The sequence below is a fragment of the Mixophyes fleayi genome, chromosome 1 (assembly GCF_038048845.1).
Source record: "Mixophyes fleayi isolate aMixFle1 chromosome 1, aMixFle1.hap1, whole genome shotgun sequence".
Classification (NCBI taxonomy): domain Eukaryota; kingdom Metazoa; phylum Chordata; class Amphibia; order Anura; family Limnodynastidae; genus Mixophyes; species Mixophyes fleayi.
The window spans coordinates 174173160-174317338 of NC_134402.1; the positions used below are offsets into that span (position 1 = coordinate 174173160).

Consider the following 144179-nt stretch of genomic DNA (forward strand, 5'->3'; position numbering starts at 1 on the left):
ATCCAAATTTTCCTTGGTAATTCCTAACACTAATATAGACCACCTGTCTATTAGATTGGCCAGCATACATCTCCTTGCCCTAAGGGCAAGAAAGTGTTTTAAATGCTAAGCTCCCCAGGTCTATCCTGATAGATATATAACCTACGTCTTTACCTTCTCTTGAGTTTGACAACACGCACCTCCCGTAGATAAAGCTGATAGGTGCTCTATTTGATCTGTCTAAAGCTGGGTACACACTACATGGTTTTCGGCCAATAATCGGCTCAACCATCCTATATACGACCGCTCGTTCGAAAGTTAGGTCAGTGTGTGTAGTGACACAATGGTCGACAGTCTGCCCAAATGAACGATTGTCAAAACATTTGGTTGGTCGTACCGTTCAATATTTTCGTTCCAGTCTTCTTTCCGTTGTGTAGTGTGTATAAATTTCCGGCCGATCCACGACAATCCTCCGGTACTTCCTCGGCCTGGGGCTCCGTTGGCGTGTGTATGTAAATTTGTGATGCCTGTTCCAGGCCCACGTGGTGTGGTATTCGCACATCACTGACTTGTGTTTTGTATACATGTGCATTGCACCTGTCTGGTTGCAGACCATTACACTTGTGTAAAGCATGTGTGTTATTACCCTTTGCATCTATATTGGGAACCTATTCATATTTACCCTTTATAAACTTATACCTTTATAAACCATTAAACTTATAAAGTCATATTAACTAATATTTGTAAAAGACCCAGAATAAACTACAGTGTTAATGCAACATTTTTATTGGAGAAAAAAGTACAAAATTTTTTAATGTAGAATATGACAAGTGAACAAAATAGTATTACACTTGAAAGGTGCTACTGGTTTGTGGCAGAACAGTTCCAAACAGCATATACATTTCAACAAAATTAGTCTCAAAGTTTTTCATTTTTTTCTTGATGTAGGTTATATTCCCTTTCATGTCTTTAAAATAATTCTGGAGCTTTAGAACGTGTTTTTCTCCCTCAGAACTTTCATATGACGATGGTATCTAGGAAACAAGAAAATAAAAAATGTTTAACATTAAATATATATCAGTAATAAAGTTAATAAAAGTCTTAATGCAACACCAGAAATAGTCTCATTTGCTCACCATGCACACTGCTCGAGATCAGTTTGTGTTGTGTTCCCTCTGACACAATCGCAACAATAGCGGGCTTAACCTCTTTAGATTCTGGAAAACAGGTGCCATTTTGGTAATTATAACGGTACAGGTATGTGCCCAAAGCATTTATTTGTCTACACATGTTCATTGAAATACCTTCGTGTATAATTTCTTTCATATCTTGGTATTCCACATCATTTTTTTCTTGTTTGATAACAGGTGTGTCACGACCTGCATCCTGCAGCTCCTGTCTGCAGGTACTTTGTTGGACCTATTGTATATATTGTATCATGCCTGTAGTACCACTGTCCACCAAAGGGGCTATTGTGGTACTTAGACTGCTCTTACCTGCCTCGTTATTGATGGAAGCTTAAACACCTGCTTCTGGCCTATATAAGCCGGCCTGTCCCAAGCAACCTTTGCCAGATCATCAGGTCACTCAACCTTATGGGAAGCAATCCTTTGACTCCTGGTTATTCTTATCTGTGTGCATGACTTTGTTGTTTTGCTGTTCATTCCACTGCTGCAGACACAGCTCATCATCTATCTGGTTCCTGATTTATATACCTGTTTGAAACTCTGTGCTTCTCAGTGTAACTTGTACAGCTTACTTCCACTGTTACCTGCTGTCTGATCTCAAGTGTTTCAGTGTTACCTGGCTTCTGAGTCTCACTACCTTTCCAGAGGTACCCAACCCAGCAACCCGCAGGCTATTTGTCTCATGACATCTTCCAGAGGTATCCAACCCAGCAACCCGCAGGCTTCTCATCTCACCATTTTAATAGAGGTATCTAACCCTGCAACCTGCAGGCTACTCGTTTCACCACCTCTTCCAGGGGTATCCAACCCTGCAACCCGCAGGCTACTCGTCTCACAACCTCTTCCAGAGATATCCAACCCTGCAACCCTCTGACTACTGCATCTCTTCATCGAGTTACAACATTGCCTATTCAACTGTTAAGAACCGTAGTTGTATTACTGCCTTACCAGTTTTGCATCTTGAACCGGTATTACCTGTGTTTCTAATAAACCACTTCATTCACTTACCTTCTCTCCGTGGTCTTACCTTGGGAACCCTGACAAGGTGTTACATTAGTGGTATCAGGCTTTCTCACTGTTAATTCTTCGTCATCACAAAAAAAACTATTTCATTCTAGTTTCACACGAAGCAATGCAAATGCCTGATTTGTAACATAAAGTCCTTCAAACAGGTACACTACACGTGCTACTCACTTTTTTAAATGTTTCTACTAATGAATAGGTTTTGGTGGTTCCAGATATGCAGCAACTTCTAAGTGGAGGAAAGGGAGAAAGGCAATAAAGTATGAAGGATTTTTGAAGGCCCTTTTAAAGTGGAAACACTGTAAGCATACACCCATTGGGGCAAGGTGCCACAGAAGAGTCACAGACCTGCTGTTCACTTGGGTGTTTTTTTAGCACTTTATCACTTGGTGCTGGAATTGACTTATTGCAATTAGAAAGTGTGCTATAAACATGTTACACTATGTTATGCTCTTTTGAGTTGTAGTTAAAAGAACAAGCTGGTATATGATCGATATACTGAAGAAAGAGTGTTTCATCTCTGTTGGGGTTAAAGATTGATGCCTTATGTATGTACACCTTTGATATCCATTACTGTAATAAAATATATGTCTTTCACTGCTCAGATTTCTTTGTGGGTACGATTTTAATACATTGTTGTTTAATACATTGTTGCTCTTCTCTCTTTGTTCTATGAATATATGAACAATCTGGGAGAAATAAAAATTGGAGGATTACCATCATATGATTTAAGTATTCTTCCATTCTAAACTTTATAGAGAATATGTATTAGCGCCTGTAGGTTTTCTACATATTAATGTTGACATTATTACTTGTTGGGAATTTTGTGTATATTCCCTTTGAATTCCAGCGGGCAGCTGATAAAAGTGAAGCGCTGTTTGGGATCTCACTAAATTTTAAACTACATATTTTGTGCAACTCCGAGATGGAATGTTAAGGGTTTTGTTTTTTAGTTTGTTATGGAAAGTAGTATGCTCCAATGCACCTCCATCTGAGAGTCTTTTCTTTTTTCCATTGTCCACAAATAAGAATTCATAGTTCCCATCCACTATGGTCATTAAAATAATGCTAAAAAATCCTTTATAATTGAAGTAGAAAGATCCACTGCATAATTCTGACATGTTTGCCATCAATGGCACCACCGCAATTTGGAAAATTCCATAGTCTCTCAAAATCTTCGACTATCACTTTGCAGTCTTCCTCCATCTATTGAAACTGAAACATAAAGACGTGTAAATAGGTTACATTTGAACATGCAATTGCATACTCTCATTATTTTTCTTTTGTTATTTTTCAGTCTGCACTCCTGTCTGAAGGCCTCTTGTTGGATGCTGCAGGCCAGGAAGATACAACAAGTAATAGCACTACACATGAAAGCCAGCTTACTGCTGATAGCCAGGACGTGACCGAAGCTGGTACACTAACAAAAAACATTCAGAAGCGAAAGACATAGAATAAGAGAAATACAAGAAAGTGATGCACTAACAGAAAAGATGCTTGATTGCGCTAACACTTTGATGACAAAAAGAAAGCAACAGGACACATTTGATTTCCTGGGAGCAACAAAAGCTGGCAAAATGAGAATTAGTAGCAAGCGCATACAAGATGAAATGGAGCGGCTGCTGTGCGACCTCATGTGTAGGTCTACTACTGAAGATTTGTGGTCGGACACAGTTATTTCCCCATCTAACCGCAGACATAAACAACCGTACACATTTCACACAGCACAGTTGAAGCATGCTACCATGGGCGGACAAAGCGTAATGTCTCAACCATGTATGACATCCACACCAATAGCATCGGGAAGGATGCCACATTACGCTGGGGACACATCTGGAATGGACACAAGCGAAATGTTGCACTACCAACTATTATAAACATTTGCTCTAGTACAGGGGTGTCCAACCTTTTAGCTTCCCTGGGCCACATTGGAAGGCAACAAGTTGGTTTGAGCCGCACATAAAATACACTAGCACTAATGATAGCTGATCATCCAAAAAAACCATAGAAAACATTGCTAATGCTCCTTGTTGGTGCTCAGTGCTTCAATGACATGCTAATGGCTGCTGTCAAACATCAAGTGATATTGTTACAACATTTTATGAAGGGCTTCAATACAGCAGCCATTAAGACAAGAAGATAAGGTCCATGATGCTCCAGGACCAGGTGAGTTTATGCACTGGTCAGCGTCCCTTGAAATAATAAAAAAAAAAAAAAACCTTAACTTACCTTTTAATCGGCTTGTTCTCTGATCCTCCTCTCTTGTTTATTCCGTTTCACTGCTGCTGATAGTTTGCGCGGGTGACTCCTATGTGCTGTGCTCCGCAATGGATGTCGGACGTAATGACGTCACGCCCGACATTCACTGTGAGCGCAGCACGGAGGAGGAGACCAAGGAGGGACCGCATGACCACAAGGTAAGTATTTTCTTATCTTTTTCTGCAGGATTTTTTTTTTCATTAACAGCACTACCCCCTTGCCACAACCAAAACTCCTGCTGGGCCACATTTACAGGCATGTTGGACAACCCTGCTCCAGTACAAATAATTATTGCATTGCACTTTACAAGTTAAATGTATTTTTTAAATTTTATGTATGGTAATAAACCTCTATTTTTTTATACTGAATGCTATTGCTTTTTACCAACCTTCACATACTGATCGCAGAGAACTTCAATGATAGCATCACAGGTGTCGGATATTATCATACCAAGAGCTTAAAGTGAAATATCTGTGCTGTATTTCAGATCTGCCAGTGTCCTCTCTGTTGCCAAAAATCTTAGCGTTGCCACCAGTCTTTGCGCTGGCGGTATGAATCTCCTTAAATGGGTGTTCTCCCTCTGGATGAGAGGGGTTACTAGTTGGAGCAGTTTCTGAAAAGTGGCATCATTCATATGAAGGAAATTTTTAAAGTCATCAGGGTTGATGTCCCGTATCTCCTCTAGCAGGGGCATATGAGAGAATGTGTCTCCTCTTGAACAAATCTTTGCTCCAACAAGATCTATTCTTTCTCCTTATTTCTCTTTTGTTCCATACCTGCAGTCTTCTTGCCACAGCAAGCAGGAAAAGTGCAGTTGCATTTTCTACTACTGTATCCATTGTAGGTTAAAAAATAGGAATGAATGAATGAAGATACAGTGTTGCCTTCTCTTTTTATGCAGTTTTGAGTGTTAACTATAGTGAAAGCTCTGCCCCTTTATTCTAATGTCTTTGGTATATCGTTACATGCCCCGCAAATGTTGATTCAGTGTGTACGAAATTAAAATCATTGCACACGACGACATGGCTGTAAAAAGTCGCTAATGAGACAACCGCTCTTCCCTTTATCATCAAAAGTAAGACTAGTGTGTATGCAGTCCATGGACCGAGCGATCGGATGTAAAATCGATCGGATGTAAAATCGATCGGCCTAAAAAGTTGGTGGAAAATTCTGTAGTGTGTACCCAGCTTAAGTCCCCAAATGTAAGCTGTTAACTTTGCCACATTTTCCTCCCCTTAGTGCAATCATGTCGGTGGTGCAAACTCTGAGGGGCAGATTTTCTTGACAGATCATCTATACTTTTATGTTTATTGGGTCTGCAATGTGGCACATTGGTTAACATTATGGCCTCACAGTTCTGAGTGATTTCTACCAAGTCTTCATTCTGGGGATGGTAAACTGAGGTGCAAATAATTTTTACCCTTAAGAGCTGACACACATCTTTCATCAACGAAGTGCCCTGGTCTGTCAGAATTTCTTTGGGTATTCTCAAGTGTGAATTTTCTTAGAGGTACTCCATATAGTAGGTGGCATAATCTACCACTGTTGATACTATACGAATGTTCCAGCCACTGACTTTTCCAGCAGACCCATAAGGTCTGTAGCAATGCACTCAAAAAGGCACCTACACAACAGGGGGGTGCTGTAAGCAGATTTAGGACAGGTTCTCTAACAGACCAGGCAACAATACCTAAATTCCTCATATGTAGCATCAATGAGCTTGTCTGGTGGAAAGTCCTGCAGGGAAAACTTTCTGGCAGTGGCGTTTCATATGTGATATCTCCTATCAACATGGCACAGTTTGCTCCCTGGCAGCTCTACTTCTCACATCACTTGCTCCTGTAGGATCTCCTGAAAGTATGGACAGTACTGTCCCAAAATGTGGGGATGTGGCAGCTTTTTTACTATGGTGGCTACTTCGATGACCACTTGATCCTTGAGTGTAATTGCCAACAGGGTTCTTTCATAGGTTTTGGTGGTTACAGATATGTAGAGGACTCAAATCTTGGCTAGTCATTTAGTGTCACCCTTGGGCAACAGCGTGCTGGATACAAGGGTAAGTTAATTTTCCGAAACAACTAAAGTCAGTACTACTTTCCGGTCCACCACTACAGTCACCCAGAACAATTGAGGCTTTCTGCAGCTAGATTCTTTGTCTAGTAGCATGGGAAAATCTGAGCAGTCAGGAAGAATAGTGATTTTGGCTTCTGCATAGCTCCTAAATTCTTCACAACTGTGGTGACACTGTTAGACGTTTGTTGGTTGGTTTGCACAACCCATCTCTGAAGACTGTCAAGACCTCAGGTGAAACGATCTATCACTAACAGCTTGATGATTCGTGTTGGTGAATTAGTTTCAGGTTGGGGCCATTTCGTAAGGAGTTTACACTACATACCTACCTGATTTCTCCCTCTTAACCTGCCAGTCATGGAACTGTTTAATTTTAATCTGTGCCAGAATCTCTTGATTCAAGTGCCAATAGTCCAGGGCCACCATTTCACCTAAATCCATGTAAGCTTGCTGGACCTCTCTGCGTAAACATGACACTAGAATCTCAGCCCACCTTTCCTTCTGCCATTTTACACACTGAGCAGTCTGTTCAAACTCTATCAGGTACATTTCAACATCATTGGCCAAAAAAGAAGAATCACTATTACTTTCTTGCTTGCTTTTTCCTTTTTGATTTTCCTCAGAACACAGAGGAGAGGAAATGGAGGAAAGATTTATCCCACTGTTTGGGTTCTGTACAAAACCAATTCCTTAATTACAGCCATGGAGCCAGACACGTGATGTAAACGTTTTAAACCAGGCCTGTCCAACCTGCAGCCCTCCAGATGTTGTGAAACTACAAGTCCCAGCATGCCCTTCCAACTATCAACAGGTTGTCTACTGGCAAAGCATTCTGGGGCTTGTAGTTTCACAACACCTGGAGGGCCGCAGGTTGGACAGGCCTGTTTTAAACTGTTTATTGCAGAAAAGTATAGTCCAGTTCAGGCTGAATGGAACAATGGATTTCCATTTCTTGGCAAACAATCAGGTAAATAATAATGAAATGCAGCAAAACTTAACTGAAACCAGGAACAGAGACACATGCAGGTAATCCAGGAACAGACACATGAGCAGGCTAGGAACTTCAATGACCAGCAAAGGGTTTCAGGAAAAGACAGGCATATTTAGGCCACAGACAGGTGTGTGGATAATTAACTAGCAGTGCTAGTTAACCCCTGATAGAGGAACGGCCGGATAGTAGCTCCTCTGGAGAATCACAGATACTGCAGGGTAATGTGCACACAGGGTAACAAGGCAAATCATAACACAGGGTAAAATGCACACAAAGAAACAAGGCAGATCATAACATCCACGTGGAACCTCCATTTACGCCTTCTGTTCCTGGAACTCTGTGAAACTGCCTCTTAAAATCTGGTGAGCATGAATCACTGTCAGAAATGTGGAAGGGTATGTGAAAAATGATCTCCTGGCACAGCTCGACATTTTGACTTCATATAGATTTAGACAACACACACCACCAAGGGATTTTTTAGTAAAATGTATGAGTGTTTGAGAGACAGATTTAATAATGAAAAAAGGCAGTATTTTCAAATTAAAATAGGAGTTTACATTTTTCAAATTTTGGCACAATAGGAAATAATTAAAAGAAAACACGAGACTGAAAGAGTTAATTACATATACACTCAGTAGCGACTTTATTAGGTACACCTGTTTGTTAATACAAATATTTAAGCCACTCATGTGGCAGCAACATGAGAAAGGAATGTGATATAAGTGTTAGACAGTCGCGGCGGCCGTGGGCACCGCCGTGACTCACTGTAGCTCCTCCCGGCGTCACTTCTGGGATTCAGGCCAACAGTTGCCAGGGCAATGGCCGGTCGCCGAAAATAATGTCTATGCGCTCCGGCAAGCTGAATAGCTGGGCGCATGCTCAGTTCTATTCCACAGCTGTGGGCTGATTAATAGTTCCCTTTAATAGTATTAGCCTGCACCTGAATGGGAGTTGGTGACAGGTTCCCATTGGCTGCTCTAAGTATTTAAGGCAGGGAGGGCTTAGCCTCCCTGCCGGTTATAGCGTGTCTAACCTAGTCTGCTGACCTGCTCCTGTTTCCTTGCCTTTTCCTGTGGATACTGTTTGATCTCCCGTGTATGACCCCGCCCGCTTGGATTATTGGACTCCGCCTTTTTTGCTAGTGAACCTGACACTTCTTGCCTGTACCTTGGACTTTGCTACTGTGCCTGTAACCCCGACCTCTGGTGTGTTTATCGATTACCTTGCTTGCCTGTGACCCTTGACTTTGGCTATCGTTTTGACTACCCGCTGCCTTCTTCCAGTCTCCTGGCCCGCCGCTGTGGTCCTGCATTACCAACCCACACTATACTTGGAGCTAAGTCCTGGGGGCATGCGAGTACCGTTAAGCGCGTCAAGCTCTAAGGGAAAGGCGGCTGCTATGGGCGAAGATCTCCGTCATCTAGTTCTGTGGGTTGGTGATCAGCAGCCTAACAATAAGTGACTTTAATCTTGAAATGGTTATTGCCAGACAGGGTGGTTTGAGTAGCTCAGAAACAAGTCTCCAGAGTTTACATAAAATATCTAGTGAGCGGTAGTTCTGTGGGCGAAAACACCTTGTTAATGACAGAAGAGATGGCCAGACTTTTTCAAGCTGACAGAAAAGCTACAGTAACTCAAATAACCATGCATTACAACAGTACTGTGCAGAAGAGAACCTTGCTGTGGACTACAGTAGCAGAAGACCACACTGGGTTCCACTCCTGCCAGCTGAGAACAGGAAACTGAGGCTACAGAGCATCCAGGATCATTGGACAGTTGAAGATTGGAAAAATGTTACCTGCTGTGGTATGCAAATGGTAGGGCCACAGTTTAGAACAAACAGCATGAATCCATGTATCCATCTTTCCTTGTGTCAACTTTTAAGGCTTGCGGTGGTGTAATCGTGGAGGGAATGGGAGATGTGCTGCATGAATGTGCAGCTGACAAATCTGTAGCAACTGTGTGATGCTATCGTGTAATGGCAACATGGACCAAAATCTCTTAATAGACAAATACACAGCTAAAGAAAACATATTAATATAAAATCCAGTATATAGTTGGGGCCTTCCAGAGCCATCTATAATTGTAGCCATGTATCATGTATTGTCATTATCGACTAGCCAAGTTCTCTGTATGCTCTCCGTTTAAATGAAAAACTTATTACAACAGATTCAGAATAAGCAGGGAGATTTAATGAGACATTAATACAAATACCTGATATTACATCTAAATGTAACCATTAATTACAGATTTTTAGATTTCTAGAAAGATTTTATCTAGATACAAATGCTACAAAATTGGTTAGTACATAAAGCTTTTTTTTTTTTTTTTTTAAAAGATCATTAATTTCCTCAGGTTCTAATCTCCAAAAAAATGTAGGGCAAAAAGTCTTAAATGGCAACAAAGTCAGGTTATCTTCGTGGCTTATTTTTGTTGGTGAATTTAAGGTTAATGTCATATTCGTGACTCTTATCGTAGAAAAAAAAAAACCACCAGCAAATCGTCAATTGCCTAAAAATGTACATACTGTTGCAAAGGAATGGTTTGTCACAGGCCTCTTAGAGGAATTAGATATTCATATGACAGGCTGCAGCCATTACACGTTTAGACAGAAGTGTACCTAGTTCAAAGATACACAGGTGGAAGACATATGTGTGACAGTATAATAGTATATAGTGTGATCTAACATGTTTTGAAGTGGTTTGAAAGTGTCTTTTTACACAACTCACAGCAAGCTGTAAAGGTGTGTCTGCAGTGAGGGTAATCAAGCAGAGCACCTGATGAGAACTCCTTTTATAAAGCAAGGTCGTAGTGTCACCTGTCCATAAAACTAGGGCTGTGGCAGGAATTTAAACCTGTGTTTATCCATTATTCAGTGTGACCGATGCCAAATAAGTTGGCAGGTGTCTAGTAAGCGGGTCTGTTAATTTAGCATTAGGGTCACAAAAAAAAGTGTGTGGCAATTTAGGTTATGAATTACTTTGCCATCCTAACAAAGCACAGTGCAAAGGAAGAAGTTGTTTATGTGTGCATCACCAGAAGGGTGCTCGTGTCACAGTACATTAAACCACCTCTTTTTCTGTGAGAGGTATAGATCTGTTCAAATAAATTAAGTGGTGATATGGAAATCACAGAAAATTGTACACTTTAGATAGGCGAGATCAGTGCGATGATGAAAAACACATTTATTTATGTTCAGATTAACTTATCTGATATTATCCAATTTGGATGTTATTGGGCAGGTAGTCAAGCAACTGGCGAGTAGGATTGGATTTTTCCCAGGCATTTAGAAGGCGATAAAGGATGATTTACGTGGAAAATTGATCTTTTGGGAATGAGGCTGAGGCGGTGCACACGTATTTACTATGCCGAGTTCTACCTAAACCCCGCTTTTATCTTCTACTCCAAAATTGGTAGACGTAGATTGCCACTCTGCTTTTTTGGAGCAGAAGCAGTACAGCATGCGAAAAGCTTACTAAAGTAGCACCCCATAAAAAAGCTTTATGGAAAACTCAAATAGAGCATGTTTGGGAACATATAGCTGACATAGCGTTAGCTCATTAATTGTAATTTAAAATGTATTAAATGTTTCCAAACAAAGACAAAGAGTTAAATAAAAAATAAAATGTCCAATAAGATTTATATAATTAAGATAACTTTAAAATCATTTATCTTACCTTGTTAACCTGCTCAACCCAAGAAAATGAAATTCTTAACTTTAGAATCTATATTCTATTCTAGAGAAGATATTATGAAAAAATTATAAATTGCCAGAACCAAATGGATGTGACTTCTAAAACTTTTAAAGCAGTTATTACCACTTTTTTTTTTTAAAAAAAATATTCCAATTCAAGCTATTGTCCCCCAGTAAATAGTTCCTATATTTCTGTAATAAAAAAAAAAAAAAGTCAAACTTATTTTCAAAATTGTGCAAATTAGTAACCAATAACTACTCAATAACAAACATTTTAGAAACATGTAAGACTGCTTACAAAAATATTGTTGGGAAATAACAGGAATTACAAGGTTATAGTGTAGTATACAAAGACTATGGAGTTTATTGCAGCAATCAAGTGCAGACAGGAAAAACACAGGCTCGGAGGTAATGCAGAGGCAAGTAAAAACCCAAATTCCACCTTCACAGCCTGTACCATCCACTAGTGGGGCTTCCCAGTCAGAGGCAGGTTTGGCGTGTAAGATAGGTAGTTAGGGAAGAAGAAAGCCTGGCAGAGAAATTCCCCAAAATACACTGAGTGCCTTTATCAAATTTGAGATCCCAACCCCCAAAATGAAACTGGATGTGGATGCAAAATGGGAATGTTCATATGCCTTGTCCATACTCATCAAGGCACACCCATTTTCTCCCATAGAAGAATGCAAAATTCTACAAGCCTGCAGACATCACCATTGTGACCTATAAATCTATGCATATATGCACAAAATTAGGCCTCATAATATCATTTGCACTGTACCTTTGTCACTTTTGAAGTATTTTAAAAAAAAAATCACAGATGTGAACACTACAACCAAACATTTCCCAACAAAAGCATTTGAAGAGGCAAAGCAAAGTTGTATAACCAATAGGTTATACAACTGCAGGTCAAATGCATTAATTTATGGTTGTACACTGGTGCATCTGTGCTGCATTTAAAACTGAACACAGCTTCAACAGAACTAAGTTTCTTTCAGTGAATACTAGACAGAGCATGGATGCATAGTATGATCTTCAGTCCATGATCTGTCTAGCATGGACACTGAATACTATGAATAGTTGATATGTACAAACAAGTGCTCAAAAAACACTATTTAACATGCTGATTGAAATGTTTAAACAGAGATGGGAAGTGCCACAGGTGAACCAACAGCACTTTGTGGATTTGTTTTATTAGGAGTCCTTGTAAACTTGTGCAAGAAACCTTACAAACACTTAAATGCTGCTAGTTTTGTTAATTTTAGATATAATATAGACAAAAGTCACAGATCATGGGATACTCTAGCCACATACTTTGTAAACTTACATTAACAGCTATCCTGCAGGCTGACACCTACTGATCCAGCAAGTGCACTGAAAACTACAAAAAAAATAGTCCATTCATGGGCACAAAATTCATTATTGCCAGGACTACTTTGGAAAGGTTTGCTATTCTGCTTTAATTGAAAATTTGAATGCAAAACCCATTGTTGAAACTTCATTTATTGACAAAAAAAATTGAATGTTGGAAAACAAATATTCATAGTGTCTACAAATTCATGTTAGTCAAACAGAGTCATCAATACTTTATAATATCCAGCCTGACAATACTTCATCAAGGTGAACACAGTTGCAGTTCTCTTAATTACCTATGGAAACAATCACATGTGCCATAGGCGCAGTCAAACAAACCCCTCTTCACCCTCCCCAAGAGCCAAATAGCTGACATACTGTTGCATCCAAAAACATGTATTAAAGTGAAAATAATTGATAATCTGATCCCATTGCAAAAAAACAAAACAAAAACGGAAATACATTTGTTAAGATGGCATTATGCAGTCACAGTCAACATTGAACTTTTAAACTATTACAATGATCAATTACTGCATATACACAATTAAACTGTTTAAACAATGTTCTAAAAAGAAGTTTAATATGCAATAAGTTGTGTTTTTCTGGGTCGGATGAAATGGCATCTTTGATTTGGTCCCTCCGGCAATGTTGACATCTGGATCTTTGGCCAATTAATCACAGGTAAATCTTAAATAGAAATATTACAATTAGTGAATATTTAGTCTTAAATTAATACATCTAACAGATTAGTGATATTTTGCAAGACTAATTTACTTGATACTTCTATTAAGATTTTGAACATTGAACAATGCTTTGACCTTTACTTCCACACCTAGGTGTGGTCTTAGTATGGAAACCTTTTAGTACAGTGTTTACATGCAAGTTGTGTATATTTTATATATAGTCATAGCCAAAAGTTTTAAAAATGACAGTATTGATTTTCACAAACTTTACTGCTTCAGTGTTTAGACCTTTTTGTCAGATGTTGCTATGGTATACTGAAGTAAAATTACAAGCACATCATAAGTGTCAAAGGTTTTTATTGGCAATTACATTACGTGTATGCAAAGAGTCAATATTTGTAGTGTTGCCCTTTCTCTTTTAAGACTTCTGCAATTCGCCCTGGCATGCTGTCAATCAACTTCTGGGCCACCCACTGACTGATGGCCGCCCATTCTTGCCTAATCAATACTTGGAATTTGTCAGAATTTGTGGGTTTTTGTTTGTCCACCAGTTCAATGGGATTAAGGTCTGGGGAATTTCCTGGCCCTAGACCCAAAATTTCGATGTTTTGATCCCCAAGCACTTGGTTATCACTTTTGCCTTATGGCAAGGTGCTCCATCATTCTGGAAAAGGCATTGTTCGTCACCAAACTGTTCTTAGATGGTTGGGAGAAGTTGTTCTTGGAGAATGTTTTGGTACTATTCTTTATTCATGGCTGTGTTCTTAGTCAAAATTGTAAATGAGCTCACTCCCTTGCCTGAGAAGCAACCCCACATATAAATGGTCTCAGGATGCTTTACTGTTGGCATGACAGGACTGATTGTAGCGCTCACCTTTCCTTATCCGGACAAGCGGTTTTCCAGATGACCCAAACAATCTGAAAGGGGATTAATTATAGAAAATGACTTTACCCCAGTCCTCAGCAGTCCAATCCCTGTACCTTTTGCAGAATATCAATCTGTTCCTGATGTTTACTAGCAACAATATCCTTGCATGTGAAGCCCTTTTTGTTCAAAGAAATGACTGTACGTGTTTCCTTGCAGCTAACCATGGTTAACAGTGGAAGAACAATTATTTCAAGCACAATCCTCCTTTTAAAGCTTCCAGTCTGTTATTCTAACACAATAAGCATGACAGAGTGATCTCCAGCCTTGTCATTGTTACTCTCACCAGTGTTAATGAGAGAATCACTAGCCTGATGTGAGCTAGTCCTTTTGTGGCAGGGCTGAAATGCAGTTGAAACTTTTTTGGGGGATGAAGTTCATTGTCATGGCAAAGAGGGACTTTGAAGTTAATTGCAATTCATCTAATCACTCTTCATGACATTCTGGAATATATGCAAATTGCCATCATAAAAACTGAGGCAACAGACTTTGTGAAAAATAATATTTATGTCATTCCTAAGACTTTTGGCCATGACTGTAGATCAGGTTTTACAAGTTTCACATGAGACTAATATTCCAAGTAGATTGTTTGAAGAGCTATTTCATTCAATATAGGAATCAGTTTTTTTAATCTTGCTTACAGACAAATATAGCATCATAGTTAAGTACAATGAAATGACAAGATACAAGGATTGATTTTGTTTTAAAAACTTACACTTTAACAAATGTATCAGGGTTCTTATAGCATGGAACAGTGAAACCCAACTACTACTATGCATTTAGAATTTTTCAAATAGACACAAAGAGCTCAGAGAACTCAGAACAAGCTGGTATTGCTTCAGGAGTTTACATTGGGCAGGAGAAATCAGTGACCCCTTGACTATTCTACAGCATGCTTAGGTGAACTGGGGCTCTAAGTTGTAGGACTTCCTGCTCCACAATAGATTGTAATCAGTTGTAGACAACTTGTGACTCATACAGACAGCAGCCCTTGCTGGTCTCTACTTTCTGACCAGGTTGCTACTTTATAGTAAGTAATAAGCAGCTTAATTACACTGTTTGTATTGTCTGTCTCCGGCCACAATAAGCCTCTGCTGCTAAGATTCTATTCTGCATAGACAAATCACTACATATTGCAGCAAGAGAAACAAATAGCAATTACAAGGGCAGAAAGGGAGCAGGATATAAGTGAGGGTAGGAAAGAAACTAAACTACCAGCAAGGAATACAAATTATTGAAAATGGTTCTGGTCAGGGAAGTGGCTATTAGTCACGCAAGGTGGTACAGTGGTTAAGATTGTTGCCACATAGCACCAAGGCAATGAGTTTTTCTGCACAGGGCTCCAACTGCAGTCTGTACATTCTTCTAGTGGTTGAGTTTCCCTTGAGTGCAGCAACACTTAGTGACTACGCTCCACTTGGGCAGAAACCAAGGTAAATGATTTAGCAGCAACATATGGTGCAGCGCTTAAATGTTTGCTTTTAAAGTGTAAGCATACATTCATTCCTGATTTGTATAACAGATTTCAACACATTGTATTCTAACAAAACAAAGAATTTCTCTGCAGCTTGCTGTGGAGAGGTCTGTATGAAAGTACTCCCAGAAGAAATACACAAGATTAAAAACAGTAAGAAAAAGTTTAAAAAGTTACCTGTAATTCCATGTGAAAAACAACTGTCATCAACCCTAAAAAAACAAAAAAACAATTTCATATAAAAACAAAATCAAGAGAAAAGAAATGTATTGTCGCTATTGCTTATGTCCTCATACAAATAAATTGTTAATCACAGATTATCATAATGTGAACAGCAATAAAGAGTTTTAATCATTGGACATAGGAAAATGTAGTATGGAACCAATATGGCAAACATTTAAACAGCAAGTGACTTCAATACTGCATTAGTGTGTACATTGCAACAATGAGTTTGTTCCAAAGCTTATTGTATTGTTTCATTTTAAACTGAACTAAAAAATGATGTTCAACGATGGAACAATGTTGTTTACGTTCTCCAGTGTGTATGCAGACATTGTATTTCTTCTGAATGTAAGAAATTGATGCACAGCCTTAAGCTAGGTGCACACTACAGGTTTTTCCACCTGATTACTGTGCCAGTGTACTTACTGCTTCAGTGTGTATGCTCCCAAGATCATGTTTAATCATATCAAAGCACATTGTATGGTTTCATTTGATTTCATAGTCAGATTAAAAATCTCTATAAAGGTGGAACGATGTTGGGTAAATTCTGCAGTATGTAAGCACTAAGCAGCAGTGTAGGCAGCTCTACATAGAGCTTACAGAGTCACAATCTTTTCAGCCGAAGGTTATGACATATGAAGAGCACAGATCGGAAGGTAAATTGTGTAAGTGTGTTCACATGAACCGGCATGCTGATCAGGACTTTCAGTTGTTAGTAAAATTGTGAATGCTATATTGGGAGAAATGTTATGTAGTGTGTACCTTGATTTCAAGCCAGATATTGGAAAGCATAGGAACACTTCACCTTTACTCCATAAATAATCTATTACTTCTCTACAAGTTGTTAAACTTACCTCCTAGACTGCTCTTCAGCCATTTGTGCTTCTCCATCTGGGCAGTTTCACCAGCACACAAGGCAGCTTAAAGAGGGTAAATGTGCAAGTTTACAACATGACTTCATAAACACAGATTTCAATACACAGATTTCAATAGCATACTACGAAATGTGTTCATTAACGTCAAAAATAATCTGTGCCTCAATCAAAAAAGTTACTGGAAACTTGTGGTAGAATATACCAGCAATGCACTCCTTGGCTCTCAGGATGACTTGATACAGGCCATTAAAAACTAAAGTGTAAAGAACAAAAGACATATATTCACCCCCAACTGCTGCATCATAAAGCCACATCAATTTAACCGACTCCGGCTTAAGAGACTAGTACAGTGGTTCCCAAACTTTTGCAGTTCGCGGCACCCTTAGAGTCTCCAAATTTTTTTAAGGCACCCCTCCAAAATAATTATTGAGCAGTCCTGTTTTAGAAGTAGTTGGGTCAAAAAATTGTAATAAGTATTTAGGTCACGACAGAAATACTTATTTAGTTGTATGCAAAAATGCCCCCTCTGCATCCAGACACTGCCCCCTGTCATGCTCTGTCCCCCTTCATGCCCCTCTCACGCTCTGTCCCCCTTCATGCCCCTCTCACGCTCTGTCCCCCTTCATGCCCCTCTCACGCTCTGTCCCCCTTCATGCCCCTCTCACGCTCTGTCACACCCACTCTGCCCCCGCTGTCACACCCACTCTGCCCCCGCTGTCACACCCACTCTGCCCCCGCTGTCACACCCACTCTGCCCCCGCTGTCACACCCACTCTGCCCCCGCTGTCACACCCACTCTGCCCCCGCTGTCACACCCACTCTGCCCCCGCTGTCACACCCACTCTGCCCCCGCTGTCACACCCACTGCCACAATCCCTGTCACTCCTCTGCCACGGGCCAGACAGAAGAAAAAAAAACAAAGCACATAAACTTACCAATCTGCCAGCAGCCTCCTCTCCCCGCAGCTTGTTACTGACATTGATATTCAGTGACAGCTGCGGGGAGAGGAGGCTGCTGGGTCCCGGCGGATTGGTAAGTTTATGTGCTTTGTTTTTTTTCTATGTCTGGCCCGCGGCACCCCAATGACAGCACCGCGGCACCCCTGGGAGCCGCGGCGCACACTTTGGGAACCGCCGGACTAGTATATCACTGTACGCATGTAGAAAATGATTCAAACAGTAAATGTGTCAGATGAACACAAGTGGTCATAGTGTACAATAGTCATACAACCCCACTCTTTGCAATGGAACAGTACTAGTCCACAAAAACACTAGCTTGAGAAACTTTCCTTGTTCTTCCATGAAAAATAATCTCTTGCTTTGAAATCCCCTCATGTGCTTCTCAAGTATTCAAACCTGCCTAGCACATGGGTCCAGCAATCCCTTTAGTGATCTGAGCATGATACTCTCCTGCTCTGAAGTCACACACACCCCCCCCCCCCCACACCTTATAGGCTTTCTTTCACAAGAGACAATTCAGGAGAGAAGCCCTTACATTAAAAATGTCAACCAATAAAGGTATACGTCCTCAGCCACAAACGATAATCACGGTTAACTCATGATGTGAACAGCAGTAAAAAGGCTTTCATCACTGGACGAAGATTAGAACACAGTTAGATCTCGCTAGCAAAACCACATTCAGTGGATTTAGTAACATTCTTTTAAAAGGTTTCTACAATTAACAATATTTGAAAGATTAGACTTACCTTGCCACTATGCTCCCAAATACAATAAAGGTTATTTAAACCATTTCCTCATGAAGGCTTGTACAATTCACAATGGTCCTTTCTCAGATAAGAAAACCAAATGCTTGATACAGGCATCTGCAATAGAGTAATGTGTTAAATTCAAATAACTAATTTTCCTAATGTTTCACTAATCACATGCCACCATCCTCATAAAACGAAGAAGTATAATCACAGCAGTCATGATGTGAACAGCAGATAAGTTTTAATCACTGGATGTGGAACATAATTGAGCACTACCAACAAACAGGAAAAAATATTTTGCAGATGGTGAAATACTCGGATGTGACAAATCAATGTATTCAGTCGTTTGGCCAGCAACCAGGTCATATGAGGCACCATGAAATTGGGTTAGCCAATATGCTCATACAGAACAATGTTAAGTCAATTTGGACAAAGGTACAAAATAGCAATATGGGGTCAGCTTGAGACTATATTCCTGACGCCTCAGCATTGGTGGTACCGGCCAAGTCCAAGTTGCATTCAGCTTGGTATATCAAACAGGACAAGTTATATTTTATGGAGATGTAGTGAGAATATTTAACTAGTGTTGCCCACAAAAAAATTAGTCTGTTGCTGAAATTAAAATATTCCATGGGTACATCTTCATAAAAGACAACTGTTCTATCCAGCTTTCAAACAAAGCTCAAACAGCAGCTGAACAGAGCTCAGGCTTAGCAGATTACATATGCTGACAGCAATCGGTATGCAACATTAAAAAGTGGATCAGGGTTTGGCAAGAAGAGTAAAACCCCACAAAGCTCGATCTCATTCAATATCCTTTTTTTTTACCAGTGTGTATGCTTCCCTATGCTGTTGGACGCACAGAAATAGAACAGGTTATGTTCTAAGAATCACAGTGACTACGAAAACCGCAAATGAGGATGGTAAAACAGGCAACTTTTAACACAAGATGCAAATACATGCATGTTTTTCCACGCACTACAAATGCAAGTCTTGTACTCAACTTTTACAGTAATCTGACATTATAACTGGAGAAATTTGTACCTTTTAGTTCTTGAAGTGCAGAGAGACAATATACAGTGAATGAAACTAACTTGATGATGCCCTAGATAGTGATGCTAAAGGTCATTATGGAACCCACTGAAAACATGTGGTGAGCAAAAGTGAAAGTTTCTTCAGCACCACCCATTCTATATTGTGTTGAAAGAACTTAAAATGATGTTAAAGACAAAATACCCAGAGCAGCTCTGGTTTCTACAACTAAAAAAGTTTGAGATAATGATTCCTATAGCAATTTTCCATTACTAAGTTATTGCCATTAAAGTTAGGGCAGCACAGACTCAAGAGTCTTGTCATTCTAAAATGGGGCGGAAGGTTAATACAAGTTAACTTTAGTTTCCCCAACTCCAGAGCCATGTGATGGATTCTTCCAGTTTTGATTTACATATTCAATTAAAGACTTACCAGATCTTGATGCTTTGTGGAATGTAATTTTGGCACCTGTGTGTCTGTTGTGGCATTCAGTTGGTCTGTACAACAGCATTATGTCACATTCCAGACTTGGTGACTGCTCTTATGAGATATGTAGAAAGTCAGAGTCCCAGATGGTATTGCCTCAGTATAATCACTCATCTTTTCAGAAAGGTTTATAATGCTCACTTCAACACTGTTGGATATTCTGTTTAATGGAAAAAATTTAAAAAACGTGTTAGCGATTTAATACTACATTCCTATCTACATACCAAGAACACATACTTGCACAACTATTGTGGATAAGAAATATGGGTCAATGAGATGGGGGTTGGCTTTGCTATTGGGTACCCAACACCTTTACCTTAATTTGCATATTTTGTTTGCTAATATTACCAAACCTAATCATACAGGCCAAGCAATTAATGCTTCATGGGCACAGTACATACATGAGCAATAAATACATGTTGGCTATTGTGGCAAAGGGTACATATTAGCAAGTATTACAAAGCTCAATACTGAATCCAGAATAGAGGAAATGCACAGGTTTACTTTTTCAGTCTCTCTGAATTTATAATGCCTGACCCATTAGCCACCTCCCAGCAAATAGCAAGCCATGGCACCACCCCTTTGTTCCAGTCAAAATGGAGGGATCACACACATTTGAATTAAGTTGCAGTAAATTCATCACTGTCTTTCTGCACCTTCTGAAGCAGCAGCACATCTGTAGCTAGGAGCTTCCTATCGGAAAACAATGTGCAAGCAAAATATCTACTAGTGAGAAGACTACTAGTGTGTCCCCAGGGCTGAAAGAACTTTGAGAAGTGACAGGTTTTGGAACCAGTGAACTCTGAAACGGAGCAAGCAGTGCTGGGGAGGGGAGCATGGCCTAAGATTGCTGCAACAGCCACAATCCTAAACACAAATGAGAACAGAGACAAAATAGAAGGTTTTTAACTCATGTGGTTGCATGCTTAGCACCTACAGTAAAAAAAAAAATCCATTCCAGGCACAGCATTTTAACAAAGTGTGGAGCATGAAATTAAGTGGTAATGTGAAATATTAAGATAACTGATAAAATTACATTGTCCATTACAACTGTAGGTATTCTGCATTAGTTAAAATATTTTTACCCACTCCTACCTTTTATTTTTTCCAGAGACACTTTCTAGTTGGGCGGATGCATCGAATCATAGCACTATGCACATCAGAGACACTGAATAAGACTAAACGATTTGCATCAGAAAGACTGCTCTAGAAAATGGATGCTTGCAAGTGTCTATAGAAACACAATACACATAGCACTTCTAGCTATTGTAGAACTCAAAACAACATGACATACAAGTGTGCTGAACACCAAGCCCTGCAGCACAGACACATGTCGCATAACTACGCTTCCATCCCAGCACCATCAGGCAGCTTTGAGTAGCGGGTGTCCACCATAGAAAGGCTCTTAGAGGCGCCGTGCTATAATCATGGCTTCTGGTGAAACCACTCACCTCCTTCCCCTGCTCCGGCCGCGCTTCAAATGGCCGATAGTCACTCGGTCACACGTTCTTAAAGGTTTTACGCGCAAGTAGGTCACGTCTGTTACGTCACACGCAGAAATACGCCGCAGGAAGAGGCTAGGCCGGAATAGCTGCAATTATACATTGCGGCCATACTTGTGCCTGGCAGTTACAGACAGTCCTCTTTGGACGTTATGTTGTTGTTACTGGTATAGTAACATGTGCTATTGGTATAATGTAAACGGAATAACAGTGAGACTGGCGACATCTGTGCTGTGTATGATGATAATCCCGGTGTATAGTCATGGGGCAAGCTGAGTTATAACTTTGAGTAAGTCGCCTGTGTCAGCTCCCAGTTGTATACAGTACAGTAGTACTGTAGCGGCGGCGCAGGCCTATGTGGGCGGGATTCTGGTTGCCACGTTGAGCTGGACGTGGAGGGGAGGAGTCGGGGAACAGAGCAGCCGGGCAGGGTAGAGGCGGCGGGGACGTGAGCACCAGAACAGCCTGGACATCCTGAGCTAGTCGCCTTCACCTGCATTCCCGGGGGAGGGAGCACCTGGCAGCCTCTAGACTTCCTGGTTACCGATTCTGTTCTCTCATTCCTGATCCGTAGTTAGGTGAGTGTGCGGGGGCTGAGTTGGTGACCGGAGGCAACCTGGCCGGCACTTTATAGCAGATGAGCAGCAGTGACCGCAAGATGTCAGCTGCTGGTGACTTCCCTAATCTGCCGGTTACTTCAGGCTGTACCTCCATTCAGGCAGACAGCAGAGTGATCTTTACCCATTTGTGTTCCCAAAACGATTTTGCAGTGACCAGTGTGCTATGTGCCCAGGGGAGGGCTGGGCAGGAAGAAATACAGAGGTAGAAGCAGCCATACAGTACTATAGGATTATCTCCCATAGCCATATGGGTGTATGTTATCTATATAGTTACTACAGAGTATACTCATTTAAGTTTTCCCATCAGTGTCAGCCAACATCTGTAATAACAGAAGTGGACTTGGGGCAATTGGACCACACTGCCCTCCTCTTGTTATTACCTCATGGATTAAACACCGTTCGGTCTGCCTTTCATATGTGAAACGAAGTGTGATTTTACAGATTAAGTGGGATTTATAGGAAGCTGAAAAAGGTGGCTCAGTAGGTGTGTGGTATACAGTGCAGACCTGTGTTAGCTGGAAAGTGTATTGACCTTTGCATCTGCCTGTCTCTCTGAGCCTCTAGTACTCAGACGTGTTCTATAAAACAGGCAACTTTGGCCTAAGGACTGAAAATTGTCCAGATGTAGTGTGGGCTTTAAAGTATCATGTGTGTACTTTGCTCTTCATTACCCAGTGTTATTAAACAATTTACCTTAATTGATACTATTACTTTCCTATACCTGTATTACATTACCCCATACACTAACAACAATGTGGTGTTTATTTTACATTGTTATATGGGATTTCTTGTAAAAAGAAAATACAGCTGACCTCACAGCGCTGGAAGAATATCTGGTGCCAGAATAAATAGCAAAAAAAGATAATAAACTGAATCTGTGGATCTATATGTATTATACTAAAAACTTTTTGATAAAACACTTAAGACAAGATAAAATATCAAAGCTGTATTTCTAAATATATAAATAAGCTGACCAAATTCCCATAGAATGAATAACATGAAATAATTACATAAATACAATGTATTTACATATATTGTCTTAGTAACCTTCCATCCGTGTGGAAGATAAAATGAATGTGCTGCATTGATAAACATTCCAAAGGAAGAATAAGGTTCCTGGAGTGCCATAAAGCACAGACAAAGATATTGATGTTGTTCAGATGGTAAAGGGTTGTGCTAGCACATATAATAAAACAATGTTTCGATCCCTCATCTGTTCAGGGGATATCTTTGTTGCTGGACAATGAATAAAGGTTTAACCATCTTTTCATAGAAGGAGAGAAGCACTTATCTTTTAGTTTATAGTATATTCCTCCATAATTTCTTCTTGTTTCAATTTTTTTTTGACTGATAAATCGACAAAATGGTATATTTGTAGTTTTCTGAAAAATTGGATCCCTTATAATAAACTCTTGAGAATGTTTTAATTCATTTGTATCAAAGTCAAGCATCTCCGTAATTGCTGCCATATAATCATCATCAACATTTATTTATATAGCGCCAGCAAATTCCGTAGCACATTACAAGTGGGAACAAACATTAATAAAACAATACTGGGTAATACATACAGACAGAGAGGTAAGAGAACCCTGCTCGCAAGCTTACAAAGTAGTTGTATTGGTGTGTGTGAGTCATTTTACATAGAACATTTCTGTTTTAAGACTTCAAGCTTTTCACTAAGTCTTACTTCTGCATTTCCTGAAAGTTATGCAATATAAAGAAGTTATGCCCTCCTAAGCAAAGGTTTTGGAAATACACGTTTAGAGGCAGTTGAAATGTTGGTGATGCTATTTTGATGCTGCCTTAGTGGCAGCTAGGGAGTGGCATGCAAAGGCAGCTTTCGATGCCCTGAGTTTAGGCTACGTTCAAACTAACCTGTCCTGTCAGCCTGGGATTAGCTGATTAACGGCAAAACCACAGGGGTACCAAGCCCTCTGGTCCCTGCAGTTGATCGTATTTGTGTAGTGTGTTACTATGAAAATTGTATGTTTAGGTAGTCTTACACTCACAGTTATGCATAAGAGGATTATAGGTGGAGATCCGCGTGAAGTACAAATACAGTCACACATGCCATTTATGAAGCACTTACCAGGTTTTAAAAATAAACCATCCACATTTTGTTTTTAAGAAATGAGCAACAAAAAATGCAACCAAGAAGCTGCTGATACAAATCCATTATAATAAAAAAGATACAATAAACATGATTGCAAAATATTTTATAAAACTTCAATTGCATTACTGACATTACAATTAATTAGTTTTAAGGAAATAAAGTTGCTGATTCTACTGTTAGCTTAAGCAATGATGTGTCTTTACGGCTATGTTTTTTCATGCTCAGGCGGTACAGATTTCCATTTTTTTAATACAGACAGAGGTGAAATAACATAAATAAAGTGGTGAATGCTGCATTCAAGCATGATGTAATAAGGATTAAACAGACTTCAGGGCACCAGTGATGTGTAAAAGCTGCAGATGGCTTTATCAAGTGAGCAGAAATGTTGCACAATGATATCTGGTGCAACATTTTTGCTTCAAAATAATCAGTGAGCAACACCTATAAATACACTTTTATAATATGTTCATAAGCATTTTAGAAATGCCTGAGATTACTATTAGTGGACTCACTATTCTAAAGTAGCTGAGTAGTATAGAAATCCCTAAAATGGAAGCCTAGCTAATTACTACATTGCTTATCTGAAATAACCCACACTTTGCAAATGACAGTGAAGAAATTCAGCAGAACATTACCCAGAATAATTCAAAGTTTCATTGCAGTGGATGTCTTTGTAAGATTTGAAATACCTCAGTTTAAAACTTGTGTTCCACTTGTCAGTTCCTAAATACACATAAGCACAATGGCTGATAAGGTTTGTAGTGACTCATTCTATATCCTTTTAATACATAAAGCTGAGCGAGGTCAAAGTGCAAACTTAAACTTTTTGTTTGTGACATGCACTGTACTTGTTTCATACATAAAGTATAATTATTTTAATGTTGTATTAGAATTATGAAATGGGAACTACTCCCTAAAACTGCAATGGTAACATGGAACTTGGTTATGTTGTAAAGGGCCTTGTGTGCAAAAGCTGTATGTTATTACAGGGTAATGTCAAGTTGCAAATAAAAAACCTACCCATCCCCAAACAAAGATAAAGAATGTCATGTAGTTGTATTACAGAGAATAGCCTGAAGGTATGCGGACTCAGTAAAGCATGGATAAAAGGTTAATCAAAATCTGCTGAGCATCACAGAATGGAACTGTATTTTGTTCACTGTACATTAAAATAAAATCCTAGCTAAGCCCATGAAAAATAACTATCGTGGAATACTCAGTAAACCTAATTGCCAAATCCTTGTTTAGGCAAATGTAACTAATAAATACTGGATTGTAAAATATTGGTACCTAGTCATTTATTGCTGGTGCCTGCATTTGTGTTTAACTTCAATGAGTAGTCATATATATTTATTATTTAAAGGATGCTTCCGTTTTCAAGCAAGTGGCTGTCTTTAAATATATTAGGCCTAAACATACAAATGGTACATGTGAGCTTTATTATGAGACAATCGGCACTGCATAACATTCAGTGGAGTTCAATTGTTTTGTTTCATTGCTCAAGGTAACAAACACAGATATGCAGTCTTAGGACTGTCTGGTCTGCTCCCTCCTACATCAAACAACATTTTGTGTTACCTTCTCTGCAGCTCTTAGCTCCCCTCAGGCTGTGTAGAACTCTTAACAGTCTCTAATTCCACCGGGCAGCTTGGTAATGTTATCACAGGGTAGAGACCGGGGTGTTTAGTGTTGTTATTGGGTCACATTCTGAGGTTGATGGGAGTTATAGCTTTTTGGCACAATCATTGAACACAGCGCTGTGATGGAGGAAGGGCAATGGAAACAAGCAGGAGGCTACAGACCGAAAGCTTAGGAAGGAGGTGTTCTCCATCAGCACTGTGTACTGATGTAAAGCTTCTGTCAAATTGAAGAGGGAAGAGTGTGGTGTCCTTCACACCTGTAAATTAAATGAAATTCACTTGTTTTACTATAATATTGAATCAAAATATATCAATTCATTGTGACAAGCGCTCTTAACTCTTATACCGTGTCCAAGCTATTTCCATCTTAACGGCTTGTTTTTATGCAGAATGAAGCTTAAAGAGATTGATCGCACTGCTATGCAGGCCTGGAGCCCCTCTCAGCAACATCCTATATACCTAGCAACAGGTGAGTATTTTTATTATTGTTTTCTGTTTAAGAGGTTTTGATTCTCTGTTTATTTTACAAAGCTGAAAATCTTCAAAATAACTTCATGTTGCACAGGTAAAGTGCATTTACAGATCTTCCTCTCCAACATGGCTATAACATAAATATAAAACCTTGGGAAGATGGAATTTTAAAATATTAGTATTGTGTCTTCTCGCATTCCTGGATTATTTATTGTTATGTTAAATGATGTCAAACGTAATTGTAGCTTTGTGCATTTTATTGTGTAATCATGGTGATATGTGAGTACCATACATTAATGTGGTTCTACCACCCATCTGTCCAACATTTATTAAAAGTTTGTTTACCATTAATAAAATGTTAGGTAGTCAAACCTGTGTTGTATTTTCTTGTATTTACTTTACTTTTTGTTTATTGGAATAAATAAAATCCTTCAAATTCCACCTAACACATCTATGGGCTATAAATAGATAAAACTGTCAATCATCTGGTGGGATAATGTAAAACCTTCGGGGCAGCTAACAACATGGAATAGTTAAAGGGGTTGTCTTTGCTGTATCGGTGGGGCAAAATTGGACATCTCCTTTAAAATGTGTGCAGAGCTGCTCACATATCTGGAATGTGTAACTGGCACATCACCGCGGCCATTACAGTGTTTACACGGATGTGAGAAGGGAGTGTCTGTCCTTGTTCTTATTTTACCGCAATTAGGGATATTCTGAGTTTTGGTAATGGAGAAGTAAATGTCTGTTATATTTATTGTGTCAGTGAGAGGAGAGACGAAAGAAATATCTGGGAGGGACCATTTCCATTAAGGACATCCCCTTTCCATTTCAGTTCTGTCCTAGGAGTAAATATTTAAGGAACAAAACAAACGTGCACACTGTTTTTCCAGCTATTAAAAACATTTTAATGCATAGTTCAAGCATTATTACATTTATGTCTAATTCATAAAATGACTGCTTATTGCAAATTGGTGTGGTCCATCTCTTTTAAAAAGATATTGGTCATCACATAGGTGGTGTGTGGAGAGACACAGACAGAAAAGGGTGGTGGATGCACCTTGAAAGATACCAGTTTTTAAGGTTGCATGAATGTGTCACAAGTACATTTCAGATCACCTCATTTTTTCACTGACTGCTTTTGGAGCCACTTACTCAATATTTTCTTGCAGCTAGCGCCCCATGTTTACTTGAAGCATACTATAGATTCTGACTCTCTGACAGGTTCATGAAAAATATTTTTTATATTAACATTGATAAGGTGTTGCTGTTAAAGAATTCACAAAGTTAAGCCTCTCAGGGACAGAGTTTGTTCCCAGCTATGTATTCTTCTCTATACAGTTTTCATCTCTTTCATCACACAAAGTCCCCCAAACAAGTCCTCCGTGCTATATTAACTGCCTTGTGTACCTAACTCGAAGTACTTTGATGAACCTGTTCTGTCCTTTACATAATTGGCAACATTTGACTACAATTTTCAGGAACCCCTTGCTGGTAAGCAAGTGTATCCGTGCAAAGCAGTCTATAAAGGTATAGGATATCTCCCTATACAACATGACATGGCCACTGGATATACTCATAATTATATCTCTTGCATTTGAATTTGCTTCCTTTCCGAATAAGACAATTTGCTTTTTTTGCAAGTAAGTTCGCGTGTACCCAGCAAGAATATAGTGCTACACTACAGAACCAGGCAAACACTAACACTTCCCATCCAAGCTATACATATACTCAGGAAATTTTGTCCTGAAACTGTGGTTGCCATGGTAGTCCTATGACGCCTCGCAAATTGTAAATCCATAATAGCAGCTTGAATAAAAACTTTAAGGAAAAATGAACAGCTCCATGATCTGTTATAATACACAGTTTTATAAGTTCACTTATCTGTATAGATACATTTATACCATTCTTAGTTTTTATGGTCACAGAACTCCTTGGTGACTTCTAATATCCATACCTTAAGAGGTACATTATTGATCATATCATTTGCACTAGTATACTCAGGCCTTGACCTACAACCATGACAGGTAGTCAGTTTAATGGTATATTCATTATTCCACATTTAAAACATATTACATGGTATTTTCTTCAACATTTTAACTTGTAATACAAATGTCACACTTTTTACAACTGTTGTGTTGCAAAGTGTGACATTTGTCTATTTTTGAATGCTGGCAGAAAAGATACAAGGCTTATCAAAGTGAAAGGTAGACACATTTATTTTAATAACACAAAAAAGATGTAGGTCTGCCCAAGTGTGCTCAAAGAGAGAAAAACTGTAAACATCCAAGCATTAAACCAGCTAGATGCCAGGGACTCTGTTCTGTTTTCCTGATACAAGGTTGTGCTTGGATGACCTTCAGGGAATATGTGAATATTGTATCAGATAAAGTATATTTTTTAATGTTACTCCTTAAACCAAAATATAATGTTTTTTTTAGTGGATGACAATACAACTTTTCCATAGCACCAGAACAGGCCAAGAACACATTTCACAAACACGCTCAGGACATTCAGTCTTTCCTTAGCCCCCAATAATCTCATTTTAATAATCTGATCAGGATGGAGGTCCTTACACCTGCAACACATACTGTGGGGAATATAACAGGTGACCCATATACAGATTACCGTAGCTATACAATTAAAACCTTACAATTCTTTCCCCTTTTTCTATGCTCTGTCAGGTACTTCTGCTCAGCAACTAGATGCCACATTCAGCACAACTGCCTCCTTGGAGATATTTGAACTAGATTTGGATGATCCCTCACTGGACATGAAATCATGTGCTACATTTGCATCCTCTCACAGGTATTTAGTTTAACAGTTTAATTTAGAAGGACTATACATGCTTACATTCTAATTTGCAGGTTAGAATAACTGTGGCTTCTGTGGTTATCATTCCATATGTGAATTTTGAAACAGCATAATAGAGTAGTGAAGTTCCATTCACACCATTGTGCACAATGAGGAACTAGGAGGATTATACTAAAGGACATAAAGACATATTTACTGTATATTCGAGGACTACAAGTAGGCAAGTAGAGTGTGTGTGTGTGTGTGTGTGTGTAGATATATATATATATATATATATATATATATATATATATATATATATATATAAAAATATATACACACAGTATATACTGTGTGTGTGTATATACACACAGTATATACTGTGTGTGTGTATATATACTGTATATAAAGAGAGAGAGAGACTTAGGGCTAGATTTACTAAGCTGCGGGTTTGAAAAAGTGGGGATGTTGCCTATAGCAACCAATCAGAATCTAGCTTTCATTTATTTAGTACCTTCTACAAAATGACAGCTAGAATCTGATTGGTTGCCATAGGCAACATCCCCACTTTCTCAAACCCGCAGCTTAGTAAATCTAGCCCTTAGTGTCTTTTAAGTAAGCAATGCTACAGGATCGTCAAGAGCAAGCCACAAACTAAAGAAGCAAATCAATACATAGATTTATTTTAAAACCCTAAAGTCTTGTTTTTATGTTGCTGTGAAAAGACGTGATATAAATGGAGGAGTAAATGTTCTGTGTGTATTATCGGCATGTTACCAGCTCTTCTTTATCACCATATAAAATCCTAATTATGTTAATGGGTTGCCCAAAAACAAAAATGCATGCGTTATTAATGTAATTCAATGTTTTTCACCATTATTGCGTGGTGTGGTGATATAGAAATATAATCTCCTGGTAACCAATGCCTGAATGAATTTATGTTATGCTTAAACATTAATTTACATTTTGCTATAATTGTATATCTATTGTGACTTGCTTTTAGGTACCATAAGCTAATTTGGGGGCCACACATAATGGGCTCGGACAGCAGCGTTTCAGGTGTTTTAATAGCCGGAGGAGAGAATGGAAATGTAATTCTTTATGACCAAGCTAAGATTTTGGCTGGTGATGATGATGTAGTAATCACTCAGCAGGATAAACATACTGGACCAGTAAGAGCTTTGGATGTGAACCCATTTCAGGTTAGATATGTTACTTTTTCTGTTATGTGTCTTTACTGAGGAATAGTATGCATACCTTTTTATTTTAATGTCCAAACCCTAAAAAAAAACCAGTGTGGTTATAGTAACATTCATCAATAATACTATGGCTTTGTATAAATTTCCTTAAACTAAGGGGTACTTTGAGTACATTTACACACATTCAATTGTACATACTTTAAGGCGTACTCAATGCACGGGGGTACAGATCAAGTGTTAAGGAACCCTAAATTAATGGCTTTCATATTTTCCTGAAGAGCTGCAATGGTGCATTCAAACAGACCCAGATATGTATGTTTGTGTTATGTACATTACCTCATTCAGGCCCTTGTGCTAAACAGAAATCTGTTTGATAGGGAGACCAACATACATTGAGATACCACTGTATTTCTAGTTGCATATGGTCCACTATTGACATACTATGCTTGAGTGCTCCAGCTCCTGGTATAAAAAAATTTAAACACCCCTTTGTCAGTGCAGCTTACTGGAGTGTTTGTTCACAACTAAGTGGCAGGAGAACATTAGTGTGTAGATGTGATGATACTGGGCTTAGTGTAGTGTTCTGTTCTGCAAAACTGACCTACCCGGTACCTATTAAAGGTTCAAAAATCACCCTGGCAAATATCCAAAAGAAAATAAAATAGGTTTATTTAACACAATGGCAGCACCAAACAGCAATGATAAAATTTAAATAATAACCTGCAACAAATAACACTACAGTCTGGCACAGGCAACATACAGGGTATAATGATAACATCTCACCAGTATCCTAGCCACTATCAGGGGGTTCCGTCTATCCAAACTTCTCCTGAGTACCAGCAAGGCAGCGTCACTGTCCCTTTTTGGCAGACACACAGCTCCCCAAGACCTAAAGAGAGTAGATGAGGCAAAGGCAGTACTCCAAGGACCGATTGTCCCTTTCCTGTCAGAGAAAAGACCAAGGCCTCAATGCCAACCTGCCTTCAGGTATCACTGGGTAGTGAATGCCTCCTTGCTGCTCTCTGGAGCTAATTTTTAAAGGCAGAAATGACCTTCTCTGGAGTTTCAGGACCTGCCTGATTGGTCCTTTTCTGTGTTGACCTTTTCACAGGTAAACATATAGACAAAGGGATAGCAGATGAGCCACTCTTGATATAATTAGGGACATGTATTGTTCTGTGGCTATACAGCAGAAGTTGTTTAAACAAGTAAGGTTACAATCCAGAGACATTACATTTAAACATATAATGTAGTCATCTATCTGTTGACCTTTTCCCTATGCTAGCACACACAGACACACAGCTAAACAAAGACAATAGACCCCCTCTGGTGTGATTTACATTCATACAAGAGTTTTGTAGACAGTAATCTGTTTTCCTAGCTGAAACAATGGACTAGTCTGTATGTATACAAAAGATAAGAACACCATGCTGCCAGATATATAACCATTTAAAAATACAATATGTACAATTTTAAATATGATTGACAAATATGGGGAAACAGAGGGCTAGAAAACGTATATGTTTTTATAGTGTACAGTTTGTGAGAACAAGGTGTAGACTGGTTGAGGGATTTTAATACCTCGGTTCATCACAATAGACATCTGCATTAGGAAGTAGTTCAGTTTCATTGCTTTAGCCTGTATGTCTGTCTAGGTCTTTATTAATTAAGTTTCTTTAATTCAAAGAACGGTGAAGTAGAATAGAGCTGTGCCTTTTAGCTTTGCCGGAAATTGATATATAGTGCTACGGGTAAAGATATATTAAAACTGCGCTAGTATAATGTCCTTTTGCGTTGACATGTATTTAATTTGCTGTTAGTGTTTTTTCTGCTAGTCTGACAGATTAACTAGGTGCTGATGGTCAATAAATAAATGTTTTAGATTCCCCTGCACTATCTACAGTTGCAGCAATATACACCTTAGGTTAACATTCAATTTAACCAATATTATAAAATATCCAAAAACAAATAAAGTGTACTGTGCGCTATTGGTATATTATACAGCAACAATAGAATTTCATTAATTATACTTTAGCCTACCACACTTGGTATACCCAGGTGGTCTCCCATCATGTAAGGAGCACAATCACTGCGAGATGATATCAGCAGGTGCCGGCCACATTGCCTCACAGTCCTGTAAGTCTTTCAGCAGCAGTTCCCACCTGGCATCTTTCTCAAGGCACCTTGAGAAAGATTAAAAGAATCGAAACGCGTTGGTGGTGAGAACAGGTGATCCGATACCAGGTGGGAACTGCTCCTGAAAGACTTATTTATCAGCATTCTTATATGTCTCATATATTAATTAGGTAACCAATAATGCTTTTTTTCCTATTAATAGACAAACCTCGTCGCTTCTGGTGCCAACGAGTCTGAAATTTACATTTGGGATTTAAATAACTTTGCTGTTCCCATGACACCAGGAGTTAAATCTCAGGTAAGAGAAATGTTGACTTTATTCAGTTTTTCCACCATGTTAAAATTACAGAATTCCCTGTGCTTTTATTTTATTGTTCAGTAATTCTGTATGTATCTCGGCTTGTATGCTCTTTGTTTACTTGTTTAATTATTGCCATTAATCTGTATTTTTATAGGTTTTAGTTTTTGTTCCCTTAAGTATTTACCTCCCTAGAGACATGTTGTGGAAAGAGCATACAGCAATCATTTTACACGGGGTTGTGTATAGCATGCAGAGAGGTAATTTTCTGCTGTTCACTCAAAATATATATACATGATTGGGGCAGCACAGTGGCTTAGTGGTTAGCACCTCTGCCTCACAGCACAGTTTGGTTTTCTCCAAACTTGTAATGGTTCCTTATGCAGAAGAGTTATCAGATTGAGTCACTTTGGTGGTTCGGGCCATGAAAAAAGAGTGGGTACTTTCTGGGATCCTTGTATACTTACCCTCATATCATAGGAGAGGACCACACAAGTTAGAGAGGTTTGCTCTGCCCAGGAGCTGATCTCTCTGGTTCTGGCCAACCACCACAATACGGTCCTGTACTGCATCAGGGTGGTGGGAACATTGGTATTTACCCTATAATTGGCCCTACATGCTCAATTCCAAATTTACACAGTTCAAAATACATTTCTATGTTTGTGGAGCTGGTCTCTTGGGCATTCGGAGAGTTCCATTTGTCTATCCCACAGTCTGGTTGCATCTCTTGATGGTGGGTGGATGGAACTCTCCTATCTGTCTTCAGACAGACCCTTTTTCATCCTGTTCTGCGCGATAGCCACAACAAAGTCCAGTCTCCTAGGATGGGGGAGATTTCCTCCATCTCCATTTCCAGTGTATGTGGTTTGCTCAAGAACCTATTTTACCAATATATGTACTAGAACCTAGCTAGCTTAGAAAATTGATAGGAGTAAAATGACCTTTCAGTTGAGAAAACACAAGCAAATAGGATAAATAGCACAATTTAGGAACTTCAGAACCAGATTCATATCCCATAGAGAAGAGAACTGAAGTGCAGATGACCTGCTAACAAGAGATTTCACACCAATCAGTGCCACCCTATTTCCCTCACAACTTCAAAGAAGCAGCACTTCACTCCTTGACAATATTGCAAACATGTTCCATGATGGGTAACGGCTCCCCCCTGGCTGATGGCACACTCAGGGAGGTCATCTTTTCTTTGGTAGTATGTGACTGAGCGCTGGTGGACTAAGTTTGCAAAGCGGAAACTTGGTAGCCCCTGCATACTTTTTCCACATTGTACTGCTGCTCCTGTCGAGGCTGACTTTGGGAAAGTCCTACAGGTTGTTGGGTATTGTTGGGCATTACTTCCCTCCCTATGAAGCTGGTTTTGGGACTTCCCAATGTGTGGCCCTCTACTGCCTTTATATCTTCCTTTGAGGCTGTAGGGGGACACAGACCATCCCACCCAGGAATCTGTGGTCTCTGTACTACTCTGCTAATTTTCCTATCTCTTTGCTGAGGTAGTTTATAAATGGAGAAGGAGAGGGGAAATAGTTGGAGGGGGGGGGGGGGGGGGGGTATAGGGAGTAGCAGGAAAAGTTGGTTCTTTGTACTGATGCCCTGCCACCTAAAAAACAAAACCCACAGCCCCAGAGAAGGGGATTTAGTTAGGTGCAAAAATTGTTTCTTTTGTTTTCTACAAGCTTTATCTTGTATTCTTTTCAAAATATGTAAGTTTCAAAAAGAAACAGATTCCATTAATGTGGCTGTTAACTCCTTCCCTTCCCCATCAGTATATTTAATTCTGTCAGCCTTAGGCTGAGCTGATGTAAGGTTAAGTCCATTCACTATAGAGTGCCCGCCCATGGCCACATAAACGGAATCTGACTGTTAATGACGGATCAGCCCTACTGGCCTGGGTACTTGTGACTTTTTTTATCAGGTTAATCCTGACTTTTGATACAGTGGGCATACACATCATTGATTGATGACACTGTGCCATATTTATGATCCATGATTTTTTTTAAATTAAGATGGTGTAATTTTATTGCGTGATTTGTTTTAATATTTCCATTATACATTTTTTTTTTCTTTGACTTGATGGTTTAAGCAAAGCTTAAATTATGCCTAAGATTACTGCCCCCTTAACATATTGTAATACAGATGTGTGACAAATACTTTCCCACTTCCACTTCAGCTCTGCTACTTCCAACAATGTGCTTTTGCTTGTATCAACACTCCCTTCTCCATCAAGCGATGACAGAGTGCTAGCTTGAGCATGTATCCCATGTGTACACTCATTTCCATATTGTAATGCTAGACGAAGCTCGTGCTGCATGTTTATACACACTCAAACAACACTGTATGGTCTTACTGAAAGATAAAGTGTTTAGTGTAAAGATGAACAACTGTATAACAAGCTTTTTTTTTGTATTGGTGGAACTTATCTGGAGATTGCCATCACCTTTAATTATTCCTTAACTTATACAGTTTGATTAGTATGAATACAGTGCAGTTGATAATTAGTAGTTCCATTTTATTTATTGTTGGAGAACAGAAATCTGGGTTCCTTGTGGACATTCACTCTCCTATGGTTGTGACTATTTTTCTGATTATTACTTTATGAAATGGTGCATGTGACCACTCTGCTACATTGTACTTAAACTGTGGGGTAACTTATTTAATTTAATTTGGTTTAACATATTTCAGCCTCTAGAAGACATCAGCTGTATTGCATGGAACAGACAAGTACAGCACATTCTAGCTTCCACCAGCCCCAGTGGGCGAGCCACAGTCTGGGACCTCCGAAAAAATGAGCCAATTCTTAAAGTCAGCGACCACAGCAACAGGGTATATTGAATAACTAAACCTGTGATTATCCTTCTGTGAAATAGATTTTAATTTATTTTTTTTAAACTTTTTTAAAAACTTAAATTTTACTCTATACTCTGATCAGATGCATTGTTCTGGCATGGCTTGGCACCCTGATGTTGCTACCCAATTGGTCTTGTCTTCAGAGGATGACCGACTCCCTGTAATACAAATGTGGGATCTTAGATTTGCCTCTTCACCGCTACGTGTTATGGAAAATCATACAAGGTATAAGTGGCCTTTCCTGTGGTTTGAATATAAGGGATGGAATCCCTCATATTCATGAGCTCTTGAAATATTACCCAGTTTGCAACTCCAGTCTTGGAAAGCTACAATGATGTAGACTACTTACTGTTTCTCTTTAGTCCTTTGTACATGTTTGAAATTAGTTGTCCCTTTTATTAGGTTATAGATATTTTTCTCAACATAGTCATAAATTAGAGAACAATTCTTAATGTTCATTGCTTTATCATTCCATATTACTTTGATTAATATTTTGATGTCAAGTTATGTAAGATAATTGCTCACAAAATGCATTTGTTTATGTAAACCTATCAACGGCATGAATATTGATTTTGTTTGTTTTGATATACTTTCATCTCAGGGGCATTTTGGCTATTGCGTGGAGTGCAGCAGACCCAGAATTACTGCTGAGCTCTGGAAAGGATTCAAGAATACTCTGCTCAAATCCAAACACTGGAGAGGTGAGTCACACTAAAATACATGAAAATGGATTATTATTCCCTTTGCTGTAATTGTGTTTTTTTAATTTTTTTTATTTTATTTATAGCTCTCTTGTGTATTTTACTTCACCTCACTCCTTTTACCTTGGATACTTATGTTATATTATTTTTGTTTACAAATAAAAAAAAAAAGGCACAAAAACATGCTGCTGTCTAATTTTAATAATAAGAGTGGAATGTGTAGTAAGCATGTTGCAGGAACTGGTTCATATTATTATTATTATTATCATTTATTTGTTAGGCGCCACAAGGTTTCCGCAGCGCCGCACATAGTACAAACAGTAGACTATACAGGGTATAACAGTACAGAACAATAAACAAAAAGTACCAATACTTCAGAAACTCCAGGCAGGCAGATGCAATAGACACGGAGCAGAAGAACGGGTAAGGAGACAGGAGGGAAGAGGGCCCTGCTCATTCGAGCTTACATCCTAAGGGAGGGTTGACAGACCAGGCACAAGAGGAGCCAGTTGAGGCAATGGGAGAGAGGGGAGAATGAGCGGAGGATATAGGGGTTAAGTGGATGGGTGGTAGGCTTTGAGAAAGAGGTGAGTTTTGAGTGCACGTTTGAAGGAGCACAGAGTGGGAGAGAGGCGGATGGAGCGAGGGAGGTCATTCCAGTGAAGGGGGGCTGCACGGGAAAAGTCCTGGATTCTGGAATGGGAAGAGGTGATCAGAGTGGAGGAGAGGCGACGGTCATTGGCCGAGCGCAGGGAGCGGGCGGGAGTGTGAATGGAGAGGAGGTTGGAGATATAAGGGGCAGTAGAGTGGTAGAGAGCCTTGTAAGTGGTGGTGAGGAGTTTGAAAAGAATTCTGTAGGGGAAGGGGAGCCAGTGAAGGGCAAGGCAGAGAGGGGAGGCAGAGGAGGAGCGGCGTGAGAGGTAGATGAGTCTTGCGGCCGCGTTGAGTATAGAGCGGAGGGGGGAGAGACGAGAGTGGGGGAGGCCGGTGAGAAGGAGGTTGCAGTAATCCAGGCGGGAGATGATGAGTGCGTGTATGATAGTTTTGGTGGCCTCCTGAGAGAGAAAGGGACGGATGCGGGCGATGTTGCGTAGTTGGACGCGACAGGCTTGGGCAAGGGAATGAATGTGGGGGGCAAAAGAGAGAGAGGAGTCAAGGGTGACACCCAAGCAGCGGAGTTGGGTGACAGAGGAGATGGTAGTGTTGTTAACGACAATGGAGAGGTCATGGTGGGATGGGTGGTTGGGAGGAGGAAAGACAATGAGTTCAGTTTTGGAAATGTTGATTTTGAGAAAGCACTCCGACATCCAGGAGGAGATGGCGGAGAGGCAGTCAGATACCTGAGCGAGGAGGGTGGGGGAAAGATCAGGTGAAGAGATGTAGAGTTGAATGTCGTCAGCATAAAGGTGATACTGAAGGCCAAAGGAGGAGATGAGAGCACCAAGGGAGGAAGTATAGAGGGAAAAGAGTAGAGGGCCAAGAACGGAGCCCTGCGGGACTCCTACTGCGAGAGGGTAGGGGGAGGAGGAAGAACCAGACGTGGATACAGAGAAGGAGCGGTTAGCGAGGTAAGAGGTGAACCAGGCGTGGACAGAAACAGAGAGGCCGAGAGAGAGAAGAGTTTGCAGCAGGAGGGGGTGGTCCACGGTGTCGAAGGCTGCGGAGAGGTCAAGGAGGATGAGTAGGGAAAAGTGACCCTTGGATTTGGCCGATAGGAGATCATTAGTAACCTTGGCCAGGGCCGTTTCGGTAGAGTGGAGGGGGCGGTAGCCAGATTGGAGAGGGTCAAGGAGGGAATTGTCCGAGAGGTGCCTGGTTAGGCGACTACAGACAATCCGCTCAAGTAATTTAGAGGCATAGGGGAGAAGAGAGATAGGGCGATAATTGGCAAGAGATGTGGGGTCGAGATTGGGTTTCTTGGGGATAGGAGAGATGAGAGCGTGTTTAAATGAGAGGGGTACTACCCCAGAGGAGAGTGATAGGTTGAAAAGGTGTGCGAGGTAGGAGCAGGCAGTGGGAGAAAGAGAGCGAAGGAGGTGAGAGGGGATGGGATCGAGAGGGCAGGTAGAGGGTGGAGAGGACTGAATGAGAGAGTGAACTTCTTCACCTGTTGTAGGGCAGAAGGAGCACCAGAGTTGGGTGTTAATGGGAGGTGAAGCAAAGAGGGAGGCGGGAGAAGGGGAAGAGCAGATATTCAGTCTGATGGCCTCAATTTTGGAAGAGAAAAAGGTGGCAAAGTCAGAAGCGGAGAGGGAAGACGGGACAGAAGGGGGTGGGGGGGAGAGTAGGGAGCTGAAGGTGGCAAAGAGGCGGCGGGGATTGGAGGACTGAGAAGAAATGAGGGACTTAAAGAAGGATTGTTTGGCAAGGGAGAGGGCGGAACAGAAAGAAGAGAGGATGAATTTAAAGTGAAGGAAGTCGGCCAGGGAACGAGATTTCCTCCAGAGGCGTTCAGCAGTGCGAGAGCACTTTTGAAGGAAGCGGGTGAGTTTTGAGTGCCAGGGCTGGGGAAGGATGTGGCGTCTGCTGACGGTAGAGGCCGGGGCGACAGCGTCCAGGGCAGTAGTGAGGGAGAGATTGTAGAGAGAGGATGCCTGGTCAGGACAGACCAGGGAGGTAAGGGGTGATAGGAGAGTTTCAAGAGAGGAGGAGAAAGAGGTAGGGTCAATAGCGTCAAGGTTGCGCCTGGTGAGGGTCGCCTTGGGTGAGGCAGGAGCAGGTGAGGAGGACAGAGTGAAGGAGAGGAGATGGTGGTCAGAGAGTGGGAAGGGAGAGTTGGAGAAGTCAGAGAGATCACAGAGATGAGAGAAGACAAGGTCGAGGGAGTGACCAAGACAGTGGGTGGGGGAAGAGGTCCACTGAGTGAGGCCTAGGGAGGAGGAGAGGGCGAGAAATTTGATGGTGGCGGGGTCAGAACATTTGTCAATAGGAATATTAAAGTCACCAAGTATGATGGAGGGAAGGTCGGAGGAAAGGTAGTGGGGGAGCCATGCAGCGAAGTTGTCAAGGAAAAGGGAGGTGGGGCCAGGGGGCCGGTAGATGACAGAGACATGGAGGTGGATGGGGGAGAAGAGCCGGATGGAGTGTACTTCAAAGGAAGGGAAGGAGAGGGAAGGTAAAGTAGGAATGACCCGAAAAGTGCAGTTAGGGGAAAGGAGGAGGCCCACACTACCTCCTGGACGCTCATCCGGTCTGGTGGAGTGGGTGAAGGAGAGGCCCCCGTAGGAAAGGGCGGCAGGTGAGGCAGTATCGGAAGAAGTGAGCCAGGTTTCAGTGATGGCAAGAAGATTTAGAGAGTTGGAGATGAATAGGTCGTGAATGGATGCCAGTTGATGCCAGTTCATAGTGCTTAGGAGTCTGCTTGCCACAGAGTCACTGGGTTTTGCCTCTGGCCTGCAATATCCTTACCTTCTAAAACCCATCTGTCAATCTTTTTGCTAGCGGGTCTAATGTCATTGGGTTTGGTATGACTTTACTGCAGGCATGGGCAGGATTGTAAAAATTACAGAGGGCAGGTAAATGATAGCTGGCCAAACACTCATGTTTGTTTTGAGTTTAAAGTGCCTTAAACTGCATCAATGTATGTAACAATGTTTTTTTCGGCTGGGCTTCTAAAAGGTTGTTTGCATGTACTCCTATTTTCCAAGCATTTTACTATTCATCATATTAATTTGCTAATAATTTCAGGCCTTTTGGTTGTTATCTAATGGTTCAATTTATAGTCCTAAATTCTCAAATGCACCTATTAACAACATTTTCTGCACAGTAACTAAGTGTCCTGTGGACGTGGAAATATTCATTACATTTTTACCTCTTGAGATTTAGACCGTAAGCGGCGACATGGAGCTTTTACTCTCCTACTCTCTAGTAATATGTTTGTTTCTAAGGTTAGGCTGTTCATTGACTAATTATATATTTGTTTGATTGCCTTTGTTAGGTTTTATATGAGCTGCCAACAAACACTCAGTGGTGCTTTGACATCCAGTGGTGTCCCCGGAATCCAGCTGTTCTCTCCACTGCTTCTTTTGATGGACGAATTAGTATTTATTCCATCATGGGAGGAAGCAATGACAATCTGAGCCAGAAGCAGGCAGATAAGGTAAAGGACACGCATTTCATACTTTTATCTAGCAAGGGACACAGATGAGAAATCCTATATTTCTATTTTAAAAAATATAAGACTTTCATTCAAATCTTTATTTTACACAATAGTAACTTATATGCCGATGTTGCAGTATTCATAGCAATATAATGTTTTAAATCATAAATATCTGTACATTTGATTTGTTTTTCATTTTCATGGATTATTTGCTATGCAGCTTTCTTCATCTTTTGGGAACATGGACCCATTTGGTACAGGACAACCACTTCCTCCTTTGCAGCTTCCTCAACAGCCCACACAGCAGGGTACGGTTCTTCCTTTGAAAAAACCCCCAAAGTGGCTACGTCGGCCAGTTGGAGCCTCATTTTCTGTAAGTAACGATCAACTTTGGAATGTCAAATTGTTGTATGAAAATATAATGATGCTCTCTGATTGGTTTTTATTCTTCAAGTTATCTGACCGCAGTATGCACTTATTGAATGCACCTCTAAAGGTGCAATATGGCATTCTCTACAGTAGAGGGAGCAGTATATATCTCTTAAACTAACCCTTCACAGTATTCTTTGAAATCTATCCACCAATACACATTGGGTATAAGAATGCAGAATAGTTCTCTATTTCTAGATGTACAGATAGTTTTAAGGTTTAAATGACACACAACATACATATTACAAAAAGTTATTAATTGATGTTAAGTGTATCTTTATTACAATCTATAGTAAAATACCTTATTTTATGTCGGAAATTCAATTCCCTCCGAATTAGCACGGCTTTAAATGTATTACCGTTATTACGGTAATTTTAACCCAGCTTTCTGCTCGCAACTCCCTAGCGTTGAAACTACCGTAATAACGTTAATTAAGCGCATTATTACCATAATAACGGTAATTAAGTGCATTATTACCATAATAACGGTAATTAAGTGCATTATTACCATAATAACGGTAATTAAGTGTATTATTACCGTAATAACGGTAATTAAGCGCATTATTTCCGTAATAACGGTAATTAAGCGCATTATTTGTCTGAAGGGTCAGAGGAGTCCTTCCATAGGTACAAGGAATGTAATAAAACATGCAAATAGGAAATTAGATTGGCTAAATTAGAAAATGAAAGGCACGTTGCAAAAGAAAGTAAGACAAACCCCAAAAAGTTTTTTAAGTATATAAATGGCAAAAGTATTAAAAAAGATAATATAGGACCCCAAATAAGTGAGATGGGTGAATTGATAAATGATACTAAGGAAAAAGCAGAGGTATTAAACCCGTTCTTTTCTTCAGTATTTACCAGAGAGGAACAAATGGCAGGAGTAATGCATAACAATGGAAATGAAACCATGCCATTAATTAATACTTGGTTGTCAGAGGAAGAAGTCCAAAGGCGACTGAAGAATATTAAGATAAATAAAGCTCCAGGTCCAGATGGCATACCCCCAAGCGTCCTTATGGAGTTAAACTCGGAAATAGCTAGACCGCTATTCTTAATTTTCAGAGATTCAATCTCATCAGGCTCAGTACCAAGGGATTGGCGAATAGCAGATGTGGTGCCGTTGTTTAAAAAGGGGACGAGATCACAACCAGAGAATTATAGACCTGTAAGCCTGACATCAATAGTGGGGAAACTACTGGAAGGTATTTTAAGGGACAGTATTCAGGATTACTTGGTACGCAATAAAATTATTAGTGGGAATCAACATGGATTTGTGAGGGATAGGTCATGTCAAACTAATCTAATTAGTTTCTACGAGGAAGTTAGTGGGAACTTAGACCAGGGCAGGACAGTAGATGTGGTCTACTTAGATTTTGCAAAGGCCTTTGATACAGTGCCAAACAAGAGGTTGGTTTACAAAATAAGGGAACTGGGTCTAGGAATCAAAATTTGTACTTGGATCGAAAACTGGTTAGAGAATAGGGAACAGAGAGTTGTGATAAATGGAACATTTTCTAATTGGTGAAAAGTCTTAAGTGGAGTACCTCAAGGTTCCGTGCTGGGACCACTCCTTTTTAATATATTTATTAATGACCTTGGTGATGGTTTAGAGAGTAAAGTTTCTATTTTTACAGATGACACTAAACTCTGTAAGGTAATAAAATCAGAGCAAGATGTAGCTTCTCTACAGAGGGACTTAAAAAAACTGGAGGATTGGGCGGCCAAATGGAATATGAGGTTTAACACAGATAAATGTAAGGTTATGCATTCAGGGATCAAAAACAAGAACGCAATCTATAAATTAAATGGAATTAATTTAGGAGAATCTATAATGGAAAAGGATTTGGGAGTGCTCGTAGACAGTAGACTTAGCAATAGTGCTCAATGTCAAGCAGCAGCTGCAAGGGTAAACAAAGTATTGGCATGCATAAAAAGGGGCATAGATGCAAGGGAAGACAGTGTAATTTTGCCACTGTATAAATCGTTGGTAAGACCTCATCTTGAATATGCAGTACGGTTCTGGGCACCACTCTATAAAAAAGATAATTTGGAACTAGAAAGGGTTCAGAGAAGGGCGACAAAATTGATAAAGGGTATGGAGTCATTAAGTTATGAGGAAAGGTTAGCCAGTTTAGGCATGTTTACTTTAGAAAAGAGGTGTCTAAGGGGAGATATGATTACTATGTACAAATACATTAGGGGTCAATACGGAGAGCTTTCATGGGAACTTTTTACTCCAAGGACCATACACAGGACACGTGGTCATCCCCTAAGGTTACAGGAGAGGAAATTTCACAACCAGCAAAGGAAGGGGTTCTTTACAGTAAGGGCAGTCAGGATATGGAATTCATTGCCAGGGAAGGTTGTGATGGCATATTCAATAGATATGTTTAAGAAAGGGTTAGACAAATTTTTAGCGGAAAGGTGTATCCAGGGATACGACCGTTAATTTAAAATAAAGGATAGTAGTGGATATAGTGTAAAAATTGGATTGCAATACTGAGTCTGGGGGGATTTTCAAAATTGAAACAGATTGGCGGTTGCTTACTCTGGATTAATTTCAAATATAAGTGCAGGAGATCCAAAATAGGTTGAACTTGATGGACTGGTGTCTTTTTTCAACCTCATCAACTATGTTACTATGTTATTTCCGTAATAACGGTAATAATGCGCAGGCTGCGTTACTTTTACCAGTAACGTGGCCAATTGAATTTGAGTTTATTTTTTAGCAAAAAGAAGAAATTAGGTTGATATGATAGTTGAAGTCTTTGATATGAATATTTGACTAGTGCCATTTCAGAAAGTCTTAATCTAAGCTACTGCCAAAACCCTTCTGATAACTGTAATTATTTGGTGTAAATTGAAGCTAAATTTTTTATAAATTAAAGTTCTACTCCAATATATGTTGAACAGCTGAGACATTATTCAAACTTGGTATATTTGTGCGGCATTTAGTTAATTGCTGTAGAAAAGTAAAAACATAGTATACACAGTTGGTCTTTTAAAAGATTGTTCTATTATTGATTAGTTCCGTTTGCTGAATACAGTTATAAGTGCAAATGTATGTCAAGTCTGCTGGACAGATGCCGTGCCATCTATTCAGCATCATGGATATATTTGAACAGAGCCAACTTTATTAGTTTCCCAGGGTGTTGAGCACTGACCATTGTATGTAGAGAGAGTGGTTATTTCATCAGAAACGGCGTGAGAACTCCACACTTATGTCATTTTGGCGAAAGGGGAGTTGATTTTAAAAAATAAAATTTAGTTGGAGTACTTTCTTTCGTTAATGAGAATTTATGCAATCCACTCGTACAATCAGTCTCTAACCTGTTGTCAGAAATAATGCTTATTCCCTGTGCAATGATTGGGAAAGAGATTCTCCACCCCTCCCTCAAGAGAGTCTCCATATTTCTTATTTGATATACATAAATTAACTCAAATGTATACTAAAGCTGTACTACCTCCTAGGAAATTATTTATACTAAGGTGCCCCCTAGTCTAAGCCCAGGAGACTGCTACATCGAGGTGTATTTTTCAGGGCTCTGACTGCTCTGTAATACTGTGTTTCGGTAATTCTCCCTTAAAGTAATTTTAAGTATAAACTAAACACAACATTGATGAGTATCCCTTTTAAGTACATGATAGAAATTCTAAGATTTTTTTGTCTCTACATACAGTTTGGAGGGAAATTGGTCAGTTTTGAAGCAGAGAAGGCTCAACCAACTCAACAGAATCCACAAGCCCAACACTTCCATGTGTATATCAGTCAGGTGGTCACAGAGGAGGAGTTCTTGAATCGCTCTAACAAACTTCAGGATGTGGTCAGCACAGGGGCATTCCTTGAATACTGCCAGAAGAAAATTGATGATGCCAAGAGTGCGTTTGAGAAAAATGTGTGGTCCTTCTTAAAGGTTAGTTTGTAGCCTACTTTCCTCAACTGTATCTGTGATATTTGGCCCTCTAAAACAGGTGCTGCTTAGGATCCTTTGTTCCGTTTGAGAGCACAGCTTTGTGGTGCTCTACCCAGGACAATTTCTTTAAATGTTGATGTCCCAATATCAGAGCAGTACAAGAAATCGAAAAACCTTCAAAATTCTAGGATTTCTTACATATTTTCTTTCATTCTTAGGTAAATTTTGAAGATGATTCCCGTGGCAAGTATCTGGAGCTCTTGGGATTTAAAAAGGAAGATCTTGGAGCAAAGGTAAGTTTATGAGTTTATAGCATTAGCTGACTGAGTGATAAATACATTTAATTATTGGTGTTAAGCTCCATCCTTTCCTATTATGTTGGTAAGTTGTTGTTATCTGATGTAGCAAAAAGCATGGCTAAAACTTGGGGCTTCCTTTACTGCCAGGCTTCAGCTGGAGGTCAAAGTTACCATTTTGTAAGAATGGCCAATTAATGTAGTCACTTCTGCTCACTAGTCTCCTGGTGAGGTCATGATCATTGGGCTTCTGGTCTTCTTAATTGTTTCATGCCAGGCTACTCTAGTTTGTCCTTAGAATGCATTCATTATAGTCATAAAATTCAAATATAATGTGTGCTAGTTGTATAAGGCAACAATACCTCACAGAACGATTATGTACAGAAACATCTGTTAATTTAATTCCTTTTTACTTGCCAATATAAAGTACTTCAAGCCACAGGAAATCAAAGTCAAAATCAGGAAATGCCTTCTAAAAGTAATTCTTTTGTTTAACCTCTCCAGATTGCATCAGTTTTAAGCCATGCAGATGGAACAGATAAGGTAAGTTTTTAGCTAAATCAAAAAATAAGTTGTTTTACTTTTTATATTGTTTCTACAGAAAAATCTAATATATTCTTCAAAAGAATTCTAACACTCATAGTACAATTATTATTATTATTAATGCTACTTTATGTTTAAAAATCTGTCCAAACTAGGTTAGAGCGTCTAGAATAGATTAAAGTGTCCAGAAAACAAATTTGTTTTATGAGAATGTCATGCAGAATGATGGCATCCCTAATATCCTCAATATGGCACCAACTTTCTTCCTATCTCCCTTTATGCCACCATAAATAACTCATAAAGTTTATTAATAACACATTTTCTTTCTATCCTTGTATTTTCTAGAATTTGTTGTTTCAGTTTATATTGTTTTAGATGCTGCACTAATTTTTGTTATATTTGCTGCTTTTAACCAAGTCCAGCATCCTACAAGAAAGCCGTATCTGTCCAACATTAGGAACTCAGTTTGGTTAGAATAAGTAAAAACTTATTCTTGGTGATTCCAACCATACACAAACATTGTAATCGGCCTAATCGTGCAAATCATCACTGAAAACAAAGAGGGTACTAAACCTTTCAGTTTAAAACAAAAGATAAAAGGTTTTATTGCACACATTATATTATTATTTTAGCATTTATTATACATGCTATATAAATTGAAATATGCAATCCAAGTTGTACAGCACTGTAGTCTTGGTGGCTTCCAAAAGTGATAAGTTTTAAGTCTAGAGGAGTATATATGATTGAAGGCTTGAAGCCATGTGGTATATGTTCTTGTTTCCATCAGCTTTCGATGCATAGGATACACCTTTTTATTTTTAATTGGTAAAACGTATAAATACATGTTGGAATGGCTGTGTTTAGCCAAATATATCTTGTTAAAGAATTTTATTTATTGTTTAGTTTTTTTGTTTTGTTTTAGTGCTGTTTACTTTTCCATTGCACTGTGTAAAAAAAAAATGTTTATCCTCTATGCATTAAAATATAATTAACTTCTTTTAAGCATTGGCATGTTCCTTGCCCAGTGATCTGTATTAACAGTATTTAAAACTAAATGCTAATTTCGGAGCGCCAGAATATCTCGTAATTACAAGGAAATCCCTGTGATGTCACTATGTGATCTTATCCTGGTAACTTGGCCTGAAGTCTGGCAATAGATTGCTGAACTGGCATTCTTTTACAAGGCATTACTGTTCAATTCATGTTGACCAGGATAGTGGCTAGTAATTGCTACTGTAGTTAGTAATAAATAAAGGTGGATTAGTGTGTTTAGGTATAAATATATAATATGCCTGTTTCTGTTCATATAGAGCCATAAGAACTTAATTAAAAGTAATTATATTTGGTATCCCTATTTTTGGGAAAAGTGTATTTTTTGTTTGTTATTAGTTTTTACGATCTTGTGTGTTATGGGGAGATTCATTATTGGTTACTAAAAGTGAAAATTTACAGAAAAAAATAATATAAAAAAAGTTCTCTTACATTAGTTTATATAGCACAACATATCTAATAGGCACTCAGCACAGTATAACTGCTGTTATCAAGAAATGTGGCAGATGCTCTGGATGGAAGCTGTCAGGGCAACTATAATTTTTGGCATGAACAGTAACATGTGGTCGCCAAGAGGGTGAGTGAGGCCAGGGTGTATGTGGTGGTTATAAAGCCATTTGGGAAGTTGTCACAGGGTTTTTATTTCCTGTCTCATTTCTAACCCATAATGAAATGCACATAGGCACCTGCAATACTCTGCACTCTATACTGTCCTGCACTTTGCTTCCTTTTTCTATACATGAAAAATCAAATCAATGTTTAAAATAATGTACAAAATAAATTAAGCATTAGTTCATGGCGGAAGCATTTCTAAAACGACTTGAACATAAAATATTACAATTCTGTATCTTTCAACCTAGCACTTATGTCTGTGTCTAAAGTAAATTATATCTATCTGTCCACCAATGTTCACTTAATTTATCTTTTTGCCTATTTAATCATTATAATGAAAAGTACATTGTTAGAAGCTTGTTTTGTTTTAACTGGCTAGAGCATTGCAAGTTGTAAAGACCATGTGACTCGTCATGAACTTTGTCATCGCACTGCTGATAGCTATCTTAACTGATTATATTTTTCTCTTATCTTTACATTTTTCAAACTTTTTTCTTAATATAAATACGTAAAAGGCCGTGAAAGAATGTGTCCAAACTCTAGAGGGTGATGAGGAAGAGAGTGAACCTACAGAAGAGCTGGTCTTGGGGGAGGTACTTTTTTCCTACTTTAATGCTCTGTCCTGAAGTGTCCATGCTCTTTTCCAGCTTTATTGTCACTGCAGCTGTGCTTGCAAGAGGCTTATTAACCACAAACAAATGTCAATTAAAATTATTTCATTTAGATTGTTAATGAATACTTGAATGCTATTTTTAGATGCTTACAGTAATACATTAAAAGCTAATTTGTGTAACTACTTGGCTTTGAATACCACCCACGCTTATGCTACCTGTGCCTTTTAAAGTAAACCCATTGTTCAATACTTTCATTAATTCCAACTTCATGTTCTCTTATCTTTCCTTAGACTCTAAATGTGGATAAAGGAGAGGATGGTGACGCCATCCCGCCAGGTGAAACATTTAATATATCAGTGAGCGGAGGTAAACTTATTGACAATATGTTGCATGAATTGAACTTTTCGTCTTAAAGGGGCAAAGCCTTAGTGACTAGTGTACACAAAGATTGTCCTTTTCCATATCCAGTGCATATGCTATGATCCTAGAATATGTTTGACAGGACTTCATTCAATTGAATGGAGGGCTGCTGAACACATGTACTTTTGAGGGACTGAGGAGGATCGTTCATTGAATGGGTCTTGCTCAACTTATGACAAATGTACATCCCTACAAATGTACAGTTAAAATGTAAGGAGTCATAGACAATACTACATGAAAATAAATACTATATTCACTGACACCTTAGTGTAATTAATCCTTTTTTCTATTTCTTCCTTTTGGGGGGCATTGCTACCCTGGGGACATTCCTTAGCTGCCGCTAGGAGAGGGTATGCTCAGACATAGCTCTGTGCAAGACTTTCCATCCAAAGCAAGCTTCCTTGTATGCAGCCACATTGAAATTGTATAATTCTTTGAATGTATGGACTGAAGAACAGGTGGCTGCCCGACACAGCTGCTCTGCCAAGGCTCCATGCTGTGCGGCCCAGGAAGCTCTTGCCAAACTTGTAGAGTCAGTTCTGAATAACAGCCATAATTCATATGAAATTGGCTTATTTAGTTGCTGGGCAACGACTCTTTTGTGCATTGTAGAGCACTGCTGACATTCTATCTAAATACAGTTTCAGATCCCTGACCACAGCCCATTAGTGCAGGGACTCTTCTTCCTCAGCAGAGCCATCCTACCCTAGAGTTGGAATAATAATTTCCTGATTTTGGTGGAATTTTGATACCACCTTGGGCTGAAAAAATGGCTTGGTATGCAGGACAGCTCTAACATAGGGAGATCTGCTTGATAAAGCCCCTTATTTCAAAATGTTTGTTGCCGAAGATAGTGTTAGGCGAAATACTGTTTTCCACTTGATAAATTTTAGGTCTACAGACTCAAACTGTTTAAAAGGAGAATGTTGCAAAGCTGTTGGAACCAAATTCATGTCCCAGGGTGCTTTGGAAGGCACATATGGAGGTTGTACATATAGTACCTCCTCCAAACACATCTCAACCACAAACAAGATAGCCAACTTCTTCTGAAATGCGACTGGCTTCCGGCTAGAGACTAAGCTCTTTAAAAGTTCAGATCTCTGCCCTGTCAGAGTGTACACCATGCTGTGACCGCTGAGGCTGATATTTTGACATGATTTTTACCAGGCTCATATCCAGGGCAGCTTCACCCAAATATTCAGATGCCTCCCTGGCATAGTCCTTCCAGGGTAATAATGCAGACCTCATCCTACCAGATTGTAAACCCTCAGTCAGCCCCCGCTGCCACATATTGACTTTAAAATCACTTCATTCCTATCCGTGCTGTCCTTTATAGAGGCAGAGTTCAGAATAGGAATGGTGGTATTTTTTTTGAAAGATGGCACCTCATTATTCGCTCTGATCCTCGGCGGTGCTCTGTAATTTGAGCCACTGCTGGTGAATGAATAAGAAAATAAATAAATAAACCTTAAACTTGATAAGCCCCTGCTGCCCTCAGCAGCACTGTGCAGAAGCGCTCTTTGTTTGAAACTGGGTTTCCATTGGGGAAGCGATATTAAAGGGGAGGAGCTTCTGAATGTCTGCAAATTTCAAATTAAATGCCTAATGCCTGGACCAGCCCTGTATACTCCAATAGAAAGAAAGTGAAAAATATACTTTTATATGAAATTCAATATAATTTTAACATCTCTACAAAACATACACTATGTTTTTTGTGTATTTACATGTATATTGTGTCTTTAGTAGCACCCTGTTAATTTATCTGGAAGTGTAAGATTTGTACTGATAATCATGTGTTTTTTCTCAAATGCTTAGTCGATTGCATATTAGGAATTAGTCTACTGTATATATCGTGCTTGTTCTCTGTAAACAGCTTCACTATAAAAGCACTGTCCTATTACATGCTTATTGATATTTTGGAAAAATATTGGTGTATTTTAAAACCATGCAATATTCATAGTAAGTACTAGTACTATGGTACGTCCACACAAGTTGTTTTGTTATTTTATTTTTTGAACAGCACAGCTGGAGGGCATGGCAGTAAAACTGCAGACATTTTCTCATTGCATACTGTCTATATGGACTTTATAGCTGTCGTGCCATATAAATCAGTGGATCACTATTTGCCTGATGGCTTTCTCAAATTGGAATCCAACTCACAAAATACTTTTGTGGAAATATCCTTATAGTTCAGTTGTTCTCAACTGATGGAGAGCGGAAAGTAAACCTCTGTTATTGGTGCTCTGCCTTGAAAGTTCAGTTTGTGTTCTTATTATTTTATTACTTCTTATCCTTATAGCAGTTCATTTTCAATGTCTTTTATAGATGTAGACGGACTTATCACCCAAGCTCTGCTGACTGGTAACTTTGAAAGCGCAGTTGATCTTTGTTTGCATGATAATCGCATGGCAGATGCGATAATTCTGGCCATTGCTGGTGGACCTGATTTACTGGCTAGGACTCAGAAAAAGTACTTTGCTAAAACACAGAGCAAAATAACAAGGGTATGTATGTTCTTTAAAACAATAATAATGTCTACAAAATATAGAATTAAATATTTTGCCACTATTATTCCAGTTAGTAACATTAAGCAGTGGTATAATAGTTGTGCTTGGATTTCATGGCTATAAGAGGACACAGACCGTACCTTTTTCAATTAAGTGGTACAATTATTTAATCATGTTTGGCATAAAGGGCTTGCTGTTCCAATTCTTTAGAGATTTTTTGCTTTTTATTGCAAAGTGTTTTGAGTTTCAAAATTGCTTTGTAGAGTTTAAACTGCATTTGGAGGCTAGTATAAACATGGGTTTGCTTAATAGATATGTCTTTGTTATTTGGAGAACATTAATTTAAAGCAGTGATGGGCAACTGGCTATCCATGTGCTGCATGCAGCCCTCCAAGCCTTTACCTGCAGCCAACAGTTCCTTCTAGCTTTATTGTCAGAAATTTTGTTTTAGCTTGTTTAAAATGCTTAGATTTTTATTACAGATATATGTCCCTTTCTTTGATTAATTGTATTTTAACGTATTACTGAGATTAAGGGTAATGTGTGGCCGTTTTGAAGGTGAAGGTTACCTATCATTGATTTAAAGGTTTGCAGTGTAAATGGCATTGTCCAGAAAGTTATTATCCTGAGTAGGTGTTGTTGATTTACATATTGTCCCCTAGGGGATTAGTTTTAGGAGCTCTTTAACTCTTATTGTTCCAATGAAACTTGTAATAGAAAGGATTCTGTCTATGGCTAGGTACACACTGAAGAATTTTCTGACTGAACTGTTATCTCAAACGATTGTACCTACGACTGAAGGTCCGATCAGTCTTGTGATTCATACATACACACTGACACGATTTACCTTCAGATCTGTGCTCTTGATCTGGTCCTTCATCTGGTCCTCTAGTCTTCAGAGAATGACAACACAATATTCATTCATTCATTATTGTCACACTGATTAAAACATCTTGTTATAGTTATCCACATGTCCTAACAAATTTCGTTAGCTTCTGTGACTCGGAAACGAAACATTCTGTTTGGAATAAACAAATTAACTATTCCTTCTACAGAACTCTACATTTATTCAATGGGACATTCATCGCTAGCATCAGCTGAAAAGAGCCCAACTCTGTAAACTCTATGGAGATCGTGAGCATGAGTGCATACACACTACATGATCATTAGGTGATTGGTCGGAAAATATTAAACAGTACGACCAACCAAAGGAGCTGACAATCGACACTTTGGAATGACTTTCGACCATCGTGTCACTATACACATTAACCCGACTTCTGACCAAATGGTCGTATGTCAGCTGATTTTGCCAGATTATTGTAAGGAAACGCTCCAGTGTGTAGTTAGCCTAAGTCTCTGTAACTTGTAGCTGCCAACTACATGTCCGACTCGGCAAACATTTACTTTCCATGCCTTTGCTGCCAGAATTTATGCTTCTCCATCTTTCTTTTATTTGCGCAGCAGCATTTATTTTATACTAACGAGACGTGTATTTGTTTTAGCTGATCACTGCTGTAGTGACCAAGAACTGGAGTGAGATTGTTCAGTCATGTGACCTTAAGAACTGGAGGGAGGCTTTGGCTGCTGTGCTAACCTATGCAAGGCCTGAAGAATTTGCCTCTCTGTGCGGTACGGATTTATGTATATTTTTTGTTTGCAGTAATTGGTCATCATCATTATAATGATTACATTACAGGAGAATCGCTGTTCCATCAATTTTTAACATACTCATGTGAATACTTTTTTTGTTTTTCTTAAGGACCCATATGTTTTGTATTTTTGTTTATCAGCAAGTTTTTTTCTTGGTTAAATAGTCTTTATTTACATTTTCATATGCTATTCCCATGCATTGTTTTGGATAACGTCAGTGTTATTTTAATGGAAAGCTTGAGGGAATTATTTCACAAAGCTCTGGTCTATGTAGTGGGCAAATAAATGCCTGATTTCACATTTATCTCTATGCGAATGATTATGATAAACAAATGTACCTATCCTCTCCTGATCTCTCACCATCTGTGTTGTCTCGCGTTACTGACTGTCTTTCTGCCATTTCATATTTCATGTCCTCTTGCCAACTCAAACTCAATCTTTCAAATACCAAGTTAATAATATTTCCACCCGCCAACAGAAGTTACCTACCTGACACTTCTATTTCTTTTGACAATATGACCATAAATCCCACCCCGCAAGCTCGCTGCCTAGGTGTGATCCTTGAGTCAAACTATCCTTTGTTCCTGACATCGACTCTATCTAAATCATGTTACATACATCTAAAAAACATTTTTCAGAATTCACACATATCTCACACAAGAAACCGCAAACACTTTAATTCATTCATGCCCACATTGACTATTGTAATTCCTTGAATCAGACTCTCATCCCTACAATCTTTTTTGCATGCAGCAGCTAGATTGATTTTCCTTGCAAATCGTCCTTCCACTGGTGAGCCGGTCAGTCTCTTCACTGGTTTCCTGTTTTTCACCGAATCCAATCTAAAAATCTTCTACATAGAAGGCTATCAACAAAATTGCACCAACATACATCTCCTCACTTGTCCCAAAATATCTCCCAACGCGACACCTCCGTTCTTCACAAAATTTGCATCTCTGATCCACACTCGTTACCTGCCCTTATTTCCAATTACCAGACTTTTTTTCGGGTTGCACTCACTTTGTGGAATTCCCTTCATCGTGCAATATGTATTTCCTCTTGTCTTCAAATCTTCAAGCGTTCTCTGAAAACCCACCTCTTCAGGCAAGCTTATAAAATTCCCCAACCACCCTCTTAATCTGCCTAGGGTACCCTATTTTTACCCTTTACACAGTTCACACAAGACAACAGCTCTCTGGCCTACTGCCCAATTTTGCTGTGTGACTGGACCATGCAGCCCACTAAGGCTTAGTGGGCTGCATGCTCTTAGTGACTAAGCACTGTTTACCTTTGCAATCTGGCTAGACCAATATACAATATATAGCACTTATTATTATCATAGATTTGTAAGGCGCCATAGTGCTCCGTACAGTAGGGAAGACAAGGAGATACATAAAACAGAACATACGTAAAACAAGAACAGACAAGGCAGACAAAATGAATGGAGACATGAAAACAAAGGGTATGGAGGACCCGGCTCATTAGAGAGCTTACATTCTAAAAGGAAGAGGGCACAGTTGAAACAAGAGGAGCGAGTGTGGCTCAGATTAGAGATTGGGATAATTGTGAGGGTGCATTAGTGTGAATAGTGTGATCAAGGATTACAAAAAAAACTTATACTCATGTATCAAACTCACATTGCCCCATAGATTGCAAGCTTACATGCAAGGCTCTCTTTCCTCTCTGTCTGTCTGTATTAAAACACTAGTAGTTTCACATAAATGGGATAAACTTGTTCCTTGAACACATGGAAACAGGCCTACAAAGGAATCAGACAGGAACATTACGTGATAATAGACTTCTGCAACTGGAACAAATTAAAGCTAGCAAGCTTAAACATGAAGTAGTATTTTTTTTGGGAGTAGCTAGTTGCAGATGCCATCTTTGACACCTCATTGCTGTCATTTCAGATCTGTTGGGCTCCAGGCTTGAGAGTGAGGGTGATATTTCTCTCCAGACACAAGCCTGTCTGTGCTACATCTGTGCAGGAAATGTGGAAAAATTAGTGGCCTGCTGGACCAAAGCTCAGGATGGTGCAACTCCTCTCTCCCTGCAGGTCAGTATGTTGTGCACTGTTTATACAGAGAGACTTTATCATTATCCTGCTTTGAATACTTGTGTCTATCCACTGAAATTATACTTTCTCTTTCCTACCATTGGGGGACACTGCGAGTAGGTGGACTAGGAGTTAGGCACTTAGACTTATCTTTTTTCCTCCCCTACTATGCCCCTCCTCTCCTGTAGCCTCAGTTTTGTTTAAGTGCCTAGGAGATACGTCACGCTTGTATAGGCTCCTGTCTATACCTGTAATAGTGTTAGATTTTACACGTTTTTATTTTCATTTCCCTTTAGGTACAGCGCGGGCATGGAACCTAAGACCCAGTAGGGTGAATAGTTTGTCAGCGCTATTCACTCTGGGTCCCTGCGAAGGTAAGCAGAAGCCTGGTCTCCTTTACCTGTACCTTTTTGCCGGCAGTCATCCCCTAGTAACGAGCAGGCAGAGCTTTAGGTGCCCCTTCTAGGATCATTTCATCGCGGGCACAGAGCTACAGTCGCGGGAGGGAGTCTGCAGCACCCTCCCCTCTCAGTGCGACGGATGAGCCGACAAGTCCCCCCAGACAACGAGCAGCGGGGGACAAAGTAACAATCGCTCTTCGCATTAGCCAATTTGTTTACTGTTAGCGCCGCACGCTACCTGGGCAGCTTATTATGTGTGTGCGGGCAATGCACGCCGATTGCCATACAAAGGCATCGGCGATGCATGGAGGCAGCCATTTTTAGGGAGGGCTGAAAGAAGGACGCCCCCCTACCTCCTGGCGCGGAAGTGCCCATCTTGGATTGCTTGGACACGGAGATCATCGGCTACACGCTGCTCCTCTGCTCTGCCTCTCTTCAACTGGTATCGTTGTATCCTATCTGTAATATTTAGAGACAATTGTCATACCCTATTAGGCTGGATGCACAATCAGGACTATTCAGTGTCTTGTGATTGGTGTATTTTCAGAGATTAGCCTGGTATAGAGACTTTGTTGAATCTCTCTGTTTTGTAGTCAGACTTTGGTTCTCAGACTTATCTAAATTTAAGGAAAAAAATATTTGCTATTTATATTGCACTTAATTGGTATACATCTTAAATATGTCTGAGAAGGGGGCTTCCAAAAATAAGGGATCCTCGGGTATGTCTCCACTGCATTATACATGTGCCAAATGTAATGCCAAATTATCTCGCTGCATGGCGTGCGAAGCCGAGATTCAGGAGCGACGCACCCTAGCTCAAGGTGCAGCAGCTATGGAAGAACCGCTCTGGGCTAAGTCACTAACATCAGTCATGGCAGAGCTCACCCGCGTGATGATATGATCGGCAGAGATTTCTGTTCCCCACACTTCTATACAATCATTAGCGGGCGCAGACACATCTTCAGTCCATATCAGTTCAGGAAGAAGATCGCCTACTTACAGTATCCCACATGGCCAAGAGAGTCATCTCTGATGTGTTACAGAGACGCGATCAGAATTCACACCATTCTTCAGAGAAGGAGGGTGAATTAAATACTGATCTGCAGGAAGAAGACTCACTTAATTCTATAGCTTCTGCTCCTGCCCATAATGTTGATAGCCTCATTCTGGGTATCAGACATACCTTGGGATTTGCTGATCCAGAGCCCATGGCCCCATCAAGGATCTCCTTGTTTAAGAAGACCAAGGCACAGGCAGCCACTTTCCCATCATCCCCTCAGATGATGGAGATGGTATCTGTCGCATGGCACAGGTCAAATAAGCATTTTATGATGCCGGGAAAATTTAAGTCTTTTTACCGTCTTCCGGCTGAGGACTCCATTAGATGGGAGGCCTCTCCTAGAGTTGACACCCCTGTCCCACGATTGTCTTCCTCTTCGGCTATCCCAACTCAGGAGCAGGTTTCACTTAGGGACCCCACTGATAAGAAGTGCGATCAGGCTCTTAGCTCAGCTTATACTGCGACAGGCAGTATGTCTAGACCCACAGTGGCTGTTGCCTGGGCTAACAAGGCTTTACAGCATTGTCTTGAACTGCTGGTTAAGGGTATTCAAGAAAACATTGTGCGGAAATACAGTCTTTTGCCGAGCATATTCTAGACACTTCAGATTACGTAGGACAGGCATCCAAAGATGCTGTGTCAGTGAAAGCCAGATTCTCTGCCCTCATTATCGCAGCTCGTCGTACCTCATGGTTACGATCCTGGACTGCAAACGCTGATTCAAAGCAAGCTTTAGAGGGTTTACCTTTTGATGGGGTTACTTAGTTTGGATCAGAGTTAGAAAAGGTCATTCAAGTGACCACAGGAGGTAAAAGCAGTGCTTTACCCATAGGTTCCAACAGACCGCGTCAGGGACGGTTTCGGTCCTTTCGTTCCTTTGCCCGGGGCCAAGGTACTCTGCCCAGAGGCCAGTCCTCTGCCCCCAGGGGAGCATATAGCAGAGGTAGGGGCACTGTTAGGCAATGATTCTCGAGACCAGGAGACAAGCCCGCTGTGTTACAGTCTTTTCCCAGGGGATTCTGTGGTGGGGGCACTCCTTCTTCATTTCCAGACCCACTGGTGGACACCCACCACAGACGTTTGGACACGAGGAATTGTGTCTTGGGGTTATGTCATAGACCTAGTCCAGTTTCCACAACGGAGGTTCTTCACCACAGCAGCAAACCTTTGACCTCTCAGGCGCAGAGCACTTCAGGAGGCAATCCAGAATTTACTAGAAGCCAAGGTTATTGTTCCTGTCCCAATGCAGGAAAGAGGCCAGGGGTTTTACTCCAGCCTCTTCCTGCCAAAAAAAGATGGATCATTTCATCCAATTTTAAACCTGCAGTCTCTCAACAAGCAGGTAAAAACTCAAAGGTTCCAGATGGAGTCCCTTCGGACTGTCATCGCCGGAATGGAACAGGGAGAGTTCCTGGCTTCCATAGACATCAAGGATGCCTACCTACATATTTTGATATGGAGGGGACACCATTGTCTCCTTCGCTTCGCAGAAGGGAACTCCCACTTCCAGTTTAAGCCCTTCCTTTCGGCCTAGCGACCGTCCCCCTAGTGTTCACCAAGATCATGGCAGGGCTTCTGCGTCAGAAGGGAGTCACGATAGTTCCCTATTTGGATGACCTTCTTCTGAAGGCGCCGCCAGTGTCGCTTCTTATCTCATCACATCCAGATCACAATGCAGTTTCTGGAAGCACACTGGTCCGCAACAGAGGATGAGATTATCTGGGCCTCCTGTTTGATACAGTGACTCAGAGAGTATACTTACCGGAGAACAAGGTCCTTACCCTCTTGCGCAAGACCAAGATCCTTCTAAGGCAGAAACAAGTCTCTCTCCTCAGTTGCATTAAGCTCCTGGGGACAATGGTGTCAGTGTTCGAGGCGATGCCGTTCGCACAGTTCCACTCTCGCCCACTTCAACGGGAGATCCTTCAGAAATGGTTAGGTTCTCATGTGCATATCGACAGGCAGATCATCCGCCTGTCCTATCCCACTCGCCTCTCTCTCTCGCCTGGTGGCTATCCAAACCAAATATGGAGAAGGGTCAGTCTCTGCGACCCTGGACATGGACCGTAGTCACGACAGACGCAAGTCTGTCAGGCTGGGGAGGGGTGACAGGGTCCCGGAGATTCCAGGGTCTCTGGTGCCCCCAGGAGGCCTCGCTCCCAATCAACATTCTAGAACTCAGAGCAGTGTACAGGACGCTTACTCAGGCACAGGGGTTCCTGTCAGGAAAGCCTCTCCAAATTCAGTCGGACAATGACACAGCCGTGGCGTATCTAAACCACCAGGGGGGAACCTGCAGTGTAGGGGCCATGTGGGAGACAACCAAGATCATGGTATGGGTGGCGCGCCATGTTCCCAACATATTGGCCATCTACATTCCGGGCCTGGAAAATTGGGAAGCAGACTTCCTCAGCTGGCAGAAGGTTCACCCAGGCAAATGGTCCCTCAACAAACACGTTTTTGCTCTTCTAGTGGAAGGCTGGGGCATGTCAGAGATCGATCTCATGGCATCCAGGTTCAATTGTCATCTTCCACGATACGGCTCAAAGGCGTGGGACCCTCAAGCAGAGTTCGTGGATGCCATGACCGTCCCATGCTCTCGCGGGTGCTAAGAAAGTTAATAAGAGAACGGGTGCCCGCAATTCTAGTAGCCCCTCATTGGCCATGCAGGGTATGGTTTTCAGACATTCTGAAACTGTCGGCAGCACCCCCCTTCCATCTGCCAATACAACCAGATCTTCTTGCTCAGGGTCCTCTTCTTTGCCACTCTTTGGATCGTCTAGCTTTGACAGCGTGGCTGTTGAAACCCTAATTCTCAGGGCCAGGGGTTTTTCACAAGAAGTCATTGGTACCCTAATGAGGGCCAGAAAGGTGTCCTTCTCTACCATATTTAGTGTCCCTCGGCTGCTGGCTTTTCTGTAGGCCGGCCTTGATAAGGAGGTCTGGCTGGGGGTCCCTTAAGGTTCAAGTTTCAGCGCTTACCATTTACTTCTAACGCAGACTGGCGACATTCAGGGATGTTCAGATATTTTTGCAGGGGGTCGTTCATGTGCAGCCCCCCTTCGTTCACCCATTGGAACCTCAATTTGGTGCTTAACGCGCTTACCCAGAACCCATTTGAACCTCTTGAGTCAGTTTATTTACACCATCTCACTTTTAAAACGGTGTTTCTTTTGACTATCTCGTCAGCTCGTAGAGTCTCCAAATTAACAGCGCTCTGCTGCAATTCTCCTTTCTTAATTTTCCACGAGTATAGAGCGGTCCTGTGCACCAAGCCTTCCTTTGTTCCGAAGGTGGTGTCTAGGTTCCACTTAAATCAGGAAATCTTGGCCCTGGCTTGCCGACTGTGGTCCTCTTCTAGTGACGAGTTTCTGTTGCTGGACGTCATCGGGCTCTTCGTCTTTATGTTGACCGCACGGCCTCTGTCAGCAGAACAAAGGACGTTTTTGTTCTCTACAATGCGCAAAAGCAAGGCTGGCCGGCCTCTAAGCAGTCTCTTGCCCACTGGATAAGGTCCACTATTTCTCTGGCTTTTGTCTGAGCGTCTCAGCCCATCCCAGCAGCGTTAAAGGCTCATTCAACCAGAGCTGCCAGCGCATCTTAGGCAGCCTGCCATGGGGCTTCGGCGGAACAGCTATGTAGAGCGGCAACATGGTCATCTGTCCACACCTTTTCAAAATTCTACAGGCTGCAGGGCTTTTGGATGCAGAGTGTTGCGTGCAGCCGTTCCAGAGCATTCCCTCCCTTAGACGCAGCTTTGGTATGTCCCCAATGTCTCGCAGTGTCCTCCAATGGTAGGAAAAGAGAAAAGAGGATTTTTACTCACCGGAAAATCGATTTCTCTTACTCCATTGGGGGACACTGCGCACCCTCTCTTGCTCTGTAAATAGTTCTGTTGTGTGAATTTTATTACAAAAAAAAAAAAAAAAGATTCTTTTAGCCCACAGGGCTCCTCTTTCTCATACGCTTGGTTAGACAAATCTAAGGCTACAGGAGAGGAGGGGCATAGTAGGGGAGGAAGAAAGAGAAGTCTATGTGCCGATCTCCTGGTCCCACCTACTATACCCCAATGTCTCACAGTGTCCCCCAATGGAGTAAGAGAAAACGATTTTACGGTGAGTAAAAAAATCTTCTTTTATATCTCATAGTAGATGAAAGTGTAATATGTTTATGACAAATGTTAGAAACATGCTGAATTTCATATGAGAACACTTTTGCCTCTCTGGGACATTTCTTATTTGGTTGAGTCCCTAATTTGAGTGAAATTGTGTATGTATATATGTGTGTGTGTGTGTCTGTGTGTAAAAATATATATGTGTGTGTATATATATATATATATATATATATGTATATATATATATATATATATAAAGTTAACCCGTGCATGGTACTCATGCATTCTAGTCAAATCAAGCTACTTAAGGTGTTAAAAAGGTTCTTGTCATGCATTTGGGCCTAGCCCAGGCCTCCTCAGGGGAAGAGCGTTACTTCCCGATGCAAGCGCCCTTTTTTAACGTGGTTTTGTCCACATGTCACCACCTCATCATTTTTCTCCATCACCTCATCCTTCATCTTCATCGCCACATCCTTCATCTCCATCGTCTTACTGTTCTAAAACCTCTCGATACACAACGTTTCTGCTAAACACCTTATCGCTGTGCTCAATCAGTCTTCCTTGAAGGGCAGTATTTATAACCTGCACCTTCACATCACTGCTTCTCCGTACTCGTGAAAATGCGACATACAATTGTCCATGACCAAAAACAGGCTGCGGTAAATAAATACCCGCACGGTCAAGTGTTTGACCCTGTGACTTGTTAATGGTCATAGCAAATGCCGCCTTCAAAGGGAACTGCCGCCGTCTTAGCTTAAACGGCAGTCCTGTTTCGGATGGACATAAGTCAATCCGAGGTATCATCACCTTTTTTCCTTTAGCAGAGCCAGTCAAAACTTCTGCTTGTATCACATTCGTTTTCAGTGCTGTCACTACTAATCGAGTGCCTTTGCACAGTGCTCTCTTAACATGTATGTTCATGAGGTAAAATTACCTCACGAAAATGAGTTTGACCCCTTAACTCGTCAATAATGTCAGTATACCAAATTTCAGCCCTTTTTGAGGTTTTTTTGCCACACACACTAAGAATTTAGTAGGTCAGTTAACCCGTGCATGATACTCATGCATTTTAGTCAAATCAAGCTACTTAAGGTGTTAAAAACTCCCCACTGTCACCCCCGGCAACCACCAACCACTCCCAACTGTCACTTCTCTTTCAAGAAATATATAGGTCAGTGTATAACTCTGCCCAGCAGGTGGCGCTGCAGCTTGTTTTTTGTTTTTTTTCACACACGCCACTAGGCATTTATATAGTAGATATATATATATATATATATATATATATATATATATATATATATATATACACATACATACATACAAAACATACCTAGGGCAAGGAATTGATAGCATTGCATATGTGGTATCTCCCTTAACCATACTGATCATTTTCATAATATAAGCTTTTTTTTCTCTAGATGTGATCACATCCACTCCCTCTGTCCCCTCTAGATTTGTCCTCTGAAAATAAAGCAGCTTGGTCTTATGACTAGATAGCTGCTAGCCATTAGGATCAGTGTATTGTTAGTGTCCTGTTGGCAACAAACATACGGTTTCTCTGCCTTGCTCTTTTTTTAGAGTGATGTGGCAGATGGTGGCAACTAGAAGTGCCGTGAAAAATTACAGGCCATCGATGCCTATCTTCCAGAATGATCTCGTGAATCCCTGACCTACTACTCACTCAGTACTCTTTTTAGTGACCACATAACAGACACTCTGAATGAAGCCCTTTAGTGTTGAACTGTAATAGTATAATACTTACTAATTCATGATGATGCTAAATGTGGTGATGCTGCATTGTTACTTGAAGCCAGGAGAAAAATCAATTGACATTACTGCAAATCTTGGTCCCAAAATGCTGCTTTGTATCTTAATCACCATCAGTGCAAGAATCAGTAGCATATTACTAAGCTATATATGTATCCATAAACCATAGCAAAAGCTTGTTTCATAGCTATGGAGTTCACAGTCTCGCTCTGCAGTATTATAATATGCATCGGTGGCTTAGCGGTTAGCACTTCTGCCTCACAGCACTGACTGAGGTCATAAGTTCAATTCCCGACCATTGCCTTATCTGTGTGGAGTTTGTATGTTCTCTCCGTGTTTGCGAGGGTTTCCTCCGGGTGCTCCAGTTTCCTCCCACACTCCAAAAACATACTGGTAGGTTAATTGACTGTTATTAAATTGCTCTTAGTCTCTCTCAGTTTGTGTGTGTGTGTGTAAGTTATGGAATTTAGATTGTAAACTCCAATGGGGCAGGGACTGATGTGAGTGAGCTCTCTGTACAGCGCTCTGGAATTGGTTGTGCTATATAAATAAATAGATGATGATGATGCATCATCTTAGAACTTTAAAGTGCATGGCTGTTGCAGTCCCCGTAGGCAGTATTCATACATTTGTCAGCTGGATTGCACAGACGCAACCATTGTAGACTCCAAGAAAGTCAAAAATGTATGTTACGAAAGGCAACTTTTGTATTTATAGATACGAGTGAGTGTTTTCTCTGAACTCTGTGTTTTTCTTTCCTTTTATCACACATTTCTTCAGGATCTGATAGAAAAGGTGGTTATCCTTCGTAAAGCAGTGCAGGTCACACAGGCTGTGGAGACACACGATGTGGGAGCACTGCTGGCGGAGAAGATGAGTCAGTATGCCAACTTGCTTGCAGCTCAAGGCAGCCTTGTTGCTGCTATGGCCTTTTTGCCCAGCAATACCAACCAGGTGAGGGTGTTTTTGTTTTTCTCCTTCATTTGCTTAGGTTCCCACTAACCTGTTGACTTTGAAACTTGGCTGACCTTTTAAAGATTTAAACTAAATATCAAAGTCTGCAAAACAATAACTTTCTATTATTTTTTTTTTTTTTTTTAAACGCTCAAAAAATGGTCTTCCCCCAGCTCACCATTATCATATCACTTATTCTGTGTGAGGCTAGGTATTATGCACTATTCCATTAATATGTGAATGTCCTGCAGAATGAACTTGGCTCCAAACCTAAATATATTTTTCCATGCCCCCAAATTGTGTCTGCTTATCCACCTTGCTTCCACCCCAGTTGAAGACGCAAGATGCAGCCTACCTTCAGAAGAAAAGTTTAGACTGTCACATATTTGCTAACTCTGTAGAAAAATATACATAAAAGTAGAAGTCCCCCCTACGCTACTCCCCATCCCACCTTCCATAGGTAGGGCACTTCCTAGTAAGGAACACATTGACAACCATATCGGCATGTGTATTATCAATTTACAGACTACTTGACTGATGCTGGAGATAAGTGATAGAAACCTTACTTACTTTACCTTAAGACATACTTGTCAGGCTGATTAGTGAGTTGGTTGCATGACTTTTTTTACTCTATTCAACAACTTAAAAAAAGCATTTTTTTTTTAACATTCTGACCTAAAACGTGAAGTTTTTTTGTCTCATCAAGTGTATTGCTATTTTAGTTACTATAAAGCACAAACCTGCATCCAGAACTTAGGGTCATTCACGCGTACATAAAAACACAAATTTGGCCTCAATCCGTGTTTTATGAAAACATAATGTATTTAATAAAACTTGTGTACATGTTTTAATATCTTCATTACAATGCAGGTTTTTAAGCCACATCTTTGTTCAAGTACAGATGTGTTTAAAAAACTGATTTGGAAATGTTTGACTGTCACAGCATTCTAAATATGAGCACTTTATAAAATGTTTTTTGGACATGTGAAAAAGGCTCTTAAATATATTGCAACAACTCCCTTCATCCAAATAGCAGAAGTACGGTGGATGAGGGTGGGCATTGGAGCCTTTATGATGCACCCCCTGCCCTTTACTTGTGGGAATATTGATGTTATAGTTTATTGTTCTGGGTGGATATTTTATAGTCAAATACTGTTTATGCTATAGTAAACTTGATGATTTTGTGCTTCCCTCTGCCAGCTGAACATTGTACAGTTGAAGGACAGGTTATCTCGAGCACAAGGAGAGAACTGCTTGCCTCCTGCTAGCATTCCATCATCTCGTGGAGGACCAGCCGTTGTACCACAGCACATGTCAAAGCACATGAAACCTACAGCTGACAACCAGTACTATCCGCAGGTAAAGGGACACAGTTTTTGACATGAGGTCTTCTTAACAGTATTAGATGACTACATCAATATTTCTGAATTGAACATTATTCCCCAACTGATGTTTTATAATTAAACTTTAAGGCGTTTTTAGATGGATCACAGTTAAAAAAATGAAGACACGTTTGCAAATAAATGTGTGGTGTCCTAGTAAGTAAACCACGTTGCATTAAAGAAGATATCTAGCAGTAGTAAAGTTTTAACATAATCCCACCTCCCTTAACTAGCAGATCATCACTAATCCAATGGCAAAAGCAGGTCTCCACTGTCCTGGGGATATCCTAATATTTGTCCGTTCTCTTGCCACAGTCATCTAGTCAGGAGCTATCGACGCGTGATTTAACAGCTCAGATATTCAAAATTCTGCCAGCAGCATAAGAATAGATCAATAGGCTCTGAGTAGTGAGTGTGTTTAAGAATGCAGCAGTCTCCTATTTGTGGGGAGAGAGGGGGCACTTACTGGGTGAAATTCCTTATAGTAACTTTATTTTTCATAATGTGATATGGCATCCTATTAATCAAGATGATTATGACGACACCAAAAATGACCCCAACAATTTCCTTGTCCTTGCCTTTTGAGCAGCTGGGGGGTTTGAATAATGCACATTTCAGTGATTGGAGTATTTTAAGTTTGTTCAAATCAGATAATGGTGACACTTGTCAGTTAATATAGACCACCAATTAAGAAACTGAGGCATTTTTTAGGGCACATTGTAATCCAAGTTTACAGAATACAGAAACAAATTCTGTTTAGAGTTGGGTTCTATTTGCTGCCTATTTCGTGTACGAAATTGTCTTAAACTAAAATATACAAATTGATTGATGTAAAAAATGTAGATTGTTACAGAATTGTGATTTTATTTCAGCCTATGCTTCGTGTGTGCTTTAGACCCCTGGTTTTTCAGCTGAGGTTTAGCTAAAATCTATAGTTATAATTTAATTTGGAATTATTTATCGCTCTAGGACCAAAAGAACACATGCCCTTATCCAAGGGTATTATCTCTTAGTTTTTCCAGTGATTTGTTATTTCTTTGTTTACTTCAGGCTAGAATTGCCCCTACTGTAACTTCCTGGAGTAACAAAAACCCTACTGCCCTTGCCAGCTTTGCACCAGCTGCTTCATCCTTTGACACACAGGTATTAAATTGCAATCCTCAGCAGATTTACTTCTTTCTTCCTCCCCCTCCTCCCCATACCCCTGTTTGTGCTTGCAAATCCACTGGGAATGATCCAACCCCCTTGCACAGTAGTGTGTCCTGGAGTTAAAAAAAAAAAATCATTAATAAAGAGCTCTAAGTACACAAGTTCCACGTTACACAGTAACGTGGATGGAAAAGAGCTGGTAAAGATTATACACAATTTACTTTGGCACATTGGTTTGTTTTTAATGTTATGTTGAAAGCTGTAGTGCTGATACTTATTTCACCTGGACAGAAGAGTAACTATAGAGCTGATGTACGAAGATCTCATGGTGACAAAAGCCTAGCTTGAATTTTACGGCTACATATGATGACAAAACACAAATTCTAACATACAACTCCGGGGCTTCATTCAGGCAGGAATTCACTAGTAACTGGAAGAAAGACAAATATAAATATTTTATTACATTATATATATATATCAACTTTTTTTGTAATTTATTTAATACAGTTTAGTGGATTAATCTCATTTTATTTTTCCAGAGAGAGAATGCCCCACCAGCTGGCTTTAATATACCAGGCACCATGTATCCATCGCCTCCAGGAGGTACAGGACCACCACCAGATATGAACAGCAACCCTTATAACATAAGCTCACAGATGGGTCCTCGGCAACCATATCCGCAGAGTATGTACCTGTGTGTGCACAGCATAGTGTGGTTTTTCTCGCATTTAATTTAAATGACAGCCTTTTCTCCTGACTTTATGGTCCTTAAGATGAGGTAGGTTTTTTTCACTCTAATGTAACATGGTGGTAATAATTAGCTGCAATGGAGTGTCAGATTAACCATGAAGACTCTTCATAACTGAAGATTTCTATCATTTATGTTTTGCCATTTAGGAGTATACTGTTTAAAATAATCATTTTAATTATTTTGGTCAGTCTCCCAGTGTAAGTTGCATAAACTCAGAACTCTCCATTCCACCTTAGCCTTCAGGAGCATGCAAGAGCAATGTTATTTGTAATAGGAATTGCTGATTCTAATATTTGTGCTTTGTTCACCGTGCATTGGAGGTGAGACTGATGAATAACAAGGTCAGTGTGTACACCTTTTTAAACTGGGAGAATTTAAAGAATTTTTCATTTAATGTGCTAGTTTTAACTTAAAATACAAGTTGACGGAAATCTTTCTCAGATATATAAAGTGTATTAATGTCGTTACTATCTTTTGCATATTACGCAACATGTATTTTGTAATTTGAGGTCCTTTAAATTGTAATAGGAGAGAATTGTTCTTATATAAATATTAAACTGATGTTATGCCAGAATATTATTGTGTGCCTTCTGAAATGTACAGACTAACCCTGTTAATTCTTTCTTTTCTTTTTTTCTTCTTTGCTCTGTGTAGCCTATCCACAGTCGCAACAGTATTCTTATGGTTCTGGGGGACCAGCCGTCTATCAACCCCAGCAATCTGCCTCAATACCCTCTGCCTCCCCCTACCATAGCTCTCCTTATGCCTCGTCTTCCCATTCTGCTCCTCAACCTCACTATGCTGTGCAGCCTCAGTCCTCTCCAGGATCATCGTCTTCTCCTTCTTCCACTTTCCTTCCTCCTGGAGCATCCTTCCAGCATGGCGGACCAGGAGCTCCAGCTACCTCTGCTCCTTACACAATGCCTCCTCCTGGACCTACAGGTATTCTGCCTGCTGCCAGCGAGCTGCCTGCATCCCAGAGAACAGGTCTGAGCATGAAATGGGGGGTGGTGGGAGCATGGGATTTACACCTTATGTTAAAACAGAAAATGGAGAAGCTAAGTGCATGTGTGTACCTTTGCCTACAGTTTTATGCTCTGGATTTTCATTTTCCGTGTGTCTCTTTGTGTATATAACATATATATAAGATTTAGCTGTGTGCTACTCATACGCCTTTTTTTCTTTGTTTTTGTTTTTTTGTTGGTTTATTTTTTTTGAAAAGTAGATTTTTCTTTATTTGCCTTTATGCTGTTTTGTTCAGTATGCCTGCAGTCACTTGTGTTCCCCCCAAAAAGTCTGATTCCCATCCTGATCTAAATCAATTTAATTGCTATAAGGTGTGTTAGTAAATGCAATCAGAGTCACGTTTCAGTTGCACTAACTTAACGGCAGAATCTGGCTGTGTGGCCAGCGTAAAGCTAGGTACACACTACAGGTTTTTTACCTGATTGTTGTGCCAATCACAGGATAAACGTCTGTTAGGTCCAATATTGCATTAGTATGTGTACGCTCCCACCATCATGTTATATCATACCAAAGCGCATTGTATCGTTTCATTTGATTTTATAACCGAACTGAAAATCTCTATAAACAATGTCGGGCAAATTCTGCAGTGTGTATACACTCACAACCTGCCGTGTAGGGAAATCTTCATAGCGTTTATAGAGTCGCAATGTTTTAACCAGATTGTTATGACAGATAAAGAGCACAGATCTTAAAGGCAAATCGTGCAAGTGTGTACGCATGAATCGATATGGTGACCAGGACTCAGTCATTGGTAAAATCGTTAAACATATCGCATCGGGAGAAATTTTCTGTAGTGTGTACCTAGCTTAAGACCTGTAAAACTTGCCCTGTTAAGTACTTGAGCAAAGGTTTTAAAACCAGTGATCTAAAGTATGCCACCTTCGTGCCAGCCTTTTCCCTGGTTTCATGCTGGCTGTTTATATCTGATTGGAATTAAGCTGACAGAATCTTGTGCAGGGACATGTTAGATTCTTTGGAAAACTTTTACCTGTCAAATGAGAGCACATCAGTTCAATTGCTTCCATTGAATCTAGGCTTTAGGCAAGTACAAAACATCATGTTCTACTAGATAAACAACACATAGCATTCAAAAGTACCAGTGGAAAAACAGCTTTACAGCCACAGGTACTGTGAGTGATTACAGCATAGGAGCTAATACTAGATTTGTGCACTAAGCAGAAATGTTAGGTTAATATTTGAAAAATATGATTTAGAATGTTCATAGGTCTGATATTTTTCCAATATGGCTATTCTCCTAGTACAGGCGTAGGCAACCTGCGGCTCTCCAGATGTTGTGAAACTACAAATCCCAGCATGCCTTACCACCTATCTGCTGGTTATCTACTGGTAAAGCATGCTGGGAGTTGTAGTTTCACAACACCTGGAGAGCCGCAGGTTGTCTACCCCTGTCCTAGTACCAGGCATACAAAACAGAATTGACTGCAAAATTGACTGATTTACAAAACATGTATTTATGATTTATATTGTCACCACAGAGCTAATTGCAATCAATGCAAATGGTTGTTTAAACATTATACTTGCAGTCCATTAATGACAATTGCTTACTCCTGATGTGTTTTGTTTTTTTTTTTTTACATTATTTATAAACATACAGTTTTACCACATTTTTTAAAAAATATGTAGTTATAGCATATAAGTGATGTTTACATGTCATCTGCAGAATATTCCTTTGCTCAAGATATGACAACTTTCGTGCAAGGTGAATACACTGCAGCAAGCGCTGAATCAAACAGACAATGTATAGAAATTTCTGAAAATCTTTTAATTTATCTCATAAAATTCATAGCTTATGTTTCCCTTTCATCACATTAACATGAAAACAATTGTATATACATTCCTAAGGCAAATCATGCTGAAGGTGCCTAATGTCTTTTCGACGTTTTTGTTTTTGCTTTTTTCCTGCCTAATTTTCCTATTTGTCTAATTTAAATATGGTTGCCACTTACAAAGAACCGATCACTTGAAACATTAATTTAAATAATATCTGTTTCTTTAAGAAAAAGCTATTGTCAAGATATATTTTTAGCATGAATAACTTCATGCTAAAAATGTATCTTGACCTTTAAAAAAGATTTATTAGCATAAAATCTGTAAAACATGCCCTGTTATGGAATACCTGAGCTTTGGTTTGAAAACCAGTGATCATATAGTATATGTATGCTGTACAGAGAACTCATTCACATCAGTCCCTGCCCCATTGGAACACACACACACACACACACACACACACACACACACACACACACACACACACACACACAGCAATTTAATAGCAGTCAATTAACCTACCAGTATGTTTTTGGAGTGTGGGAGGAAACCGGAGCACCCGGAGGAAACCGGAGCACCCGGAGGAAACCCACGCAAACACAGGGAGAACATACAAACTCCACACAGATAAGGACATGGTCGGGAATTGAACTTATGACCCCAGTGCTGTGAGGCAGAAGTGCTAACCACTAGGCCACTGTGCTGCCCATAATGTTTCGCTGACTATTATTATTAATATTTATTTATAAGGCGCTACAAGGCATCCGCAGCGCCGTACAGAGACAAACAAAATCACAATACAATGGGAGACAGCACAGCACAGTAACCCAGTACGCTCAACGCACAGCCAGAGAGGGCGGGGAAGGGGGAGGGAGGATCCGAAAATGACGGGGCCCAAGAAGGGGGGCGTGGAAGACAGGGAGACCCCCAGGGGGGAGGAGGGAGCGAAAGTGGATGTGGGGTGGAGGACCTTTGAGGAGGAGGGCTAAGTAGCTGGAGAGCAGAGTTAGAAGTGGTGGAAACAGGAGGAGAGATGGCCCTGCTCAGAGGAGCGTACAATCTAAGACTATAAAATGTAGCATTCAAAAGTACCAATGGCAAACCAGCTTGACAGCCACAGATATTGTTGAGCTTATGCAACATAGGAGCGAATACAAGATTTGTGTACTAAGCAGAAAAGTTAACTTAACATGATTCAAAATGACCTATAGTTCTTATATTTTTCTAATATGGCTATTCTCCAAGTACCAAACAGACAAAACAGAATTGACTGCAAAACTTACTGATTTACAAAAATCTTATTTATGATTGTATATTGTCACCACAGGGCTATTTACAATCAATGCAAATGGTTGTTCAAACATTATACTCACAATCCATTAACAACAATTGCTAACTCCTGTGATTGTGATTTTTTTTTTTTTACTTTATTTATAAACATACAGTTTTACCTCACTTATAAAAATATGTAGTTATAGCATGTAAGTGATGTTTACATGTCATCTGCAGAATATTCCTTTGCTCAAGATATGACAACTTACCTGCAAGGTGAATGCACTGCAGCAAGCGCTGAATCAAGCAGAAAATGAATGTTGTATAGAAATTTCTGAAAATATTTTAATTTAGTTCATAAAATTCATAGCTTATGTTTCCTTTTCATCAATTAACACCCAAGACTATTAATTTAAAAAAAAACAATTAAATACATTTAAAACAATTTTATATACATTTTAAAGGAAAATCATGCTGAAGTGCTGTTGATTTTTGTGTTTTTTTTACCTTTACTAATCTTCCTATTTGACTAATATTAAATTTGGTTGTCCCTTTCAAAGAATCCATTACTTTAAATATCACTGCATGTTCTTTAAAGAAAAGCTTTCATCAAGATACATTTTTAGCATGAATTACTAAACCTAAAATATTAGCCTTTTGAAGAGTTCCCAGCTTTGGTTATAAACAAATCTTAAAGCACAAGCTGAATTGCCAAACACAACTAGAATCTTGGAGACACAGTATTGTTACATACCTTCCGGGAAATAAAAGCGCTGCAATTACAAGGGAGCATATAGTCAACATTGTAGATTTATGATTTAAAACCAGAAGCTGTCTATATCTTATTGGTGGTGGCTACATTCTAGTCCTGCTACCGTTACTGAAGAAGCCACCATTAGCTACTACTGGGGAGAAGATCAGGTGATCAAGGAATACCTTTCAGTCCCAGCGGTCACCTGACAGCTACTTATTCTGGGGAACTGTGGAAGATCCGGTCTTAGCATCTTTCAGACCCCCGGGGACAGCAAGCAAGTACCTTTCACTTCTTGGTCTTGCTTATTTACCTAGACAGTATTTCACAACCTTCTGTTTTTTGGGGTTTTTTAGGGGTTCATCTTTTACTGGCAAAGATGACCTTTTCTTAATGTCTGGGGGTTTTTTTCTTGGCCCTTGAGACTTTCTTTGTTGGGACCTCTTATTACACAAGTGACAAGCTTTCCAACTCTAAGGATAGTGAATTTCTTGGCAGTCAACTTAGTCTGTCAATGCTCTTAAAGCCAAGCATTGGCCTGGGAGATGTAAGTAATTAATCTGCCATTCTGCTCTTTTCTCAAGAAGTTACGTAACACACTGGTCAGGGAGGAGTGGGCAGTACCAGACAAGTTGTCCAATGCCCTGCAACACTTTTCTGTCCTACTATTCTTTTTTACAGGATGCTAGAGTTCTTTTAGGCAGAGGGCCAGATGAATGTTCAATTTTCCAGACTTGAAAAGGACTAAAGATCCTGCAGAAAAACTTCTCGAGAGCCTCCTAAAGAGCATATTTACTACCAGCAATTTTGTGTTTTGACCGGCTTTTGTTTCTGTTTTTGATGCTAAAGCAATGGGCATTTAAATGTTACCTAGAAGGACTCCAGAACGGGACTCATAGAGCAGTAAGGGTGTAGCCATCATCTTTCTTACAGGAAGCTACCATACAACTTGGCCTTGCTGTAGCCACATATCTACTATATAAAAGCCTAATGGCATGTGTCTGTGTGTGAAAAAAAAAAAAAACCCAAGATGCAGCGCCACCTGCTGGGCGAAGTTATACACTGACCTACTAAATTCTTAGTGTTTATAAAGATTTAAAAAAATAAAATATATATTTCTTGAAGGAGAAGTGACAGTTGGGAGTGGTTGGTGGTTGCCGGGGGTGACAGTGGGGAGTGGTTGCCGGGGGTGACAGAGCGAGAGGAGTGTGATACTCAGGACCGGTGAGAGAGATCCCTGTGTCTGGATAGACATCTGGATAGATGTGGCGATAAAGATGAAGGATGAGGTGATGGAGAAAAATGATGAGGTGGTGACATGTGGACAAAACCACGTTAAAAAAGGGCGCTTACGTCTGGAAGTAACGCTCTTCCCCTGAGGAGGCCTGGCCTAGCCCCAAATGCATGACAAGAACCTTTTTAACACCTTAAGTAGCTTGATTTGACTAGAATGCATGAGTATCATGCATGGGTTAACTTGTAGAAGTATATGACTTAAGGCCTGGTCAGTGGATGACCAGTCCAAGATGTCTTTAGTAATCTATCCCTTTTCTGAGAAGGTTTTATTTGACCCTAAGCAAAAAGTGGGAAGACCACTTTTTTTCCCCTGGAAAATTTGCACTATGCTAGACTTTCTCCTGGCCAGGTGAAACTTTCAGCTTGACCAGTTGGCAAAGGTCTCATCGGCTCCTTCACTGGGCTCTCAAAGAAGGTTTTTTTTTCTGGGCATTTAAGAGATCAGGGTATAGGAACAATTCCAGATTTGCATGTCTACCCAGGATCTAGTGGGGCCAAGCTTCTGCAGTTTCTCTGTGAATGGGAAGTCTATGTTAATGATTACGGGGTTCTAGAATTCTGCTGTTTATTCCTGTTAGGGTCTACAGGGACCTGGCTTGCATGGAGAAACACTGAGTTTGGGGTTTTACTGGAGCCCCTTGTTCTTAAGAAGGGACAGCTCATATAGTTCTGTATATGACCACTAGACTCTAAGCACCTACTCTAAGGCCTACAAAGCACTTCCTGATGTAATCCATGAGGTTGGTGATTCAGACCCTTATGCCAGGGGACTTCCTGGCATCCATGGACATCAGGGATGCATATTTACACAACTTGGTTTGTCAAGATCTCCAAAGGTTTTTCCATATTGCCTTTCAATGGACTCCCCCCATTGAGCTGTCTTCTGCCCCTGGTGTGTTCTTGAAGGTAAACCTCTGTAAATAATGATCCCTTTCTATATAACCTTCTGCTGATCGCCAGTGACTATCAACATCAACTGGTCTTCACTGTGGCTTTTTTTGAGCATCATTAATGGGTAATCATCAAGGACAAATCTTACCTGACCTTCACGATGACCATGATGTTCCTATAGTTTAACTTAAACATGTTTTTTCTGCTGGTAGATAAGACAGTGGTTACAGGGTTCTCTCCTGGTGGTTCCCTACACCTTGGTCACTAGTGCTTGGAGGTAGCTTGCACAATGATGTCCACAGTATCAACTGTTCAATTTGCTCAATTTCATCTAAGGATCCTACAATGGGACCTTCTCGAGCACTGGGAAAAATCATTAGGTGGATAACGGTATATCACTAGTTTCTGGTTTGGGAATGCTGCTCTGTAGAGAAATGTGTGTTTATTTAGTTTGTACGCTGTAATGAAGTAAGGACTAATGGGATTGACTACATATTCCCTGAACAGCGCTGCATAATAGAATTGGGGCTATATAAATAAACAATAATAAATAAGGCAGGCTTCCAATAGATGTCTTTTAACTCTGGGATTTTTTCGGCACCCTGTCGAATGGACGTCTCACCTGGGAGGGAACGGTCGTTAAAGTTGCAGACCGACAATGCATCCATAGTCATGTATTTCAATCAAGATAGGTCAAGGCTCAAGTTAATTACTTGACCCCTTGGATTCTGTCCTGGGAATCTTTCTAAATTTCCAGACTTTGATACCAGCAACTATTCTCTTGACCACAATAGTTTTCAGCAACTAATGGCTAATTACGGGTTCCTAGTGGTAAACTTAAATATGATAGTTCCTGTGGAGGTTATGGGAGAAGGTTCTTCTACTGTTTCGTGGTTTACCGTCTAGGGGTGGGGAATTAACCCATGGTCTCTGTTTCCCCCTATTTGATTAGAAGAAATGGATTTTATAGTGCAAAATCCATTTTCTGGATGTCAAGGAAACACTCTAATGTGAATATTTATTATTGTGTAAGCTGTGTTTGCTCCTAATAAATAATCAAAGACTTTTTCTGTCACAGAACAGACACTAAAACATAAGTGTATTCTTCTATGCAGCCAGGAAATGAAAACATTGGCTTAATCAATGATTACATCAGGTTCATGCATCATCCCACTGAGCATATGTTTTCTTGAGAACAGCTTTTCTTATTACAATCTGGATAAATCAGTGCTAAGAGAACACCTTCTTTTAATTTCTTGATTTTTATTATGATTGCTTTCTGCTGCACTAAGCAGCGTAATTGCAAATTATATTTCTGAGTTTACAGTACTCTAGGCCTATATTAAAAACTGACAACTAACCTCTCTTGCAGGACCTCAGAATGGATGGAATGATCCTCCTGCGCTGAGCAGGACTTCAAAGAAAAAGGTTTGTGACAAATGATTGCATTTGTCTTATTAGGATGAATTAAACAACCCATGTTCTGCAAAGTTAGAAATAAGCACAAGACAAGTACTGTATAGTTAAACTTGCTAAAAGAGTTTAATGCGTGTCAACAAAGCCTAGTAAATTCTCTCTTATGCCAGTACTCCCAAAAAGGTGACAGCAACTGGTCCTGTATACAGCTACTTTCTGACAAGCGTTAGTTTTGTATTTAGTTTTTAGTTAGTTTTTGTATTGTACCAATTTCGATGTTGCTTACATTGACTCTAAATAAAATAAGGAGGTTTGTGGGAATGCTTATTTAGCCTGTGAAAGCACTATGCTGTAGTGAACTTAGAGACATGTTACTGAACATGCCTTAAAGCTCCCCTAAGTAAGGTGAAATTACCTACGCTTCAAGGAAAGTTGTTTTCCATTGCTCATATGTATATAGACTGAAAGTACAGGTTTTCATTTATGTATGTCTTTATATAGAAAGCTAGTATATATGATGCATTTATCAGTTCTGCAGGCTTTGCTTACTGGGAGCTACCATGATGAGCTCTCTCAAAGTTGGTATTGTGCCATATGCTCTGAGAGCAAGACCAATTATGTTCTCAAAATGCTATGCTCTTTCTCTAAGCAATGTTTACCTTCGGGCTGTTTGGGCTAAGGGAAGTTTTTTTAACACTTTCCTTTCCAGATGGAGAACATTAATGATAAATGACAGCAATTTACTCTAACCTATCATTTTATCGTTTAAGCAGTTATTTAAAACGTATGTGAGAGAGACGGATCAAAAACATTTTTTTAATAGTAATATCATTTAAATAAAAGAAGTTTGTAATTTCCATGTTCTCTAATTGCACAGCACTGCAGAATACGCTTGAGCTATATAAGTAAAGAATAATAATAATTCACAATGGGACAAAGTGCCCTGTCTAAGAGCATTTATGCATTTTGTAAGCTTTAGAGCCTTGCAAGATTACAGAACTTGCACAATTTAAACATTTTGAACTACATTAGACATGTTTTTGTTCTTTCTCTTCTAAAAGTTGAGATAAATAAGCATTGCTTAATCAAAATGACTGAGCCAAGTATGTGACATTTTCTTTGTTTATACTTACTTGGCCCTACTGATCTAATTAACTATAATCTACTGAGCATTTTTAGATATACACACACACATGTTAAAAATTCTTCTTGTGTACACAATAGACCTATTTATATTTAACTTTTTGCAAACTAATGTGCTGATTGTGATTAATAAGACAATATGGAGAATGTGTATTTTGTAACTGTATCTTCTGTTTTTTTTTCCTGCAGGTGTTAGAAAACTACATGCCTCCACCACCTATCACAGCTCCCATTATGAACCCTTTGGCAGACCCACGGTCCCAGCAGCAACATGCCCCAGGGTCTGGAACTCCTGTCACTTCAGTACCATATCAACCCTCTCAAATGCCCCATGGACAACCAGACATACAGAATACATTCCCAAGCATGCCACCTCATATTGGACAACCTGGTGTGCTCCTTGGTTCCTCAAAGCCTAATGTTGAAGGTGCTCCTGGTGCACCAATTGGCAACACCATACAGGTTATTTTTAATGAGTCATTTATTTTGCAGCATTCAGGATCGTTCAGAGCCATTTAAGTAACTTTCAACTTTTAGATTGTACCCTTTATATTCACTTTCCATATAGCTCATTGTTTTGAGTTTTTTGAGCATAAGTATAAGGAAGAATTTGTCTTCTCACACAGAGAAAACATATTTGTTTAGCATTGTATTTGGAATGTTTGTGTTACGTTGCAGAACATGCACACGCTGCCAGCTGAGAAAATCAGTAAGAACCCCATCCCTGAGGAGCACATTATCCTGAAGACGACGTTTGAGGCACTAATTCAGAGATGTTTATCTTCTGCCATCGACCCTGTATGTAACATTCTCAATTTACGATTGTCTGATTGGGCAAAACATATTCATAAATTGTAGGTGATTACATTATCTTTTGCCTACACAAATGGCACACACATGCTAATGCTACACCCATTTTATTTACGAAATTCATTTTGCCCCTTAATAATGAAAAACAAATTGCCATAATAGTAGCTTTTTATAAAATAGAATCTCTTACAGAAATAACAAATTGCTTATTCTTTGAGTGCCCACAATGTAGATCTTTGCAATTTTTATTTTTAAGTAAATCTTGAAAAATATAAGAATGATTACAGTTTCAGGATCTGGAGTTTGCATTAAATAGTGGCCAAAATGCCATTTCCTTTATAAAATTATCCAAGAAAGTTACTATAACAATTTGAAGACTTAGTAATTTGCTGTATTTCAGTCCACAGCAATAGATCTTAATTTTGTGTGCTGTCTCTAAGTACACATTAGTAGTCTACTAATTTTGGTCTATATAATAATATGCCTGCAGTCATGATAACATGACATGTCTACATACTTTTTTCCCATAAACATATATTGACTTAAGGATCTGAACCACTGACTGCATCTGCTATATTAATTACTAATGGAAATGTTGCCAAAATCAAACTATTCAGAGGTTAAAATAAAAAATTGCATTTATCACTATTTTCTGATATATTTTTTCACACACTGCAGAATGTCCTTTGAGACTGTTGTCTCAATTGTTATAATCTGTAATTTTTTGCTATTGTCTTTACTAGCAAACCAAAAGGAAGTTGGATGATGCTAATAAGAGGCTGGAGTCCCTGTATGACAAACTTAGAGAGCAAACAGTAAGTCTGTCTCGTTTCGCCATATGGCTGTTTATTAATCTGTGTGTTCCCACATGCACATCAGACAGAATGTAATTTATTTCTAGCACTGTATCACTTTCAGATTACCTTTCCTGTCCATCAGTTAACTCCGGTGTCTCTTTGGAAAGACTGATGTTCCACAGTCTACGTCCACTTAGCTATAGCAGACTGCTTGCGGTAACATCAAAAAGTTTCATATCTATGCATGAAGAGGCTGCTACAAGAAACTAGTGTTCAGTGTCAAACAGTTTACAACTATAGTATGACCAAACCATTTGCACATTTCTGTGAGGGCTCAAAAGGAGATAGAAAAAGATTGTTTCAGAAAATATTCCCTGTATTTGTAAACTAATATTTTGTCATCAAAGTGCAAATACAATGATATATTCTTTACTTCCAGAACTTCCCCTTTATATTATTGGTCTTAATTACTTTGTCAGTAGAATAGTTCTCTATCTTTTAAAAGCTGTTAGATATTATGGTATAGACATTGCGGCTTCCAGGTTTGCGGTTTAATTTTTGATTAATATAATTACTGATGGCTATAGATACATGGGATGAAAATAGAACTTACAAAAATAGTTTTTTTCTACAAAATAATTAAATATCATATATAACTAATTTGTGTGCATTTAAACTACAGTTTTGCAAAAAGAGAATCACAATAACCTATCCTTACAGGCATGGCACTGTTCTGGTTGTTCATTTTCCACCCACAGTAGATGTAGGTAGACAGACAGACAGTTCTATGTTCTACCCCTGTGTGGCAAATGAGCATCTAATATTGTCTCCATGCACTCACTCCCAACACAGTAATCATTGCAGATGGAGAAAAGGAGAGTTTTTGTACTTGGCGTTAGTCCCTTTCTCCAGTGCTGTATAGGATCACAGACCAGCCAACTCAGGAATGCAGGCTCTCTATCCTTGCAGCTGCTAATGGTAAAATTGGGAAGGAACAGGGGAGCAGAGGGTTATAGGGGAGAGGAGTAGTTCCCTGTCTCCTAGTCATGGAATATAACCAATTTTAACCTACAGCATGGGAGAGATGGTAAGCACTAAAATCCCCTTTCTATCTCTGTTTCAATCGCGGATTGTCAGACTATTTTTTATAACTGTAACTGTGTAATTGTCATGTTTTATTCCAGTGTAACCCTGGTCTGACCATGTCTTCTGTCTTTATTACAGTTATCCCCTGCTATAATTGCAGGTTTGCACAACATTGCCAGAAGTATTGAGTCACGGAACTATATGGAAGGGCTCAACATACATACTCACATAGTGAGCACCAGTAATTTCAGTGAAACATCTGCTTTTATGCCAGTACTCAAAGTAGTCCTTACCCAGGCCAATAAGCTTGGAGTGTGAGGTCTATTCTCAAAGACTTCCTTCATTATCTCCTGAAGAGGACACCCAAGCTTCTGCCCCATGCAATGGATGATGGATCATGGACTAGCATGTTTTTAAAATTTCCAGAACTCAAACCTCTCTGACTCCTGAAGTTATTTTTAACCTTTATTTTTATGTGATTTTTTTTTTCATACCCTTATATTATTCCAAATATTATCGTATTTCATGGATTATTCACAGCATGTCATTATTCAGGTTTCTAAAATCATGCTATTGAATATCTGATCAGGGCTTTTTTAATTTAATGGTTCACATTTCAGAAAGATTTGGTTGCCAAATTATGTCATCTAGAATAAAGTATGTGGTCCAAAAATCATGAAGAGTCTGTGGTTTTTATTTTGCATTTCAATCAGTATATACAATTTAAAAATAAAATCAATAACAAGATGGAAGAATTGGTGGCATCCCATAACGACCTTATTTCTTCCCATGAGAAACTTGAATCTCAGGTACTGGCGATGGTGGACAAGATGGCAGACAGTGAAGATCGTTCCTGCTCATCATTCAACGTAACAACTCTACCCACATGATCGCGTCAGTGGAAGATGGCATACAACTTCTGATGTCCTGGGAGATCCAGATGCAGACAAATGATCCAGCTCCCTAAGCGAGAGTGCCAAGAGAGTGGTCGCAAGTGAAGGGGGACTGAGGAATTGTCTCCTGACTGTATCTTTAATACGTCACTTCCCGTTCTGGTGGGATCCATGCTCACATCATTAAATACCTCGCGCCCTATTTATAGCCTCCGTTGACTTTAACTGTTACACCTTGGAGAACGTGAGCCAGTTTATGCCAAGCTGTTTGAGGGGCACCTTCCGGTGGTAAGAGGAACTGTATCTCTCGTTTTGCCCTTATCAGTCTGATTCCTTTTGTCCTCGGGACTGATACTGTTATTATTTTATGCAAATGCTACATTGTTGAATTTTTGAGGGTTAGTTATACTCTCTAGTTACTGGTATGGGTAGGAACTTCTATGGTTAGGGCACCACATGTACCGATTTTGCCGGCAAACTTCCCTCCCGGCAACTACTTTAACCCCAGGACTGGGGTTATTTCTGTTGTTTTTTCCTAACTGTTCACCCTTCTCCTCCCTCCTACCCTCCCTCCTTCTACCCCCTCCCTGCCCCCTAGGAAAGCTTCTGTTTTATACTTCTACAATTGTCTCTGCTATTGTTTCTATTCAGGACCGGATTAACCCAAGGTCTAACTAGGCTACAGCCCAGGGGCTGTAGCCTAGTTAGACCTTAGTTAGACCTAGCCTAGATAGCCGAGGGCATCCAGGGGGCCCTTAACAGAGCTCGGCAGCATTATTGATCGGGGCGATCAATGCTGCTGAGCCGGTCACTGTTGTCCTTCCGCGGCGCTCAGTAATCTCCATACTGAGGAGATCTTGTGAGAGTGTCACAAGATCTCGATAAGGAGCTTACAGCGCGCCTTGGAAGGACAACAGTGACAGGAGAAGGAGGTAAACGCTTGGGGGGGGTGGCGGGGGGCGGCTAACAGGAGGACGGCATCACTGGGGAGGACGGTAGGCGACTAACGGAGCGGCCTCAGGGGGGAATGGGGGCCCCCTTAGCCCATTCCCTTAATCCGGCCCTGTTTCTATTACCCAGTGTATACGAGAATGGTTAAATATGTCACTGAATGTAAGGGGGTTGAACTCCCCCACCAAATGCTGGCTGGCCCTCACATATTTCTATAAACAAAGAGTTGATGTTGTAGCTGTCCAAGAACCCATTTTCTGGCCAAGTCCCCGCCAGTATTCCGAGATAAATTCCCCCTCTGTTATACAGCCAATACCCCGTTTAAAAAAGAAAAAATGGAGTGGCCCTGTGTTTAGTGCTAAAGCCAGTTTTACTCTCCATTCTAGTGTAGAGGACAGGAATGGTCGTTATTTGATAGCGATAGGATCTCTGGATGGCCACTTAGTTACCATAGTCTCCATATACGCTCCTAATTCCCGTCAAGTACCCTTCCTCAGAGCTACATTTTGTGAAATAGACAAATGTAAAAGAGGTACTCTCATTCTTATGGGAGATTTCAATTTAGTGGCTGATCCCAAGCTGGACAGATCAACTGCTCCCACCCCTCGTACGGTAGATAATGTGACAGGTCCCTCTGCTGCCTTCTCTAGGCTGCTGGCGGAGTTTGGGATTTACGATATTTGGAGGATTCAGACCCCGTTAGAGCAGGACTACACTTATTACTCCTCAGTTGTTAACTCCTACTCTCGTATTGATTTAATCCTTACGGATAAATGGGCACTTCAAAACACAAAATCAATTAAAATTCTCCTGATTTCGTGGTCCGACCATGCCCTGGTGGTATGGACTTGGCGATTTCTTAGTTCATCGATACCTCCGGGCTCCTGGCACCTGGCCCCTCATTTACTTACTCTTTTAGAAGCCAAAGAAGCATTTAGGGAGACTTTACATACTTTGCAACTAATTCCCCGGGATACACCTCCGTCTTCAACTTTTGTTGTACACTTAAAGCGGTTTTAAGTTGTACAGCTATCCAGACGGAAGGGAGACTTAAACGCACATCCCTATATCGTCAAACGCAGTTGGAGACGGAGCTCTCTTCTATTGAGTCTAATAACAAGGTGCACCCCCAGGGGACCTCAGGACACGTATTGCCCAAATTAAGTCTGAACTCCAAAAACTTCTCCTTACTCGTACTCAACAGGCATTGAGTAGACTACATCAGAAATATTATGTTCAGGCAATAGGGCAGGTAGAGACTCCACAATGGATTGTTGTCGAGCGCTGGAGATCAGTGTAATTCGGGGCTACTGAACCTTGCCGTGAGTCTGTGCTGGGTAATTACAGTGTCTTTCCTGGACCAAAATTGAAAACAGTCAGTACCAATGCGTTTCCCCCGATATGGGACTTTTCCCACCGCAATTGTCTTATGTATATCGATATGTAGTTGGTCATATATTTATAGTAACTAGGGTGGTGATTGCCCAAGCATGGAAAACTGAGCGCTGTGTTATCACTAACAATTCAAGTAGCCTCATGTTGGTCAGTAAAATTGAGCCTGAGCCAAATACTAAATCATTGAAGAAACCGCTGCTCCAGGTAAGCATATACAAGCATCTTAGTTAGTAAAAGTGTGTCTATTCTCCATTCTCTTGTAGAGCATGGGGAAAGCAAGAGGGAAAACAAAACACAGGATTTGTGCAGCTTGTAAAAAAAACATTTATGTCAGAATCTGAAGGAGTGTTTTGTGTGAAATGCAATTCTCAAAACCAAGAGAAATTTCAGCCTCTCGTAATTTAAGGAGCTTATTGCATGGATGAAAGAATTATTTGTAATTTAAGAGGATTAGTGTACTTTGATAGGTGTTAAAAGAACCAGATCCCAAACAATTAGAGATATGGAAGATAGAGATTCAGTCAGAATAGGATTCTCTAGAAATATTGGAACAGTCTTCTATTGATGAAGCAGGAGAAATTAAAGAAACACCTTGATTATTTAATTAGGATTATGTGGAAAATGTGCATATATACAGTATTCTATATGTCTACGGGAATGAGTGAAACTGCTTTTCTACTATGACTCAGGACTTTCTCTTTGAAGAGTGAGTTTTTCCTGTACACCAACTGGTGAAAGAGTTCATCTATAAGGAATGGACCAAAGTGGAGAAATTCTAGTCAAAAAGACTGGAATGAATGTATCCATTTGGGGATGAGGAAGCTCATAAGTAGAGCTTAATACAAAGTGTATATGCAGCTATAGTTAGTATGTCTATTAAAACAACCATTCCATTGGAAGATGGAGGGTCCTTTAAGGGATTATGGTCCTTTAAGGGATTATGCCCCTTGCGCTGCTGATGTCCTGTCAAAGAATAGCTTGGCTAACCTTCCATTTGAAGGAGTTCTTCTTTTTGGATAAAAATTAGATACTATGATACATTCATACTATGATGCAAGTTGTCTGGTGGGAAATCAAACAGATTGTCATCAAGTCAGGAAGACAATATTCTAGACACAATTTCTATACTGCACCTAGACAGTCCTTTTGGCCTTTCAGACCTAAGGATGGAAGTACAAATCAAAGTTCACAACAATGACTATTGTCAGGAGCCGCCCCCAATAATATAAATGGGGGGTAGAATTTAAAATTTTTTAGAAGTGTGGACCCATTCCATCTCAGATCAGTGGGTGTTGGACATTTTAAGAAAGGTATACAGAATAGAATTCAGTCATTTTCCCAAAGGAAATTTCTTTGTCCGATCAGAAAAAATGTGCCAAAATTCTATATCTAGTAAATCACATTCAGACTTCTCATGCAACGAGAGAAAGGTCTGCAACTGTTTTATTCAACAATAGGAGTAGTTCTGTGGGCAAGTTGGCACATGAGAGATTTCCAACTGGAGATCTTGAAGAAATGGGTTTACAAAAAGTTCTCATTGGACCAAACCATAAAATTGTCAGAAAATCACCAACAGACCTCTGGTGGAGAAGCTCGAAGTTAGTGACAAGTGACTGCAGTTCGACAGGATGGGAAACCCATCTTCAAGGAAAAATAGCACAGGGTGTGTGGTTACAGAAAAAAAAATGTATATAAACATCTTGGAAAAAGAATGGTTTTGTTAGGAACCCCTCCAGCCGGCACAACACAACCCGGAATCTACTCTGCCAGTCAGGTGTTCACTGGAGCCCCGGATGGTGGGGACAGACTGGGCCGCAGACTGACAGAGGGTCGTGAAGTGCGTACCAGCTGGGGAGAACCCAGGCAAGAGGAGTCAGGTCCACGCAGAGGTCAAGGGCCGGCAGCAGACAACGGTATCGATGAACAAGCTGAGGTCAGGGGTCACCGGCAAATAGCAGAACGGGTAAACAGGCCAAAGATCAGGGTCACAGGAAACACGAGCAAGGTCCAAATCAAAGCCAAGGGTCATACACGGGGAGTCAAATAGAGATATCAGGATACAGGACAGGAACTAGCAGGTCAGCAGACTGGAACACAGAAGCTATAACCGGCAATGAGGCAGCAGACCTCATTGCCTTAAATACCAGTGGCCACCAATCAGAGCCTAGCTCTGAATTAGACACAGCCCCCAGCATAATTAATAAGCTGCATTAATTAGCCCACAGGCTAGAACATATGGTGAGCGCTGCGCCCGGCTTCCTCTCATTGCCGGGACGCAGCGCCGAAGCGTCTTCTCATTGCCCCGGCAACGGCCGGGTCAGGGCCGGAAGTGACGTCCCGGTCGCCGTAGCGACGGCCGGGACGCAGGTGAGTGAGTCGCGGCGGCTGGGCACCGCCGCGGCTCGTAACAGGTTTGAAAAGATATCCAACACTTTCATTATCAATTATAAGGAAAACAAGAGTATACTCAGACAACAGAACCCTGGTGAGCTTCATAAAGCATCAGAGAGGAACCAGAAGCAATGATTGAGACAGTCAAAATTATTATTTGGGTAGGAAAAATGTAAAAAGTGCTATCAACATTACATGTAGCAGGCAAGCAGAACTATCTCAATGGCACACAAATCCATCCAGGGGAGTGGAGTCTAAATCAGGAAGTATTCCAACTACTAATAAACAAGTTTAGGCTTCCAAAAATAGACATAATGGCTACAAACCACATTGCCAAAGTGCCCAGATTTCTGAAAACAAAGTAAACAAATCATAGAATCCTAACTAACCCATTCCAGATAATATCATATACTGATGCAGCCATTTCTTTTCTGAAACAACAATATTTTTAAAAGTATGTGGAGGCTAAAATCCATAGCTATTTTTCTACGAATTCATTATACAAATGAATGCAATACACATTTTATACTAGGGAGTCAGTTGGAGAGCTTTGACTATATTCTTACTTAGAATTCTATACAATAATTCTGTGCGGTCATGTTATTTGAAAAGCACGTTTTAGACTAATCACGTTTTATATGGTGCTTTTTGCAAAATGAGAAAAAGAAGGCAGCCGGTCTTTGCTTCCTTTACCTGTGAGAGTGCAGTGTTTATTGTGTGCAATGCTCTCATTTTTCCATCATACCAGTAAATCACACTAATAAACCAATACTGTAAATTTTTTCTGAACATATTGCCATTTTCCCCATCTACCTTTCCACATTTTCAGCATGTACAAATGTATTAACTACTTCAACATTTACTATTGTGTTTATCTTAATGAATGAAGGGAGTACATGTATTATTTTACAATTACATATATTAAAGATCAGAGGTAAGGAATATGTCACTCAGGGACTCAGAATGTGTTGTTGAGGTCCCCTGAGTGCATATCTGGCAAATGATATTGCGAGTTGCCTCTGCGTTTTTGGGAGTGGGGCTGCATTTAATTTTGGAGTCTGTCTACCGTATGCAAAAATGTGAAAATTCTACAGCCACCACAATTAGTGAATCTTTGTGCTGCTTCACAATAAAAAAAAAGCTTTGAACTAGAGTTTAGAACACATTTCCAAGTGCACTAAAACTATCTTTTTTCATTCATTGATGGAGGACACAGATGTATAGTGTGCAGTGACTGGAGCTTAGGCACTTTAGATTTACAGACAAAAACTCAAGCTTCTCCACCTTTGCACCCCATTGGCTGCCTCAGGAACCTCACTTTTTCTAAGTGCCCACTGAAGCTCGGTACTGTTTCTGCAGCTGCTGTTGGCAGCCTCTGAATTTTTGTTATGTTTTTATTTTTTTATTTTATGGTGTTGGATCACCTCTTTTTGCTGACAACCCACTCCCAGTTAAGGAACATCTCTGGAGGGGGTTGCAGAAGTCTTAGTTCAGGCACAAGAACCATTTAGCAGCTGGGATGGGTAGTTTATCAGGGTTCCAGGTGCTCAAAGGGGAGGTTTCATAGCAGCCCTACTCTAGGCACAATGAGGCTGAGGGCCGTCCTTTGGACGGCAGCCATCCATGTATGCTGATCCCTAGGAGGGGAGGTGATATCCAATCATTTCCTCCTCCCTGGTGTGGCTTCCCAGTTAGGCAAGCCCACCAAAAGGAACAAAGCAAGCATAATGAGAGCAGCCTGAGCAGTAGCTCTTTCTCTTCCTCGTCTAGCCTCACAGCTATTCGAAAATAATGATGCGGTTATTGGGGTGCTGGTTTATGTAGCTTTCCTCTATCGTCTGGTCAGTGTCTTTTGCAACTCCACATCCTCTTGGTTTGGGCAACTGCTTCTGTCCTTTGTTTTTCTTCCACATTTTTTTTCTATGTCTGTGAAAGGGATTTCACTAAGCCTGCAGGGACAGTGGTAAACATTTTTGATTGCTTCAGATGTCATTCCAAATTGCCTTGTGCGCAGTCTGGGGTAGATGCTCTCTGCTCAGCATGTAAGGTGGAGGATCAGTGGCTGCGCTCACCGGTATGTGCACCCACTGAGCTGATGCAGCTTGCCGCACACCCTAGGGAGTAGAGCAGTGATGCTTCCTCCAATTTCCTCCCCTGAGCCTCACTCCCAAAGCCCCTTTAGGTTCTGCATATACAGCATCTGATGAACCCACATTGGCCTCAGGGCCTGGCAAGGTTGGTGCATTGCTTAGTTCAGGTATCTTCATCCTTAGAGAGGTTTCTGGCGACCACCACTATATCTAGACCATGAAAGCAACCGACTCTGGAAAGGTCTGATTCTGAGTTTTCTTTACAGGAGGAAAGGGAAGTGTTGGAAGTCTCTGACCCTGAGGTTTGCTTGTGGCCTGATGAGGTTTTTGACAGAAAGCAAGTGGATGACTTAGTGTGTTCCGTTAGAATAAGGGCTGTGAGGAATTGGAGATTGCGGGCGATTTGTTTTCAAGAGGTATTATTATTATTATTATTAATTTTTATTTATAGGGCGCCACTAGGTGTCCGTAGCGCCGTACAGGGACAAACGAAATTACAATACGAGGTGAGACAGCACAGTACAGTAAACAATAATCACAGTAACTCAGTGAGCTCAAAGCACAGCTAGAGGGGCGGAGGATTGGAGAGGGGAAGGTTCGCCAACGACGGAGTCCAAGAGGGAAGGCACGGATGACAGGGAGACCCCCAAGGGGAGAGGAGGGAGCGAGAGGGGACGCGGGAAAAAGGGTCCTCAAGGGGGAGGGCTAAGTAGCTGGAGAGCAGAGTTAACAGTGGTGAAGACAGGAGGAGAGAATACCCTGCTCAAAGGAGCGTACAATCTAAGGGGTGGGGTAGACAGACAGAGAGACATGGGGGAGAGATGGAGGAACGGAGGATAAGGATAAGGGGGGAGGAAGAGGCAGAAGAAAAGGTAGGAAGTTAAGTGGGAGACTAGAAGGCTTTAAGAAAAAGGTGGGTTTTTAAAGCCCGTTTGAAACTGGACAGATTAGGGGAAGTTCTGATGGAGGGAGGGAGCTTGTTCCAGTGGAGGGGGGCAGCACGGGCGAAGGCTTGGATACGCGCGTGGGAGGAGGTGATCAGGGGGGAAGAGAGGCGACGGTCATTGGCAGAACAGAGAGGGCGGGATGGAGCATGAATAGAGAGGAGGGTGGAGATGTAGGGTGCAGTGGAGTTGGCGAGGGCCTTGTATGTAAGAGTGAGGAGCTTGAACAGGATTCTGTAGGGGAAGGGGAGCCAGTGAAGGGATTGGTAGAGGGGGAGACAGAAGAGGAGCGTCGAGAAAGGAAGATGAGCCTAGCGGCTGCGTTAAGTACAGATCAAAGGGGAGCGAGATGAGAGTGGGGGAGGCCAGTAAAGAGGAGGTTGCAGTAGTCCAAGAGGGAGATGATCAGAGAGTGAATAAGACATTTGGTGGCATCTTGGGAGAGGAAGGGCCGGATGCGAGCGATGTTGCGCAGCTGGAAGCGGCAGGATTTAGCAAGAGAGAGAATGTGGGGGCCAAAGGAGAGAGAGGAGTTGAGGATGACACTGAGGCAGCGAAGTTAAGGGACAGGGGAGATAGAGGTTTTTGTCGACAGTGATAGAGAGGTCAGAAGGGGGCGAGGTGTGAGGGGGAGGAAAGACTATGAGTTCAGTTTTGGAGAGGTTAAGTTTGAGGAATCGAGAGGACATCCTGGAGGAGATGGCAGAGAGGCAGGCAGACACCCTAGAGAGGAGGGAGGGAGAGAGATCAGGAGAGGAGAGGTAAAGTTGAGTGTCATCAGCGTAGAGGTGGTAATTGAGGCTGTAGGAGCTGATGAGTTCACCCAGGGAAGAGGTGTATAGAGAGAAGAGTAAGGGTCCTAAAACAGAGCCTTGAGGGACCCCGACTGGAAGGGTGGACGGGGGGAAGAGAGACCCAGAGGTGGTGACGGAGAAGGAACGGTCAGAAAGGTAAGAGGTGAACCAGGACAGGACAGGGCCGGAGAGGCCAAAGGACTGGAGGGTGTGGAGGAGGAGGGGGTGGTCAACAGTGTCGAAGGCTGCTGAGAGATCAAGGAGGATAAGTAGGGAGAAGTGGCCCCTGGCTTTAGCAGAGAGGAGATCATTGGTGACTTTAGCCAGGGCAGTTTCAGTGGAGTGAAGGGGGCGGAAACCAGACTGGAGAGGATCAAGGAGGGAATGTTCAGAAAGGTAGGAGGAGAGACGGCTGCAGACGAGCCTCTCGAGAATTTTGGAGGCAAAGGGGAGAAGAGATATGGGGCGATAGTTAGAAGGAGAAGTGGGGTCAAGATTAGGTTTCTTTAGAATGGGGGATATGAGAGCATGTTTGAAGGAGGAGGGGAAGATACCGGTGGAGAGGGAAAGATTAAAGAGGTGGGAGCAGGTGTTGGGGGAAAGGGAGCGAAGAAGGTGGGAGGGGATGGGATCCAGGGGACAGGTAAAGGGGGGGGAGGATGAAATGAGAGAGTGGACTTTCTCACCCGTGGTGGGGCGGAAAGAGTGGAGGGAAAGGTGGCTAGGGGGGGAGGACGGAAAAGTAGGTAAAGAAACAAATGGTCTATGACCATAGATTACAGGTGTCACACAGATTTCACTCTCTTTATCCTCTTCCTGGCAAAGTATGGGAATCCTCACATAAGGTAGATGTTCCCATAGGTTGCCTATCCAAAACCACCACTATTCCGATTCCAAACACTGCTTTGTTTTGCTACCTTACAGGATGGGAAAATTGGGGCCAGCCGTAAGACCATTTACATGGCAGGGCCCGCTCTTAGACACAGTTTAGCTTCATTCTGGGTCAGTGAGGCGGATGGAGCAGTTGGCAGCTGGTCTAAAATCTGACAGACCAAAATCGCATTGAATGGATTCCTGCCAGTGCAGCTGGTGTTCATGTGGAGTCAGCCAAATTTTGACATGATGGATCTTGATTGAACCACAAGGTAGAGCCCTTGTGATCCAGGACAAGGGATCCACAGGCATTTCTAGTAGACTCTATTTTGGCTCCTTAGAATTTCCATCTATTGTATCAGTTCCCTCTGTTAGTGATGCTTCCACAGGTGCTAAAAAGGTAAACCGAGAGGGTGTTCAGGTGATTTTCGAAACACTAGACTGGCCTTAGCAGGTCTTGGTACACTGACATGCTAAGCATGGCAGAGGGCCAGGTGAAGCATTTACCTCTAAGACCAGACCTGTTAAGTCGGGCCTCTGTCTGCATCAGAGTCTACCTTGGCTGGCTTTAACGTCATGGCTGTTGAATATATGATTTTTAAAGCTAAGGATTTTTATGACAGTGTGGTCCAGGAAATACTCAAGGCTCGGACACCTGTTTAAGCCAGGAATTACCACAGGATTTGAAAGATTTACATCTCTTGTCGAATAGGTTTCCTATCTCTTTTTTCCGGTTGAACCAGTTACTGCTGTTCCTGCAGAACATTCTGGAAGGGGTTTAAAACTCAGCTCATAGAAGATTCAGGTTTCTCTCAGAGAAAAATATTTATTTTAACTGACGTGCAGACCTTCTTGGAGGGAGTGATGCATGTGCAGGCTCCATACATCTAACCAAAATTGCGCCATAGGAAGTCAATTTTTGCTGACAGCCTTGGGGCATTCTTTAGAACCAACTGATTTGGTGAGTTAAAGACCCTTACCTGGAAGACAACTTTCCTGTTGGCTATCTCCACAGCTAGAAGAGTTTCATAGTTGGGGGCTGTGGCTTGTATATCTCCTTTTCTCATCTTCCATGAGGACAGGGCTTTTCTTAGGATCAAAACCTTGCTTTCAGCCCAAGGTGGTCTCAGATTTGTACATATGACTGTTTGACTGTAACTGTGGTGAGAGCAGAGCGGTCGCCTCAGAGGGTGGGGCAACACAGCATTGCCAGGGCCCCGTATCAGCTGCTGCCCCAGTAGTTCCGCCACTGCTGCGAATATAAATTCTTCCCTATGAAACGTCTATTAATGCATTTTTTTTATTTATTTTCAAAACCCCTTCAACAAAGTATATGCTTTACATACAAATATACAATTTCACACCTTTCACTAGTTCAGCAAACCAAGACAGAAGAATGTTGACAAATTGGTTAATTTACTACAGTGAAGAGCCCATTCAGTTTTCCACAACTACAAGGGAAATGATTGTGTCATTAAAGGAGTATTAATAAAATAATATTTCCTCTTTTCTTCTTGCCATCTCCTGAATATCAATCTGCACACTACTCCTGAGCTATTGATTTAAAATTACATCTAATTCACTGCATGTCATCCAAAATGCAAACTGTCTTACATTGTGATTCAGTGCTCTTTAGGGAAAATACATTTTAATGAGATTTGGTGAAGATGAGAAAATCACTTTGGAGCATTTCTACTTTAACAAGACCCTGAATTAGGAAGCTGAAAGTAAATCACGTTAATTAAAATTCTGTATCAAGTATTAATTAGAATTGATATTACCTTCAACAGCAATATCCTGTACTAGTTACTTTGAAAACAAACAAAGTAATAGATTTTTAAAAAAGATTAAATTGGATTTCTAACTCTTATGATTATCAGTCCTTGTTAACCTTATGCAGTATATATAATGTACAGAAACAAGTTATTGTCTCTGAAAGATGCCTTACTTTGCATTGAAAAGTCATTCATGCAATGTTTTTCTTAAATCTTTAGCAGCTAAATAAGAAATTAGGTGATTCAGGGGTCAATCAGTAGGGATCAATTAAACAACATAATATAAAACAATATACATTTTTAGTCCACTCCCTTGTACACCGATCAGCTACAACCTCAAAACCACCTACTCATATTGCATAGGTCCCCCTTGTGTCACCAAAACAGCCCTGACCCGTCAAGTCAGGGACTCCACAAGACTTCCAAAGGTGTGCTGTGATATCTGGTACCAAGAAGTTAGCATCAGTCCTGTAAGTTGCGAGGTGGTGCCTCCATGGCTCTGACTTGTTTTTCCAGCATATCCCACAGATCCTCGATCGGAATGAGACCTGGGGAATTTGGAGGCCAAGTCAACAACTGGAACTCTTTGTCATTCTCCTCAAACCATTCTTGAACAATTATTGCAACGTGGCATTAGCCTGCTGAAAGAGGCCACACCCATCAGGGAAAACAGTTGCCATGATGGGTGTACTTGACTGCAACAATGTTTTGGTAGGTGGTATGTGTGAAAGTAACATCCACGTTAATGCCAGGACCCAAGGTGTGTGACAAGACCGGGCCTTACATTGAGAATATCGGGCCAGCCTGTTCTGTCAATCAGTGGAACAATTGAACAACAGCGGCCCACTCAGTTATTAAATGCCGCCCGATGGCCAGATCCAGTATTGATGTGATGTCCAGAGAGGTAGAGGGAATCAGCTCACATGCAGTGTAAAACAGTTGTGGACCCTGTGACATCAAAAAAGAGTGAAAGGGGTTAAAAACAGGCAGGTCAGGACTCTTTCTACAATCAGGAGGTGTACTCTGCTTGTTCACTGACCATTGTTCCAGCCCCTCTCCAATCCAGACTGCATAGTATGGAAACAGCAGGTGGTAGACCACTGATGTCATGGTCTATCTTCACCCCTGTTACTACCTAGACTCTACACACCATCAATAAAAAGGTATCATAGCCGAGAGGTTGAGCCAGGGAGAGAGGGTAAGTATAGGGTGACTTTGGGAAAAGATTAAAAGAGACTCCCAGAGAGGAGGGGGTTTGTTATTGGAGACTCTTGGAAGAGAAAGGACTTGGACTGATATAAAGTAACCTTATTCTATCAGAGGCAGAAAGGATTGCTTGAAGCAGGAGCCTCTTCAGACAGATTGGGCAGTGTACCTCTAGGACTGATTCTGTCACCACTCCATTGGGAGACACTCACAGATACTGGGTAATTGGTGAGCCTACATCAGTAAGAAGACCAATTCCCAGGGTCCCACCAAGCTGGTGGAGAGTTGGCCGAGTGGTATCAGCAAGATAAACAGACCCACCTTACGTATCAGAACCCCTGGCCCACTTGGATTGTCATCTGTGGACTTTATTACCGGAAGTGTGTGACTGCTAGAAATCTGTGCTGGGAGGTAACCTGCTGGGGACTTTGTTGGGGAGTTTTACTTACTGACATTTGTTAAATTTGGTGGGGCAACACGTTTCTCCTTGGTGAGCACTGTTGTATTTTACTTAGTGTGTACACTTTGTTAAAAAAGAAGGGGTTTTTATCTCTTTCTTGACTTGACCCAGAATTTAACAATGTTTTCTGCCAGAGAGATCACACCTACTTTCTTCCACTCTGACTGATGCAAAGTACAGTTAGACACATAGGTATTCGATTGTGTTTCCAGTTTGATACATGTTTTAGACTGGTCTTTTGTTTATGGCCATCTTTCATATCTTTTTCCAATGAATATTTTTGCTACGGAATTTAGAGAATAACCATTTTTTAGGCCAGGGATAGTGTTCTGTTTTTGTTACTGGATGTATGAAAACCTCACTGTTTCATTGAACCATTGACTACCATAAATCTGGCTGGATGAATTGCATTTTTAAGATACTCAATACTGGGATCTAACTCACTGACAGCAAAAAAAAAATGAGTTATGTCTGAATGCTCTTATGATGTCTATGTTTCAAATACAATATATCTCCAAATTAATGCATAAGGGGGTAATTCTAACATACAGTGATATTCTATCCATTTTGTGGACAATTTATTTAGATTCAGTAATATCAGGTGGCAATGGAAAAATCTTAGCAGAAGTTGACTGAACTTGTTTTCTTTTTGTCAACCGTTGGTTTTAGGATTTCATTTTACAACAGACATCATGTTTACATAAACAATCTTAAAAAGAAATTGCAAAGAGTGTTGGCATGGCAAGTATTGGTTTACCAATGCGGTCACCTGTCCCCATGCAACAAGCTCACCATCTTACTTTAAAGTACTTCTAGATTATGGCGATAGTCACCTCTACTGCAGAGTTTTTCCAATAGAACATACCTGTATTTTGAAGCATTTGGAAAGCTGAAAGCCTTGGCTTCTTCACTTTATTTTGCATAGTTGCTTATTAAATGTTGAAATATTTTATGGTTTGTTTTCTAGCAATAAACAAATATTGTCCCATTTTCCATTTCTTTCAGTGGTCTTACTACTTGTTTTCACTTTTGTCATTTTTAATCTAAAGGTATATTGGTCCATCTTCCAGTGAAGAATAGATAAGGGCTATAGACATGATGTAATTATGCTCCAGCATTTTTGAAAAATGCACTCCTCAATGTATACTCTGCACCCCAGAGCTATACCTGTTCACACAGATAACTGAACTTATTATGGCAGCTAAATATGATTACAGCAGGTTCTTATTGAACCTACAATGAATAGACAAACTTTTTAGTGTGATATTTAATGACCACTAACTTGCATATAGAACACTATGTGAGTTTTTACTGTAAGAGCATTATGACACTGCTCTTACAACAAAGCACCACAGAGAATAATGCCGAAATTAGTATTGTTTTTATGATGAACTTTTTTCCAGGCTGCAACATGGTAAAAGACTGTTCAATATGTTGCTTGAGTGAAACAACTGGGCCTCAGTTTCCATATTATACCTGTTCATCACTTTTTTCTACCAGGGCTCCCATAATTTTGAAATTAAAATTCATATTGATAATTTGACTAATAAGGATTATTTTTTCTCAAAATTATATGACCGCAGAAACTCCAAGAAGGCTGCCAATATTCTCAGCATTTTGCACAATACATATAAGCTATTTTACCATACTTTAAATCACCAGTCAAACATAGTTAGGAGGAGGAACAGATTTAACTAATATTGATGTGCACATGCCCTATAGAATTTTTGATTCTAAAGTCTAACATGTAATCCCATACTCATTATATAACTTTGACTATACACAAAGGGAGCACTTTTTAAGATTGTCATAATGAGGATGATAGTCAAATGTGACTGGTTTTACAGTTGATTGCATCATGTATAAATGAATGCACTGCTGTTTCTGGCATCACTAAATGGTGGATATGATATACAGTATACGATAGACAGAATTATGTCTTTGACCTAGGAGATAGAATTAGCATTTCCCAGCAGTCAAATTATGGGTTTGATGAAGTTGAAATCTCCCATGGGTGCCTTTACTTGAGTATTGAATTTTATATAATTTGATATTGCTTATAAAGGAGAGCACATTTAAATAATTCACTTCAACCCTCATCCACATCATGTTCACAGGTTTATAGTGATACTGGGCTAAAAATACATACGTATTGATGGATAGTTCTGTCTTCTCTTTCTGCCACTGAATCTGGGTCATTGTTGTTGAATTTAACATTTGCAATGAAGAAGGCAAAAGCAGTGTAAATGTACAACACAGCCACAGTGTCACAGTTTCCTTTTTTTCATCAGATCAGTTCAGAGACAGATAGAGATGTTCACTGACCCCCGTTTGTTGGTTTTGGTTTTGGATCTGCATTAAGTTTGTGTTTTGGTTTTGGCAAAACCGCCCTTGCGTTTTTTGGTTTTGGATCTGTATTTTTTAGAAAAATAGCTAAAATATGCTAAAATCACATAATTTTGCTCTTTTTTTGTTCTTGCATTATTATTAACCTCAATAACACTAATTTCCAATCATTTCCAGTCAATTTTGACCACCTAACAGGTCACAATATTATTTTCATCCACTTTCGGACAAAGACTGCAGCGAGCTGGCTGGATGCTAAGCGACATAGCAACGACACAAACACACGGCAGTTCATAGCACATCTAGGAAGCATTGCCACACAGCAGTGGCAGAAAAGAAAAGTGGTGCAATATGGAAATCTCCTTGGGCGAGGGCACCCACAAAACAAACTAACAATAGCTTAGCTGCTTTAAGCCCAACAATGCTGTCAATGAACTCTACATTATTAAACCATGTCTGCTCGTGCTGCATTTTAATCTCCTTCTCCCTGGATACCTCCCTTTCATCCCTGAAGAACTGCCAAACTTATATGGAATGGATATTACAACTGGAGTGGCATTACGTCTACTTCAGACAGACTGTGACACGGAACATGTGGGCAGAATGGAATCTGTCATCTTGGAAAATGCAGCATTGAACAGAGATTTAAACCAATAGATAGATGCAGCTGAGGAGACCGTACTTAAATTAAAATGTGATCCACCGGATGAGATCCCAGATTTAAGAGAGCTTGTATACGAGAGATACACTGCGCTTCAGAAGAATAATACAGAGGAGACCCTGAGGCAGGATGATAAATATGTCCAGTTTAAAGAACAGTTAAGAGACCTAAGAAAACAAATGACCCCTGCAGATGAAGATTTGTAAGATGAAGATAAAGACGAGGAGATCGCCGTCACCCAGAGGACTCCTATAACACAGTTGGAGATGGTGAGATGGTGAACCCAGTGAAAAACAAAGTATGTGGTCACATGAGAGAAGCAATTGAAAGGATGATTGAAAACAAACTTCAGCACTTATAGCACATGAAGGTAACATTGGCACACAGCGGTAGCTGAAAGGAAACATGGTGCAAGATGGAATTGTCCTTGGGAACCCACCCTCCCACCCACCCACCCTTATAATGGATCTTAAAATGGACATGCACACTTTAACAAACCAAATACTTCAAAGAGTGCCACTTTTGTGACTGAAGTGCTTGGTTTATTTGGGCCGCCCACAAAACAAGGTAACAATGGGCTTAAGGCAGCTAAGGTAACAGTGCAGTCAATGAACTCTACAGTGGCAAGATAATGTTGTCATCATCTTCAGCCTCATCCTCACCCTCATCAGTGTGTACATCATCCTAACACAATATTAATTCAACCCTGCAGGAAACCACCATTACAGAAGTCTCTGTAACATAAATGTCAAAAACAAAAATGTAAAAAAAAAAGCTTTTACCTTTTTAAAGAAAAAAACAAATCTTTAATAAAGGTGAAACTTTACTAAAGAAAAACATAAAATTGCCAATATGTCATTTTACCCAAATATTAACAATCATTTCAGCATCTGCTAGCTTCCTTCTCTCAGCTAGATCCCAGCACCTGCAATTTACATTGTCATCATCCTCACCCTCTTTAGTATGTACATCATCATCACTCAGTAATAATTAATCCCGGCTGGAATCCACCACTACAGAAGTCTGTACTTTGATCTAAATGTCAGTGGAATTTGTAGTCCATTTTAAGACAGAGCTGTCACGATTTTTGGGCAATTCTTTTAGACCAGACCAAATGTCAAAATGTTCTGCTGAATCATCTTCATCATCCTTGGTTCTCTTAGAGATGGTTAGTTTTTTCCTAGCAGCAGTAGCCTGAGAAACTGAAGGAGGGGACGCCGTCGTGTCAGGTACCACTTCAGCTGTCAACTTGCTCACCAGGAGCTCATTGCATCTCTTGTGATCTGGGACAGTGGAAAATAAAGAGAAGCTATAGGTCTTAATCCTAGGCTCAAGCATAGTCGCCAAAATGTAGTGATACGATTTCCAGAAGTTGTTAACTCTTCGATCCTGGCAAAACGATTAAAGTACTTCATCTACAAGTCCGACATACTTAGTGTAATTTCTTTGTTTCATCTCCTCCTTCAATTTTTCAATGTGCTTTTCCAAAAGTCTAATTAAGGGAATCACTTTGCTCAAGCTATCAGTGTCTGAACTCAGTTCACAGGTGACTACTTCGAGTCATTTCAGCACCTTGAAAAAGTATTCTCCACTGCACTGGACTATAATACATTCCCCCTCTTTTCCTAATGTCATGGCTTGTGAAGTAAGCGTGGGGGCTTTTCGCTGTTCCTCCATCCTCACAAGCATATAAAGTGTGGAATTCCACCTTGCTTCAGTTGGTGGCAGGGTAAAATAAATTGTTCCTACAGCTGCTGCAATTTCCTGCATTTTCCTGCTTTTGCAGAATGCCGAAAATATCCCGAAATTTTTCGGACCACACACAGCATCTCTTGCATGTCCCTGTCATTTTTCAAAAATCTCTGTACCACCAAGTAGATTGTGTGAAGAAATCAGGGAATGTGATGGATTTCACCCAGCTGTAATGCTCTCAAAATATTGGTGGCGTTATCATAAATGACATATCCTCAGGAGAGTCCAAATGGGATAAGCCATGTTGTAATGATATCCCTTAGTTTTTCAAACAGGTTGTCATCTGTATGCCTCTTAGTGAAGCCGCTGATACACAGAGCAGCCTGCCTCGGAATAATCTGGCATTGTTGGGTGCATACTGCTGCTGTTCCTGCTGCTGAAGGCAATTCACCAACCCAGTGGGCTGTCACAGTCATATAAGCTTTAGTTTGCCCAGTTCCGCTTGTCCACATATCTGTGGTTAAGTGTACAGTGGGTAGAACAGCATTTTGTAGCCCAATAATTATATTTTATATAACCTTCTGGTAGAGGTAAGATATTACTTTTCTAGTAAAATGGTGTTGTGATGGAATTTGGTAGCGGGGACACAGGACCTCACTTAACTGTCTAAAACCAGCTGCATTAATTGTGGACATTGGAAGCAGATTTAATGCTAGTATAGTCACCATGGCGTCTGTGATCCACTTTGCAATTGGGTGTCAGCTTTCATACTTGCTTCCTCTTGCAAAGGATTGTTTAACAGTCAATTGTTGTGAACTACTAGTAGTCTTCTTCTTGGTCTACTTTTGGGTTGAAGACCCACCGTGCAGCAGAAGCAGCAGCGGGACTACCGCCCAATAATTCTCCAGAGTAATCCTGGATAGGGGAGAAGTCATCTAGCCTTATCAACTTGGATGCAGGACTAACTCCGATCACTAGTGAGGATATTGATGAGGAAATTGTTGTCGGCGTGGGTTTACAAATGGCTAGACAACTGTTGTCAGGATTGGGTAAAAATAATTCCACACATAAGAGGTGGATTTTTTTGTCTTATGCCCAGGCATGACAATGGCCTTCATCTTATCACTGGCAAGAACTGCTTCCACTGGTGCAGGACTTACACAAACAACATCATCCTCATCAACATCCTCATTAACGCCGTCGTCAGCTACACAAATATCCCCCCTCATCCTGTTGCAAATACAAAGTGGTATGCTACATTTGTGTATCACCGGCTACACTAAGAGGCATACCACTGACAACCTGTTTGAAAAACTAAGGGATGTCATTGCAACATGGCTTATCCTGCTTGGACTCTCCTGAGGATATGTCATTTGTGATAACGCCACCACTATTGTGAGAGCATTCCCTGTTTTGCTCACACAATCAACTTGGTGGTACCGAGCTTTATAAAAATTGACAGTGACATGCAAGAGATGCTGTCAGTGACCCGAAATAATTTGGGTAATTTACGGCATACTGCAACAGCATGTAGGAGATTGCAGCTGCTGCAAGATTTAAGGGGGAATGTATTTTAGTCCAGCGCAGTGGAGAATATTCTCCATGTTGTGCAAGGTGCTGAAACCACTCTAAGTAGTTACCTCTGAAGTGAGTTCAGACACTGTTAGCTTGAGTCAAGTGATTCCGCTAATTAGACTTTTGGAATGCAGCTAGAGAAATTGAAGGAGGAGATGAAACTAAGCAATTCCGCTAACTAGGTAGGACTTGTAGATCAAGTACTTTATTCGCTTCGCCAGGATCCGAGCGTTATCAACATCTTGAAATCGGATCACTACATTATGGCAACTGTGCATGATCCTAGGTTGAAGAGCTATGTCTTCTCTTCCTTTCCAGCTGACCCAGATCTCAAGAGACGCAATGAGCTCTGTAAAAGGGTTACTAGGGTGCCTGGGGTTTAATCTCCTTAAAAGTCTGGAAAATGTATGAATGACCATTTAATAACGTTATTTATTACTATTACCGTCAACCAACTCCTCTCAAAGGTAATTCTGATTTAACCTAACAAATATAATTATTATTTTCTCTTAAATCCACCGGACAAATATTCACATAATAACTTATGCTTATCTCTTCAAGAATAAACGGAGACAAGATTTAATTTAAAGCGTGTTGTATTATTAATTAACATTCTAGATTATTAGATGTATGTATATATTATACAACAGTAAACAGCATATTTATACAAACTCAACAGATTTCGTTTCATACAATACACTGCAGTCAATTGCCTGTTTTATAAATATATATGTCATTGTGCATGTGTTTTGACTAACTATTGTCTAAAGGTGTGTGAATGTGTGTGTGTGTGGAGGGGGAGGAGGGACCTGTAGGGAAGAGAGACACACAATCAACCATAAATTTTAACCTTCCAAATATTCTCACATTTATCTCAAAACTTCTACCATTTATCCATCTATCATTTCATTTCACTTATCTCAAAGTCCAACAGCCATTATTCACTATCCACATTCCCTTCACGTGGAAGCTTCTAGATGGCAGCCATTTTACAAGCATGGTAGCTTCTAGATCACCTCAATGTTGCCATATTAACTATTTTAATTTCTTCAGCAATAAACTGCATTATTGCAAAGTTTTCCATTACAAACTACCTTTTAACAATCTGACCACTTCCTGAACAATACTATCAATTAGCAGGACCCAGTTCTTACACCTCTAATAATATACTTGTAAATCCACCACAAATATCTTTTTTTACACAAATCATCTATTCTAAATATCTTTTGCAACAGTCACGAATGCTACCATTTAAACCAACAATCCATCCCAAATATAACAGGAACTCCAGGAATTGTACAGCATTACAGGAGTCGACACATTGTCAGCCATCTTAATCACATGTGCTTGTAATGGCCTAATTTACTGCCAATGCAACTTTCATAAGAACAGGGCCCAGTTCTTATTAGACTACATAATAATACAATTACCTATGTTATATCTGCACAGAATTGCAGTGCCGTACCTAGATATTTTAGTACCCTGGGAGAGACAGGTAGTGACATTTGCCAAGTGGGTGTGGCCACCCTAATGTGGGGGTGTGGCTAGCACTTTACTGAAAGAATTCTGTTACATGTCTGCGGACCCCAAACATGAGCACAAAAGCATGGAGGAGAAGAAGAAGCTCCTCTGTAAGGTGAGGCACAAGGGGTCTCACAGGCGACCACCTCTTCATTCACCTCCAGCTATTATCTGCTGTCAGTATCACTGATTTACATCTCTTCTCTGGGGAAATGTCAGATAATATGTAAACTTGTCTTATCCATCCCTGATATAAGTTATTGCTGCCACTACCTGAACTTTTAGTTCATTTTCCCTAAAGGGGTCTATAATGTAACCATCTGTCATACCACTTCAGAAGTGATGTAGTCCTGTCTGCAAATTTTTCTCCACTAATTTATTTTTTCCAAAGGTATTCTGTAAGAGTGTCAGCTCTTAAAACAAAACTTTGTAGTTTTGAATTAAAAGTGAACATATGATATAAAAAGAGGAATTTAATCACTTTTAGACAAACTAGTGTGCTTGTATTGTGATTCTAATCACCATTTATTTATATAGCACCACTGATTCCGCAGCGCTGATTAACCCTTGTCACATATACATGCCACGCATTATCAGTGCTATCAACTAGTAATTAATCTACAAGTAGTTTTTTGAAGTGTGGAAGTAAAATAGTGTACCTGAAAGAAACCCACATATACACAGGGAGAACATAGAAACTCCACACAGGTAAGGCCGTGGTCGGAAATCAAACTTATGACCACGGTGCTTTAAAACAGAAAATGGTAAACACTGTGCCACTGTGCTGTCCCCGAGTAATGAAGTAAATGAAAAATGGTAACAATTGTATTACTTTTGTTTTCAAAAATATTTTATTTTTGTGATTTTGTATTTTTTCTGAATCTAAGAAATATTGTTGAATGTATCTGACATCTTCTGATTTATGGCTTTATATTTGTTATCAATTACTTCTAAAAACCCTAATGATAAAATCATTTATTTATGTTAGTACAAAGCAGATAAAAATATGAAAATTATCCTTATGTTAAGCACTTGAAAAATCATGTCATGTAAATAGTTTTTCTGAAATACTTTACGTATACATTTGTTTTCCTTTTTTAATGAAATGGGTAGATTATTTAAAGTCGGAAATGTTTTGTGGTGGTTTATAGGCTCCTTCCCACCAAGGCTCTCTGAAGCATTTACAACTCTAGAAATGTCACAAAAAGTCCTAAACATGTTTTAAACATCTTCAAAAAGATTAAAAACGGCTTAAAAAATGTTCTACCACAAAAAAGACTAATGAGGTCTAAAAAAGCAAGCTGAATTTTGTATGGATTTTTTCTATGTTATTCCTGAGACTTTGCTGTGAAAAATTGGGGTACTAGGCATCCTTAATAAAGGTTAAGGCCACCTGGAACCACCTCTCATGGGAAAGAATGCTGTGGTGCTTATGTATATTATCTGTGCAAACTGTGTGTAATGTTAACAGTACTATGGAAGAGATATAGGCATCCTTGGAACTGTATTTCCTTATAAACTTTCACACAACATCCCTTGACTAGCACCCAGCAGGCTCAAATCATTAGCATTATAGGTACTGGGATTAAACAGTTGGCCATAACAAGCTGGAAATTCTGGTTACCCTGCTGTATTGAAGACCCTTAAAAAGACACTACACATATAATTTAGGGAGGCAGCCACCACTCATCAATATCTCGAATTATTCCTTAGAGGAACAATGTTGGTGCCCATTGTAGAAGTCCCTAATTGCAAGACTTCAAGGAGCGATCATCAGCAGGGTGTCACCCCCAAGACATAAGAGCCACCGATATAGCAGTCGAGCAGTGAGAGATCTTCAGACTTTCACTTCCGCAGTGGAACGCACGTAAGTTTGCACTCCAAATGCCAAACTTCCTGTCAGTGGAACGCACATGCGTTCCACTGCGGAAGGGAAAGTCTGAAGGTACAGAGGCAGGTAGCGGGCGGATGCTGTGCCTCCTTTGGCTTGCGCCCTGGGCGATGGCACCGCCCGCACCTGCATAGTTACGGCTCTGCAGCATTGCAACACTATCCATACCAAACCAAAGTCTAACTTTTGAAACCAACACAAGCTCCAAATAACTCTTGCACTAACACCATTTTATCTGAACTCAGACAATTATATTCAAATAACCTAACAAAACTCCATTATAACATTAAAACAAAACAGAACCACACAGAACTATGTATATACCCAGATTCAACCATCTTCCATTCAAAAACACATTACACTTCATTCAAATTAACTCCATTTACAAACCATCACAAAACTATCTTTCCAATTACATTTTTCCTACTAGCCAGGGCCTTCCCAGGCCCCAGACAAATTAATTTCCAGCATGTTCAGCTAGGAGCTGTGTCTGCATGTCTTATCAGACTGGGAGCAGGGCACCAAGAGAACTTCACTTCCTCTTGTTACATGAGATCAAAATCTCCAGTAGGAGCTGGATGTTTCTTAATGGCCAAAAAAGATGGCAGTTTAGCACCCTGCACAGACTACCACCGCAGCCTGAATAAAATCACGGTCAAAAACACATATCCCTTGCCGTTAATTTCTGTCCTATTTGACCATCTCAAATCTGACATAATTTTCTCAAAAATTGACCTCTGGGGTGCTTATAACCTTATACGCATTAGAAAGGGAGATGAGTGGAAGATGGCCTTCAATACTCACTCTGGGCATTATGAGTATATGGTGATGCCATTCGGGTTGTGCAACGCCCCGGCAGTCTTCCAAGACCTGATCAACAACATCTTACGTGAATTCCTGGGAAAGACTGTGGTGGTTTATTTGGATGACATTTTAATTTACTCTCAATCTTTGTCTCAGCACTGCCAATAAGTTCGGGAGGTTCTGGAGAAGTTGCGCCAACACCACCTTTATGCAAAGTTGGAAAAATGCGAGTTCGAGGTCTCCAGGGTGACCTTCATAGGATATATTATCTCATCAGCTGGTTTCTCTGGAAAAAGGTGCACTCCGCACTACGTCAAGCTTCTTACAAGTCTAAATCCTTTGCTGATTGTGGTCCGTGTTTATTGAAAGTGGGGGATCTAGTCTGGTTGTCTACACGGAACATCAAATTGAGGCAACCTTGTAGGAAACTAGGACCCTGATTCATTGGACCCTTTTTCGATTGAGAAAAAGATGAATCCAGTGGCCTTCAGACTTAAGCTTCCACCTTCTTTAAAAATTCCCTGCTCCTTCCATTGCTCTCCTCTAAAAAAAGCTGTGTCCCCTAGCAAGCTCAATCAACCTCTTTTAAATAGGCCTCGGCCTCTGCTTGTGAATGGCGACCATGAGTTCATCATGGAGAGAATTTTGGACTCAAGAAAAGTTCAAGGTCAAGTCTAGTTCTTAGTGCACTGGAAGGGTTACGGCCCAGAAGAGCAGCGTTGGCTACCACAGAGGCGTCTCCATGCCGAGAGGCTCATAAAGGAGTTTTTTAAAAAAAATTGCCATGAAGCCTGGATGTCGTGTTTCCTTGACCCCTCTTCAAGGGAGGGGTACTGTCAGGAGCCGCGGCAGCCACGGGCACCGCCACAACTAACTCCCCCCTGGTGCTGGCGTCCCTGCCGTCTCCATGACGACCAGGATGTCACTTCCTGATTCTCGGTTCCAACCGTTGCAAGGGTAGCCGGGCAACTCAGGGTAGCCGGGCGCATGCGCTAAGTACCTACAGCCTGCGGGCTGATTAATAAACCTGCACAATTAATTAATCTGCCCCTGAGAACTGTTACAGGGGAAAGCCCTGATTGGCCAGTACTAGTATTTGAGGCAGAAAGGGCTTCGCCTCCCTGCCGGTTATAGTGTTCTGTTCTCAGTATTGCTGCCGGCTTTTGTGCTGTGTTGGTATTAAACCTTAGATTGTTCCCCCATGCATGACTTCTGCCCGTTCCTGGATTCTGAATATTTGCCTGTGACCCTGATCTTTTGCCTGTTCCCGAATTCTGAACATTTGCTTGTGACCCTGACCTTCTGCCTGTACCCTGACTCAGAACCTTTGCCTGTGGCCCTTATTCATCCAGCACCTGTCATCTCCATCTGTGCTCTGCCACTCCGCAGATCCCTACTCCGTGTATTACCTCCTGTACCTGTGCTCTGCCATGTGAACATAGACTTGCACTTCACTGAGTTTCTTTGGCAACTGCTGCTAGGAAAAAACATAGCTTTCCCAAGACACCCAGTTGTGAAGCAGATGAGTCAGCACAACATTTAGACATTTGGTCTGGTCTAAAGATTTGCCCAAAAAACATGACAGCTCTGTCGTAAAATGAACTACAAATTCCACCGTTAAGCCCATTACCAGCAATTATGTCAAAGTACAGAGACTTCTGTAATGGTGTATTCCAGTGGGGATGAATTAGTATTGTGTGAGGATGATCTACACACTGATGAGGGTGAGGATGATGACAGCGTAGACTGCAAGCGCTGGGATCTATTTGATGCTGGTATGTTTGTTAATATTTTTGTTAGAATGGCATGTTGGCAATTTTATGTTTTTCTACAGTAAACTTTCACCTTTATTAGAGAGGTGTTTTTCTCATTAAAAAGGTACAAGTTTTTTTTTACATTTTTGTTTTCCTGACTTAAAATCACTGTGCACTTGAATATAGACTTTGGCACATGACGTAGAGGGATGAGACTGGAAAGTAGAGATGGTCACTGACCCCCGTGTTTTGGTTTTGGATTCGGTTTTGGATCTGGATTACCATCGTGTTTTGGTTTTGGTTTTGGTTTTGCAAAACCGCCATTGCGTGTTTTGGTTTTGGTTTTGTTTGGTTTTGTTTTGCTATTTTGTTGGAAAATACATGTTTTTGTGCCTAAAATAACCCAATTTAGTGCTCCAACTGTTTTAGAGATAAGTAATCTAATTGTTGAGGTAATAAATCATCCAAAAAAACTGTTTAATTCTTCGTTGGTAGGCCTTCATTTATTCTACACACAAAACAGATTGTCTTCCTCTCCATCTATGCATATTGGCAATGCAGCCATCGTCTTTGGATGTATATTACACCCTACACTTATAGTTAAATATGTAAAGAAATGGAAAAAGACAGTTTGCTTTCTGTCTCTATAGGCCCCCCTCCACTTTTTAAAAAAAAAAAAAAATTCAGCCATTATAGACTGTACAATATTAATTGACATGGAGAAAGCCAGTTTGGTTTCTGTCTCTCTAGGCCCCCCTCCACTTGTATAAAATACCAAAAAATCCAGCCGTTATAGACTGTACAATATTAATTGACATGGAGAAAGCCAGTTTGGTTTCTGTCTCTCTAGGCCCCCCTCCACTTGTATGAAATACTAATAAATTCAGCCGTTATATACTGTACAATATAAATTGAAGTGGACAAAGGCAGTTTGGTATCTGTCTGCATCAGATCCTCTCTCCACTAGGAGTAAAATAGAAAACTATTCAGCCGTTATATAATCTAGAATATAAATAGAAATTGAGAAAGGCAATTTGGTATCTGTCTGCATCATAATCATCAACATCATCATCATTAGCACCCTCTTGGCCTACACAAATCTCCCCCTCATCCTCTTCTAATTCCAAAGTGGCATCCTCAATTTGGGTATCACCGGCTACACTCGGGCTATTAAGGCACACATCAGCAGAATGCTCACGATTAGACATCCCACTGTTGGATGGACTCTCCACAGGGATTGTTGTCATTTGTGAATCAGAGCAAATATTCTCCTGTAATGCCTCACTGTTATCTTGCAGCTCGGCTTTGACGCGTAACAGTAGTTGTGCACCAATTGTAGGCTGGGTAACTTTTTGGGATCTGCCACTAATACCCAAAGGTGAAGGCCTCATTCTCTCTTTGCCACTGCGTGTGTAGAATGGCATGCTTGCAATTTTTTTTTTATCGTCACTTAACTTTTGCTCAGTTACACTTCTTTTTCGCTTCAATACAGTAAATTTTTTTTTGGTTTTTGTTTTTTGCACTAATTTGGAAACACTCTGTTGTTTGACATCGCCTTGGCCAGATGACGTACTGGGAACACTAACATCAGGACTGGTGACAGAACCTGGTTGCTCATTCAGATCATATGTGGACTGCTTTGAATCCATTCTGAGCGCAAACCACTGGGGAGTGCTAAAAATTATTTGGTAGATATTGCTGACAGATATGACTTTTGACAGCCAGAAATATTAATGCACAATTAGGGAGGACACCCCAAAAGCACTGAGGAGTGCTAAAAATTATTTAGTAGATACTGCTGACAGATATGACTTTTGACAGCCAGAAATATTAATGCACAATTAGGGAGGACACCCCAAAAGCACTGAGGAGTGCTAAAAATTATTTAGTAGATACTGCTGACAGATATGACTTTTGACAGCCAGAAATATTAATGCACAATTAGGGAGGACACCCCAAAAGCACTGAGGAGTGCTAAAAATTATTTAGTAGATACTGCTGACAGTTATGACTTCGGACAGCCAGAAATATTAATGCACAATTATGGGGGACACCCCAAAAGCGCTGGGGAGTGCCAAATATTAAGAAAAAATAATAAACCTCTATCCTCCTCTCTGCACTAGCGATTTTGGTTAGAGCAATTGCAAGAACAATATTGTATTCTCTGTCCCTGCTCTAATTAGCCTATGACTACACCCTGCTCTCTCCCTCTGTCAAATGGCGATGGATTGCTGTGGAGGCGTGTATTTATAAAGTTGAAGTATCGCGAGAACCGAGCCCCGAGATCCGACGACGTCACGATGACGTTCGGCCTCGATTTGGATTCGGAACGGGCGGGAGAGTACCGAGCTGCTCAGCTCGGTACTCGGATACCCAAAGTTCGGGTGGGTTCGGTTCTCGGAGAACCGGACCCGCCCATCTCTACTGGAAAGTGACAGGAACAATGTGATTGAAGATTGGAGAGTGACAAAAACACTGCTTCCCCTGTTTCTGTGTGATCAATGGCACTGAGACTGGAGAGTGACAAGAACAATGTTACTGAAGACTGGAGAGTTACAAGGACATTACCACCCCTCCTGTTTCTGTATGAGCTATAGCGCAGTAGAATGTCACTGGAGACTTTTAAAAACACTGCCAGACTAATATTTCAATTCCTGTTTCAGCACTAAACACTGCCACCTCTCCTATTTCTGGGTAAGTTATGGCACAGTACAATGTGACTGCAGATTTTGAAGAGCACTGACAGACCTAGTATTTCTATTTCAGCAATGACAATTAGCAATGGAGCAATACCACTAAGACTGTAGACTGGCAACAATATTGGGACCTCTCCTGTTTCTGTGTGAGCTATAACTCAATGGAATGTCACTGGAGATTTTTAAGAAAACTGCCACCCCTCCTCTTTCTGTTTTAGATATGACGCTGCCCAACTGCACTAGAGACTGCCAAGAACCGTGCTACCTCTTCTGTGTCTCTCTGTGAAATGGCGCTGGATCGCTATGGAGTGCGATACTTATAGAATCCAAAACTCGTGAGATCTAACGATGCAGCAATTATGTTTTGCCTCATTTTCACTTCCCGGCTCGGTATTTGGATCACGTTATAATGGTCACCAAATGGTATACCAAATTTATAATTTGTTGAATACTGATTCCTTTACAAACTATTTTGCAATACACTAAAGTGAAATCAGAACATTATTTGCATACTATAATTATGCAATTTGGGCCTCAATGATAAAACCTTATCTGTAATGTTAGCTTGAAGTGAATTAGGGTTCTGATTTAATTGGTCATTCAATTCAGCTGGACTCTTGCTAACAACTTTCCACATATTTGTCCAAATTCTAAATTATTATTGAGTCTTAAACTACCTTGGTGATAGTCATATTATCGACAATGACTATGCTGACAAACTTTTATAGGGATACAGAAGGGGTAAAGAACATCACCATGTATTAGTATTATTATAAACCTTTTTTTGATAGGGTGCCACATGAGGTCCGCAGTACTGTACCGAGGGCAAACAACAAGACAGTACATGGTATAACAGTATAATACAGTAAACAAATAACACTACACTCTCAACACAGCTACTGGGGGTGCAAGGCTGAAACCTGTGCCCATTAGCGTGGGCGCAACTAACAGGTTTAGAGCCACTGAAAGAGGTGCAAAGACAATGGAGGAGTGGAGTCATTGGATAGAGCGTCCACAGAGGAAGTGAGCAGTGTAGCTGGTGAGCGAAACTTATAGGTAATGGGCCTGATTCATTAAGGAAAGTAAAGCAAAAAAAATGAGTAATTATGTAAAGCCATGTTGCATTGGAGGGGAGCTAAATGAAAAAGGTGGGGACAGATTTATAGTTGGGATAGGGCATGTACTAGATAAACTTCAAATTTCATAATAAAGCTATCAAGTATTAGTGTGCTACTTGAAAAAACAGCCAATATTTAACTTATGTGCAAAATAGTAATGCAATTTGCACCCCTTGCATTGTAACCTGGTTTAGTCCAGGAGAACATTTTTTTGCCTTTCTTTCCTTAATCAATCAGTCCCAATGAGTTCAGGAGGGAAGAGAGCCCTGCCCACAAGAGCTTACAATCTAAAGGGAAAGGTGCCGATAAATGGTTAACACATGGAGGTGAGCCAATCTAAGGGGATCTAAGGTCAAGAAGCAAGAGTAGGAGAGGTAGAGAATGAAAGAGGGTGAGGTATACTACATGGTGAAGGGAAGGACTGGTAGGCTTTTCTAAACAGGTGTGTTTTCAATGACCATTTGAAGCTATGCAGGCTAGTGGATAGTCTGATAGAACAAAGAAGATTATTCCAGTGGTGGATTGCAGCACAGGAGAAATCTTGAACAAGGAGTGAGGTGTAGTTACCAGAGGGGAGGAAAGGCAATGGCCATTGAACAATTGGAGAGGGCAGGAGGGAGTATTATCCATGAAAGACTGTTTTTCATGTACAAACGGGAGGAAAAGGGTGGATCCGGAGTATTTCTTCATGAGTATTGGAGTTGGTGCACCTATTTCTGCACCAACAGGTCAAAAAAACAAGATTTTGTTTTGCATTATAGTTGGTAAGAGTGTGAGAAAGCCGCTCTGATTGGTTTGTAGTGGTTAGACCCGATGCGGTGTCTAATCGTAATGAACTACAGTAAAACAATATAGTTGAGTGATACACTTTATCTTTTATTTTGTTTAAACTGTTTATTGAAAGTGTTCTGTCCTCACCATAAACTTCCCTTTGGCCTGAGTATAATCAGATAGACACATAACCACTCCTACTTTAATAATCCAGTCGAGATGTGAAGATCCGAAAAATGGTGTTTAATTAAGTAGTAAAGAACATGTGAATTCAGGTGGTAAAACTGTAACAAATAGAAGAATAGTAGAATGCATTCACAATATGAACAAATACAATACAATGCCAACATGAAAACATTCCATAACTTGACAGAAATCTTACCAGCTGTACTAAGGTGAGGAAAATACTGCATTTCTGACATGTTAGAACTTAGATGGTGACCTCCTGTCGTTTACCCAAGGTGCCTTGTGAACTAACTATGGAGGCCTGAGTGTTGAGTTAAGCTGAAACTAGCTGGAGTTTACACAGAAAGAATGCATATGTAAAACAACAATGCTGAAGGTATAACAGAAAGTATGCAACGGAAAACAGGCTTAGAAACAACAACATGTATACATAAACTTTCCAATTTTATCAGAAAATATAACAAAAGCAAAAATATAAAACATGCATAAGCAATTGGGGCCAAAAAAAGAATGAGAAGATAGAGGAAATGAAAAAGGGGGGCAAGGACCGTTCGTACTTGAATAAAAGGCAGCATTAAGGAGAGCTCAAGTCGTTTTTAAATTGTGTAAAGGGATACGAAAAACAGTTAAGATGAATAGCAAACTTCTAAAAAGGCAAAAACTCAATGGCCTGAATCTGCCTTAAACATATAGGGCCTGATTCATTAAGGAAAGTAAGGCAAAAAATTAGTTTTCTCCTGAACAAAACCATGTTATAATCCAAGGGGTGCAAATGAGTTATTATTTTGTACATAAGTTAAACAGTGTCTGTTTTTTTTTTCTCTAGCATACAAATACACGATAGCTTTATTTGTACAAAAAATGTAATTTAAAGTTGGTCTTGGACATGCCCTACCCCAACTATAAATCTGCCAAAACATTTTAAATTTACACCCCTCTTCAATGCAACATGGTTTTGCCAAGGCGCAGAGTTACTCATTTATTTTGCTTTACTTTCCTTAATGAATCATACCCATCCTCTTTGTAACAATCAGTGTCTTTGAATTCCAACCATTGGAGCCATGTGGTTGCAAATTCAGAGGATTTATCATTCAACATCCATCAACATATAATAATCTATCCAGGTACACCAATCTTAAAGTGCTGATTGGATGGACTGTCTGTACTTCCTAGTAAGAGTGGATGCTGCCAATAGGGAAAAATTTAGAGAGAGGTGATTTAAATAGAAAGAAGAACTTATTTCCAGGGTACAAAGTTAATGGAAATATGTTGGTAGAAACACAGTGGAGTTAATCTTTTATATATATATATATATATATATATATATATATATATATATATATATAATATATATATATATATATATATATGTTACCCCTGTCACTGTGTGTAGGGTGGGGTGCAAATGTTACACAGTGCACCTGCCTCTCAAGCCATGGCTAGCTGAGGGGCATGGGTGTAAATGACCAGTGGGTCCCTGCACATGCAGGTGTTTCTTTGTAAGTAGTTGGACACAGGTGATGTCACTTTGTGGTGCAATAATTTCATACTTGCCAACTCTCCCGGAATGTCTGGGAGACTCCCAAAATCTGGGTTGCTCTCCCAGACTCCTGAGAGAGCAGACAAGTCTCCCGCATCCCGCAATTCCCTGGCCAAAATAACGCGATTTGCGGTGAAACGCCTCATTTTGGCCTCGCCCCTCCGCAAAAACGGCATTTTAGTCACGTGGGGCGGGGTCAAATGATGTGATTGACAGTGCCCTGCCCCCTCCCGCTCTCTAGTCACGCCCCTCTCCCAGACTGCAGTGCCTGAAAGTAGGCAAGTATGAATAATTTGGGCACCAGACCATCTCCATGACAAACTAAACTCTTTATTTACACTCCTCTTCATCCAGCATGATAATCATAATGGTTGCAGCAATAAAGAAATATATACAGCTCCTTACTCTCTCCAGCACATGTCCTAATGAGCAATATGAATATAGTTGCAAATATATCTCCTTACTCCTCCTGCATAGTTCTTAATGTTAAGAGAAGACATAGGTCTTAAACCAAGGATTAAACACGGTGATACACAGAGTAACCTGCCTCTGACAAATGTGACGTACTTGGGTACATGCTACTGCTGTTTCTGCTGGTGAACTCGATTCACCAACCCAGTGGGCTGTCACAGTCATATAATCTTTAGTTTACCCAATGCTGCTTGTCCACATATCTGTGGTTAAGTGTACAGTGGGTAGAATGGCATAACTTTGCCTGGATTACAGCTCTTTTTTTCTTGACCATGGTAAAAGGCGTTTTCTTAGATGTTTGTTTCCCTGACTTAATAGACTATGTACTTTTTCATAGGCTTTACCAGATAACCTACAGGGATTACTATCATCAGGACTGGTGAAAGCAGCTGCTTGCTGCTCCTGCTCTTCTGTGCACTGCTGTGAATCCATTTGGATAACACTGTACACTTTTTGGTGCAAATTCAGAAAAAAAGCCTGCAAGGACTAGTATTTATATTTCAGCAATGACAATTAGCAATGCAACTCTCCTTTTTGTGTTACCTATATAACACTGTAGAATTTTACTGCAGAATTACACCAACCCTGACAGCACTAGTTTTTTTTATTTTTATGCAATGAGAATTACCAACGCAGCTCTCCTTTTTGTGTGTTACCTATATAACACAGTAGAATTGGACTGCAGAATTACATCAACCCTGTAAGCACTATAATTTGTATTTTTCTACAAAGAGTTTTAACACTGGAGCTCTCCTATCTGTGTTTTACCTATATAACACAGTAGAATTGGACTGCAGAATTATACCAACCCTGCCAGCAGCACTAGTATTTGTATTTTTCTGCAATGAGATTTAACACTGGAGCTATGGAGCTCTCCTGAATGTCACTGATTACTTTCTTTAACACTGCTACCACCCTCCTCTTTCAATTCTCTAACTTTGCCTGCCCAATTGCTCTATACTCTATGCTACCCCTTCTGTATCCCTCTCTCAAATGGCGCTAGATCGCCATGGAGGGCGGTATTTATAGATTCCAAAACTCGCAAGATCCGAGATCCGACGACGTCACGATAACGCTTTGCCTCGTTTTCAAATCTGAAAACAGCCGAATCGGCTCGGTACTCGGATCCCCTAAGTTCGGGTGTGTTCGAGGAACCGAGCCTGAGCATCTCTAGTAATGACCAACAATTATTGTATTAAATCAGTGCACTGAGTCCATAATTAATCAACAATGGTACATTTACTTTCCCAAAGTGCACATATATGTAAGCTTGTTGTAGTTGTGGTCTTACAGAAGGTTCACAATATACATAAAACAATGTTTGTTGTAAACTGCCTGTATAGGTGAAGAATAGCGATTAAAGTCCAAAATCTCCTATGTATTATCTTCACCTGAAAATGAGTCCTTTGTAATCTACCAGAGGTTCTGGTGTCAAATGTAATAGTCCTTGTGACTGAATCACTTCTAAATAACTTATTGCATACATATATTTAAATATATTTAAAATATTAGCACATTGCGCCAATTTATATAATTGCAATTTATATAACTGGAAATGTACTGATATTTTTTTATATTGTGTGTATTTCGGTATAGGAAATGTATTGATTTCTAATGTATTATGTCAGGTTAGAGGGAGTCTGTTTTGCTGAAAGTAGGAAAAAACCTGCTTTAGCCTGAAGGCTCAGCAGGAGGTCGTTATCGGTTGTCATGTCTTGTTTGAGAGACAGGGTACCACCTAACAATGTAGACAGCAAATCTGAGGAAGTCACAGGTTGATGTGTAAGTTAAATTGTGTTACATGCAAGATAAACAAACTACTTAAATAATGCAACAAGCAATTCATTTAGGACATTTTGGTGTCTGGTCAGATCAGGGGGCTGGGCTACCCCCTGACAACATGTGTAAAAGGAGCTCTGTTTTACCATGCAATGTATCATTTTCCTTCTGACATCTGGATGATCACCAGTACAACAAACTAGTGTGTAAACGTCCTTGTCAGGACTCTTGAGCAATAAACCATTACTGCATGAAGATTCTGGCTGTGACTATTACCTGCTGTATCCTGTGACAAACAGATAAGAGCTTAGACTCTAATCCGTTCCCCGGCTGTCCTGTGTTTAACCCAGCATCTCTGTATCAATGCTCTGCCTGCTACTCATTACCGCAACTATACCAACTTCCCCGGAAGTACGCGGTTCTGTGTGCCACAAAGGAGCCCAGTGGTGGCAGCCGAATTCTCCTACAACTATTGCGCAGTTGGCATTCACAGTCGGTGAGTGTCTGGTATCAAGGTAACACAAGTAGGAATGTTCAGTAACTGCCGGTTACTTACGGTGAGAAGGAAATCAAAATAAACTGTGGGGGAAGAAAATCCCTAAACTCCGGGTCCCAAGGTTCCAGAATAGTCTTATGTAAATGTAAAGTCTCTTATTGTTATGGCTCACGTCCCAGGTATCAACTCCTAGAACCGCTTCAGAGGTCTTCGCCTTTAGCAGCCACCTTTCCCGTAGAGCTAGACAGGTACTCGGATGCTGCCAGGTTTTGTTCTCTAGTAGTAGGAGCTGATAACCTGAGATCGTAGCGCAGGTGATTGCAAAGAGGAGGAATCAAGTGTCCAGGTAAAGGTTTCAGGGTCACAGGCAAATCACTGGAGTCAGTATTCAAGCAAGGGGTCAGGGTCACAGGCAAATGAGCAACGTCAAAATCCAGGCCAGGGGTCAGCAACAGAAATACAGAAAACAGCAGGAACACAACAGCAGGAGAAGTATGCTTGGGAGCAGGGACTATAACCGGCAGTGAGGACAAAATACTTTGATGGATAAATCAGAACGAAGGAGGACAGGGCTAACAATCAGCCTCAGGAGGCTGCTAATTAATTACTAGCTTAGAACTAGCATAAGTCATATCACAAACCAGGAACATGTATGAAAATATAAATGACAAATTAGAATCATGCGAGAGTTCCCCCTGGAGTTGGAGGATGTCCCTACACCTACTCTATGCCACAATGATAACAGGGCATTGTAACTAATGCACGTGCTCAGCTGCTACCTCACGCCATGATGTGGCGTACTGCCGCGGCTCGTGACACTTATATGTATAGTTTTGTTAGCATCCACAGGGTGCAAGAAATGATGTTGCAGATGTGGAAAGGAATGATAATTCCGCTGGCGGTAACGGGCGGGTTTTAATGACTTGCCACTCTGAGGTGTCTTCTGGGGGCTCCAGGTCCTCTTGTGTCCCTCTGTACTAGTAGTAAGCAGTTGTTGAACTCCGGCGTCCATGCTGCTGATAAATCTCAAAGCCATTTTGGATCACACCTGCTCGCCAATTCTCCCACCACAGGCTGCATTCAGTTAACATCTGCAACATCTGGAAAAGCACCAATCATGTCCCTTGAAACTACCCACACCATTGTGTGCTGTCACTTATCTCTCCAGCTTCTGGTAGCATTTTCAGCTGCTGGCTGATAATCAGATGTCTGCCTCTGCTCGATACACTCAATGGCATCAGGGAAGGACATGTCTGTGCTCATATTCTGCAGTATGGATTTTTTGCAACTATATTGTTTATTATCAGCTAATCATTTATAGTATTTTAATATAGTATAAATACCAGATTTCCCAATAACTACATTTTAATAAAAAATAATCTTGGCTTTGGAGACAATAGTAAACTTTCTAATAAGAAATAGATTATTACTGCAAAACTGAATCATGGTTGTTGTTGTCCACTAGTCCAGCTCTGTAGCAGCGTAACTAGAAACCAACCATCAGTAATTAGCAGTCATAGGTAAACGTCCTGGTAAGCTGCATGCAAAATAGTGTAGAAAGTTTATACTTCAGATAACAATACACTTGTTAAACAAGTAAAAAACCTAAATATAGAACTGAAAGATTACAACATTACAACTTCAGCATTTGAGCGAATATCATCAAGTGGTCATGATGTCACTGCTCAGTAAATGCATGCATGCATGTTTATATATGAAATCAGGAGAGCGTGATGTATGGCATATTGAATATGGGATAATGTATGTGGGAGCCTTGTGGGAATGGATATGAAGGTGTATGATGTCACAATCGGGGTCATGTCCTTTGGGGGTGGCAGGGTCATTGTGAGTCAACAGATTAGTAGGAGCCTACATTTGTTGGTGCCTTGTTTTGACTGCTGCAGGAAGGGCTGTTACAACTCATGGATGTGGTCAGAGCTATACATGTACACGGAGAAGGAGCGGAAGACAATGTTAAGGGGTGGAGTATACAACTTCACACACTAATCAGTCACTTAGGCCAAACTATCAAAGCATTGGGAGAAGTGGGTGTATGACATATTGCTGTATACCTGCCCACCATGATCACTGCTCTAATGTAATAAATTACCATCCTTCCCCCTAGAAGCCCAACAGCTTACTCAAAGAGCTCTGGTCTTGGTCGCAGAGAGACTTCTGCTGCTGTGTCTGGTTACCATCTCTTTGGAGCAATTTTTACTTTGAGAGAGCACTAGACCACAGAACAGGTCTCTTGGTAGATTCTTTGGGTGGGAGATTTAAGATACATCTCTCAGCTCAGACTTAGTAGTACCAGGGTGGAGAGGGTACTGGTCTGTGTGTGTATATTGTAACTACCTTGTAGCAGTATGTACTGCACTACTTTTCATAAAGATCCTGCTGTATTCCTGCATGAAGCATATTATCTGCTAAATTCCTGTGACATTCAGATAAGAGCTACCACTGTAATCTATCCCCCAAGTGAGCTTTGTAGAACTCTTGAGTGTCTTGAGTCAACGCATTGCCTGCTACCCTGCAGTCCTGTTCCAAAGTGAGTAGTCAGGAGAAACCAGCCATAGTAACCAGCAAAGAGGTGCTGCAGCTGTTACACACACCGTATAAAAGTAAGCGGTTCCAGGTACCACTGAAGGGTCGTGGTGGTGTCAGTGGCTATACTACTCCAAGGTGGTGAACAGTTGACACTTACAGTTGGCAAGTGTCTAGTGGCACCATTAGGAGTGGTCAGTAATGGTAAGGTACTGATAGTAAGAGGAACCCCATGACAAATTTCTAGAACTAGAGAATGGAAAAGCTTCTACAGTGCTTCACTCTTATCTGCTGCCTGATGGGTTTCAATTAGATCATACACCAATCTGATACATAAACATGTAGCAATAACAATCAGAAACCTCACAAGTCCTGTCAATATTTCCCATAAGATTTCATAAAAGAAACAATAAAATACACTTATTTTTTCTAAGTGGGATTCTCTCGATTTTGTCATGGTAGTGGTCGAACACAGCTGCTCTGATCACATTTAGTCTTATTATTTGCTTTATAAAACCACCAATCAGATCTGGGGGTGTGAGTGAAGCATTTTGGGGCAGAGTTCACATAATAAGTCATAGCAAGGGCATAAAGCTGGGGACCACATGTTAACTTATCAGTTAACAGGTGACCTAAAGCCACCAGTGGTCGTCACAGTATTTATTACTGGATATAATTGCTAGAGCTCTGCATAATACTACTAATAATCATATTACTGGACAAAACTACTAGTGTTGTGCATAGCACTGGCATATTACTACTCATGGATATATTACTGGCATATTACTCCTGATTTGCATATTACTGGGCATTACTACTGACGGGCATATTATTGTGACTAATGCAACTGGTAATGTGGGGCTCCTTGTGGGTGTGTGTCATGATAACAGTATAAATAATAATGTCTGTTACCTTATTCTGGCAATCGGATCTCCAAGGCTGGAAGTTGGCTGCTTAGAAAGGAGTTCCTGATGAAGGTTAGCTGAAAGTCATCCGTGAGGATGTAGAAGTGATGATCACAGAGAGGCAGTTTCCAGACACAGAAACAGACGTGAAGAAAGCTGAAGGCTTAATGTCACGATAATAAAGTCACTGTCCAGTGTCCCAGCCGGTTTAGCAATACTTAGGAGACTTTGAAAAAGTACAGCCTGAAGGGGTTAATATCTGGAGACTGTATGTCCAGGGCTACACAATGCAGTATGTGTGTACATATAAATGTAGTAGTGGTCAACCTAGGAGATTCCCAGGAAACAGACTGCAGCGTGACCATAATGCAAGTCACATCAGTGAATGATAAGTAAATGTCAGTAAGCAAGTTCCAGAGGATGAAACTAAAGCAAGTTCACTTGTCTTGCAAGTTCACAGAAATAGCCAAATTAGGAAACAGGGTTTCAAAGGAATAAACAAAAGTGAGTCCAGAATCCAAAGCCGGGTTAATACACGGTATAGCAGGTCAGTAAACAGGACACCAAAGGGTTAAGGCAAAAGGCACGTCCAATTTGTCTAAAGCAGGGTCTAAAGCAAGAGGTCAGTGTCAGGTACTTAGGCTGGCTGTTAATACAATCACCTAGCAAAGCCAATATGACAGATGGCCCCTTTTATAGTGATAATAGGTGCTTCTTGATGACCTCAGTAGGAAACTTTCAGTGTAAGTGAGAAAGTTCTGCACATGCTCAGAACTGCTGTGGATTGTTGGTAAGCAAGAAAGGAATCCAGACCAGACCTCTGAAGGAGGAGAGCCTGGGCAAGACAGGCAATTGCTGAAGACCTGTAACAGTGGGCAAGCCGTAGGAAATGGCTTGCCCTAATAGGGAAGGAGCGGCATGTCCGGGCTGAAGACGGGCATGCTGCTGCTATTGTACCCGTCGGCAGGGACAGTGTGATAATGTGCAAAAATTTATTGTACATTATTATTTTCTGTGTTAGGGCTACGGCTATTAGATAAGCCTTTAGAACTGGGCTTATAGAGGTCTTCACCTGTAGCAGCTACCTTTCCCGTAGAACTAATGTTGTTCGGAGGTACTAGGGTGCCCCTAGGACTTAAGATCTAGGGTAGTAAAGGCTTATCAGTGTAACTGTAGCGCAGGGTGGAGGAAGCTGGAATACACGGATAGGCCAGAGGTCATGGGTCAGCAGTGAGCAAGATAACCAGGAAACAGGCCAGAGGTCAGGCCAGGTAGCAAACAGGGGTAATCCAGTGAACAGGCAGAGGTCAGGGGCAATCAGCGTACAAGCAGGGTCAAAGTGAAAGCCAAAGGTCACAACAGGAATCAGATCAAATGCAGAGTATCCACAGGATAGCACAGGACAGAGCTGGTCAACAATTATGCAGCACACAGACGCTATAACCGGCACCCTCCCTGCCTTAAATAGCAATATTGACCAATCAGGAGTCAATGATCCAGTGAATAGTAATTAGCCCCAGGAGGTGATTAATTAATTTACAAGCAATGATCATCCCAGCCTCTGCCATGATAACGGACGGGATGGAGCAGGAGGAAATGACGTCCCGGCTGTTGCCATGACAGCTGGGACGGAGATGGAGGAAGTGAGACGCAAATTGATGTGGCTCGTAACATTTTGCTTTCTTTTTATTTGTATTATATATTAAGTTACGTATGTGGTCTGATAACCGTGAACACTGTGGGTGGGACTGAGGCCTATATTGTCTTGGTTTACCACTAGTAGAAACTACATAAAAATCAATTTAATACAGACCAGTCAAGTGATATGGAAAGGTGTATAATGCTAGCAATCGCTTATCAATTACTAGTGTGTAGTCTAATCAAATAGTGTCTAATATGTCTAAATAAAATGAGATATTGTCTTCTTTTATGGACTTTTCTTCTTCCCGATCAGTATATATAGGTTTCTTTCATGACTGATTTATGAAGGATAAATTTTACATTTAAGAGGACAATATTCATGCATTTTTTTTTTTATCTAAAAATAGCTTTGCAAGCTGTGCTTAAACAGAGTAAAAATGCTTCGTAAGCATCCATGCTGAGTAAAGAATGTCACAATTTATACACTGATAATTAAAACGTCTCCTGTTGACTTACTAACAATGTAGCAGACAACCATGCAGCAATTAATCTTTTATTCTGTATGAAATATTTTTTAATTTAAAAATGTAAAACATTGAAATTGTTCTTAACCCTCTACATGGTAGTTCAGACTGCCTTGCATTATTAAATTCTGTCCAACATGTTCCAAGATGTTTTCCAACATGACTGGTTTTTGTCCACTCAACATACATGAGTTGTGCATTGCTGGAAGGGGGTTATTTAATCTCATCAGTATCTTTTATCACTTAATCTACATAGGTGAGTAGAATCACATCCTGAAACAATTCAAACACTGTGCCTTAATTGCCATTACTAAGGGCTAATTTAAGATACTCTCCACCTCCTAGTGAAAAATCAATCACACACAATTTAGCATACAGCTATCTAACAATCAGAGGATATATAAACTCAAGTAACATATTTACTTAAATACATTGAAAGCCTATGCATTAAAGTCTAACTACACGCAAAGCAAAATGCTTGGTTTTGGAAGGAATTCGTGGTTTTAAGAAAACAAACAGAATTATACTTACCTTGGATTGGTTATTCACAAAATCTGCCTAGGTCACTTGTGGTTATAAGAGTACCAGGCTGAGTGTTAAGAGATGAGAACAAAGCAAAATAGCATCATTATATCGGTGAATTCAGTACTGTAATATTTGCTTTATGAGATGGGAGCAAAGGAGGTGATACCCTAGCTAAAACTAAAATTTTGTACACTAATATTAAATGTAATATAACTTGATATATTTTAGTGCTTAACATAACAAGGTTAAACATTTGGAAGTTATTCAATGGAGATACTGTTTATCAATTTATCAATTTAAATAGTGAAGTTATATATTAAATTTACCACTGTTAAGTCTGTGACTTATATTTCAATAAACGTATTTAGAAACCATTAAACAGTGGATTAGGCATGTTTATTTACTGTAAATCTGCAGGAAACACATTGCACAAAATTATAGATTCATATACCAAATTATACAACACACAGTAAGATAGGAACCATGTACTCCACAACCGTGAAGTACTGCAGGAGCCTCATGTGATGTGCTCCCGCATGTGATGTGCTCCCGCATGTACTTTCGGTGAATTCAGTACTGTAATCTTTGCTTTATGAGATGGGAGCAAAAGTTAGAGAAAATTTCAGGCCAGATATCACCATGAAACCTCCTCGAGCGAGGCTCTGGCTGCACTTCGCTGTTAATTGAATACCTTATTATAATTCATGTGTCCTACAGGTGACCTATACATAACATTCAGTGCTTACCAGACTAATTTCTTTTGAATCTCTACCAATCTGCTAATACAGCCTATTAACATTTCTAACACTGGTTTGTGTTTGAAATGGTTCACATCAGCATATATATATATATATATATATATATATATATATATATATATATATATATAAAATCTCTAGAAATTAAGATTTTAACATTAAATATCTTTAATCTGTGACAATGGTAACAAACCCAATATGAATCCTACATTGGTCAAAGTTATTTTAAAGAACACTCAAGAAAAAAATACCATGTTTACATTTATTGCAATTTACTCATTGGAATATGCAGGAGTTTATAACATTTTTAAATTCAGAATATAACCTAGCATTATAGAAAGTTTTAGTCACTTACTACAGATTTGTGATTGCTTTGGTTTGTTTAGGGAGGGATTGCTGGTTCCTGGAATCATTAAAGCAATAAATAAAACTTTTCTTTGGTCTACAAACCTTCAAGTGTTCTTTGAAAACCCACCTCTTCATGCAAGCTTATAATATTCCTCAACCACCCTCTTAACTTCATTAGGTTACCCTATTATCAGCCTTTATCCAATTCAAACAAGACAACAACCCTCTGACCCCAGACCAACAGTGCTGTGTAACTGTATCACGCAGATTACGAATCACTTTTTACCTTTGCATTCTGGCTGAACCAATATGCAATATGTAGATTTAACCTCATGTACTCGACTACCATTGACCTATAGATTTTAAGCTTACGAGCAGGGCCTTCTTACCTCTCTGTCTGTTTGTATTACCCAGTATTGTTTTATTTTATGTTTGTTACCAATTGTAAAGTGCTATGGAATTTGCTGGTGTTATATAAATAAATGATGATAATGATGAAATATTGTCTAGAAAATGCTAAGAAAGAACAAAAATACATGAAAAAAACCTGTAGCCCCGCGTATGACTATTATGTAGTATTGCAGAGTTTTTCCATCCAAATATTAAGTTTATTGAACAATATAGAGCATTACAACATTTTCATTATGGGGGGCCATATGTTTTGGACCTACATAGAGGGGTCCAGATATAATTTTAAAAAAAACTTATTTTTAGAATTTTGAGAACCATATCATGCTCAACTTTCCACAAATGCATAAAAAAATATGCAAATCCCACTAGTAGCGCAATTCCTATTTTAGATATAAAGACAGTTATATTGGAAAGACATAAATTAAATTTCACATAATTTTATATACTCGATACACAGATACAAATAATTCCATACAGTAAAGTACTGTGCAATTGCCTACATATATACAGACATTGTGCTGGGTACAAACACTAGGTTTGATGAAAAAATATTTATTTTTACTTATTCAAGTCCTGTGAGTCCTCTTCCCCCTTGGTGCCCCCTAGGGTGATTAATCACCTCTGCCTGAGGAGACACTAGTCACAAAGTCCTGGAAAGGAGGTAGCCAGGCTTTCCTGAAAGTAGCCCTACATTGAGCAGGAGACAGGGGTAGACTGGGCTGGAAGGTAGGGGAGTATCTGCCCCCCGGGCTGGTCCCGTAGTTTTTCCTTTAAAATATTTCTAATAGGCTGCTGAGTTGAGTCTTGCCCCCCCAAGCTAAAATTTACCAGCCCTCCTCTGGTAGGAGAACCCTATAACCAAGATCAAACATTGCGCATTACATCCTCCATATTGAAGTATGTATTACATCCTCCATATTGAATTATGTATTAAATTCTCTGTATTGAATATGATATATGACAAACACACAAAACATAAAATAGCAGACAATACAAGTCCTGTGCAGAATTCAGTATTCACATTCTTCTACTTCACCAATCAGCTAAATTATCAGTGGAATTGTTTCATATCTCCATCCAGCACCTTTTACATGCCCGCTAATCAATCCCAGAGCAATATTAACGGCATGTGTAAACATATGCAGATTGTAACTACATATGCTATGAAAGTCCCATACAATCTAAGCTTGGGAGCAGGGCCCTCTTACCTTTCTTGCTGTCTTTATTACCCAGTATTGTTTTATTATTTTGTTTGTTCCCTATTATAAAGCGTGTAAAAGTGTAAATGATATGATTCTACCTTTAAACGTTCATTGTATTTTACTGTGATGCTATATTTCTCCTTAATAATTATGATAAATACTAAGATTCCTATATTGAATAAAATACCCTTTAGTCACTAGCTACTTAGAATATTAACTAGAGTCTCATGTATTACTTGTGAAACATAAATTTATATATAAAAACTAGATTTTCACATATATTTAGTAAAAACACAGCATTTTTTGGTATGCACAAGTCATATTTAAACACCTAGGTGTGGAAAGTAATTGCTTATGAGAACCAGTCCCTGATTAACATTCTGAGATACACTAGAATATATGTCGATATCTTAATAATAAAATAAGTATTAAGTATATTTTAATACTTTAAGTATACATTAATTTAAGACTAAATATGACATAATAATACGATAAGTATTAAGTATACTTTAATACTTTAAGTATATATTAATTTAAGACTAAATATGACTTCACTAATTGTAATATTTCCATTTAAGATTTACTTGTGATTAATTACCAACAGTCCAGATGTCAACATTGTCTGAGGTACCAAAATTAAGACGCCATTCTATCTGCCCAGAGAGAGAGACAGAACTTATTGCATATTATAATTAACTTCTTTAAGGAACATTGTATAAACACTGCAATTACATATGTATATGTATGATCCCATTGTTAAAATAGTATAAAAGTTTCCTCTTACTGACTATGGTCAGAGGGTTCAGTAATGAAACTCTAGGCTATCGTTAGCAGCACTACATAATTCAATTTAAACTAATATATTTATCTTCACTTCTAGCAACTGGATCGGACAATATATTTTGTTCCATTTTATTCATTTGGGGTTCGGACAGTCTTCCTTTTGCCACTTCCAACAAAACCACAGACTTCAGCCTACTAAGATGATGTCAACAAAAAAATTTTGAGAGCAGTAAGCATAGATTAAAATAGTATCTATATTTAGTCATAATACATTAATACAGATATGTATTGTATACAGTTGATAAAAATTCCTACATATATACTTGTGGAGTCAAATTCATAAAGACCTGAAAAGTCCTCAAATCCAATAAAATGTCTCAATACATGTGTAACAGTCCTGATATCCAGATATTGTATAGTATACAGTTCTGTATATAAATTGCTACAATCGAGAGGAAAAATATGTAGATAACCACCAATATAGGACACTGGAAATGTTAATACTGTTTTAGGCTGGAATATAGATGTATTAATCGATGTGTATAGCAGAACCCTCTGTCAAAGTCAAATAAATGTATGAAAGAAACTATATTGATTAATTTTGGTTTAGCGTGGTTTACCGATTGCGATCAGTACTCCACGTGTTGTGACGCAATCGCACGATAAAAAACGACGCATACACTTACCATTACACATTCACTTGTACATAGTTCATTTTATAATAGTTCCAACCCACAGTCGTTTATGAACAGATGTTATTGAGTTTATAGTTTAAATATTAAATACTTGATAGCTTATTTGTATACTGGAATTTAAAGTTGATATTTGTGTGCTACGTGAAAAAACAGTCAGTATTTAACTTATGTGCAAAACAGAAACCTAGTTTGCACCCCCTGCATTGTAACATGGTTTTGTCCAGGAGACCTCTTCATTTAAGATCCTTAATAAATCAGGCCCAAAATCATCAATGAAGCTGCCAAAGAGGACCAGGTTCACCCCAAACTCCAAACCCCAGATGTAACGCTTCTCAAAGAGCCCCATATAAAGATTAGCGAAGCCCGGGGTGAATCTGGTCCCCATGGCCGTAATGAGTACCTGTAAATAAAACTGAGAATCAAACAAAAGTAATTGTGTTTAAGAATAAAATGAATAGATGACAGAATGAGATCACATAATGAATGATCCATCTCGGCACTTTGTGCCAAGTAATATTTAACCTCTTCAATCCCTTGTTGGTAAGGGATATTAAAATATAACGCTTCCACATCACACGTGAGTAGATGGTAATTTGGTTTCCAACTCACTCTTTTTATTAATTTCAGGAAACACAAATAGTATCCTTTATATGTGACTTCAGTAAAAAACAAAAGGTTGTAAATGAGAAAATTAGAAACAGCAAAAAACGACAGATTACTCATAAGGGAACCCACACCTGAAATAATAGGCCGACCGGGGGGTGAAAAAAGTGTCTTGTGAAGTTTGGGTAGGTGCTAGTATGTGGGAAACACATGGATGTTGAGTGAATAAAAAACAAAATGTTTCAGAGGAGATCACACCATCAGCAAGGGCCGTGTCTGATACACCAAAGTTGGATCTTTCTCCAATTTAGAATTGAAGCACTCATTGTCCAATTGTCTCTTGGCTTCAAAGAGATAATCCACTTTGTCTTGGATCACTAGCCTGCCTCCCTTATCAGCTGGCTTGATCATAATACTAGTGTTCAGCGTTAGGTTTTCTATGCTCTCCTTTCCTTGAACGTTAAATTATCCCTAAAGAAGTTCCTTTGATGCTCTATCAATAAAAGGTCCTAAAATCATCCATAGTACTCTTATAGCTGCTTTCATAGGGGCATTTGAATTGCAGTGGGTAGAAATTGGATTTGTTTTTGAAACTCCTATAAGAGGCAGAATTGTTAAAGTCATAAACCTCAATTACCGATAGTGGTTCTACTCCCATACTTTGTTCTCTCAGGGATTCTAAGTGTGACACAGCCACTTCCTATTCTGTGTCTAAGAGAATAGCATGGTAAATACGGTATTCAAGAAATCCAGAAACCTCAAGGAAAGCTTACCACCTAGTTTCTATAAGAGTAACAATAGAGAAGTTACACTCTCAACAGAGCCGACTACCAAGAGGGGGTTAGGTGATAGGCCTAATGGTTTTTAAAGATGAGGTAGAAATAAATGTATTACCTGTGGATTTACGGATCATAAAAGTGTGAATTTTTTCCTCATTCTTATCAGGAGATAAGTTTTTGAATGATAAGGTTTTGGATTGTCAATCCACTTTTGTAGTTTACTTCATTAATTGCAAGTGTGGTACCCAGGACATGGGACGCACTATTAGATCGTTAGGGGTTCATTTTCAAGAACATCAACGCAATATATTGAGAAATGTTAGAACACATAGTTTATTATCACATGTGAATTCTTGATAGAAAGAGAGACTTTAAGGCCCTAAAATAAGAGCGATTGAACAGATTGGTGTAACCAAAAGAGGAGGAGATCGGTTCAATCTACTTTGTAAACATGGAGCATGCTGGTTTTATAGACTTAAAACTTTGATACCACTCGATTTTAATGATACTATTGAACTTAAAAACATCTGATTTATTATCATAATTTATCTATTTATTATTTTTCATTTTCTTGTTTATTATCCGTTATGATTAGTTATTAATTGGACTGTTCTCTTTGTATCTTTTACACATTTCGGGAGGGTTTTTTGTCATTAGTAGTTCTATAAATAGATTTTGGTTTTATTTAAGTTTGTGTTGGAGTTTTCCAACACATAGATATTTCTACATCCCAATGATTAGAATTATTGTCTACCTTATTAATAAGATCCATATTTAGTGGGGATCTATGATCTATGAGTTTGTATTGTTAGGTTATATGATTAGTTACTCATGTATTGAGATCAAAGTATGATATGTTTTTTAGGATTGCCTGATCTATGCAAATTATATCTATTTAGGTCATCAACCATACTTTGATCGGTGCTAATGGGGTGTCAAATGGCTGGTGACTATTTTGTTTCCCTGACAAATGATTAGTTATGTAAGACTCCAAGATCTATTGTATGTTTATATATCTTTTCTGGGATGATACAAAATACTTATCAATAATATATTTATTTTTACAATAATATTATAGCATGTGTAGAGTATATAGACCTGAGTCATTAAGGAGAGCAAAGCATAAAAAAGAAGTAATTTTGCACCTAGGCAAAAGCAATGTTACATTGAAGGGGAGCTAAATGTATAACATGGGGACAGATTTATAGTTGGGATAGGGCATGTACTAAATCAACTTTAAATTTCAGTGTAAAAATAAAGATACCAAGTATTTGTGTGCTACATGACAAAACAGTTCAACAGTAATTGATGTGCAAAATAATAAACTAATTTGCACCCCTTGTATTGTATCATGGTTTGTCCAGGAAAAAACGTACTCCTTTTTTAGTATTACTCTCCTTAATGACTCAGGCCCTATATGTTTTGTTTATAAAGGTTTTTTCTTTTTATATATCAGTTTATTTGTTAATTTGTTGATGATAGGATGAATGGTGATCTAATTTATTGGCCAATGAGGATCATGATACATTGAAGGGAAAGGTAAATGTATAATGTGGGGACAGATTTATAGTTGGGATAGGGCATGTACTAAATCAACTTTAAATTTCAGTGTAAAAATAATTAATTTATTGGCCAATGAGGATCATGTGATAGGTGGCGATCATGCAATCACCACCCTCTTTGGGATTTTTTTAAATTACCAATTAATACTAATTATTTTTTTACAATTATTCTACATTATGGAGATACTTGATACACTATGCTGATAACCACTCTTATATCAGCTGATTTACCAATTGTTTTGATACAATATTGACGGAATGCTGAATGGAGATCATATGCGATTGACAAACCAAGCCCATGTGACCCGCCGTGCAATCATTGGTAGGCGATGACCATGTGACTGCCACTGCCTTACATAAACAAACAGTGCTGGTATCGAAACTATTCATTTGTGCCTCTGAGGAAACAGTTGATGAGTTGATAAACGCGTCAGGTGATTGTATCACTACCTGGTGGAGTTTTGATTCTTATAACCCCGGGGGTAATCATTTTACCTACAACCAGGAAGATAATGGCATATACCCCTGGACTAACTTTAGGATTGGTCTTTTGATTTCTCCATACTTCTGTGGGCTGAATGAAAGGATAAGTACTATTATTTATCAACTATACATCTATCTTGTTTATGCTGTGACCTGTTCCCGAATTATGGAGGGTTCTGCTATACACAGCGCTTAATACATCTATATTCCAGCCTAAGAGAGTATTAACATTTCCAGTGTCCTATATTGGTGGGTATCTACATTTTTTCCTAGGGATGGTAGCAATTTATATACAGAGCTGTGTGCTATACAATATCCGAAAATCAGGACTTTTACACATGTATTGAGACCTTTCATTGGACTTTGGACAGGTCTTTATGAAATTGACTCCACAAGTATATATGTAGGAATTTTTATCAACTGTATACAATACATATCTGTATTAATGTTTTATGACTAAATTGTCGAAGTCGTATTATTGGATAAACGAAGGTATATTGCTTAATATTGTTTTATTGGTCGACTGCACTCAGTATGCCATGCTACACGGCGATCGCAAGGTAAAATACGCACGTACACACTCGCATTACATCATTTGGTTATTTATATAATTCATATTCATATTGGTTCCGTTACACTGTAATCTATGAGCAGATAGTATTTGGTTTATTATTAGTTTATATAATATGATTATATGTACACTTCAGTGATATTTAAGGTTCAGGTTATAGGAAAGGTGTCATGTCTAGTATCATATTAAACCCCTATTCATCAGCAGCTGTCCGGTTCCATCACCGAAGAGATTGCATATTGCATACTCTAGTTATTGATGTTAGGGAATAAATAGCCAGATTGATATCTTATTGTAAAATGCTAATGGTTTAACTGTAACTGGAGCACATCCCCTGGAGAGATGACCCCCACCTTTGGATTCCTTAGTCTGAACTAGCCTATGACCTGTTTACCCTGGACCCATCTGATGTCTGGACCTATAGAAGCAAGCCACATCATCTCTATTGTTCACTCTGTAACACTGACTGTATATATAATCATAGCTGCACCCCCACTAGCCTCAGTCTACTCTGACCACAGTTATCTAAACAGATATACTGTCCACTGGGACCTGTGGAAGTACAGCGATTGCAGCGGTATGTATTTATCTTTTGGTATTGGCTGTGATGTACTGTATTATATTACAATCATGTATTGAATTGTTAACTTGTTACATCTGCTAAAATAAATCACTTTGTGCGTTAGAAACACAATACAATCGATTGGGCAATGCTTATTTGAAAACGATAGAATTACTTTAATAATTTGGGGGCTCTTGAGTTTCGAGGTTACGTTGCTGGAAGGTATGCAACGCTGACGGAATACGGTTCCTCAACAAAGGGTGGATATTGACGGACGCGTCTCATACGGGAAAGAACGCAATGTGTTTAAAACCTGTTGTCCATTTTGTGTTGAGAAGCCGAATGTCCTCAGTTGCGTAATCTGAAGGAACGCTAACTAGAATCTAGGTACAAGAAAGAAAAATGTTTCTTTATATTGTCGTTTTGCGTTTTCAAAGGTATTGCATTGCCTAGTGTATGTGTAACAAAAAACAAATGCAGCGCTCAAATCTAACTATCTCCCAGTAGAACTAGTAAAGCATGAATAGCAGATCACGAGTGGTCAAATGTATAAAATAGTATTTAATATCACAATAAAATCATACATATATTACCTATTGATGCTTAAATGATGGTAATAGGAGAAAAGATATACAGAATCTACGTCACAGTGCACTGTGACATAGAGAAATATAACAATTCATTGGCTGTAAAAAACCACATGTAATAGTGCTCATGAGTCTATATTGTTGGAACCACACCGCTACTATTAGCAATATGTATAACAGCTGTATACCTTGTAGCCAATATTGTGGTCAAAAAATATATAAGAATTGAGCATTGCTCTGCAAATTCCTCCCAGAAAAAAATGCTGATTATTGCCGTAGTTGTTAGTCCACATATAATAATAAAAGACTTTTTCCGATGGATAATAATATCTATATAGCCATATGTATAGCTCCGTACGGAGTAAAGATAATCTGAAGCCTCCGCTTCCAGTTGGTTTTATAGTATTAGTTCACCATGAAAAGTGTATTCCACTTCATACCCCGCTTGGCTCACAGATGGAGAAAGACACATAAATGAGTAAGATATATTGTAATACTCACTGTCTCTGATTGGAATTAGATGCGTCGTTCTACACACCGTTAATTTATACCATTAAGAATCATCTCCTTAAGATCACTGTGTGTCCGATGGTTATAGATTGGAGTCCCACTCCTTCATGATGCAGACTGGAATCGTGGGTGAATAATAGTGTAGCCTTTTAGGCTTTAGCGGAATACTCTCACGGATAAATTCACGCACTGCATCAGATGATGGTCCTTGTGTAATCCGCGGTTCACAGCTGCGTGTGTAGCCGCCTGACCCACCACTAACTGTGGTGGAAGAAAGCTCCAAGCGGAGAGAGGGGTATGAAGAGACCGTAGGATTCCAATGGAGTCAATTATTTACTTCCAGATTGATCCGGTGATGTCAACTCCTGCGTATGATGAGTGGAATTAGCCGGCACTTAAAGCATATAGAAAATGAATAAAAAATAGCACAATACGGTACCAAATGTAATCAGAGACCAACTAAATAGTTGACTCTATGCCCCTAACGCGTTTCATTACGGAACGTAACTTCATCAGAGGGAATGAACATAGTCATTGAAGCCTTATGGAAACCTTTATATACACTGCAGTTTCAATCAATTAGCTAATTAAACTTTATATGACACACATTTGTGACCACTCGTGATCAAATCTAGCAGCACACATGTAATTGTGTGTGTCTGCTTCAAATAGAGGCAAAGTCCAACAAGGAAAACATAAATCCAGACAATTATACACTGTTACAATGAAGCGTACCCATGTAGAACAACCATAGATCAGCATAACTATACTGTTATCCTAACTAATCAATGTATATCACCGGAAAATAAATAAAGGGAACGAAAATAAAAATAAAAATAAAGATAAAAATAAAAATGAAAATGAATAAAAAAATAATAATAAAAATAAAAATAATATAAATAAATAAAATAAAATAAATAAATACAACTAAATATGCATATGCAATTAAATAAGAAAATAAGAATAAAAAATAAGAATAAAAAATAAATAATAAAATAAAAATAAAATGTGTAGTGTACTTCCTGTTTAGCGTGTATGAACTTCCGGTATTGTTACCACGTGTTTAAACAATCATGTTCATAGTCTGTTATATATGTAACATATTCTACATATGTGTCAATATGTTCATAGTCTGTTATATAAGCATTTGTTAAAACCTCTGTAAAACTACCATTGATTGGGAAATCTATCTTCTGTGCAGAAAACAAAAGGTTGTATGTGAATTGTATGCATAAAGATAAGAGAAGAGTTTGCATACTGGTGAAAAGAGATAGATAAATGAAGAATTTGCATACTGTTGAAGACAGACAAAGAGGTGATTTACTATTGAAAGACAGGGATATCGGTTGCTGCCTGACCAGGGGGACTGGATGGGCAAGGTTGTGTTTGAAATAAGAATGGTATAATAAGTAGTATATGGTGGGGTGTTGTTTTAAGTAGTGTGCGGCATTTTGAGCAGCATGCGGTGTTATAATAAGTAGTATGTGGAATTTTATGTAGCATACGGTGTTATAGGTAATATACAGTATTCTAAGCTGTATATGGTGTAGGTTCAGGTAGTATGTGGAATTTTATGTAGCATACGGTGTTATAGGTAATATACGGTATTCTAAGCTGTATATGGTGTGGGTTCAAGTAGTATGTGTAATTTTATGTAGCATACGGTGTTATAGGTAATATACAGTATTCTAAGCTGTATATGGTGTGGGTTCAAGTAGTATGTGGAATTTTATGTAGCATACGGTGTTATAGGTAATATACAGTATTCTAAGCTGTATATGGTGTGGGTTCAAGTAGTATGTGGAATTTTATGTAGCATACGGTGTTATAGGTAATATACAGTATTCTAAGCTGTATATGGTGTGGGTTTTTATGGTAGTATGTGGTATTTTGAGTAGCATATGGTGTATTGAAGAAGTACGTGATTTGAATAAGTAGTATACAGGGTATACGGTGAAAACAGATTTTGTGGAGAGCCAGGATATTGAGGAGCTGATATTTCTGTTGTCCATAGTGATATTTCTGTGTTAGGAGGTGTGTGGGCGTAGCCTGTGAAACCATCCATGGATAAAAATCTCTAGTAGGTTCTGTTTGAAAGGAGAACAGGTAAAAAGTCTTTTTGTGTAGCGTTGAGAAATAGGTTGTTTTCACAATGGATGCGAAGCAAACGCTAGAGATAGTTCATGTTGTGCTGCCTAATGAATGGCCGGTTAGTTCGGCAAGGTATGTTATGCATAATAAATATGGTGCATACGCAACGGCATATTGCGACAAGTGTGTGAAGATGACCAAGGATTGTGAGAGACCTTTCCCAAACATAGGTAGTTTTGAGTCGGAGGTGTTAAGTAATGTTAGAAATAAAGTGCGGTTGATTATATCAACAAAAACGAGAATTAAACATGATGATTGTTTAAAATTGTGGCAAATTGAAGGCAACACGTGGCAGAGCAGCGAGTGCACAGCGGAAGTAGGCGTTGCAAAAAGCGCGCACACAGCGGAAGTGAGCATTGAGAAACGTGGAGAACTGAGCGCACGTGCGCCCTCGCAGCCGAATGTGATTGAGGTGATAAGTACAGCCAATACCAAAAATGTTAAGAATGTAACCAGTAACTTGTATCCTATAATTTACGTTAAGGATTAGCTATCAAGGGAAGAAGGTGAACCCACCGTCATTTTGACCACTGCCCATGCTAGTAACATGCAAGAGGCACCACATGGATAAGGAAAGGGAACGGTTCCACCAGCAGGGGCAGCGTCTGAAATCGGTGAGAATAGTGTAGAGATTAATAGAAGGGGAGACATCCATTATACTGCAACAGCAATTCCAGCAACTAGTTCAGAATGTAGTTATTTAGTAGGCTTGCATCCTGTCTGTACAATAGCAGTTCCCAATGGGAAGGCAGACAGAGATGGCGTAGTTCCCATAAGACATGTAGAAATGCATTGTCCATGGACTAGATCTGAAGTGCGTACAATTATATCTGAGTTCCCAGACCCTAGGAAAGATTTAGCCAAGTGTCAGAAATTTGTTAGCGATTTAGGTTATGCACATGAGCCAACTAATAAAGATTGGCGAGTGGTGTTTAGGGCCTGTCTTCCTCCCGGTACTGATATACAAAAGTTGATTAAGGATTGTATGTTGGAGGAAGAGAAGTCCTTAATGATGATGATAATCAGGAAAATATTAAACGCATAATCTCTCAGTTGGCCATATACTTTCCTGTGGTAGTGGACTGGAGTAAAATTTTTACTATCAAACAAAAGGACAGTGAAAATGCAACAGACTATTTTTGCAGGGCTCTGATAGCGATGGAAAAATATACTGGGGTATCATATATAAAGGATAATGTGCACTGCAGGGAGGTTGCTGTTTCAGTTCTAATGGATGGCCTCAGGGAAAACTTGAAAAGAACGGTGCAAACTTCATTACCAAACTGGAAAGGAATCACTGTAAGTGCTCTCAGGGAGTCAGTTATAGGACATGATAAAAGTATAAATAAACAGAAAGAGACACTCAGTGATAGGGTAATGATAATAAGTATCCCAGCACTAGAGGGACTGCACACCCGACCACCAGCATACAACCCACATAACAAGAAACATAAAATAATCAGGTGTTTCAACTGTAACAAAGAAGGACATTTCATGAGAGATTGTAAAAAGGAAAGACACAATACACATAGGGGTGGGTCACCTATATATCCTCCAAGGAGGAATTCACATAGACTAGAAGACTCACACCTGCCCGCGCATGTTATAGCAGCAAATGCTGTGCGGGAAAGCGATAGTCAGCGCTAGGAGTCAGGTCACACCTATAATCCTACAAGCAGGCAAGGTAAAGGTTAAAACTGTAGTAAGTATTAGTGTGCAGGTTACTGATTTAAAAAGGTATACTTTGTTGATTGTGCTCGTTTGTTTTTATGTTGTCCCATGTTTGCTTTCCTAATAGCTGGCCGATGGTAAAAAATGGAAATGTTTGTTTCGTTTGCTGTTTTAAGATAACTATCTTGTTTTTCTTCTCACAGATAAAGGGTACACAAAAGAAATATAGACTTAGTGTTTACAGGGGTGGGATAGAGAAATAGAAAAATCACTCTTGAAAGACTAATTAACAATGGCTCATTGGAACACTCTTTGTTTCGGGCTGCAGTGACTCATGATAATTTGTTTGGCTGAGAATCATTATCTGTCACAGATCTCAAACAGAAGTACAGCTAGGAGTCACGAATTTGGTGAAAACACTCTGTGTTTATTTGCAGAGAGGTATTAACAACAGGTAATAAGGAGCAGTGATAAATACCAGGTTCCAGCTGATGCAGAAAGTAGCATGAATGTCCAGAAACAATCAGGTAAGGACAACAGGAAATTACATCAGGATTGGACAACAGGAAAGGACATCACAGGATGGGACAACAATAACCAGCCCTGTGTGCTGGAAGAGACAGGTATATAAAGGGAAAACCACACCCAGGTGCATGGGATAATTGGTGAACAAGTTAACCCCTAAGGCAAACAAGAAAGGCATAATAGCAGCACCTCTGGTAATCAGAGGTACTGCTGCAATACAATACAATAATAGGACACAAAGGGCAGGAGCTGCCATGCAAAGCAGCATGTAATGCATAAGCTGAGGGCAGATCGTGACAGTACCCCCTCCCTTAAGGGCGGATTCCAGACGCCTAATTACCAGAAATGTCTGAATTCATCGGAATCATAGTCCAGAATTGGGGGCCCGGCAGAAAAGTCCTCGTCCAAGGGCGGAAAGGCAAAGGAGACCATGCCAGTTGCCAGTTCAAGAACTGCAGAACCTCCTCTCCTCTTACGTCCTCCTCTCTTACGGGACTTTCTCGAAATTGGGGCCTGAGCCAACTGAGTGGAGCACAAAGGTATCTCTTGGCCAGGTGAGATGGGTGGTACTGGTGATATTGCAGAGGCCCCGCAAGATGGTATAGCAGGGACAGTTACGAACTTGTTGAAAACTGCCTCAATAAAGGATTGAAAGTCCGATAAAATGGGGTGATCCGTGACGGTTCAGACTTGGCATCCTCGGTAACAGATGGCTCGGACTTGGCAGACGACTTGGCAGCAGGCCCGACAGGAGACCCGGACTGGGCGGCAGGCTTGGCAGCAGGCCCGGACTGGGCGGCATGCTTGGGAGCAGGCCCGGACTGGGCGGCAGGCTTGGGAGCAGGCCCGGACTGGGCGGCAGGCTTGGGAGCTGGCCCGGACTGGGCGGCAGGCTTGGGAGCTGGCCCGGACTGGGCGGCAGGCTTGGGAGCTGGCCCAGACTGGGCGGCAGGCTTGGGAGCTGGCCCGGACTGGGCGGCAGGCTTGGGAGCTGGCCCGGACTGGGCGGCAGGCTTGGGAGCTGGCCCGGACTGGGCGGCAGGCTTGCCAGCACTTTGAGAAGCCTGAGGGCAGACAGCACTTTGAGAAGCCTGAGGGCAGACAGCACTTTGAGAAGCCTGAGGGCAGACAGCACTTTGAGAAGCCTGAGGGCAGACAGCACTTTGAGAAGCCTGAGGGCAGACAGCACCAAGTGGTAACTCGGGCTGAACCGCATGGACTGGCAACTCGGGCTGAACCGCATGGACTGGCAACTCGGGCTGAACCGCATGGACTGGCAACTCGGGCCGGACCGCATGGACTGGCAACTCGGGCCGGACCGCATGGACTGGAAACTCGGGCCGGACCGCATGGACTGGCAACTCGGGCCGGACCGCATGGACTGGCAACTCGGGCCGGACCGCATGGACTGGCAACTCGGGCCGGACCGCATGGACTGGCAACTCGGGCCGAACCGCATGGACTGGCAACTCGGGCTGGACCGCATGGACTGGCAACTCTTCTGGAGCAGACTGGAGGGACAGGACCCCCTCCGGAGAAGTCTTTAAGGGCAGCGCCCCCTCTGGAGCAGACGGTAAGGGCAGCGCCCCCTCTGGAGCAGACGGTAAGGGCAGCGCCCCCTCTGGAGCAGACTGGAAGGGCAGCGCCCCCTCTGGAGCAGACTGGAAGGGCAGCGCCCCCTCTGGAGCAGACTGGAAGGGCAGCGCCCCCTCTGGAGCAGACTGGAAGGGCAGCGCCCCCTCTGGAGCAGACTGGAAGGGCAGCGCCCCCTCAGGAGCAGACTGGAAGGGCAGCGCCCCCTCTGGAGCAGACTGGAAGGGCAGCGCCCCCTCAGGAGCAGACTGGAAGGGCAGCGCCCCCTCAGGAGCAGACTGGAAGGGCAGCGCCCCCTCAGGAGCAGACTGGAAGGGCAGCGCCCCCTCAGGAGCAGACTGGAAGGGCAGCGCCCCCTCTGGAGCAGACTGCAAGGGCAGCGCCCCCTCTGGAGCAGACTGCAAGGGCAGCGCCCCCTCTGGAGCAGACTGCAAGGGCAGCGCCCCCTCTGGAGCAGACTGCAAGGGCAGCGCCCCCTCTGGAGCAGACTGGAAGGGCAGCGCCCCCTCTGGAGCAGACTGGAAGGGCAGCGCCCCTTCTGGAGCAGACTGGAAGGGCAGCGCCCCCTCTGGAGCAGACTGGAAGGGCAGCGCCCCCTCAGGAGCAGACTGGAAGGGCAGCGCCCCCTCAGGAGCAGACTGGAAGGGCAGCGCCCCCTCAGGAGCAGACTGGAAGGGCAGCGCCCCCTCAGGAGCAGACTGGAAGGGCAGCGCCCCCTCTGGAGCAGACTGCAAGGGCAGCGCCCCCTCTGGAGCAGACTGCAAGGGCAGCGCCCCCTCTGGAGCAGACTGCAAGGGCAGCGCCCCCTCTGGAGCAGACTGCAAGGGCAGCGCCCCCTCTGGAGCAGACTGGAAGGGCAGCGCCCCCTCTGGAGCAGACTGCAAGGGCAGCGCCCCCTCTGGAGCAGACTGCAAGGGCAGCGCCCCCTCAGGAGCAGACTGGAAGGGCAGCGCCCCCTCTGGAGCAGACTGGAAGGGCACGGTGGCAGGAGACTCGGAACTGGACACAGTGGCAGGAGACTCGGAACTGGACACAGTGGCAGGAGACTCAGAACTGGACACAGTGGCAGGAGACTCAGAACTGGACACAGTGGCAGGAGACTCGGAACTGGACACAGTGGCAGGAGACTCGGAACTGGACACAGTGGCAGGAGACTCGGAACTGGACACAGTGGCAGGAGACTCGGAACTGGACACAGTGGCAGGAGGCTCAGGACCGGACACAGTGGCAGCAGGCTCCAAGCTGGAGGCAGATGATGTGACCTCAGAGCTGGAGGCAGATGATGTGACCTCAGAGCTGGAGGCAGATGATGTGACCTCAGAGCTGGAGGCAGATGATGTGACCTCAGAGCTGGAGGCAGATGATGTGACCTCAGAGCTGGAGGCAGATGATGTGACCTCAGAGCTGGAGGCAGATGATGTGACCTCAGAGCTGGAGGCAGATGCTGTGACCTCAGAGCTGGAGGCAGATGCTGTGACCTCAGAGCTGGAGGCAGATGCTGTGACCTCAGAGCTGGAAGCAGAGGCTGGCACCTCGGCACAGGAGACAGAGGCTGGCACCTCGGCACAGGAGACAGAGGCTGGCACCCCGGCACAGGAGACAGAGGCTGGCACCTCGGCACAGGAGACAGAGGCTGGCACCTCGGCACAGGAGACAGAGGCTGGCACCTCGGCACAGGAGACAGAGGCTGGCACCTCGGCACAGGAGACAGAGGCTGGCACCTCGGCACAGGAGACAGAGGCTGGCACCTCGGCACAGGAGACAGAGGCTGGCACCTCGGCACAGGAGACAGAGGCTGGCACCTCGGCACAGGAGACAGAGGCTGGCACCTCGGCACAGGAGACAGAGGCTGGCACCTCGGCACAGGAGACAGAGGCTGGCACCTCGGCACAGGAGACAGAGGGAGTGGGTGCCTTAGGACAGGCGGCTGGAGCTGGCAGATTGGGTCTCTTCGCAGAGAACAGGAATGCTGGAGCATAAACAGATTTGGAGTGCCGAGAGGAAACAACAGGAGATGGTTCAGTAAGCTGACGTGGTCTACGGACAGGACAGTCCTGCAAGAAATGTGCATTGCTGGCACAGTAGAGACACAGTTTGTTGGTTACTCTGCGCTGTCGCTCCACTTCGGTCAGATGGGGGCGTGGCCCACTTGTGAACCGGGCATTAGTTAAACTGCAGTTGTTAGTTAAATGCAAATTTGACATGATATTATTGCAAGGTGTTGGCGGCACGGATTCAGCAGCAGACAGAGTTGGCTGGGTCAAATCAACAGTATTAGATTTCAGTGAAACAGTCTCTGATAGTCTCCTGAGTGGGTCCAAAAGCAAAGTGGAAAATTTGGCCAGCTGGGAGCGTAACAATATAATGTCCATTTGTAAGGTTTGTAGCAGTGGTAATTCCATGATTGGTAAAACAGACATGTTGCAAAAGACAAATGAAAACTTGATTGCAGCAAAAAAGTCCCAGAATAAAACAAAACTTTCACCTGACTCCAAAGCTGTTTTTTGGGCTGGTTATACTGTCACAGATCTCAAACAGAAGTACAGCTAGGAGTCACGAATTTGGTGAAAACACTCTGTGTTTATTTGCAGAGAGGTATTAACAACAGGTAATAAGGAGCAGTGATAAATACCAGGTTCCAGCTGATGCAGAAAGTAGCATGAATGTCCAGAAACAATCAGGTAAGGACAACAGGAAATTACATCAGGATTGGACAACAGGAAAGGACATCACAGGATGGGACAACAATAACCAGCCCTGTGTGCTGGGAGAGACAGGTATATAAAGGGAAAACCACACCCAGGTGCATGGGATAATTGGTGAACAAGTTAACCCCTAAGGCAAACAAGAAAGGCATAATAGCAGCACCTCTGGTAATCAGAGGTACTGCTGCAATACAATACAATAATAGGACACAAAGGGCAGGAGCTGCCATGCAAAGCAGCATGTAATGCATAAGCTGAGGGCAGATCGTGACATTATCCAAAAATGAAGTATGTACATACTTTGCTTCAAAATATCGTTTTATGTATTTCAGAGAAAATATGAGTCACTAAGAGTACATTTTTTATTCCTCTATCATAAGTTAGGAAAGTCCGCTGCAAAGGTATGTAGTTATGGTGATACCGAGTTCTTAATGAACAAATGACGGACGACACTGGATTGCACGGTTGACGTAAGACCCCCTAGTCAAGTAGGGGGAGGGATCATAGTTTGGTGAATAGCTAAGGGAATTAGTGAAATGAATACAGCCATTTTCCCATAGAGTCCAAACCAGCTGTCATTTTTTTTGCTGTAAAATCTCCCTTTCTGCATGTATGTTTGTTTTCAAACCCTTGTATTCAAAGCTTTGTATTCCTATTATTCATTGCTTTCTTATTTCTCATTCTTTACATCTATGCTAGTATCTCTCTAGTCTCTCTCTCTCTGCTCTGGTAGAGATAAAAACAGACACAGTCTCATCAATGGGGCATATTTTTTTCTACATAAGACAAATTCAGGGATACACACACTAGATTGACATGAGTTACAGAAACAGTCAGGGGTTTTGTTTTCATGTGTATAGAAAATGCTGATTTTAAGCAGAAAGGTTCTGTTGTGGAAATACGATTCACGTTTTATAGATTGCATATCTGTTTTATTTTTTTGTTTTTTTTGTTTTTGTGGTTCGTGCCTCCTGTACAAAAATGTGCCTTTATAGGGATGCACAAAGGGTGGAGACAGGAGATTGCTAGAGGATAGGCATACAGATATGCATCTCTGTGTAGAACATTGGAGTAGGATTTTTACCACAAGATACGACATAATGTGAAACCCTAGAAAATGTAGAATTTTCGTGTTTTATATTTTTCACTGTTAGACAGACATGTACTGGGTACTGTTATATTTGAAGAAAGTGTTATAGAAATAGATCCCTTTTGCCTTTCCCACTTAGTCAAGTAGCTGAATGTGAGGTACTGAGAATGGCATGTGAGTTGGCAGAGGGAAAATCGATTGATATACATTGGTCTTCAGTATTTTTCTAGTCTAGGGGGCGACGTTGAGTTGACTGAAAATTCTTTTTATAGCAATACCAGCACATGAGTAGGACACTACATAGAGGACTTTACACAATGACACAGGTACCAACTGAAGTAGCTGCTAGTAAAGTCCACACACACATACACGACCATACACAGCTGTCACACCAGGGCGAACATAGCTGTCAAATAGACAGCAGGGTTTTAGGTGACAACTGACAAATTTATGTTTTGTTTTGTTTTTCGTTGTATTGTTTTTGTTTTAAAATGTGAACACACACACACACAAACATGCACACATACACATATTAGTTAATATATGAAGATTTGGGTTACCTGAAGAATTTCTCCAGGTGAAACAAATCCACGTCATCCAATTGCCACCATGCAGGATCCTGAAGTATACACTGGTGTACCGATAAAATATAGCTAGGTAGAGGTGTATTGAAATGTGTCTAATAATGTATATCTATGTCATACTCAAAGCTTTTGTTATTCTAGGTGATAGACCTAGAGTTATAATAGGTGATAGGGGTATTCATGTTATTGATAATAAATGTATAACATATGAGTAGTGGTAACAAATTACATGCTTTTGATTAGGCACAAACCAGTGTGAACATAAAGTAACGGTACTAATTAGAATGAATTGAATAGAATGAGAGTTGGAACTTGATTGAAGTGGCTGATAGCTTTAGCCACTAGTCCTCCACACTATCAATGCCACTCCTGAGCTGCCTCTTAACCTGTCGATTTTTGAAATGTTCTTGACCCCTCTTGAGATGAATTTGTAACTGAGAGACTAGTTTAGACCTTGAGAGGGAGGGTAAATAGTGAGACAGCAACCGAGAACGTTCAGAACACTGTTTCCTGAAGGGTTACATTAACTGTCAGGATGTTGGACCGAGAGAGTAAGTTGTGGAACAGTAAAGTTCTTAGGCTCAGTTATTTGACAGACAGGTACCAGGTGTAAGCTACCAGCACCAAAAGTAGCAGAGACACTGGTACCCATTCCACCCAATGCAGAAGAGCCAACACCCAGAGAAGGGTACAAGGGCACTCATGAATCTGTTCTGGAAGGCCTCAAATGCAGTTAGTAGCACCTGAGCCAAAGGCTAAGACAGCTGTCCATCATGAAGTTGTAGTTTTCCTGTTCAGTGTTTCTCTCATTTCATTCTCTTCTCAGGACAGTCAATTCTTTTAATTGATTGACAGGTGACAGAGGCTGGTTCAGGTAATGATATTGAGGAGTTGAGGATGAAGGAGAAGTTAGTAGCATAATCGGTCCAGCCAATTACTCTATTCAATTCAGGGGTAAAGGAAAATTTGGTAACCCTGGAGCTTGGAGAAAGTGTGAGGGGCTATTGTCAGAGTAGCATTACATCCGTAAGTACGTTGACCACATAGTTAAAAGGAAGTACACCCAGCGATGCCAGTCCAGTAATATTCGGACTTCAGCAGGCATCCTTGAGAATGATTACCATTCTTGGGAGGGTAAGGTTTTAGACCAAACATAATGCTGGGTGTGCTCTCACGTGCCTCAGTGATTATATCAAGTAGGATTAGTTCTCTTTCCACTAAGTATTCTTGAGGTACCCGAATTATGGGTGGGAGGCCACTAGGGGAAAAGTACGACACCTAGGTCCCTTAGTCTGGAGTCTCCCAATATTTTGCAAGCCGATCACTGTTTCACGTACAAGGAAACCTGAGTATTGGGAGACTGGGAAGAACGAACAGACAATAGCCCGCCCACAAGGGTTGATGAAAAGAACTGATGACATTATTAGAAGTGTGTATATTAACGCAAGCTGAAGGAGATTGTATATGACATTATTGATAGACATAGGATGATGCTATTAATGAACATGAAGTGTTTAAAGGTATTCTGAGCTTAAAGACATGCGTTGGACAGATGAACCTGTTAGACATGAAAAACTGTAGTAGAGTATTCTGTATAACTGATACATGTTCTATTGTACTCTGTACCTTTCCGAATAATGTATTACGTGTTTTATTGCACCCTTGAAGGGCATACAAAATGTTATCTCCAAGCTCCAGAAGTGTACGGTTTATAGTAAAAGAAGAAATCGTTTTAAAGATTAATATTCTCTCTTATGATAACTTGTTTAGGGCTACAAACAGTGTGGTCATACACCAAGGGGGACTTGCATTACATAGCAATGAAACGTGGTACTGAGATCCTGCATCCCGCTACACGTGGCATACGGCGATCGCAAGGTAAAATACGCACGTACACACTCGCATTACAACATTTGGTTATTTATATAATTCATATTCATATTAGTTCCGTTATACTGTAATTTATAAGCAGATATTATTTGGTTTATAATTAGTTTATATAATATGATTATATGTACACTTCAGTGATATTTAAGGTTCAGGTTATAGGAAAGGTGTCATGTCTAGTATCATATTAAACCCCTATTCATCAGCAGCTGCCCGGTTCCATTGCCGAAGAGATCGCATATTGCATACTCTAGTTATTGATGTTAGGGAATAAATAGCCAGATTGATATCAGATAGTAAAATGCTAATGGTTTAACTGTAACTGGAGCACATCCCCTGGAGAGATGACCCCCACCTTTGGATTCCTTAGTCTGAACTAGCCTATGACCTGTTTAACCTGGACCCATCTGATGTCTTTACCTATAGAAGCAAGCCACGTCATCTCTATTGTTCACTATGTAACACTGACTGTATATATAATCATAGCTGCACCCCCACTAGCCTCAGTCTACTCTGACCACAGTTATCTAAACAGATATACTGTCCACTGGGACCTGTGGAAGCGCAGCGATTGCAGCGCTATGTATTTATCTTTTGGTATTGGCTGTACTGTACTGTATTATATTACAATCATGTATTGAATTGTTAACTTGTTACATCTGCTAAAATAAATCACTTTGTGCGTTAGAAACACAATACAATCGATTGGGCAATGCTTATTTTAAAACTATAGAATTACTTTAATAAAATATAGATACTATTTTAATCTATTCTTAGCATTCTCTAATTTGTTTTTCTGATATTTTTCTAACTAGTACAGGTTTCAGATCCTGTTAGTGAGAGCTACAGTTTGGATTAACATGTTTATTTTAAATGTTACCTAGTGCCTAATATAGTTGTTTTCTAGTACTAAGAGGATGGATTATATTATTGGTAGAAAGATAGGAACCTTTTTGGTTATATTATTCCTGTAAAAAAAAATGTTAGAAAAATTAGCAAACTGTTATCTGGATCTAGAAGGTTGCTGCGTGCAGGAATAGTATCTTGGTCGGTAAGGGATATTTGACCATATGTTTATGTCTATTTTTTCTTGCTTTCCAAAACTCTCATAGGCCTAAAGGTTATTACATTAATATTTGAATATTGACAGAGCCAAGTGATATATTTTGAGATATTGGCAGCAGGAGGTGATACAATTATAAAATGAGTTATGTGAATGAACAAGATTTTTAAAATGATAGTTTAGAATATGTGTAATATTTAATTGAATTTCTTTTACAATATTAATGTAAACACAAGGTTAACTTTTTGTAATTTTTACTATTTGAAGCTACTACTGTGAATAAAACCCTCATTTTTTTAGATATAGTGTAACAGAGAAAATAAAATATTTTAAATGTCCTGAATTTTTATTGTAAACTTTAGATTCATGGAATAATTCATGTGTATCCTTTTTATTGAAATACATGTATTAAATATATGTTTGAATATACAGATGAGTATACATTAGACAGCTAATTAAAAGTTTAACTGTCTCATAGTTTTGGGAGCAAAATACTCATCATTTAAAATAATGTCATTAGTTTAACCACTGCATACATGTGTATGTAAATATGTGACAAAGAATGAAGGAATAACTACAAATTTGTATATTTAGTGATAAAATCTGTGAAAAAGACTTTTTATTATTATGTGTCTTGTTTCTATGACACCAAATGTATTTATGTTAATATAATTGCTTCAAGTATACTTTCACAGTGGTAAGGTCAAAAGGATATCTTTGATTTTGCTTTCATTTCAATTGTATTTGTAACCCTTAGGTAAGAAATTGTTTTTTTTTGTTCTCTATATCTTTTTATAGCATCCATATGTCTAAACAGGGACAAAAACCAGCACAAGTGTTGAAAAAAGAAAAAACTGAAGAAAATATACAAATTTCATTATAAATATACATACTGAGCATACAGAGACAGAAACCCAATGACCATTTCAGTCACATATACTGACTTTTCTCAGGGGCAAAAATAAAGCTGTTTACCAGTGAAATAATTAGTGATTCCACAGATGAATAAACCAGGATGCCTGTCAGCATACATATAAACAACAACAGCAAAATAATATATGTATAATAGATTTACATACCCATTCTGATAGTATGCAGATCATACTTACATGGCCGATTTACATTATCACTATGAACCTTGGACATTGGAATGTTTGCTAATGCTATATTTGATTAATTGCTCTGGGACTGATCAAAGTATTGAGTGCTTCCTCCATTTTTTTAAACAAAAGAGTTAAGGAAAATTTAGATAAAGTAACAACATATAGACACCCTACAAAAATGTAGAGAAAGGAAATCTATGCATATTCTTTAAACCAAAAATGGTGTAAAATAGAGTGTTTAGAGATTAAATTATCTCATTAAAGTACAAATATATCTATAATGGATACATACAGTACTAAAAGAAATTAACTTCTTTTACAATAATGCAACAATTACAATGAGCAATGTAGTGTTTGTTGGGCCTTATTAACAGCACAAAGACATCCCTTTTTTATATAGATTT

The 144179-nt window shown here is 40.3% G+C and overlaps 1 protein-coding gene and 1 long non-coding RNA gene across 23 annotated transcripts; one reads left to right on the forward strand and one right to left on the reverse strand.

Annotated features, from left to right (window-relative positions):
* Positions 1 to 12685: 12685 nt before the first annotated feature.
* LOC142145005 (uncharacterized) lies at positions 12686 to 21503 on the reverse strand. 3 transcript variants are annotated; one of them, XR_012689809.1, is made up of 6 exons: positions 21410 to 21503; positions 19905 to 20118; positions 18438 to 18554; positions 16712 to 16777; positions 15813 to 15847; positions 12686 to 13240 (listed from the first exon to the last, which is right to left on the reverse strand). It is a non-coding gene; the product is annotated as an uncharacterized LOC142145005 (long non-coding RNA). The 3 variants fall into 3 exon arrangements; XR_012689808.1 differs by having other exon boundaries at positions 21253 to 21453; XR_012689810.1 differs by lacking the exon at positions 21410 to 21503 and adding an exon at positions 21054 to 21241.
* A 344-nt stretch (positions 21504 to 21847) lies between these two features.
* Positions 21848 to 79013, forward strand: SEC31A (SEC31 homolog A, COPII component). Of its 20 annotated transcripts, none has more exons than XM_075204267.1 (30): positions 21849 to 22038; positions 26223 to 26302; positions 28989 to 29112; positions 30101 to 30299; positions 32635 to 32730; positions 35425 to 35565; positions 35672 to 35814; positions 36191 to 36290; positions 40228 to 40389; positions 40610 to 40762; positions 44502 to 44735; positions 44954 to 45028; positions 45536 to 45574; positions 47752 to 47829; positions 48141 to 48186; positions 50596 to 50774; positions 52280 to 52406; positions 54338 to 54483; positions 62606 to 62779; positions 63980 to 64138; positions 65212 to 65304; positions 65850 to 65994; positions 66716 to 67048; positions 68769 to 68807; positions 70385 to 70423; positions 74458 to 74513; positions 75834 to 76106; positions 76323 to 76442; positions 77198 to 77269; positions 78476 to 79013. In XM_075204267.1, exons 2-30 carry the CDS (start codon positions 26224 to 26226, stop codon positions 78653 to 78655), a joined length of 3804 nt encoding a protein of 1267 aa, XP_075060368.1. In that variant the 5' UTR covers positions 21849 to 22038; position 26223; the 3' UTR covers positions 78656 to 79013. The 20 variants fall into 20 exon arrangements, with proteins under 20 accessions (XP_075060471.1, XP_075060481.1, XP_075060524.1 ...); XM_075204258.1 differs by having other exon boundaries at positions 21850 to 22038; positions 48141 to 48216; XM_075204294.1 differs by having other exon boundaries at positions 21850 to 22038; positions 48141 to 48216; positions 66716 to 67003.
* Positions 79014 to 144179: the final 65166 nt, after the last annotated feature.

Coding starts and splice junctions, on each gene's coding strand:
- SEC31A (XM_075204258.1), top strand. CDS start 26,224: ATGAAGCTTAAAGAGATTGATCGCACTGCTATGCAGGCCTGGAGCCCC. Junction 52,407..54,337: donor AGAATTTGCCTCTCTGTGCG/GTACGGATTTAT, acceptor CTGTCATTTCAG/ATCTGTTGGGCTCCAGGCTT. Junction 65,995..66,715: donor TCGGCAACCATATCCGCAGA/GTATGTACCTGT, acceptor TGCTCTGTGTAG/CCTATCCACAGTCGCAACAG.